We start from the raw sequence: 144,179 nt of genomic DNA on the forward strand, positions 1-144,179 counted from the left end.
TGCAGAAAATAATAATGATATGGTCATAGCTGTAGCTTTTGGGGCCATTACAATGTCAGGATCAAGTCCATGCATATCTCATGTTAATGTAAATCTCATGACCACCCCATAAGGGCAATATTTTCGGTCCCATTCTACACGTGAGGAAATAGATACAGAGAGGTTAAGTACCTTGCCCCAGGTCACACAGCCAATAATCAGTACACTGGGATTTGCACCCAGGCCCATCTAGTATTAGCAGACTAATTCTTGAAGCTGCCTTCTTTAACGGAGATGCCTCTGAGATATTATTACTTCAGGATGCTATTAAGATTCACCTCACAGGTCTTGATGGCCGTGTATGAGGGAAAATTTGCCAGGTGAAAAAGCAGGTGGAGGATATGGTAGCTGCAAGGGCACAAAAGCACTGACCAGCTCACCCTGGGAGGGAGAACTTGCTGTCTGCTTATAGTGTATGGTGAGAGGTGGGGAGTGGCTGGGCAAGGTCAGCTAGGGCTGTGTCCTGTCAGAAGTCTGGGCATTATCCAGAGAGCAGTAGGGAGCCCCTGAAAATGTGTCAGCAGGGAGAGAGCTGATTCTGGAGAGTACACTCTGGCTGCAGCATGGAGGATGGATGGGAAAAGCTGGCTGGGGCAGAGAGACAGGGAGAAATGGGGCAGGCTGACCAGTTGTACAAGGAGAAATGGGGGTGGGGAAAGCAGTCAGGCCTGGAGGATCAACAGCTGCTCCTTCAGTCTTTGGGGAAAGCTGAAGTGTGAGCCATGCCTTGAGTGGGTCCAGCTCAGCCCCAGCTGACAGCTGCCCAGAGGGCATCTACTGCCATCTTTTCTTTTTATTGGCAGGGTACCTCCCAGGTAGCATCAGGCAAAGCCCCAGCCTCGCTGGTGGGAAGCCTGGCTCCTCACCAAGGAAGGCACAGAGATAAGTGGAGCAATGGATGTACTGAAAACACAGGATTAAACACTTAGGAGCTGACATAAAGCCACCCTTCTGAAGCCAGGAGATGGGGATCAGGCCCTGGCTCCTGCTCGGGAAGTTTGGGCAGCTGGGAATGGAGGAAACAATCCCTCCTCGGGGTAGTGAAGGCAGGCCCACCCTAGTCTTTTTTTTTTTGCGGTCCGCGGGCCTCTCACTGTTGCGGCCTCTCCCTTTGCGGAGCACAGGCTCCGCACGCGCAGGCTCAGCAGCCATGGCTCACGGGCCCAGCCGCTTCGCAGCATGTGGGATCCTCCCAGACCGGGGCACGAACCCGTGTCCCCTGCATCGGCAGGCAGACTCTCAACCACTGCGCCACCGGGGAAGCCCCACCCTAGTCTTTTATAGAGGCTGCTGCCCAGGATCTGCCCCTCTTCTCTTTGCATTCCCTTCATCTGCCCCCCGCCATGTAGTGGATTTAGCCTGTACTTCCAAGTTCTAAGCAGTGTCCTACCCTGCCTCAAACAGCTGTCCTCGTCCACCCCTCAGGTCTAGGGATGCACCCACATGCCAGTGATACAGTCCACCCTCAGGAGGATGGACTCAGGCCCTGGAAATGTGGGCAGAGAATTCTGGGGTCCTGGGTGTCTGGAGTGAGGTCATAAGGGGAGACACGGGCTCTGGGTTTTTGGCTTGTGCCGCTGAGTGGACAGTGCCACTCTTGGGTATGGGAACCCAGGAGAAAAGAAGTGGCAGAGATGGTGAGGGTGAGCTTGGTTTAGACAGGTTGCCTTGAGGGGGCTTGCAGACAGAGGAGACTGGGGCAGAGTCAGAGGCAGGGGTTTCCCCAGGCCAAGCTTAGCTACGGACCCTGAGGTGGACCCCCAGCTGCTGACAGCCACCGCCCCGAGAGACAAAGGGTTCGTTCCAAACTCCTGGGCTGGGTGGGGTCCTCCCCTCTCAGGCTGCCAGCTGTAGTCACAGGGCTTGAAGGAGGGTCAGCTGTGCCTCCTCTGGTCCTTCCCCTCGCCTGACCGCCCTGTGGAAGGTCTCTGGTGGGGCGGGGCCTTCCAGGAAGAGGGAAAAACAGGATGTCTTAGTCAGCTTCAAGGTCAGGGCAGTTTTCTCAGGAGCATGTGGACGTGAAGAGGAGGCAAAGGCATCCAAAGATTAAGCCTGGACAGGCCAGAGCATGAACTCTGCAATAGGGCCTTGAAGGGAGCCACTGTTGATTGACTGATTGATTGTAGTAAAATACACATAACATAAAAATTGCCATTGAGCCATTTTAAAGTGTACAATTCAGTGGCAGTAAGAATATGCACAATGTTGTGCAACCATCACCACTATCCAGAACTTTCCATCACCTCAAACAGAAGCCCTCTAAGCTACCACTGATGGAGGACCTACTATGTGGTTTACACTCATTAGCTCAGCTAATCCTCCCCATAGCTTTGAGAGGAGCCCACTTTACAGATGAGGAGGGTGAGGCTCAGGAAAGGACAGCAACTTGCCCAAAGCTACAGGCTGTGAGTGCGCAAGGCAGGATCGGAGTCTAGGCTTGTGTAGCTCCAGAGCCCACCATGTCTGAGGGGGCCATTGGAGGCTGTCGAGACTGAAGGGGACAGGTGGGCCAGCTAGCCCAGCTGCCAAGGCTGTTCCCTGGGGGGTGCAGCTGCATCGATTCGTATACAAGCCCCAGAAGATGGTGAGGAGGAGCTCTGGTCTGTTGGGGAACTGTCTAGATAAACCAAGGCATCCAGACTGGGGGCAAGGCTCAGCTGGGGGGCAGAGGGAGCATGGCCTATACCAGGGCTTTTGATCTATTGAGGGTAACCCCAGTTAGGGGCTGGTAATAGGGACAGATCCTGTCCCCAGGGCAGGGTGCTGGCCACAGCTGAGCAGAGGGCCAGAGTCCCAACTGAGCGGGAACCACTGACCAAGGTTGGAGAGCTGGTTGAAGCCTTGGGGATACAGGTGGGGAGCAGGCCAATGTCAGAGAGGTCCTGCACACCAGGCGAGGGGCTGTTGACAGCTGCTGGGAGTACCAGGAAGAAACAAGGCTTGACTCTAGATCCCAAACCATCCTAGGCAAGTGTCTGAGTCCAGGGCAGCAAGAGCTGTGGCCCTCAAGTCTGTGTCTCCAGTAGACCCTAGAATTCAGGTTCACGACTTTGTTTTGGTGCAAAGGCCTGGAACATGCTTGTTCAGCAGAAAAGCAGAAAAGTGCTCACTGTCCCTCTCTCATTTTCTCTTTTCTCTACGTGTGTAAAAATGGGATTTTAGTTTACATCCAGTTTTCTCCACCTGTCTTTTTTTTCTACTTAAAAATGTCACGGAAATCTTTCCAAGTCATTTTATAAACCATCCTTCTGCAAAGCCACACAGCATTCCATTGTGCGGTTGCCTCTTAGTTTATCTAATCCAGCGATTCTCATTTAACAGTGTCTGGGGACATTTTAGGTTGTCGCAACTTGGAGGGAGTGGGGTGCTACTGGCAACTACGGGATAGAGGTCCAGGATGTTGCTAAGCATCCTACAAGACACAGGACAGCGTCCCCACTCCCAATAACAAAGAATTATCTAGCCCCAAATGTCAATGGTGCCAAGGTCTGAGAAACCTCAGCCTAATCAATCCCTACGAATTGGCATTTAGGCCATATCCAGTGGTTGTGTTATCACAATGTTGCCATCAACAGCTTTTTGGCACACAGTTGATGCTCATTATTCAAAGATTCCATATTTTTGAATTTGCCTACTTACTAAAATTTATTTGCAGTCTCAAAATCAATACTTGCGGCACTTTCGTGGTCATTGGCAGACATGTACAGAGCAGCAAAAAATGTGAGTCACCCCACACAGACATCCCCAGCTGAGGGCAAACAAGGGGAGGTGCTGCTTTCTTGTTTCAGCTCTTTCTGCAATCTATTTAGTGCCACGTTTTCCACATTTTTGTGCTTTTTGTTGGTGATTCTCCTTTTTTTTTTTTTTTTTTTTTTTTTCCTTTTTTTTTTTGCGGTATGCGGGCCTCTCACTGTTGTGGCCTCCCCCATTGCGGAGCACAGGCTCCGGATGCGCAGGCCCAGCGGCCATGGCTCACGGGCCCAGCCGCTCCGCGGCATATGGGATCCTCCCAGACCAGGGCACGAACCCGTATCCCCTGCATCGGCAGGCGGACTCTCAACCACTGCGCCACCAGGGAGGCCCGGTGATTCTCCTTTTTGACATGGCCCCCCAACCTAGCACTGAAGTGCTGTCCAGTGATGCTAAGCTCAAGATGGCTGGGATGTGCCTTATGGAGAAAATACATGTGTTAGATAAGCTTCCTTCAGGCATGAGTTACAGTGCCACTGGCCGTGGGTTCAGCGTTAATTAATTAACAGTATATATTAAATAAGGTGTCTTTAAACAGAAACACACATAAAACAAGGTAATGTACTGATCGGTTGATCAAATGTAGTGACCAGATGCTCGCAGGCCCCTCACCCTGTATTTCCCCTAGAAGCAATGTTTTCAGCATTTTCTAATTCAGTGTTTGGGTGACTTCTTAGAACAGGACTACTGCAAATCATGAGAATCTACTGTATACCATGACTGCTTTGTATATATACATCTTTGAAGTGTGATGGCTTGTTCAGAGGGTGTGGTCCTTGGAGTTCGTTTTTTTCCCCATCTCTACTGAGACATAATTGACAAATAAAAATTGTATATATTTAAGGGGTACAACTCAATGTCTTCATATACATACATTGTGAAAAAAAATCGCCACAATCAAGCTAATTAACATATCCATCACTTTGTGTAGTTAACTTTTTTGTGTGGTGAGAACACTTGAGATCTAGTCTCTTGGCAAATTTCAAGTATACAGTATTGTTTACTAGAGTCACCATGCTGTACATAAGATCTCCAGAACTTATCCATCTTGCATACTTGAAACTACGTACCCCTTGACCAAACTTCTCTCCATTTCCCCCTTGCCCTCCCTACCCCATCCCTGGCAACCATCATTCCACTCTCAGCTTCTATGAGTTGGACTATTTTAGATTCCACATATAAGTGAGATCAGACAGTATTTGCCCTTCTGTGTCAGGCTTATTTCACTTAGCGTTACATCCTTCAGGTTCATTCATGTTGCTGCAAATGGCAAGGTTTCCTCTTTTTAAAGGCTGAATAATATTCCATTGTGTAAATATATACCACATTTTCTTTATCCATTCATCCATCGATGGACATTTAGCCTATTTCCATATGTTGGCTATCATGAATAAAGCTGCAATGAATATGGAAGTATAGATATCTCTTTGAGATACTGATTTTATATCCTTCAGGTATATACCCGGAAGGGGAATTGCAGAATCATAAGTTTTTTCCATTTTTAACTTTTTAAAGGAACTTTCATACTTTTATTCATAATGACTGTACCAATTTACATTTCCACCAACAGTATGTGAGAATTATCTTTTCTCCACATCCTCTCCAACAACTGTTATCTTTTGTCCTTTTGATAATAGCCATTCTAACAGGATACAATAATCAAAACAGTATAGTAATGGCATAAAAACAGATACATTAGTCTTAATAGAACAGAATAGAAATCCTAGAACTAAATCTATGTATCTATGGTCAACTGACTTTTGACAAGGGTACCAAAAACATACAATGGGGAAAGCTTAGTCTCTTCAATAAATGGTGTTGGAAAAACTGGATATCCACATGTAGAAGAATGAAAATGGACCCTTAACTCACACCATATACAAAAGTCAACTCAAAGTGGATTAAAGACTTAGACATAAGAAATGAAACCATAAAAATACTAGAAAAGCGAGGGAAAAGCTTCTGACATTGGTCTGGGCAATGATTTTTTAGATATCACACCAAAAGCATGGGCACTAGAGACCATCAACAGACTGAAAAGGCAACCTATAGAATGAGATAAAATATTTGCAAATCATGTATCTGATAGGGGATTAACATCTACAATACATAAGGAACTCATACAACTCAATAAGAAAAAAACCAAAGAGCCTGATTAAAAAATGGGCAAAGGACCTGGATAGACATTTTTCTAAAGAAGACATACAAATGGGCCAACAGGTGTATGAAAGGGTGCACAACATCACTAATCATCAGGGAAATACAAATCAAAATCACAGTGAGATATTGCCTTACACCTCTTAGGATGGCCATTATCAAAAAGACAAGAGATAACAGGTTTGGTGAGGGTGTGGTGAAAAGGGAGCCCTTATACACTGTTGGTGGGAATGTTAATTGGTGCAGCCACTATGGAAAATAGTATGGAGGTTCTTCAAAAGATAAAAAATAGAACTACCATATGATCCAGCCATCCCATATCTGGGTATACATCCAAAGGAAACTAAATGAGGATCTCAAAGAGATATCTGCACTCTCACATTCATTGCAGCATCATTGACAATGGCCAAGATAAGGTTGGGAAACGTAGACTGAAGGCAGAATCTCAGAATTAATACCATTTTAGGTCCACCTCCTACCCTTTGTTATGAGCATTATTTTACAGCCTATGGAGGGGCTCTGGAGTCAAACGGATCTCAAATTTATTCCTAGCTCAGCTACCTCCTAGTTGTGTGATGTTGGGTAGGTCACTTTACCTCTCTGAGCTTTTCCTCCCCCCACGCTGCCTCAGAGTCTTTACAAGGCCCTAAGGCTTGGTGGAGCAGTAGGTCTTTGTAGCCACAGTCTCAAAAAAGAAAGAAAAAAAATATATATCCTGTACTGGGAGAAATAAGTTAGAGGATGTCATCCGGACTCTGATATTTACTATCTCTGGGTCTCAGTTTCTCCGTCTGTAAATGAGGATATTAGATGCATGTGGATCAAAAATGTGAATTCAAAACTGCTTTATATTGCTTTATCTTAAATTTCCAGTTAGACGGATCACTTTGATTGGATTCATTCAGTTCAATTCAGTTTATTTCATCTTGATACAGATCAATAGCCATGACCTGAGCCCCTTTAATATGCCAGACACAGGCTGGGTCAGCGGCTTCAGGAAGAGGCAGAAAATGTGTGATTCCTGCCCTCACAGTACCCACAGCTAGACCAAGAAAAATGAGCAGGCTCTTAATTTCTGGGGCCCAGGAGGCATTTACTGAGCCTTGGATCCAGGAAGGCTTCCTGGAGCAAGAGAGGTCTGGACCCAAGGGTAAGTAGGAGTCAGATAACCCAGGAAGGGCAAAGCCTTGGCAGTGAGATGAAACATGGCATAGTGCCAGGAGTGAATTGAGGCTGGTGGCAGCTTGGGGTGGGGGACAGCCACAGAGGTCTGCAGGGCCTGATCATGGAGGGCTTTGCAAAGATGCTAAAGAACCTGGGCTTCCTTCTGAGCAGGGAGAACGGTTTTGATCTGAGGATTGACAAAGTCAGGTTTGCATCTTACCAAGAGCACTCTGGTTATAGAGAAGATGCCAAGGATGGACTGGAGGGAGGGAGACCAGTGAGGAGGGGGATGGAGAGAGGAGGTGACCCTCTTTGGACCAGGCCTGTGCTGGGCCCAGCCCAAGGATGAAATAGACCAAGATCCCTGCCCTCAGCCTCTGCACTAGTGTGGGAGAAAGGCAATGATGAATGGAGAAGGTCTTCAAGGTCCATCAGGTGTGGAAGGTGTTGTGGAGGAAAGAGAGTAGAGGCGGGGCTGGGGTGGGAGAAGGGCTGACTATCTGGGGGAGGGGTGGCAATGTTACATGGAGTGACCAGGGAAGATCTCACTGGCCAGGAAGCTTGGGGAAAACCTGTCCCTTTATCCTTGATTCTCTCATCCACTCATCCATGTGTGCAGTGGCATCCAGGCAGGGGCAGCCAAGGGGGCCACTGCAGAGCTTACCTGGGACCCACTGGGGGTGTCTGTCCTCTCATGGTGAGTCTAGGGAGAAGCAGGGGACCAGGCCGCAGGTAGAGTAGGGAACCTCCAAAGCTGGCAGCACCCCTCACCAGCTGGCTTTTGGGAATAACAGAAACTATGGGAAAAAGAAAAAAAAAAAAAAAAGCAGGACAGCTGTTATTTTACCTTGGGTTTTTTTTTTTTTTCCTATTTATAAATCAGGTCTTCTTTTCAACTTTATTTCAAAGGCCCATGGTGCATCATTCCCCAGTGTCCCCAGCACCAGCTCGCCGTCCTGTCCCCTCCCCATGCATGGCCTGGCTGGCCTCTTGCTTTCACCATTTTTAGAATAGCTGAGTGCAAGCCTGTCTCCTGCAGTGAGCAGGCTGGAACACAAGAGCATGAGCACAGTTGCCAAGAAAATGTCCTTGGCCTAGATTCAAACCCCTATTCCACCTCTGGCCCACTGTGTGTCCATGGGGAGGCCACTTCACTCTCTAGGCCTCTGTTTTCCTCTCTGTAAAATGGGTACAAGAGCCCATATACTTTCTGGAAGTCCGTGGGCTGGTCACTTACACTCTCTGAACCTTTCTGAACCTCCAGTCAGACCATAATCCCAGCAGCGTCTCTGTCTCAAGAGTTCTAGGAGCGGCAAATGAGGCCATGAAACTATAGCAGAGGGTCTGTGACAGAGATGGCAAGGAAAAATGTTTTCAATACATCTGCCAAGGGGATAAGGGTGATCGTCAGAATAAGGAGGCTATGGGATAGGAAAGCAAGATGCTGGGGAACTTAGTTCAAGCCTTGCTTTTTACAGATAAGGAAAAGGAGGCCCAGAGAAGTTGTGTGACTTGCCTTAAGGTCACATAGCATTTCAGGGGCAGAGCCTGGGCTAGAACTGGGCAAGGAGCCCTCTCTCTGTGCCACTGAGACAATACTAGCCAGAGGCTAGGAGGTCTCCTCCAAACACCCTCCCAGGGGCCTGGGAAGGATCTGCTCAGGACCCCTCCCCTGCCCAGGAGGTGTTCTTTGCAGGAAATAATCCAACTGCCCATCAATAGGGGACTGATTAAATAGGATACATCTTATAGAGGAATACTGTGTGAGTATTGAAAAGGTTGAAATGGGTCCATGACACCACCAAGATATATTAAGTTAAAAAAAAGAAGACAGGTTGCTAATCAAAACCACAGTGAGATCCCACTCCATACCCACCAGGATGGCTAGAATCAAAGAGACAGATAATAACAAGTGTTGGTGTTGAAGTGGAGAAATTGGAGCCCTCATACATTGCTGGTGGGAGTGTACAATGATATAGCTGGGGTGGAAAACAGTCTGGCAGTTCCTCAAATGGTTAAACAAAGAGATACCACATGACCCAGCAATTCCACTCCTAGGTATATACCCAGGAGAAATATATCCAGACAAAAACTTGTACATGAACACTCACAGAAGCATTATTCGTCATAGCCCAAAGGTAGAAAAAACCCAAATGTCCACCAGTGGAGGAATGGATGCATAAAATGTGGTCTATGCATGCAATGGGATATTAGTCAGCCATAAAAAGAGGTACTGGTACGTGTTACAACATCGATGCACCTCAAAAACATTATGCTAAGTGAAAGAAACCAGTCACAAAAGACCACATACTGTATGATTCCATTTACATGAAATGTCCAGAATAGGCAGGTCTGTATAGACAGAAAGTGGATTAGTGTTTACCTAGGGGTGGGAGTATAGAGGGATTGAAGGGTGATGGTTAAGGAGTGGGGATTTCTTTCTGGAGTTCACAAAATATTCTAAAACTGGTTATGGTGAAGGTTACACACCTGTGAATTTAGTAAAAGCCATTGAGTTGTACACTTTATTTATTTATTTATTTATTTATTTATTTATTTATTTTGCGGTACGCGGGCCTCTCACTGTTGTGGCCTCTCCCGTTGCGGAGCACAGGCTCTGGACGCGCAGGCTCAGCGGTCATGGCTCACGGGCCCAGCCGCTCCGCGGCATGTGGGATCTTCCCAGACCGGGGCACGAACCCATGTCCCCTGTCATCGGCAGGTGGATTCTCAACCACTGCGCCACCAGGGAAGCCCGAGTTGTACACTTTAAATGGGTGAATTTTATGGTATGTGAATTCTATTTCAATAAAGCTCTTTGAAAAATCAGGTTGTAGAAAAGCAGTTATAGTATGATTCTACATGTGTGAGAAAAAAAGACATACATGAGTATGCTTGTCTGAGTATTAAATCCTCTGGAAAGGTATCGCCAACACACTGTCTGCTAGGGATGCTCTGAGGAGAGGCACGGGGGCTGCACACAGAGGGAGCTCTGTGTCTCAATATAAAGTACAGGGTGTAAAGTTTTCACCACTTGTGTTGCTTTCATGATGAAAACAAAGACCCGCCCTGCATTTGGTCACCTTGGGCTGGCCCAGCCTTCCTTGGGAAGCAGGCCTTGGGGCTGTGAGGGCCGGTGTAGAGGCCCCTGAGGTTCCCAGAGGACAGGTCATGAAGTCCTTCTCTCTGGGCCTGGGATCAATTTCCCATTAGAAACCTAGCAAAGCAACGATTTTTGGCCACCTGGCCTACAGGCCTGAGAGCCAGCTGGGGTGCTGCACCCAGGTTCCTGGCGGGTCTCCCGGAGCCCAAATCAGAGTACCTCTAACCCCTGCTCCAAGAAGCTGCTTTACCCGAGACCCATGGGATGGGATTTTAGGAGGCTCCTCTTACAAGCCCAGAAGCAAGATTGGTCAGTAGCCCAAGGGCAAGGTCCCAGAGCATGCAATCCCGGAGCCATACTTGGTGCCAAGTACTACGTTAGAGGTGCCCATCATGCTAGTCTCTCCCAACAGCCCAGTCCATCAGGGCTTGCCATCATCATCTTACAGGTGAGAAAACTGAGGCTCAGAGAGGGAAGTGACCCACCAGAGATCCCACACCTAGAGCTAGGTCTGAAATTCAGGTCTGCGGCCTAACCCTACTATACCACGTGCATCATTCAAGATACAAGTGAACTCCCTCTCTCTCTCTCTCTCTCTCTCTCTCTTTCTCTCTTACTCCTCTTCCTCTTCCTCTGTCTCTTTCTCTGCTATGTGAGGACACAACAAGAAAGCAACCATCTGCAAGCCAAGAAGAGAGCTCTCTCCAGAGCCCAACCACACTGGCACCTTGACCCCAGACTTCCAGCCTCTAAAACTTACACGGGCCTCTCACTGCCGTGGCCTCTCCCGCTGCAGAGCACAGGCTCCAGACACGCAGGCTCAGCGGCCATGGCTCACGGGCCCAGCCGCTCCACGACACGTGGAACCCTCCCGGACCGGGACACGGCAGGCAGACTATCAACCACTGCGCCACCAGGGAAGCCCTGAATGTGGATCTTGATGTTTGAATATGTTTTAACCTTGCACGATGTCTATACTAACAATGTATGGGTTGTTTGATAAATAAATATTTAGAAATAAAAAAAATAATAAGATACAAGTGAAAAAACCCCAACTCAAGCTGATGCAGATAAGAGAAGAGATTTATTGATTCACGTAGCTGGGAAATTAAGAGTGTATGAGCTTCGGGTGAGGCTTGATCAGGGCTCTGACTCCATTTTTCAGCTGTTCTCTCAGTTCTACCTTCCGTTGTGTGTCTGTAAGCTTCATCCTTAAGCTGATTTCCCTCCTGGTAGCCAGATGGCTTCTAACATCTGCCAAAAAAGGAATCTTCATGCATCCTCAAACAACCCGTCCAGCATCCTCAAACAAATCCAAGAAGTCAGAAAGAGCATTCTGTCCCAGCGTTTCCAAACAAGACTCTGGAGAGTCACTGTGATTAGGTATGTTTGGCTCACTCTTCCCCCTAACCAATTACTGTTGCCAGGGGCATTAAGGCAATAGGTCCAACCCAAGTCTGGGATGAGTGTCAGCTTTCCATGGAAGGTAGACGATCTGGGGAGCTGGGCGGGTTGTGGAGTGGAAACTAGGATGGAGAGAGTGTAGAGGATGGTGTGTAGGAAATCATTAAGACCCCCACCCCACTCTTCTTGATGAACTACTCTGAGACAATTCTGAGCACACAGTACTGAATACAATTGTATCTCAGTTTCTCCATCTGTAAAATGGGTGAGCAGCTAGACTATGTGTTCTCTATGGCCTGTGTACGTAGGATTATTATTTATTTTTAATTGGTCACACCCTGGCTTGGGACAGCACGTTGGTAACTGGATTTATTGATATTTGAATGTTTGCCTTTGTCATCCATGCCCTGGTCTGACCACCCACCCCACCTTGCCCCTTCACCCCGATCCTCTCCAGGCTCTGTTTAGGATCCTCCTGAAAGACATCTTTACCCCCATATGACCCTGTCCAAGCCCCTTGGCCAGGCATCATGATCCTTGCAGCCCTGCCTCCTGTGGCTACTGTTGCCAGAAGGGAAGAATGGTTTCCCCTGTCTAGGCTGGATCATGGGCTCCTCCCAGACTCCGAGTGGAGTCAGCATCCCCAAATCACTCAGATCCCTAAATGGAAACAGGAGTTGCTGGGAGAGGGGCCCAGGGAATGGTCATTGATAGGCCAGTGGTCAAATACGCACTCCCCCTGGCTGTGTGTCCTTGGGCAGGCCCCTTCCCTCTCTGAGCTTCCATTTCTCTGTCTGTGAAATGGGGGGACTGATGACTCTCACCACACGACTAGTGATGATGACTAAACGTACAGTCTGTACTCACAGAACATTCCCTCCCAGAGCCCCTGGGCTGCTCCCCAACTTTCCTTACCTCCTCCCCCATCCCTCTAGGCATCCCTCATCCTGGCGCCCCTCCTCCGCAGGCCAGGCTGCCCCCCCACCCAGCCCCACCCCTGCCCACTGCAAACCAGCCCAGCCTGCGCAGAGGGCCTTCTCCCAGCCTCGGCGACTCGAACCCATGAACTTTGAAGGAAACTCAGTCCTGTCTCCTGCCAGCATCTCGGAGAAGACACGGAAACAGAGGGGACCAGGGAGGCGGGCAGCAGCCTCGGGGCCCTGGCCGGTCTTGGTTTCCATGAACAGCTCACGCTGCTCCCGAAAATAAATGCAATGTGTGTCTTGTCAGCCTCGTGCTGCAGATGTTTAAGATAAACCCTCATAAATCTCTGTCCAGGGCCCGTTAGAAAAATGCTGAAAATCAGAGGAACGTGGCGATGGCCACGAGCTCACAATCCTCCTCCCATCTCTCTCTCTCTCATCTGTTTCTTCCTCAGACTCTGATTCTCTCTTTGAGTCTCTGTCACTCTGTGTTCTCTCTCTACTTCTGAGTGTCCCCTTCTCTGTCTGCCCCTCCCATTTCCTCCTTCCCCAGCTCACCCCCCTTATGAAGCGGTGAGAGAGGCCCCAGCACAGAGCACATATTTTAATGCGGCTTCACAGTCTTCCAGAGAAACAGATGCACCATCTACGACATTATTCCTGCTCCCTGGAACAGCAGTTAAACAGAGGATTGGGTGAGGGGGGAAGGAAAGGAGAAAAGAAAGACTCCTTGGTAGGGGGAGGGGGTGGCTCTTCTCAGCAAAGGCAGCTGAGGGTGCAGGGGCCCTTGTGTGACTGTCCAGTGCTGTGACATCTTTCTCCCCTGGACATCAGCCTGGGGAGGGCGGCCAGGCTGACAGTGGCTCAGTGGTCAAAGCCTGACATTGGAGAGACAGTCAGGGGGATAGCAGGTGGGCCAGGGTCTCCCGGCCGAGTGATGCCATAGGAGAGCACAGGATTCTGAGTCCCATATTCAACTCTGGGTTCTGCTCCTTGGGCCCACATGCACTTGGGCAGCTTTAATCTATTCGCTCATGCTTTGGTTCCTTCCCTAACTCATTCATTCATTCAACAAGCATGTTTTGAGCCCCGAGCGGGTGCGAGGTCTATGGATCTGTGGCAGGACTATGGGTTAATAATTACAGAACAGCACGAGGTCATGTGGACAGGGTTGCCTGGGGATCCTGGCAGCTCTTCCAGAAATGAGATGTCTCAAGTCTGAAGGACAGGAAAGATTTGGCTGAATGGGGTGGTGTGAGGATGGCTGTCTGAAGGGACTGGAGTTGCCACGGAGAAGACTACAACTTACAAATGGGAAAACAGAGGGTGTCTGAGAGGAGAAGGGCCTGCCAGGGTTGGCCAGGGTGGTAAAAGTCTCCAAGGAGACAGGAAAGCTGCCCAGGTCTCACTATAACCAGGGTTTAGCTTCAGATGCCAACTGGGGCAGGCAGAGGTAGTGGGTAGGTGAGGCAGGCCAGGCAGTGGGGACCAGCACAACACTCAAAGATCTGTGCCCATCAGAAAAGGCACCAATGGTTGCCACATAGGACTAGGGGCCCAGAGTTGCCCAATGGTCCAATTTTTCATGAGAAGATACGAAATATATGATCTGAGTCCTCCGAATCCAGAAAGAAGAGGGTGACACAGATGTCGGTGAGGGAGCCATTAGCCACTGGAATCTCTACCCTTCCCAGGAATCAATATGGAACTTGATTCCTCATGTTGACCAACCAGTGAGGCAGCTCCTGGACCGCCAAAGTCTCCCCCTAGTTGCCATCTCCTTCTTCCAGACATCCTCACTGCTCTCTGTGGTCTTAAAACACAGGAAACATGCCCATTGGTCACTGACCTTTCCCACATGGAGTTGTTTTCAATTTTATGGACACTTGAGAGAGTGGAGATCTCCTGGGTCAGCTATATCCTCTCTTGGGGCTAAGGCAGGGGGCTTCTTTGAGTTTCTCGTCTTTCTAACATTTTATCAGCTCATCCACTCAGCTTAGAATGCACTATCGTCTCACTAAGGAGAGAAAGTAGCCACATGCAAGCAGAAACTTCTCATACAAGATACCAGAGCTCTTACTGGAAAGAGTAAAGGCAGTTTCCAAGGACACATAAATTAGAGCAAGCTACACACATAAATAGTAGAGCAAGTGAAGAATCAAATGACAAAGTTGGGACATAAATGAAACCACAGCTAAAGCTCACTTACAAAAAGCACACATGAGGTTCTAGAAATTTGCTATGGTTGGGGAACAAGATTGATGCTGAGCTTCCTAGCAGCCAGTGTGAAAAGGGAAATTTGGTCAGTGACATAAATCACGATGATCATGCCATTTGAACAAACCAGTTACCTAGGAGAATTATAATAATAGCTAGCATCTATTAGGTGTTTACTACTTCTCACAAGGGAGGCACTATTTTTATCCTCACTAACAGGAAAAGAAAGATCCACAACTTGTCCCTGGTCATACGCTTGGTGGAACAAACGTTGGAATACAGACCATCTAAATTCAGAGCCTCAGCTCTAATCCATCTCGTGGTTCTAAGACAAGAATCTCTCCCAAGAATTCTCACAAGTGTGGATGGTGTGTAATGACCAACATTCTTGAAGTAGGCACAGGAGGAATTTCATGTTTTATCCCATCCATCTACGCATTTACACTTTCCCGGCAACACACATTTCATGTCTGCAGCCCCAGTTCCCATGGAGAGTCTCCATTTCCAAATGGCTGCCATCTGGCTGCCTCCAGGAAAGATTGGAGAATATCTGGAAAGGAAGGTGGACAATCTGTCTTTAAAGCAATTCTTGCTCAATACTGTTTCTCTCACTGAGCTTTGGCTAAATATTGCCTCACTCATTCAACACATTTATCTTGAGGCTGTACACTGCCAGGCATAGTCCTAAGCTCCAGTCCCACCACTATGAGCACAGCAAGCAGGATCCCCATCCTCATAAACCTACAATCTTCCAGAAGAGACAAACTTTAAATGAGTAAAAACACAGAGAAAACACAACTTCACATATTATGATAAGTCTGTGAATGAAGCATCATGAAAGGGGCATGATTTCTGCTGGGGTGGGGCAATGCAAGTGGCCTTGGAGGAAGTACCATTTAATCTGGAAACTAAATGATGGAAAGAAACTGGCTAGGCCAAGAGGAGAGACAAAAGCCCTCCAGGCCCAGGAACAGCATGGGCAAAGGCCCTGAGTAGAGAAATAGCTGAGTGTGTTCCAGGGACTGTCAGCTGACTGTGTTGCTGGAATGTGGTGGATGAGGGGGAGGGTGGTAGCAGATGAAATGGGAGAGATGGGCAGGGTCATATCATGAAGGTCAGGGTAAAATTTGGTGTGGTTGTTTTTTAAAATTTGTTTGAAAGTAGAGCCCTTGGCAAGTGCCTGGATTTCTGTGATACTGTGTTCTAGCTGAGAACAGACATAAGCAATCAATTTGTTGGATGGAGGGATGGATGAATGGATGGATGGATTAAAGGCTGTGTCCTGAAAGACTCATGAAGACATCTGGGCAGGACAAATTGGCTGGGGGAGACAGGAGGTAAGAGCTCCATTAAGACACTTTTGTCCCCACCCAAGCAAAGGCAGAAAGGACCTTTTGGAGGAAGGTCCTTGAAGAAGCCTTTAGCTCTGCTCTGAGAAAAGTCATGTTTGGTCAAATGAAGGCACTGTGTTCAAAGAACCCAAAGGGGGTCCAGTCCATTCCAGAGAAGATTGGCTTTGGAACTGGACATGTGAGGTCTACAGTGACCTCTCTGATCAGAGCAGAGGGGCTAGAAGAAACATGGAGGATGGTAATGGTACTACTTCACATTTGTATGTACCCCTGTGGTTTACAAGGCACTCTGACAGTGTGATAAAATGATGATGATGATGATGATAATGATGATGATGATGATGGTATTTGTTGCATATCTACCAGATGCCAGACCCTGTGCTAAGCACTTAAAAATGCATTTGCTCATTTAATTCTCACTGCAATCTTGCATAGGCTGTGCTATTGCCACCTCACCCCCTACCCCCATTTTGCAGATAAAAGCACTGAGGCTCAGAGAGGTGATGTGACTTGTCCAAGGCCACACAGCTGCCTCTCCAGAATGCCTCCTTTACTTGTAAAGCACCTCAGATACTTCATACTGCCCACCTCCACCTTCCCCGAGCACAGCTCTTAGTTGGCACCTGTATCCACAGCATGCTGAGTGGATGCTCTGGTATTTCCAGATGTATTTGCCTGACACAAAGATAGGAGGGGGGAGGGGGGAGGGGGCAGAGTGACTGGGACAAAATGAGATTGAGCAACACAGCAAGTAAGGTACCTTCTGGGCAAAGCATTGAAGATGTTTGGTGAGTGAATGGATCTCCTATTAGATCTCATCCATAAACAAAGCCATGCAAAAAAAAAAAGCCATGTTCTCAAATTGCTTCCCGGACACTGATAATCCCCAGAGACTTCGTGAAATGTTCTGAAAGTTGCCCAAATAAAATTTCACTTGACTATAAGCTTGAAAAAAAGAGTTATTCACCAAAAACAATGCAAATGAAACTAGCAATGAGCTACGATTATTTCATCTATCAGACAGGAGAGATGAAAAGGCAGGATAACAGGCATGGTTGGAGGGGCAGGGTGAGATGAGCAAGGATCTCTCACACTAGGCTGAGGGAGAGTACACTGATAACATCTTTCTGGAGGGCAATTTGGTATTGCTCATCCACAGCTTTGGGATCGAGCATATGCTTTGACAATCATTCAGTTTGGGGAATTTATTCCTAGGAAAGAATTAGGAATATGCACCAAGGTGGTCCCAAAGGTCATCGGCCGGGCTCTGGTGTGCTGGAAGCTGCTTACACAGGGTTCCATGGACTGTGCTCCTTTGGGGTCTTCAGTAGCCTAAAATCAGCCACGGTGGAATGGGAATATTTACACCATGGAAATGGGCAAGCACCGTAAATCAGGGCTTTTTTCTCCCCCAGACAGCCTAACATTTACCCATTTAACACACTGGGTGCTCATGATGATTTATAATTGGTAACAACTGAAATGCCCAACAATTGGAAATTGGTTCCATAAATAAGTGCAGCCATCAGATAGAATAGTGTGTGGGAAGGAGTGTTGATTGATTGACATGGGAACACATTCCCAAAGGAGGCTGAGTGAAGAAGTATTTACAGTACAGTAGGTACATTCTGATATCAAACACACATATGTGTGCTCACACATGCACACACACACACCTTTCTATAACGACAGACTGTATGGAAGTCTCTACAAGAAGATGTAGCATGAGTTATTTCTAGGGAGAGCAAAGAGGGGGGCTGGGCCGGGATGGAAGATGAACTTACTTTCTCACTATGAACTCTTTTCACCATAGAGATTTTATTAGGAGCGTGCTTTCCTTAAACTTTTTAAAAAATACATTCATCAAAATGTAACTCTGCACCTTTCTAACTCCAGCACAGAAAAAAGACTGGACATATATATGCTAAAATGTTAGCAGGACTGTCTCTGAGACTATGGAGGACTTTTTTTAAGTTTTATTTATTTTTTGTGTTTCCTTTGCTTCATGCTTTTCTGCATTTTTTGCATATGAGTACAATATTCTATTTCAGAAAAATGGCAACCTGATTCACGTGTGAGGTCTTTTTTTGAGAGGAACAAGAGCGTGTTGCAAGAATGAGGATCATGAGTTCTAATGGGTTAACTAAGAGATAATCATCAGTCTTTGGAAATTCACTTTACCTTCCCTTCTCCATCCTCTCATCAGCAGCAAACCCACTGGCCCTTCCATACACAGATGAATGAGGAGGCCCTTGCTTATCAGCCTACCCCACAGCCATGCAGGGCCCAGAAGGGGTCCTGCCCCCTAGGTGAGGGCAAGGGTAGCTGTCACACAGGCCCTCCTGCTGCCCTCGCCTCTGCCTGCTACCTGTACTGGGCACCCCACCCCAGCTGCAGAGGCCTGGCAAGCCCCACTCCTGACTCCCACACCACCAAGGTCCAGGGAATGGAGGGAACAGGCAGGACAGCTAACCTGGGCTCCAGAACCCACGAAGGCCTTGTTCTGGCTCAGCTTGGCCTTCAGTCCCAGCCCACCCTGCTGCTGGTGATTGTGAATCCCAAAGCTTGAAGCATGAGGCTGGCCTCCTGCCCTGCTGCTACTCAGCCACCCCCGGTTCAGGCCAGCTCTCTGTCCAGAGGCAATAGTTGGAGTAGAGGGAAGGGACTTCGAATCAGTCAAGCCTAGTGTGAATCCTGGCTCTAGCACTTACTAGCTGTGCAACCTGGGCAAGTCAATGAACCTCTCTGTGTCTCCGATTGAAGATCCTGGGCCCTGGAAAAGGCACTAGAGCACGGGGTTAATGATAGTCGTTAATCACAGCTAATGCAGGGACTGCTGCTTCTGACCGCCATAGAGGAACAGAATCTGGATTGACCCTCCAGCCTGAAACAAACAAAAGTGGGACATAATATACCCAATAACACTTTTCAAGACACTGGGCAGGAGGCAACAGTGATTCTGGAGTGTCAGGAAGCAAAGGAGGACAGGCTCACTGGCTAGAGAGTTCCCGGACCATAGCATGGGGCAGAGTGAGGGGTGGAAACCAGGCAGATCTAGATGGTCTCTCTGAGCTGAAGAGATGGAATTGAGAGCCCAGGGAGTCCCAAGTGGCTAGAGTTTCCAGAAGAGAGTATTGGACGGGAGGGTGCTCCAGAGAGAGAGACGTCCAGGGAAACTCAGGGGGCCTCCTTTGACCAGTGTGCACTGGTCAAGTAAGCTATCTGAGCTGGGGAAAAAACCACCTGAAAGAATTAGATGGAGCAGTGCCTGGTACTTATATGGGGCCAGGAACAGTGCCTGTTTGCACCACCCAGACTGGCAAACCTCATGATGCATGGACCATCACGCAGGATACATAGAAGGATCTTACCTTAGTAGTAGAGAACAATCAGCCCTAATTCCTAAGCACTGCTCTAGTCCAACATAACAAATCTTAAAAGCAAGACTTGAAAGAATGAAACCATTTCTAAATAATTTAATTTCATCCTAGAACAAAATATTCAGCTCCCAAGAAGGTAAAATTCACAATGTCTGGTATCTAATCACAAATGTCCAGGCAGGCAAAGAGGCAAGGAAATATGACCCATAGTAAGGAGAAACATCCATCAACGAAAGCTGGCCCAGAACTGACATGAATGTTAGAACGAGCAGACAAGGACATTGAAACAGTTATTATAACTGCATTCCATATGTTGAAGAAGTTAAATAGAGACTTGGAAGATATAAAACAGACTTCCAGAGATGAAAACTACAACTTCTGAGACATTACACTGGATGGGCTCCATGGCAAAAGATTAGTGAATATGGAGACACAGCTGTAGAGACTACCAAAAATGAAACACAAAAAGAGAATTTTTTTTTAAAGGATAGAGCATCCACTGGTGCTGTGGGACAGTTTCAAGCTGCTTAATATATGTGTAATTAGGTGAGTAAAAGAAAAACTATTTGAAGAAATAATGGTCCCAAATTTCCCAACCAAGGAAATAATAGCTACTGCTTACAGGTGGTTTGCTATGTGCCAGGTGCCATTCTAAGTGCTTACACACATTAACTCATCTACTTCTTACAATGCCTATAAAAGCTCTATAATTCTTGATTTATCCCCACTTTAAAATCAAAAAACAGAGGCCTGGAGGGTTAACCAATGGCCCAACATCACACAGCTGATCAGTGGTTGAGCCAAGCCTGGGATCCAGGGACTTCACAGACTATTCAAATCTTGGCTCTGCCATTTGTGACTGTTTTTTTTTGTTGTTTTGTTTTTTTTCTGGTACGCAGGCCTCTCACTGCTGTGGCCTCTCCCGTTGTGGAGCACAGGCTCCAGATGCGCAGGCTCAGCGGCCATGGCTCACGGGCCCAGCCGCTCCGCGGCATGTGGGATCCTCCCGGACCGGGGCACGAACCCACGTCCCCTGCATCGGCAGGTGGACTCTCAACCACTGCGCCACCAGGGAAGCCCTGTGACTGTTTTTGACATCAGTAAACAGCATGCATCTATTATTTTTAATGACTGCATAGTATTCCATTGTTAGAGTTTATTTCACAAATTCCTCATGGCTGAAACATGGCCTCTAGTTTTTCCCGTGATGAAGGACACTTCCTAGAACATGCACAGAGCTGAGGTGGTGGCCCTTGCCTGATTATATTCCTCAGTTTCTCAAAGTGGGGCAACTGGGTCAAAAACAGGCACATTTTGCTGCATATTGTCAGCTTGTCCGTAGGTAGTTTACACAGCCCCCAGAGCCCCACCAATGACTCCCTGTGCTGCCTAGGGTAAGTGACTTAACCTCTCTTAGCCTCAGTGTCCTCATCTATAAAAAAGAGTATGATATCCCTCACTTCTCAGGGCTGTGGTGAGGATTAAATCAGACACCAGGTGCCAAGCAGTCGTCACGTTACACTGTGTGGCATGTAGTAGGTACTTCCTTTTTATGACATGAATGGCATAGCAGGATGGGGTTGGTGCTTCCTTAGAACTGACTCATGGGGGTGTCTTCCAGCTCTGAGGCCAGCTCCCATGTGTCTCCCTCAGAGAACCGAGGGCTGCTTTGAGCGTCTCCAGCTGGAACCTTCCCCCTCTTGATCTACCCGCTGACTCACGGTCTCTCCTAAGCTGTGGAAAAACAAACCCTAGCTTGTTTTCTTTGTGTGTGGGTCCCTCTCCGCTTTTCTATCCGCTTCTTTCAGGTAGAGGAGGTTTACGCTTTATAGGCGTAACACAAAATCCCCCCACTCCACACAGACACACAGACACACACACACACACACACACACTGTGTCTCCCCAACCCCACGGCATCCCCCCAGGGACCCATTATGACCAAAGAGCTATTTTTGTACAGAGACTTCTAGAGAGCACAGTTAACGCAAAGGGTGATGGTAACAGTAGAACCAACCATAGGCGCCATGGGTGCACGGGCTGTATCCCATACCCTGAGCTGCGAGAGCTGGCCTTGGTCCACTGGCCATTCCCATCATGCCTTCCTCACTGTTAATGCGATTGGACCCCAAACAAGAATTTCCTAACTCAAAGATCATTTCCCACTAAATCAAATTCACAAGGAAATGTCTTCCCTTCCCTTCCTCCTCCCAAGAACACAGCTTTTAAAAATATGGTGTGAATGGGATTTTTAAAGCCTACTGGCTAATGTTAAGAGAGAAAGATCCTGGGAGAAACATGCTCTCCTGATGGATTAAATTACAAGCTTATTTGCAACAAGGAGGGGATGAATGTTTATGGAGCACATACTGTGTGCCGGGCACAGGGTCAGCATCTGCCTTCAATTGCTCACCTCTGACAATGCAGAAGGCAGCTGTGATGATCTCCCAGGTGAGGGATCTGAGGCCCAGACAGGCCAAGGGATTTGCCCAGGTCACACAGAAAGTTGTGTGCGGGCCAAGGAAGTGGGTCCAGGCCTCTCTGAGTCAGATATGGGGAAGAAGTCCCTTACCCTTGGGGCTGCATGGGATTGAATGAGTCCTCTGTGGAAGCCACTGGCCTAGGGAATCAAGGTTGGTCTCTTCCCAGCCTCCCCTCACCCATCTGGATCTCTCTGCACAACTCAGCTCTGTGCACATGGTAGGTCCTTCCTCCCTAATGATTTCTGTGCTCTGTCTGTCCTTTCCTTTGTTCATTCAGCCAGCATTCGTTGAGTACATACTACATGCTGGCCCTGTGCCAGAAGCCAGGGATGCCACACTGAACAGATGATTACGTTGCTGCCCATGTGAGCTCATAGTCTAGGGGGAGAAGCAATAACTAAATAACCTCATGAATAAATGCATACTTGTCCCCTTGAAAAGTTCTACAAAGGAAAAGTGTGTGTATGGCGGGGCGGGGGAGGGAGGTTGCTCAGAGCAAGAAGAGAGAGAGAAGGGGTAAAGGCAAGGCTTCCTTGAGGTCTGAGGGCTGTACCCAGGGGAAGAAGGAGGGCTGGGAAGCATTCCAGGCAAAGGAAACAGAATGGACGAAGAACAGGTACCTGGAGGGAGAGATCCTATGGGCAGAATGAAGAGGGATGAGATAAAGTCAGATGAGCAGAGGTCAGGCCATGCAAAGGTCCAAAGGCCATAGGGAAGAACTGGGTTTTGACGCCAAGATGGTAGGAAACCACTTAAGTGTTTTAAGCAGAAGTATGACGTGATCAGATTTGTGGGGAAGAGACTCTAGGTCCTGAGGAGAAAAAAGATTATTGCAGGTGAGAGCTTTAGTTTGCATGGGGCTATCTCTAAGCTTGGAGGTGCTGCCTTGGTCAGGCTGGCTGGGAAGGTAGAAGGCACTGGGGCAACAACCACACAGTACAGTCTTGTGGAAAATCAACCTCCTTCTCAAATGTCTCTCTGCTCTGTTTGCACTTCCTACTCATTGAGAGACTTAGTAGAAATGTCTGCCCCTCTCTTTCTTTCTACTAACATGACCCCGACATAGTCCCCACCCCTAACCCTTACAGGCCACTTACACTCCAGGCATGGTTACATATCTGGTTCCTTCTTTGAATCTTCCAACAAGTCTGTGAGGCAGATTTTATTTGATACTCATTTTACAGAGCTGGAAATTGAGGTTCAAAGCAGGAGAGGAGAATCAAAGTCCCCAGGTCATTGGCCTCTAAGATATAGAACGAGAATAGAGGAGAGTTCTAGTGCGCAGATTCTTTCGGCCTTGTCATCAATTGTAAAATAAACTTGTGCTTCCTGGAAGAGCATGACAGAACCACATGCCCACCTGTCCACAGCTTGATGCCCTCCGGCTACTGTTGAGTGTCCAGGCTGTGGGCTTTCCGAGGCAGGGACCTTCCTTATCCACCAGAATACACTCCATAAATGGCTGGAGAAAATATTGCAACGGCCTTCTCACCGGGGTACATGTCTGCACTCTCTCTGTCCTCCAATCCCTTTGCCACCTGCTCAAAATCCCCATTATCCTAGAGTAGCAGGCAAACTCTCAGGCCTAGGGCTCTCACCATCCAGGCTCGCACTCACCCCTCCAGCCTTGCGTTTTGGTAAGTGGTGTCTGAGGAGCCATAAGAACATCAAGCAAGGCTGTAAATAGGAGAGCTCAGGAGTAAGGTCCGGGCCCTTCGGTTTTTCTATAAACTATGGCTAGACCATGTACCAAGTGCCAGGGACATACACAGAAGCATTGTCAGTCCCGCACCTATTACCAGCGGCTTGCAACTGGGCCTAGAGTTCCACCACTGGCATTGCTCCTTTGCGTGAAGGTGTTATCTCCCGACAGCCCTTGTGAACACAGAGCGGTGAACACTCACACCTACACTGTACACCTTTACCTTGGCACCCCAAAAAGGCTAGGGTGTCAGGGAGCCGGAGCTCTACCAGCAAGACCAGAACACTAAGGGATGCATGGATAGGAGGGATATGTTTTTTTTTTTTAATTTTAGTTGACATACAATATTATGTTAGTTTTAGGTGTACAACATAGTGATTTGATGTTCAAATACTTTACAAAATCATTACCACGATAAGTTTAGCAACCATCTGTCACCATACAAAGTTATTACAGTACTATTGACTACATTCTTCATGCTGAACGTTACATCCTTGTGACTTTTTATTACTTTTATTATTTTTTTTAATTGAAGTACAGTTGAATTAGGAGGGGTAAGTTTTGACCCCAGTAGGGATAAACAGGTAGGTCAGCATGGGTGGGATGGTGTAATATACTAATAAACGTTTGGGGCAGGTATGCTTGTTACTGTATTGCTTTCCCACTTTACAACTAGAAGGGCCCTGATTGCTCAGTTCACAAGGGCAAACTCCCTGGGGGCCATCCTGCCAGTCAAGACAACCTCAGACTCTAAAGCTTAGAGCAGTGGTTTGCAAAATCTCCCACAGCAGAATCACAGGGCAGGATTGTAGAAGTGCAGATTCCGAAGCCTCACCCAGACCTAGCCAATCAGGAATTCTAAGGGGAGGGCCCAGGACTCTGCATTTCAGACACACTCCCTCTTGTGATTCTTATGTCCATTGAGGTCTGAGAGTCCATGACAAGGAGGAACGAAGCCCCTCAGGTGATCTATCTATGGCACTGCTGACAGATGATGGGGAACCGGACAGTCACAGCCCTGGAAGAACTGATGAACCGCTTTCCAGGCCAAGCTGCCAACAGAGACTCATCCACAGAGCTCAGAGGCCAGGGAGGGCCAAAGAGGGGGTCATGTCTCGGCCAGGCATCTCACCAGGCTGAAGGGGGGCAGATGACTGGGAAGGATGCTCCAAGCAGAAGGAACAGCAGAAAGGCTTGGTGGCTGGGCACACAGTGGAGAGGGTGGGGAACCAGACCAAGCAGTTTGGAGGACCTACCCCACCCACAACTGAGCATCGTTTGTCCTCTCTGGGTACGCGGGCCTCTCACTGTTGTGGCCTCTCCCGTTGCGGAGCACAGACTCCGGATGCGCAGGCCCAGCGGCCATGGCTCACGGGCCCAGCCGCTCCGCGGCATGTGGGATCTTCCCAGACCGGGGCACAAAGCCGTGTCCCCTGCATCGGCAGGCGGACTCTCAACCACTGCGCCACCAGGGAAGCCCTGTTCACATTTTTTGTGTGTCGGAAATCGAAACGCATCTTACGATGGATGGCATCTTAACTTTGGCTCACCATGGCGAAAGTACCTGCTTCCCACGGTTGAGGGGAGGATTGGATGGAAAAATGTAAGGAAAGCACCTAGCGTGGCATTGGACACACAGTAGGAACCCAGTGAGCATGAGCTCCCTTCCCCCTAAGCTGGTGAAAGGTGTTGGGAGTTGGCTCAGACATTTCTAAAAAGGCCTCACCCCAGTCACCTGCATGCCAAGGCCCTTTATGGACAGTAACGCCCTGTAATAACCTGACTTGATGAGAGCAAGCTCTAGTGAGCTGCTTGTCAGTGCCGCTGGCCTAATGACACAATCGTCTTTACGGGTGGAGTTCCTGTCCTGTCACCTGTGGGCTGTGATCAAAGGTCCATCCTCTCTGCACGGAGGCCCCTGCACTGGTTCATTAGACAGACTTTGCTCAGCCTTTCACTGCATTCCCCTCAAGGTTTATTCCCTGAGGAGAGAAGGAGGGTTTGTGCTCCAGGTGGGATTCTCAACCCCAGACCTACTGTGGAGCTCATGGGACCAGGGGGATCCCTGTGTACAGGCTGTGTGACCTTAGACAAGTCACTTAACCTCTCTGGGTCTCAGTTTCTTCATCTGGAACACAGGAGAAATAGCAATAGCATTGCTGAGGGTTCATTCATTGGTTTAACAGGTAGTTATTGAACACCTGCTGTGTGTCACATAGGCTCTGAAGATACAGTGGTGAACAAGGGAGTTGAGATTCCTGCTCTCATGTTGCTGGCCTCCTAGGAAGACAATAAATGAGTAGCCCTATCTGTATTACAGAAAGTCTTTGAAGACAATAAAATAGAAGGCTGAGATAACTTGTGCCTGAGGGAAGAGGGGCAGGAAGGTTAAGTCCAGCTAGTCAGGATGGTCAATGTTTAGGGGGCTTTTCTGAGGACACGCCACTTGAGCTGAGACCTGAGTGATGAGATGAAGCCACTTAGGAGATCTGGGGAAAAAACATTCCAGTCAGGGTGTAGAGCAGGTGCAAAGGCCCTGAGGCTAGGTGAAGCTCGGAATACTTAAAGAGCACTGAGAGCACAGGCCAGCCTAGTGGGAGATGCGTTGGAGAAGTCCTCAGGAGCCAGATCAGAGAGGGCCTTGTGGGCAGGTCAGGAGGTGAGCTTTTTTTTTTTTTTTCTTTTTTTAGTTTCTGCTTTATAACAAAGTGAATCAATTATACATATACATCTGTTCCCATATCCCTTGCACTGGAGGGGACGCCACAGGAGGGATTCAGCCAGGGCATGCCGCAGGGTGAGAACTCTGCCGGCTGTGAGCAAAATGGATACAGGAAGCCCAGCTCAGTAGGTGGTAGGCCTCACTATGATTACAGCCCCTTCCCTGGGAGATGAGGAGAACCCAGACCTCTCACACAGACCACCAGGATCGAGCACCAGGATCCCCACACTCACTGAGCCCGCCAGTCTGCTCCTGTTATCTTAAGACCCCAAACGGTGACTCACATAATAAGACAGTCAACAGCTGATGCGCTTGGGTTAAAATTATGCAGACTGCATGTGATATTAAAAATCTAAGGAGCATATATTTCGAGCACAGGGGATGCCAAAATGTAGCTGTCTTTATTTAAGGAATTATTTGGTGTGAATGAATGTCCATCTGAGCTTTTGCTCCTGGTGGGGGCGTGGGGGGGCGGGTGGCAGGGAACAGGTACATGCAGCTTGGTTGCTAAAAATAGGGGGATCCTCAGTCTGTTTTCATGTGATAGGTCCTGAAATATAGCCCCCGCCTTTCCCACCCCCACGTCAAGCTGAAGATCAGAACAGATTCACAGAGACCTGCCCAGGATGAGCTTTGCCCGGGAAAGGATCTGCAGCCACAGAGGATCTGCCCCCCGGGGGCAAGTGCACACCCAGGGCCTCCAGAGTCCAACTCCCAGGGGTGACTCTGGCTCTCACTCCCCCGTGTCATCTTGTGCTGGGATGCCAGGTCCAGGTGGCTGCTTCTGCCCCTAGACTACAGGGACAGTAGCACCCACTGTGAGGGCTGCTTAGAGACTGGAAGTTCCAACACTCAGAGCTGGGATGTGCACGGCAAACAGGAGCTGCTTATCCCAGAGGCTCCCCTCCTGAAATCGTGAGTGCTGTGGAGTTCAAGTGCGGCCAGGGGCCTTCAGAAGCTGATGGCCTCTGGCCAGTTGCCAGAATTGGGTCCGTGGGAGGGAGAGGCACTCACTGCTCGCAGAGTCCATAATGGGTCCATTTCAGAGACGGGCACATGAGCCTTGGGGCTGGGGTTGAAGGAGGCCCAGCTGAGTCTAACCTTTCATGGCATCCCCCTCTGACCTCCTCCCCCATCTGACCTCCTGCCCCCTCTGACCTCCTCCCCCCTCTGACCTCCTCCCCCCTCTGACCTCCTGCCCCCTCTGACCTCCTCCCCCCTCTGACCTCCTCCCCCTCTGACCTCCTGCCCCTCTGACCTCCTCCCCCCTCTGACCTCCTGCCCCCTCTGATCTCCTGCCCTCTCTGACCTCCTCCCCCCTCTGACCTCCTGCCCCCTCTGACCTCCTCCCCCCTCTGACCTCCTGCCCCCTCTGACCTCCTCCCCCCTCTCACCTCCTCCCCCCTCTCACCTCCTGCCCTCTCTGACCTGTCTGGAGCCTCCTGCCTCTCAGCACTCTCCAGGCCACCCGGCTGCTTGCGCATCCCTTTCATTCATTGTCACTCCCTCTTCATTCATTCATTTCCTCATTAATATTCAGCAATGGCCCTGGTCCTCAACTGGGGTACCTGAGGCCAGAGAGTGGCCTGCACTGGCAGGAAGCCCAGGCCGGAGATGGCTTTGTGCCCTCAGCTGTCTGAGTCCTAGGAGGTCGCAAGGACCCCAAAGGACCCCAGCTGGGCTATGCAGGAATCCCAGTCTCTGACAAGGTGGCTGAGAGTGGCTGGACAGTTCAGAGGGATGCCTGATCCTGGAACTCCTCCCACAGCGTCCAGCTCAGGGGCAGTAGAGACCGGAGGGACAGGAACCTGGAGGGATCAGTGGGGAGCGCTCCACTGGGCTGTGACCAGGGCTGGCTGAGGGGGAACCATCCTGCGCTAAGCCCCGCCCACGCCCACCCCTGCTTTTCCAAGGAAGAGAGGAGGACTTTGACCTTTTGATAAGGTGAGAGATGCTAGGTAGCCAGCATTCAGCTGGGGGAGGCTTCAGGGTCAAAGACTCTGGGGTCAGAAAGACGTGGGTTGAAATCTCTTAGCTCAGCAACTCAGCATCCTAGGTGGCCTTGAACGAGATTCTTTGTCCTTCTGAGCCCCTCTTTCTTCAGGTGATACCTATGTCATGTGCAAGCACACCGGGCTGCCTCTCAGCTCATGCCCTTGCAGGCCCCTCTGTCTGGTGCACCCTTCCTCAGACGTCCACCTGGCTTCCTTCCTGCTTCCCTCAAAGGTCCCCTCCTCAGAGAGGCCTTCCCTGACTGCCTGGCTGGAAAGGCCACTGCCACCCACCCATCCCACTGATTTGTTTTCCCTCATTCCACATATCACCCTGGTTTCTTGTCTGCCTTGTCCACTAGAATGGACTTACCTTAGTTCAGGGGCCTCAGCTCCCTCTGAGTGTGTGGGTGGGCTGCGGACAGTACTCAGAGTGTTCCACTGTCCTCCCCAGGGGACACACCCACCCCTTTCAACTTTGGTGGAGGAGGGATGGGGGTAGGGATTCATGCCGAGGAGGACCCAGAATATTGCATCAATATTCTGAGACTGGTACTAAACCTAGCTCCATTTAGCAGATGAGGAAATAAGGCTCAGAGAGGTAAAGAACTTGTTCAAGATCACACAACAGTGGCAGAGTTGGGATGCACATCCTAACTGGCTGACTCTAAAGACCCAGCTATTTTCTTTTGGGGAGAATTTGACCAGAGGTAATAAAAAATACATAGCAAACTGGCTGCAGTGGAGATTTACAGAGAGCACAGTTTCACTTTGAATGTTGGCACTATTTGAAATTTCAATTTTTATTATAGCCACTCTCTTTTTTATTGACAATTTTCCGAAGAGAGATGTGAAGGACAGAGTCGCCCCCGGCAGTCTCTGTCCCCAGGCACAGGGCTAGGTGGCTGGGTGGCCTTCCACCTCCCTCCCCTGCCCCACCCCTGGCCAGGAAAGGCCAGTGTTGCTGGGAGACCCTGGCGCTAGTGGGGGATGGGAGCTGGTGGCAGATGGGTGGGCACAAGGCCTTTTCAAGGCAGCTGCCAGAGTAGGGGGCCTGCTTTGTTGGGTCTTTTCAAGAGCTGTGGCTGCACACAACGAGGGGCCAGGGATGCCCCCTTTCTTTGCTTTCTTTTCCTACATCTGCTTGACCACCTGTTCACCCGAAGGCTCCCAGCCCCTGGCCTTTTCTTCCTGCTGGCTCTCCTGGGCTCTGCTTCCCCAGTCCCTAGGCCTCTTCCTGCTCTCCCTCCTGCAGGCCCTCAGGGGTGACTCTTCAGGGCTCCCCTACAGACCAGACAACCATTCTTCTTCTTCCCCAGCCCCTTCCCAGCACAGCTGGCCTTCCAGGCCTCTGCCCGTTCTCTACCACCCTTAGAAGGCCCCGGCTTGCCTCTTTCCACCTGTCTATTCATACAGGGGTCTTCACACTGGGGGCTCACATAGCCCCTAAAAGAATTTTGAAAACTACCTACAGCACACATTTTTAGTTGGCACCTAAATGTTTTCATCATAGAAGTAAATAGTTGCAAAGGATGTAACTTCCAGCATGCTGTATACCCAACAGGTGCTTTAAATAAAATCTCATCACAGCTTTGGAGATGTAGATTCCACTCATACATTTTCCCAAAAACTCCACCTCGCAAACTGAACAGCTGACCATCTCTGCCAAACAGTGCATCCAGGTCCGCCTGACTTACAGTCAGAAAACTATATGCATTTATTTTCCAGTGTGTAAACATGCTAATGCACATCTCTGCATTGCCCCTCTCTCTCTTGAATTCTGTTTCTAATTCTAAGATGGGTAAGGCATTTGACGCCTAGATAAAATAAGGCTTCGATGTCTTCTGTGTTTCTTATTGACACTATCTTGCTCTCCTGCCCCAGGGATGCTCCCTCAGGAGCCGGACTCTTTCAAATTGCCTTCCCTCTGGTGCCCTGGAAGTTTTTTTTTCTTTTAAACTTTTTGTTGTGAAATATAACATGCACAGAGAAGCCACATTGTGTGGGGCTAAAGCTTGCATCAAAACTAAAATGTGCAGCTCAATAATTTATCAAAAGACAAACATCCAGGTCAAGAAATAGGACATTTCTCGCTCCCCAGAAGCCCCTCCTTTGGGCCGCTCCAAACGGTACCCCTCCCTCCTGTTCAAAGTTGACCATTACTCTGAGTTTTATGATAGTCACGTCGTGCTTTTCTGTACGCTTTTATAACCTACACATACCTGTTTTCAACATCACATAAATAAAGTCATGTCTTATGTACTCTCTGGTGCCTGGCTTCTTTCACAGGACATTGTGTTGCTGAGTCATCCAGGTTGGTATGTGGACTCTACTTCTTCTCATTACTGAATTATATTCCATTGTATGAGTATATCCCAATTTATTGACCATTCTACTGTTGATGGACATTTGGGCTGTTCTTAGTTTGGGGCTATTTGAATAAAACTGCTAGGAACATTCATGAACAGGTCTCTGTTGGGTCTATATCTAGGAGGGTTTTGCTGGATCACGGGAGTACACGTATGTTTAACTCTAACAGATACCACCAAATAATTTTCCAAAGTGATTGTATGACTTACACTCCCATCAACAGTGTATGAGAGTTCCTGTTGCTCCACATCCTTGCCAGTTCTTGGTATTGTCAAAAGTTAAAATTTTAGCCAATCCGGCTGGGGTGCCATGGTTATCTCATTGTGAATTTGATTTTTCATCTCCCTGATTATCGATGAGATTCAGTACTGTTTTATATATTTATTGGCCACTGGAATGTTCTTATTTTGAAATGCCTGTTATTTTCCCCATTTTTATATAGGCATATCTCGGAGATATTGAGGATTTGGTTCCAGACCATCTCAATAAAGAGAATATTGCAATAAAGCAAGTCACATGAACTTTTTGGTTTCCCAGTGCATACAATTTTATATTTACACTATACTGTAGTCTATTAAGTATGTAATAGGATTATGTCTAAAAATGGTAAACCTTAATTAAAAAAATACTTTATTGCTAAAAAATGCTAACCATCATCTGAGCCTTCAGTGAGTCGTAATCCTTTTGCTGGTGGAGGGTCTTGCTTCCATGTTGATGGCTGCTGACTGATCAGCATGATGTTTGCTGAAGGTTGGGATAGTTGTGGAACTTTCTTAAAATAAGACAGCAGTGAAATTTGCCACATCAATTGACTCTTCCTTTCACGAATGACTTCTCTGTAGCATGCAATGCTGTTTGATGGCATTTTACCTACTGTAGAACTCCTTTCAAAATTGGAATCAGTTCTCTCAAGCCCTGCCACTGCTTTATCAACTAAGTTTATGTCATATTCTAAATCCTTTGCTGTCATTTCAACAATCTTCACAGCATCTTCACCAGGAGTAAGTCCATGTCAGGAAACCACTTTCTTTCTTCATCCAGAAGAAGCAACTCCTCACCCATTCAAATTTTAGCATGAGATTGCAGCAATTCGGTACCATCTTCAGGTACCACTTCTAATTCTAGTTCTCTTGCTATTTCCACCACATCTGCAGTTACTTCCCCCACTGAAGTCTTGAACCCCTCAAAGTCATCCATGAGGGCTGGAATCAACTTCTTCCAAACTCCTATTAGTGATGACATTTTGACCTCTTCCCATGAATCATGACTGTTCTTAATGGTATCTAGAATGGTGAACACTTTCCAGAGTGTTTTCAACTGACCTTGCCCAGATCCATCAAAAGAATCACTATCTATGGCAGCTATAGCCTTATGAAATGTATTTCTTAAATGAGAAGACCTGAATATCGAAATTACTCCTTGATCCATGGTCTACAGAATGGATATTGTGTTAGCAGGCATGAAAACAACATTAATCTCATTGTTCATCTCCATCAGAGATCTTGGGTGACCAGGTGCATTGTCAATGAGCAGTAACATTTTTGAACAAATCTTTTTTTCTGAACAGCAGATCTCAGCAGTGGGCTTAAAATATTCAGTAAACTGTGCTGTAAACAGATATGCTGTCATCCAGGCTTTGTAGTTACATTCATAGAGCACAGGCAGAGTAGACTGGACATAGTTCTTAAGGGCCATAGGATTTTCAGAATAGTAAATTAGCATTGGCTTCAACTTAAAGTCACCAGCTGCGTTAACCCCCTAAGAAGAAAGTCAGCCTGTCCTTTGAAGCTTCAAAGCCAGGTATTGACTTCTCCTCTGTAGCTATGAAAGTCTTAGATGGAATCTTCTTCCAATATAAGGCTGTTTTGTCCACATGAAAATCTGTTGTTTGGTGTATCCACCTTCATGAATTCTCTTAGCTAGATCTTCTGGATAACTTGCTGCAGCTTCTACATCAGCACTTGTTGCTTCACCTTGCACTTTCATGTTATAGAGACAGTTTCTTTCCTTAAACTTAATGAACCAACCTCTGCTAGCTTCAAACATTTTTCTGTAGCTTCCTCACCTCTCTCAGCTTTCATAGAATTGAAGAGAGTTAGGGCCTTGCTCTGGGTTAGGCTTTGCCTTAAGGGAATGTTGTGGCTGGTCTGATCTTCTATCTAGACCTCTAAAACTTTCTCCATATTGGCAAGAAGCCTCTTCCACTTTCTAATCATTCATGTGTTCACTGGAGTAGCACTTTTTTTTTTTTGTGGTATGCGGGCCTCTCACTGTTGTGGCCTCTCCCGTTGTGGAGCACAGGCTCAGTGGCCATGGCTCACGGGTCCAGCTGCTCCGCGGCACATGGGATCTTCCTGGACCGGGGCACAAACCCGTGTCCCTTGCATCGGCAGGCGGACTCTCAACCACTGCGCCACCAGGGAAGCCCTAGAGTAGTACTTTTAATTTCCTTCAAGAACTTTTCCTTTGCATTCACAGCTTGGCTGACTGTTTGGCACAAGAGGCTTAGCTTTCAGTCTATCTTAGCTTTTGACATGCCTTCCTCACTAATCTTAATCATTTCAAGCTTTCGATTTAAAGTGAGAGATGTACTACTCTTCCTTTCACTTGAACAGTCAGAGGCCATTGTAGGGTCATTAATTGGCCTAATTTCAATATTATTGTGTCTCAGGGAATAGGGAGGTCCGAGGAGAGGGAGAGAGACAGGGGACCAGCTGGTCAATGGAGGAGTAAGAACACACATGACATTTATCAATTAAGTTCTCTGTCTTATAATGTTAGCAGTTCATGGCACTCCCAAACAATTATAAGAGTAACAAGAAAGACCCTTGATCACAGATCACCATAACACATATAATAGTAATGAAAAATTCGAAATATTGCAAGAATTACCAAAATATGACGCAGAGACACAAAGTGAGAAAAAGCGCTGTTGGAGAAATGGTGCCGATAGACTTGCTCGACACACCGTCGCCACAAAACTTCAATTTGTAAAACATTCAGTATCTGTCAAGCATAGTAAACAAAACTCAATAAAGTGAAGTATTCCTGTATTGAGTTGTTAGTCTTTTTCATATCAATTTGTAGTTGTATTTATTCTGGAAACAAATAAGTCCTTTGTTGGTTATATGTGTATGATATATTTTTCCCACTCTGTAACTTGCCTTTTAATTTTCTCATTAATATCTTTTGGCAAAAAGAATGTTAACTTTTATTGTAGTCAATTTTATCAATCCATTTTTATGGTCAGTACTTTCTGTGTCTTGTTAAAGAATTTTTCTATCACTTTGAGGTCATCGAGACATTCTCTTACGTTATTGTCTAGAAGTTTTACTGTTTTGCCTTTAACATGTAGATCTATAATTTCCCTGAAATTGATGTTGTGAGTGGTGTGAGGTAGGGATCAAGTTTCTTTTTTTCCTATATAGGTATCCAATTGGCACAGCACTAGTCATTGAAAAGATGTTCCTCTTCCCCCACTACTTGGTAATGTCACATTTGTCATAAAACATGAGTCCATTTATGTCTGGCATCTGTCTCTCTTCCGTTGGTCTATTTGTCTATCCTGTACCAATACCACACTATCTTAGTTACTTAACTATATAATAGGTATTGGCATCCAGTAGAGCAAATCCTTCTACTTTGTTCCTTTTTATCAAAAAATGTCTTTTTCAAAAAATGGCTATCCTTCACCCTTTGTGTTTCCACACAGGTTTTACAAACTTGTTTTCCAAGTTATAATACATACATACATACACACACACACACACACACCTGTTAGGATTTTGATTAGGGTTGTAAGCATTGAATCTATAAATCGGTTTGCAGTGAATTGACTTCTTTAAAATATGGGATCTTCAATTCATGAATGTGATATCATCCCATTTAGTTTTTGGATTCCTCTCAATAATGTTTTATAGTTTTCTGAGTATTTTTTAGGTGAACCAATTTTTTTTAAACTCTGAAGTGAGTGATAGTACAGGCAACATTTGGATATGGCAAAATCATGAAGACAGAAATGTTCCCAAAATATTTTTTGGTACCTCCTGCCAGCTTGGTATCAAGGGGACTTCAAGCTGTGCCTGGGCCCTCCCCCAAGGCCCACTTCCCTTGCACACTTTGCACAATCTGAAGCTGACCCAGGGCTGGGACTTAGTAAATATACATGAACTAAGCACTACCTGTCACACTCCCATCCCACAGCGTTCAACTCGTTGCTTGAAAACTGACAACCCAATCCATGCCAAAATGCTAAGGACCGGTCGGGCAGTGGTTCAGCTACTAGATAAAACTCTACCTTTGAAAAGTAGTCTATTGAGCTCTTGACCATTAGAAAAGTTTTGTACATGCTCATTACAGAACATTTAAATATTGCCCACAGATAGAAGGGGGAAAAAACACCCATATTCCTTATTACTCAGAGAAAATGACTTGTCATGTTTTGATGCATTTCCTTTCACCTTGTTTTTATACACATTGTTCAGCCTTTCTCATTTAACATTATGACGTAAGCTTTCTCTCCTGTGACTCCAAACTCTTCAGAAGCATCATGGCCAGGAGCTCTGTAAGGTTCTGTGAGTGACACCTGTTTACTAAACATTACCTGTGGTAGGAGATGTTTGTGAATTCATGCTGGTGTACGCAGTGTGTACTGAAGAACTCTGGGCATTTCTTAGCTTAGTCCCTATCCGTCTGGGATTACATCCTCAGAATAGATGCTTAGAAGTGTATTTCAGACTCAGAGAATGCAAACAGAAGCTTATGAGGCATTTCAAAGCAGGAGTTAGAACCTGTAGCCATGGCTGCCCGTGTGTTTCTTGAGAAGTAACTATTGCCAGACACCCCTGTAAATGCTTCAGGCCTATCAGCTCATTCCCTCCTCACAAACCTCTCAGGGAGTCCCTATCATTTGCCTCATTTCACAGAAATAGAACCTGAGACACAAAGAGGTGGAGTGGCTAGCCCAAGGTCACAGGCAGTGAGTACCCAAGCTGGGAATCGAACCCAGGCACTCTGCCCCCAGGGTTCCCACCCTTAACCACTCTGGGAGGATGGAGGATAATGTGGGCTCTTCTCCACATGCTTGTCTCCTCTCATGGTCTCCTTCCTCTTGGCCTAAGGAGCCTCTTCCTTCTGCAGGTGAGGGGTCAGTGAGAGGGAGGACCCGACTGTAGGGGTCCCACAACAGGCACGAGTCCCCTGAGTCCAGCTGTGTGACACGGGCAAATCCTTCCACTCTCTGAGCTTCAGTTTCTTCATCAGTGAAAAGGGCGAAGAGACCATGAAGAGAAATGGCTTGGTGAACTGGACAGCGCTCCCGGGTGCTGGGCTTCCACGGCCAGTCCATCGGCACCAGCTGTCAGGGCCACCTCCCAGTCACCCACCTCTGCTGGCTCAGGTCCCATCTCCTCCCATGCCACCTGTACTGCCTGATTATCTCCAGCCAGCGAGGGTGCGACCCTAGGCCTGGTGCAGAATGAGTGCTCCTGCAATGGTTGTGGGACTGAGTTTTAAAGAGCCCTCTTGAGATGTCACCCAGTTATGGGACAAGTGGGGGCAGAGCAAGCTGGGACCAGAACTTGTTGGGGGGAGGAGTGGGAGATAAAAGAGGGTATTTAGGGCTTCCCTGGTGGCGCAGTGGTTGAGAGTCCGCCTGCCGATGCAGGGGACACGGGTTCGTGCCCCGGTCCGGGAAGATCCCACGTGCCGCGGGGCGGCTAGGCCCGTGAGCCGTGGCCGCTGAGCCTGCGTGTCCGGAGCCTGTGCTCCGCAACGGGAGAGGCCACAACAGTGAGAGGCCCCACGTACCGCAAAAAAAAAAAAAAAAAAAAGAGGGTATTTATCTTTCTATATCTATACCTCTGATAGAATTAATGGTCCTTGTTTCACGAGAGTTTAGCCTGTCACTGAGTCCCCATCGCTCTGAGACATAAGGGCAAGTCACAGGGCAAGTAAGAAGGCGAATCACTATTTGAACCCTGGTCTATGGGACCAAATCCTGGACTGCCAACCTGGTCCTGTACGTCCGACTGCAGTGTTGCAATACACACAGCCGGAATGTCCAAGTCGAATCCCATCTGATCCCCAGTAAACCCAGAAACTGATTTTTCCTGGCCATTATACAGATGAGGACACTGAGGCCTCAGTTGGGTAAGTGCTGCAGCCTCGAGTAGATCCTGGGCTCTCCAAGTCCCAATCAGTACCCGAGCTCCCCCAGCCACACAGCACAGACACCTTCCCTCAGGCTGGGCAGACGATGATGAAAAAAACCTCTGAGCGTGAACCGGACCATGGTGAGAAGCTTCCAGCACGGGCTGGGGTAGCTTTATGGATTCCCTACATAAACAAGGAGTAGCGTCGCTCAGCACAGAGAGCAGAGAGAGAGGCCCCAGCCTTTCTCTTCCTGAGACTGTAACAGTGGTCGCTGAGATGAAGAGCCTGGTCTGAGCCAGTCTCCATGCCAGGCTCTGGGGCAACGGAAGGGCCACTGGCCTCATTTACTCTTCCCAATAGTCAGAGAAACAGACTCTGTCCCCCGTCCTCATTTTTCAGGGGGAGAAACTGAGGCTTAGTGAAGGAAGTTGCTTGTCAGAGGCCACATGGCCAAGAAAGGGCAAGCCAGGGGTTTTGAACAAGTCAGCCTGGCCTCAGGGTCCAAACCATACCCTGCTGCACCTGCTGTGGCCCCTGGTGGCATCCTCCCACCACCTCACCCCCAACTTGTCCCACCAAGGTCTGCCTCTGTTCTCTGGCCTTTACCAGCCTCACCGGGCTCCTGGCAACGCCTCAAGAAATGCAGCCCAGGGGCTTCCCTGGTGGTGCAGTGGTTGAGAGTCCGCCTGCCGATGCAGGGGACACGGGTTCGTGCCCCGGTCTGGGAAGACCCCATATGCCGCGGAGCGGCTGGGCCCGTGAGCCATGGCCGCTGAGCCTGCGTGTCCGGAGCCTGTGCTCCGCAACGGGAGAGGCCACAGCAGTGAGAGGCCCACGTACCGCAAAAAAAAAGAAATGCAGTCCAATCGCATTTTACACTACAGATGTGTTTTGGAGAAAAAGTGTGCTCCACACTGGATCTTATTCCAAACTCGCGGTAATTCTAACGTCAGACCACTTGGACTGAGCCTCCACCCTGCGCCGATCCCTTCCCAGGCTCCTTCTCATTTCATTCCCACACTGGGAACGACTGTCCTCCTTCTACAGATAAGGAACTTGAGGCTCAGAGCAGGCACGTGACATGCTCAAGGACCCTCAGCTAGGCAGTAGCGGGCTGGGTGTGCACTCAAGCCAAGGGCCTGGAGCTGGACTCTTTCCCTCTGCACCATCTCCCATCAAAGCCAGAGGAAGACCTGGGTCTGCCCCCCAATCCTGGAGCCCACCGAACCCACTGGTGGTGCAAGTGGCCTGGCCTCCTGGACGAACAAGGCCCTGCACATTAAGGTACACACATCCCAGCTGTCCCAGATCCCAATCTGCCTCAAATCCCTGACAACCTGGGGTCCCCCACTCAGGTTCCTGCTGCAGCCCACATGGCCCCAGAGCCTCCGTGACTCCCCTGATGCTCTGAGCAGTGCAGGGCCAGCTGAGGGAGGTGAAGATTGCCTGAAAGACCCCAGGGTCACAGGAAGCCAAGCGTCCCAGGCCTGCCAGGCATAACCCACGCTTCACATGGCCTGCAGTGGCACCACTGGGCCCCAGGCTGGTATAACCCCTCTGGTCCCCTGCTCAGGCTCCCCAGACCTGGCAGCTCCTGACCCAGCTCTGAGGAGCTCCCCCAGGACATGAGACACCACAGTGTTCAAGGCCAAGAGAAGCAGCTTCTTCTACTGTCCCACCCCATGTCCCCACTCTGTTCCCTTCCTCTAGAAGAAATGTCCTCTTCCCAAGCAACTGACCCCAGGAATAACAATAGTTACTAATTAATAATAATGGTAGTTTAGTTTTATTGTGCATTTACCATGTGCCAGGCACTGTTCTAAGCACTTGACATGTATTATCTCATTTAATCCTCAAAACAATCCTATGAGGCTAGTACCCTTATTAGCCCAGTTTACACGAGGGGAGTGAGGCACAGAGAATTTGAGTAACATGCTCAAGGTCACACATCTAGTTAGGAGGGAAGCCAGACTATGAACCCAGATAGTCTGGTTCCAGAGACTGAGCCCTTAGCCAGTACATCATCTGTGGATGAGATCCAACCCCTGTCCCTGGGGTTTATCTATTGACTCATCAATTCATTCATTAATTAAACACTGATCACCTATTCTGTGCCCTTTGCAATCATAATCTCATTGAAAGTTTATAGCGCCTATCAGGTAGGTGTTATTATCATCCTCATTTTACAAATGAGGCAACTGATGTCCAGAGTGGTTAAGTAACTATGCAGAGACACATAACCAACAAGATTCAAGGTAATTAAGTAAGTAGCCTAGCTAGGATTTGGCCCTTTCCACATTCATCATTCCAGTTTTTCTTTAAAAGTCCATGTCCCCCTGGTGGGTTCTCCACAGCTCTAGGAAGGCAGCAGAGAAGAGTGGGCTCTCCCAGGGCCAGGACAAGCTGTGCGCTGGACCCTGGGATGGATCAGCACAGGCCTGCCCTCAAGTTGCTCTAGGTAGGATGGGCTGGGCTCTTTGCAAACTCTCAGCCACCTGAGGGGCCAACAGGAGGAATGCACAGACTCTGGGGTCAGAGCAGGCTGGGTTCCTGTTCGGGTCCTGCCCTCTTGGCTGCATAGATTTGGGCAAGTTGCTGTACCTCTCTGAGCCTCCCAGCATGTCATATAGGATGGAGATGATAATGGCCCCTACCTCTGCTGGAGGGGATGAAGATTTTAAAAGGCAACAAATACAAGCAACTCCGTAACAACACTTAACTCCTTTTCTCACTCATAGGGTTTTTATGAGGATTAAATAAATCAGAACCTAACATGTTCAGTCATACTGCTCTCTGCCTATGTGACTGGGGCCCTGCTACCTACACTCCCTGGGCTTTGGTTTCCCCATCTATAAAATGGGCATATTAATAATACTACCTCCTAGGGTTGTTGTTAGCTTACTACATCTGAAGGATTCAAAACAGCATCCAACACTCAATAAATGTTAGCTATTTCTGTGTTGTAATTATCATTGTAACTGCAGGTTATTGGGATCATAAATTGATTTCAATTCACCCCCTGCCTCAGGCTTCCATCCCATGGCCATCATGACCATGTGTCTCAGAGCATCTAAGCTCTGTCCTTGTGTTATGAGAAAGCTGAGTCCAGGACACCCATGACCCCAGCCTATGGCAGGGAAGCCTCCACTGGATTTCAGGAAAATGCCAGTGCTTGGCGTTTCCGGATGGCCAGCATGGGACCCATCCATCTGAATGTTGTTGATGTGTCTTTGGGTAGACTCTAGAGGAAGATTCTGTCCATTCAGGCTTCCTGTGCACCAGTGATGAGCTCCCCTTTGGAACTGATGCCAGCACCAAGTATGTATCTGCAAGGGAACAGGACAAGGAAAGCCATGTGCCAGGGCTTCTTTCCCTTTTTGCCTTGGCTGCCAGGTAAACTGTGGCCAGATTTAGTACCACACAAATGTGATTTGCTCATTGAGGGCGGCCCTGCATGAACATAGGTATGGGAGCCAGAAAAACTCAAGACACCTGGCTCCTCTGTTCACCACTGTGCCACACTAGATGAGTGGCTTTGTGGTTCTGAGCCTGTTTCCTCTTCTGTAAAAAGAGAGGGAGAGCTAGAAGTCTCTGAGTTCTGCTTCCTCCTGGATGTGTGAACTTGGCAGTTCCCTCTTCGCCCTTCGCTTCAGTTTCCTCTCCTGTCAAACAGGAATTATGTTAATGAGCATGCTAATGAGCTAGGCTGTGAGGAGGATCACTCAAAGGGCACAGCCTGGTGCCCACTGCATGATTGGCACTTTGTAACCAGGAACTGAAAATATATTGCTTTTGTGGGGGAAGACCGCTGGGTTTGGAAATCGAAGGTTTGATGGGCAGAGTTTGCTGAAAAGTAGAGGCTTCCTGTAGCAATTTAAAAACCAAGCTTTGTGGTTTGACTGTAGCCTGGATTCTCAGTTCTTGAGTTGCAAGGACGAGTCTGTGCAAAGGCCCTTGGATTCGCTGGAGGCAGGGGTCTTCTACCCAGGAGTCCCCCACCAGCTCAGTGCGTGCCCTTTTTACGAGGTGCACTTGACGGCCTGCCATGCATGGGGCAGGATCTGCTAGGGCATGCCCAGAGGGAGCAATGCCAGGGAGCAGAGCCTGGGCCCTCCCTCTACCCACTGCCATGGGAGACAGTGCCAACACTGCACAGTCAAGAGAGGCAGCCCCACCCAGGGGCTCCTGCAACCCAAGCACGGGTCCTGGTGCCAAGGGAGGGTAGCATTGTCTCCACAGTTTTGGATGTGGCTAAGGGTGGGGGGCAGTGTGGAAGTCAAAGCCAGGAGAGGTTATGACTAGAGGCTGCTGTCCTGGCCCAAGGATGCCCCGCATCCTCTGCTTCTGTTTGCACACCTCCTGTGACTGGGATCTCCCTCTCTCCCAAAGCCACCTGCAGCTTTGTCTTCCTTCTCAAGTGTGGTGCCCAGAACCAAAGCAACTTCTCCCAGAATGGTCTAATCATGCACTGGAGTGGCAAGCTCCTCCTTTGCTCTACAGACTATACTTCTGTTAATATATCCCTATTTTGTTTCTCCCCACACATGTAGCATTATTGATGACACCCAAGTCCAGGGCTGCTATCAACTAAAACTCATTCCTTCACAACTCTTTCTTACCCCTCCCTTCTTCCATCCCTTCCTCCCTCCCTTCTTCCATCCTTCTTTCCTTTCTTCTCCCATTTTAGAGCAAAGCCCCTCTGCAGTCAGTTTTTTCAAATGTGTATTGAGCATCTGTGCATGCTACTCCTACTCCGGGCACCGGGGATTCATAAGTGAATATGTCCTGGGTCCTGCCCACAGGAGGCTTCCCATCTGCCAATGGAGAGGACAGAAGGGCAACAGCTAAAGCACCTGCCCTGAGGGTGTAATTGACAGAAAAGACAACGTGCAGAGGGACCTCAGAGGGGTGAGCAACTACCCTCTATGCCCAAATAGTAGGCCACCCAAGTAAAGGTTAAGGGCAATCCCTATTCTCCCAATGAGAAGATGCACAGTAAAGTTGCATAATATAAACTTTAAGGTGTGGAGATGAAATAGTCAAATGGCTATGGTAATATTTATTTCTTTACTGAGAGATATTTTAAATCACTTTTATATATTTAAATTTTTAATATTTCATTTATTTAATAAAAGATTAATTTGGAAAGACTGCTTTTGTCCAATCTAAAATTTCAAGAAACTACTTGGTTCAAATTCTTTACACGTGGCTTTGACACTAGTGTCACCATCAGCTGGTGGGAGGGTGGGGGGAAAGAATTTTTGGTTTTCCAGAGCACATCTTAATCACAGGGACCAAGATGCTCAAACACAGCCCTTTTGGATCCAAGTGTCAGGTGACCACTGGACACTGTGTCCCCTCTGCAGGTACCATCTGCATTGCATTAGGACAGTTGGGGCTTCATTGGCAGGTGTGCATTTGTGATCTGCACAACGCTGCCACTTATTCGGGTGCTCTGAGAGTGACCTTTAAAAGGCCTGTTTACGACAACCTCCCTTGCTGTCACCCTTTGTGACCCTCCCTTTGTGACACTCGCAGTTACAAAATCCCATTTGCACTGCACTGCTTTATATGAGTAAAATTTCCTAGACTCCTTTTATAATAATACTGACCTCTGTACGCATCCCAAACTCACATGGATTGAGGGTATATGGAACTACTGTATCTTTCCCAAACAGGACTTTGTGTTTAAAAAATAAGCGACTGAGAGAGTACCCGTAATATGAGAAATTGTGACTCAAACACAAGCCAACCTTATGTTCAGACATATATGATAAATCAGGGTGTGGTGGGGAATAGAGAAGGCTTCCCAGAGGTGGAGGCTTTGAACTGACCTTGAAGGACAAGAACCCTGTTGGGATGGGTCAGGCACTCGAGGCAGAAGGCACCAGAGAAACTGAGCTGCGGGGGCTGGGGGCGGGCGGGGGCTTGTTCTCCCAGATACCCATCTTTCAATCACATATCTCCAGGCCAGCTTTGCCCCTTACTGGGAAATTTGGAGCACCTGTTTTCCACTCTCTGTGCCTCAGTCTGCCTATCTGTGAAGTGGGGGTAATAACACATTTCATATGGTCATAAAGGATACAAGAGCATGGAAAGTAAAGCCGGAAAAAAAAAACTGGTTTGGAATTGGGTCTTCTTGGGCAAGTCATTTCACCTCCTAAGCCACAGTGTTCTGATCTGAAAAATGGAGCCGAATGAAAGCAGGGGTTAGCAGGCTTCATGCCCCGCTGAGTGTGGTCTGGGTTCCTGCACAGGAGAGGTACTGAGATCTGTGGGGTGAATGAATGAATAAGGAACGCCTGTTACTCCCTCTGCCAGAGACACTGTCTCCAGCTCTTCCCACGCCGGTTCTTTGCTGTGCATCAGATGGAGCTGACACGCCCCCAGGTTCTCCCTGAGCCCAGCAGAGTCGCCCCATCAGTCTTAATCTTGTTTTATTTTCTTCCTGGCTTTGATCATTGTATTATGTGATCTTAATTGCTTGCTATTTCTGTCTTCACCACTAGACAAGCATGGCTTGTCTGTATCTACAGTGCCCGGCACAGCCTGTGGCACATAGGATGTGCTCAATAAATATTTTAATGAATGAGCGAGTGAGTGAATTAATGAATATAGGTTCCCTCCTCCCAGCCTTTGGACACTGCCTAGGTTTCTCCTACTTGTAGGCACGAGATCCCACCCCAACCCATCACCCTGGTTGAACTGTTTTCAAGCCTTTTACACTGTCCGAGGTGACCTTGTGCTTGTGTTTCCGTCCCGGAACTCCTCATCCCCCACCCCTACCCCCGCACCTTCAACACGCCGCATAGAAGCTCCGCAGGGCGAGTGCTTGGTCCCCTGTGGCCCAGCGCCTGGCACACAGTAGGCCTTCTTAAAGTGTTGCAATTAATGACAGAAAGGCCAGCAGGCTAACGAGCCTGGCACCCTGAGGGCACCCAGCTGCCCAGCGCGCCTTCCTGCCCCGGGCGCGGGAGCCGCGAGGGCGGGAGACTCGGCCGTTCCCCTCCCGCCTCCCGGTGCGAACTTTCAAAAGATGCTGCGGCCGCGGCCCCGCCCCGCTCCGCTTGGTTGGAGGCGGCGGGAGGCGGGGGCGGAGCCGGCAGGCCCCGGCCGGTGGCTCCGCCTCCTCCTCCCGCCGCTGCTTCCCTCACCGCACCCTCCTCAGCTGCAGCCCGCCGGCTCGCCAGTGCAGCCGCGATGCCCCGGAGCCCGAGCCCGAGCCCGACCCCGGCCCGGGTCCCCGGCCCACCGCGTATTTAGCCTCCGTGCGTCCCGAGCGCGCCACCGTCAACGCCGCGCCCCGACGCAGCTATGGGCAACACTGTGCACAGGACCCTGCCAGGTACGCCGAGGAGCCCCTCCCGGGAGGCGGGCGCTGGGGTTCTTCTCTCCTCGGGGGACCCTCTGGGTGACTTCCGGAGAGCCACCCCACCTACCCTTGGAGCCCTCGGCGGGCGCGGCGAGCTGAAATCTCCGGTGCTTCCCGACTCCCGGCTCAGCGCGCGCGGAGCGGCTGAGCTTTGCGCTCTGGGAGGGCGGTACCGCGTCCTGGTTACCTTGGGGACCCCGGTGCTCTTTCTCCCGGGTTTGGCCAGATGCGCGAAGGGGCCGTTGGGGCGATGCTGCGCGACCCCTTGCCTTTGTTCCAGCCCAAGGGCGCTGATGAAGGAGCCCGGGGCGCTCCAGGGGGGTGAATGGAACCAGGCTCCGCAGGGCTTCCGACGGCCAAAAGCCGCCCGTTGTGCCGAGACTGCAGCGGCTGAGGGGGGGGGGTGCTCTCAGGGGTACCTCAGTTACCAGCCGCTCGGCGCCCCCGCAGTACATGCTGCCTTGGTTTGGCCACGTTCCCACGCGCACCCTGGCTGCGCCCCCCTCTGGTGTCTGCTCAGCTGGGAGCTCTCTAGCCCCTTGCAGTCGCCGCTGTCGAGCGCATCGCCCCCTAGTTAACATCGCCCGAGAATTTCCGGAGCCAGAGTAAGGGGATCCAGAGCTGGGAGGAGGTGGGGGTGTGAAGATAGAGGAGGCCTTGCTAGAAAATACCTGATAATTGTGGGAATAGATCAGCGCTGCTCAAAGGCTTGGAGGCTCAGTGTCTGGCACTTTGCCTACCCCAGCGCGGTATGCAAAGAAGCTTCACGGTAAAGGTGTGTATTCCAATTTTATAATGAAGAGATTGAGTTTCAGTGGAGGCGAAATGACACACCCAAGGCCATGTTGCTTGTGGGGAGGGCGTCTGGGTTGGGATCCATGTCTGTCTGCCCACCCTCCTCCCTGCCAAGTCTTTAGAATAAATCTTTATTTTGCCTTAAGGCTGGGCATTTGTAGCATCCTTTAGGCAGAAGGTGAGAGACACATATGTGAGGTTTTAGGAGGAGAGGGAGGTATCACCTCTATGCTCTAACAGTCCCATATAGCTCTCTCCTTCATAATTATATATCAAAAAATAATTATTTCTTCCCCTGGAAGGGATTGAAATGGATGGTGCGACCCCCACATTCCCAAGGCCCGCTTATAGGAGAGGAGCCCCTCCTTCTACTTTATAAGCCCCTGGGCAGCTTTCAGGCCACTGCACACAGAATTTACCAAATCCTCTGAGAGGTGAAGTCACCAGAAGAGCGTCACCAGTTAATCAGTGGCAGAGGTGGGATTCGAATCCAGGTCCTCTTACCTGAGAGTGGCCACGCCTCCTATGGCCAGGGCTGTTGACGGGATGGGGATGGGGATGGGGAGAACCCACCACCCAGTCTGGAGGTGTCCAGGGATATTGGCAAATAGAGCAGCAGATGTCCTCCCAGCCACAAAGACATGAGCCCCCTTTGTGGGATTTCTTAATTAAGAAATGTTTATGCTGTTCTAGTAGAAAAGCCATTCTGCCACCTGTGGGTCAGCCTTGGGGTAGATGAAGGGACACAGGCACGCCAGGCGGGCTAAATATAGCTGGATATTTATGTAGTCTCCATCCCACTCAGCCCTCTCTCTGTGGACAGGGCCACCCCGCGCTGGGAGCCTGGGGTTAAGGTCGGTTACTCACAGCAGTAGCTAATCGTGGAAAATTCAGACTCCACTGGTGCTGAAGCTTGCATCGAGTTAGAGGAAGGAGATGGAACTGGCATTCCTGTGCCACATCAGGCTGTAGGTGCCAAAAACACGAAGAAACATTTGTTTTCTGACCTGCCCGTAATTAGTTTCTCACACACATTGTGCTGGTTCTTGCACCTCTGTGCTCAGTACATGATGCTCCCCACACCTGGAATATCCTTTCACTGTCTAGTCCATCTTTCAAAACCCAGCTCAGTTGTCACCTCCTCCAGGAAGCTTTCCCTGACTACCCACACCTTTGCTCTGCCCCCTAAATACCTTCTTGTCTCTGCTTGTTCATCAGACCACTCTGCATTGTTATCACCCATCTCTACTACTCGCCTTGGGGCTGCCTGAGGACAGAGCCCACGTCTTGATCATCTTGTATCCCTGATTGCCCAGCCCAGAGCCTGGTGCCTGGCGGGAGCCCAAAAATTGGCGGTGGAGCTCACATGTTGCCTGCATCTTAGGCTGAAAGAACACTTGGCTCAGTGTTGCCCTGTAGAAATCCTTGTGCTTTCGTTCTCAGGAAAAGGACACATGCGTGGGGTTCCTTCTACGGGACTTGAAATAGAGAGCTGGCATTTGCCGAGCACCTGGATTCCATGCCAGGCTTCCTGCATATGTGGCTTCATTTACATGCCAAGCATGCTTCTCCTTAAGGCTTCCGCACTCGCCGATCCCTCTGCCTGGAACATCCTTACCCCGGATCTCCACATGGCTTCCCCCTGCTTCTTTCAGGTCTCTGCTCCGAGCGGCTCCTGCCATTGCCCCTGCCCCCAGCGTCTCCCACTCCCTCTCCCCTGCTTTGTGTTTTTTCTGAGCATGGCTCACCATGTGCCACGCTGTACATGTAGTTAGCTGTTTATTGTCTGTCTCCCCAGGGAGGATTTTGCCTGTTATTCACTGTGGTATATTCGGCGTCTGGAGCAGTGGCTGGGACATAGTAGATGTTCAGTAAATATTTGCTGAATGAATAAATTTAGTTCTTGCAACAGCTCTGCAAGGTAGGGATTATCATCTCCATTTTACAGACAAGGAAACCAAGTCTCAGAGAGGTAAAATGACTCATCCCATTTCACATGGGTCATCCAGTTGGCAGAACCAGGATTGAATCCAGGTTTATTTAGCTCCAAAGTCCTGCAGTCTTCCCCTGACATCCATGGTTCAGATACCATTTATTGGGTGCCCCAGAGTACACCTAGCATGCTATTGTGTGCAATAAGGAAATGCCTCCCAAAAGGAATGTCTTTTATGATCGATTGAGGGGAAGCCCTTGGTGGCCTTCATAAAGGGCATCAGCAATTCAGATCAATGCCCTGTAAACAAGTGTGCAGGGGTCAGCATGGGAATTTGCATTTGCTATGCTCTTACTGTGTGCATTACCCATTCCCTTTCTAGTTGCAGTTCAGACCTGCAAAATACGGTGCCATTCTCCTCCATTTTACAGATAAGGAGACTGAGGCACAGAGAGGTTGAGACACCTGCCCCAACTCACACAGTAGGGCAGTGGTAAAGCTGGGCTTAGCAGACCCAGGTCTGTCTTGTTCGTAATACTACATGGTCCTTTTTTCTGCACTCCTTTAGCCTTAATCTGGGTTTTGCAAAGCGAAGAAAGAAAAGTGTAAACATGAGTGGGGTGGGGGGGAGAGGAGGGCACAATTCCATCAGGGAGGGGGATGGGAGGAGGAACTCTCCCCCTTCTCCCACCAGCACGTTTCAATCCCTTCCCTCCACACGCCTCTGGGGCTCACCCATAGTTCTGGTTGGAGAAGAGGCTGAATTCAAACTGTCGGTTGGGTTTAATCATTAAGTCGGTCCATGCTTGACCAAGTCAATGGCCCTTTCTAGTGTTAGTTCAGTGAGTGGTATCCTGGAGCTCTGGAGTGAGGGAAGTGTGTTGACCCTGCTCTGTGCCAAGCCCTGAGTCAAGGGCTTTACCCACATTACCTATTTCAGATCCTCATAAAAATGCTTTAGAGGGGCTATATTTATCCCCATCTTACAGGGAGGCAGATGGAGGCTTGGAGAGGTAAAGGACAAAGGCTCACCGGTATAAGGGGGAGAACCAATCTTCCTAACCTAGATGGTCAGTTTGCAAGTGCTACGTCCAGACCGGAAGCACCTGCTCCTACTGGGCCACTCAGGTGCCTTCCCTGTAGAGCCTCTTTCTTAATTTGACCTGAATACGGAACCGTGTGGCTACTGGGCCTACATGGGTCATATCTGCTGCCCTCTGGCAGTGGGCGGTAATGCTCCGAGGGCCTGGCAGCCACTCTTTTCCCTGAATCTGGACTGTCTCAGCTCTAGGGAGGACAGCAGCCTTTGTCACTCTCACAGCCATCACGGGGGCTACATGAATGACCCAACCAGTGACATTCCCCTCTCTCTGCACCGCTCTTCCTCCTTTACCCAGTCACAACGTAAAGTTAGGTTGGGCTTGCCCGCCTTATCTGGCCCCATCTGCCTCTCTCCCACTGGGTCATGAAGAATCACTTTTATAGCCTCCCAGTTGAGCAAGAGGCCTGAGCCTGAGCCTCTCAAAGTGATAGTGGTTCGTCCAACAGCTCTGAAACCTACCAGGCTGTCAACACATGGTCAGGGGCCCTGACTAGTCAAGGTTCCTTGGTGAGGGCCTGCGAGGATGCTGGAGGTTGGGGTGGGCGTTGGGGGAAAGGGTGGAGCAGTCTTACCCATCAGTGGAAGTGAGGAAGAGGAATGGGTCTGTCCAATGTATAGGAAACATGGAGAAGTTGCCTGTGGAGAATCTGGAGCCAGAAGGAACTGGGGCCTCCCTCTGTTTTTACCCTCTTATCCCACCTCTTCTCCCTTCCCTCTCTCTCTCCCCAGGCAGGAAAGGGGGGTAGGGAAGGCTTCCTGGGGGAGGCAACATCTGAAGGAAAGTCCAACTGAATGTCTGCCTCCCCCATTCGAATGTCATCTTTTTCTGCCTGCTTTTAGGGTCTTCTGTAACTCAGTTGCACCAAAGCCATCCTGATCTCTGCTTAAGTGCCATGCGCCCAGGCTGGGTGACCCTGGGGTGTGCCCTGCTCTGCATTTTCCTGACTGTGCACCTTCGTTCACTTATCTGACATCTGTTGGGCATGTGTCGTGTGCCAGCCCTGGGGTTCAGGCCTGAATGGGATAGACAGCCACAGGCGGGCCCCGTGGAGCTGGCCACTGGTGGGAGAGGGATAGAATGTTCTAGTAGAGCAGGTCACATAACTGGTTATATCACTGCAGAGCATAAGGTGCTGCTACCCTGTGCCTCAAAGAAGGAGGGGCCGAGGCCCAACACCCCGAACAAGGCCTGGCCTTGTTATCTGTCTACTGTGGGTCGTGCACGACCACCTTTTAAAAAAAATCCTAATGACATAGAATAGGATAAAAGATAAAATATCGAGTGCATTCATGTAGGAAGAGTATTTTTGCCTCAGAAACTTTGGCTTCAGTTGTGCATGTGTGTGCGCACCTGTGCGTGTTGCGTATCACAATGTCAAATGCATTTCTCTCCGTGGGTCGCAGTGGTTAAGGGCTATGGTGAGCCCACTCACTGGTCTACAGCAGCAGGAGGTCTGGTGTCCGGGTCTAGACATGCATCTTGGAGTCAGGCTACCTGGGTTCAAATCTCAGCGTGGCCATTTCCCAGTGGAGTGATGTTGGGCAAAGACTCCCCTCTCTGTGCCTCAGTTTCCTCCCTGCAAGTGGGGAGGATGTGTAGCTCCCTCGCAGCTGGTGGGAGTGGAAGTTAAACGGAACAGAGTGGGCGGAGGCTTTAGCACAGTGCCCAGGGCAGTCGCTGTCATGGTTATTGTTGCCACCACGGACAGGAGAGGCCTCAGGCCTGCCCCTGGGGCCCCTAGACGGGGCTGGCTGACAAGTGCCCTTCACTTCCTGCCTTGAAAGCTCTGCCCCCAGGTGACCGCGAGCCCCGAGCTGAGGGGCTGGATTGGGAGGCATCCCTTTCATACCACTGACAGCAGTTCCCAAGGGTTCCTTGAACCCTGTCCAAGACACCTCATTTCTGAGGAGGAGAATCCGCCTGGCAGGTTGCATTTTGCAGTTTGCATTGGCTCACCAAACTTCCAGGTCTAGTGGGAGAGACGACCAAGGACAGGGCAGTTTGGTAAGTGGGGGAGGGGAAGCCCAGGGGGCTGTGAGAGCCTAGAGGAGGATGCAGGGAAGGCTTCCTGGAGGAGGTGCTGTCCAGCTGAGACCGGAAAGCAGAGAAGTGAGCCACAAGGGAATGGGAAAGGCTGTTCAAGGCAGAGGGTTAGATGTGCAAAGGCCTGAGGGGAGGGAGAATGGGGCATGTGAAGGGGGAGCTGCAGAGTTCGGGGGTCCCAGTGCAAATGAGGGTGGCAATATGAGGTCAGAGCGGTGGGTAGAGGTCAGGTCAGAGGAAGAGTGGTTTCTTGCAGGCCGGCCTGCAGTCAGAAGACTTAGCTTTCTCAGATGCCACACTCCCCGCCAGGATGATGTGCTGTGTTTGCTGGGCTGGGCCGCAAAGGCTGCTCAGAACAGGCTGTTTAATCTTCCCCTTGGACAAGAAGAGTCAACTGTGTCCTCTTTTGGACCAAAGGGCTTTCTGTACTTGGTAGTGCTCTATAAGGGCTTAAAATAGAAGCCCAGAAGCCAGGTGTGTGGTGAGAGCTTAAAGCAGAGAGGGAAGAGGAAGGGGCCCAGCGTGCGGTAAGTTGTGAGCGCCCACCTGGGGGGTGTAGCCGAGTGGTCAGAGCTGCAGCACGCCCGCCCCATGCCAGGCCCTTTTTCTGTTTCATCCCCTTTAAACCATCAGGACGAGCCTTCCAGAAGTAGTCTCCCACTTCACAGATGAGGAAACTGAGCTCAGAAGGGTCATGAGACCCGCCTTGGGTCAGGCAGCTAGGAAGTGGCAGAACAGAATTTGATCCCAAGCCTGCCTGACCCCAAAGCCCCTTCCCCCATCACTATGGGGCGCTGCCCCCTGGGGCTTCTTGGGGCTGCTGCCCCTTGGCCTCATCCTGAGCTCCTGAGTCCCCCCTCCCCACAAGCTGTCCTTCCTGCAGGCACACCTTCTTACCTTCTTTGTCCTGGGAAGGTGGATCGCCTCTGTCCCCAGCAGCCAGAATGAAGCTGCCCATAGAAAAGGTCCATCCACCAACCCCGCTCACCTCATCCCAGGCCTGGAGACTCTAACTAAAAAGGTAGAGGTGGCATCTGGGAATCCTGCCCTGGAGGAGAAGGGGTGAACTGGAGCTCTGCACCCCTTCCTCCTGCCTGACTAGGGCTCAGGCTCCTGATGTGTCTGCCTGGTAAAAGCTGGCCCGTGCTCGGCCATCCCCACCCGCCACTGGCAGGTGTCACCACGCACCCACATCCTTTCCCCTGAGCCCGGCTGCTACCCAGAGCTCCAGGCAGCCCCTACCAGTCGGTCAGCGAGGGCCTGAGGCCAGGAGCATCCTGTCTCCCTGGTGTGCTGTCATTATTAACAGCGTTGGTAATGGCACAGGCTGGGGGCCTCCATCCCTGGGTCTGAGTCTGGGCTCTGCCCCTTATTATCCAGACGAACGACTTGACCTCTCTAAGCTTTGATTCCCTTTTCTGCAGAAAGGAGATAATGATGTTACGTCTCAGGCCTGCAAAGCCTCTGACAGATAGTGAGTGCTCACGGGGGGCACCTGTTATGATTATGTATTCACTAGACAAACAAGCCCCTGCTCCCTGCTGGGCCTGGTGCTCCCATGGGAGACAGACACAAACAAATAATAATAACCACTAGCTTGTATCACTCAGCCAGGCTGTGCCAGGCACTGTTCTCAGCAGGTACCTGCATTTAGCCCTCAGGACAAGCCCTGTGAGAGAGCTACTATTTTTAGTCCCATATAACTATTGAGAGAACAGAGAGGGAAAGTAGCTTGCTTAAGGGCACACAGCTTGGGTAGTCCAACATGATTCCCACTAGAAGGAAGCAGTGTTGATGTGGGATGGATGACTGCCAGGTCGAGACAGGGGGTCAGGTGAGGGGCATTTCACATTTGCCCTGGAAGCCTTCATAGTATTGAGCAGAAACTTGTGAGCATTTAGATTTGTCTGGCAGATTTCTTTTCAGTTGTTCACCTACTTCTGAGGTTGTTTATCTCACATCCCACCTTTAGGCATGGCAGCGTAGGGCCACTCTCCCGGTGGCTTATGGGGACCCCAGCTGATATTCCCAAAGTCTGATGTGTAGATCTCCAACCCCCTTTCAAGGCAGGCCAGGGGACGACTGATGTCCTGAGAGTTTTCTGGAGAGCAAAGCAAGGGCCATGTCAGCCCCAGAGGGGCAAAGGATCCCCAGCAACATAGCCTGGGGACCCTTGGAACCAGAGAGCTGCCTGCAGATCCATGAGGCAGGGGAGCAGACTTGATAGCGAAGGGTACTGTGGACCAAACACAGACATGACCAGACGTGTGTGGACATCACATGAGATTTCAGCTCAGTCAAAGGAAGAGCTTTCTAACTGTGGAAGCTATCTGGAAGTGGAATGAGGGCAGTGGGGGAGAAAGTACCCTTTGCCAGAGTGGCATTGGTGTTTAGCCCAATTGGGACTTGACATGGACATTGTAGAGGCAACTAGAGCATCAGATGGATCCGGGATGAATTGTCCATTAAGGTGCCTTTTGACCCCGGGGTCTTATAGGAAGTGTTAGCCAGTGCTCATCTGCTGAACGCCTGGAGGGCCCTTCATAAGCTCTCACTTTTCTAATCCCCCTGCCAGTTCTGCATGTTGGGAGGCTTTAGCCCCATTTTATAGATCAGGAAACTGAGGCACAGAAAAATGAAGCCACCCACCCCCTTCTGGGTCTGTTCCCTCCCCTGTGACCTCCCAGCCTCAGCAATTTTCCACACGTAGCAGCAGGTACTTCTGAGCAGCAGCCATTCTTGGATATCAGTGCCAGCTCGCTCTCCTCCCTTCCCCTTCATTCTCCTTATTACCAGGACTCAGAGCAGCTCAGAGCTGGCCTCTTGTATCGCCTCTGGGCAGAGGGGAGAGAGTTCTTTAATGAGTAAACCATCTGGCAATACGGGTGGTGTGGTGGTGTCTGGGGCAGTACTGGCAGTCGGCACAAGGCCCACAGCTATTAACAAGTGTGTTCTGTTTACATCCTCAACGTTACACATTGTTTACATCATCATTATATCCCTCAGGCGCGTGTTTTCTTTCCTTTTCCCCAAGGAGATGCCCACCCATCTCATAAATTCCAAGAATGCTCAGAAACACCATGTCCCACCTCCCATTTGGCAGATCAGGACACTGAGGACAAGAGCCTTGCAAAGGGTCACACAGAGATTACAGGTGGGGTCTTTGGCTGGAATCCCAGGAGAGATGGTGGAAAGAGCACTGGTTTTGGAGGTAGTCTCATGTTCAAACCTCAGTTCTTCTATATGTAAGCTAAGTGACCCTGGGCAAGTCACTTCCCCTCTCTGAACCTTCATTTCCCATCTTTAGGATGGGGAGAATGATGGTGACCCCCTCATGGGATTGTGATGAGGAATAAATAGGAGACTCCATGAGAAGTCTGAGCCAACATAAGATGGGGACTCTGTAAATGGGCATGTCTCACCCTCTTTGCCAGAGGTGACTTTGGATTCCTTGAAGGCAAGGAATCCGTGCTCTTGAAATTGATGAAAAGGAAGGGAGCAATAGGACCAAATAGTCCTGCTGGGTCTCACCTCTCAAATCCCTGCAATAGATGCCTAAAGTACTCGCTGGCTGGCTAGGGAAGCAATTCCACATGATGGTTAAGTGTGTGCATGGCTTTGGATTCAGGTCTGAGTGAAATCCTGACCCAGCTGTTTGCCTGCACCATGACCTTGGGCCATCCCCTCCTCATCTGGGCCTAATGTCCTCATCTGGGAAATGGGCTCATAAGGATGTAGAGAGGCCCCAGTGAGCCAACAACTCTCAGATCATCAGAGCTTAGGATGTGTGATATGGAGATTCTTATTAGGACTCCTGAGTTTGCATTTCCAACATTCATCCTTTACTTCTTGGGTCAGGGACAGAAGCCCATGCAGACTTCCTGCAGGCATCCTCAGTCTATACTCACTGGCTCTTGGGAGCCCTCAGGCATTTGGAGAAAGGCCAGTCTGACAGAAGAGGGGGAGAGGAAAGAGAAAGCTGGCTCTTTGGAGAAGGAAGGAGAGTGGGAGGGGCACCCTTGAGTCACTTCTCTGTGGGCCTCAAAGCCAAACATGGCAGGGAAGGAATCTACTTTAGTTGAGGACCTACTGTGTGCCAGGCTCTGTTCCTTCCCTGTAGGGATAACTTCTACACTTTTCCCAAAGCACCCATGGCATCTTCTTCCTAGCCTTGGGAGCCGGGCTGGTATGGTTCTAATGCTAACTCCACCACTTCCTGGCTGTGTGGCCTTGGGCAGCTCTCTCAGCCTCTCTGAGCCTCCCTTCCTCACCAGCAGTGGGTCTGGTAGCAGTCACCTCCTTCAGCACTGTCAGGAGGATCACAGGAAGTCTGGTGGGTGGAGGGCCAGCCCCAGACTCTAGATGGCCCCCTGGGAGGTCTGCCTCTCTGATCATGCCCCACCTCCAATCCCCTTTTAGACCTTGGGGACATTCGGCCCTGGGGCTCCATCCCCCTGCTATAATCTGCCACTGCTTTCCCTTTTTTAGATGCTGCTTCTTGTTCATCCCAAGTTCTGCCAACCTGTGGCCTTTGAGTTGCTCAAAACAGGCTGATTGATGACATCCACCACCACACCTGCCCCTCTCTGAGCCCAAGCCAGGGCCTCACTCCACCTCTGTCCCAGAAGGTGGCTTATGCCTCTTGTGCATTGCCTACTTTTTTCTTGTAGGTCAGGGGGTAAGCGAGAGACCTTGGGAGGAATGAGGCATAAAACAGGAAGGATGCAACCTTCAGGGTCAGACAGGACCAGATTCAAAAACAGGCACTAGCCTCACAGGCTGGGTGGTCTCTGGCCAGGACGTCCGCCTCTCTGGGCCTCAGTTTCTTCACTTGGAAGCCACCTGGCAGGGTGTGGCCATGAGTGAATGGGCCATGTGGTGAGCCCCTGGCACACACTGGGAGTGCCACAGAGGTGGGCTCCCACCCCTCGGGGCCAGCAAACACCACCCAGCCATGGCGTTTGTGAAGAGCATTTCCTCAGCTCCAGAGGTGAGAACAGTTGGTTTTCTAGGAGAGTTTCCAGCTGCTTTTGAGCCTGGAAAGCAGGGCCAGTGGACCTATTGTTTCAAAGTTGGTGCCCATCTAGGGCTGAGGATAGTGAACAGCCAGGCTTCTGGGCATCACCCAGGCTGGGGGAGTGGCAGCTATCAGGGCAAAGAGAAGGAGAAAGCTGGCCCATCAGCTGGCTTAGCAGGCAGCTGCCAGAAGCTGCCTGGAGGAGAAGCAGGTGCCAAGGGACAAGACTGTGCCAGCGGTTGGAAGCAGTGTTCGAAACCTGGACTGGTTTTACCACTCCTGCTGTGCCGGATCATTTTGATAGGCAGGGAAGAAAGGAGCGGGCAGTTTCTATGGGAAGACCCAGGACTTGAATCTCATTTTTCAGAGAGACGGATCCTCAGAGGCTCTTTCCCTTCTCCAAACCCTTCAGTGGCCCCCAGAGCTTTCGTGAGGACCTTAATCTCCTCTGCTAGGCCTTTAAGACCCTTTGTGATGTAGCTCCTGACTCCCTCTCCACCCTCCCCTTTCCCTTCTACACTCTATTCCCTGCAGTTCCCCAAGTGCGCTCAGCTTGCTCTCACCTCCAGGCCTTTGCCTGTGCTGTTCCCTCTGCCTGAAACACAGTTCCCCATCCTTTATCATGCCCCACCCCCAGCCATTTCTTCCTCAGACTGCAGAGTGGCCCCTCTGAGAAGCAGCCCCATGGCCCCAGCCCTCCGTGCTGACCACCCTGTGCAGTCATGGTGTCTGTGTCCATCCCCCCTGCTGGTCTCTCAGCTCTGGGGTCAGGGACTGTGTGTGACTCGTCAGCGTGTGCGTCCCTGCAGCCAGCGCGGCCCTGGCATGGAGCGGATGCTCCTTAAATGTCAGATGAAGGAGGAAGTGATGTACTTGAAAAAGAATGAGGGCACGTTCCCCCTCACCCTCTGCAGCAGTGGGGTCCTAACCCTGGGAGCCGGCGCTTCTGAAGTTGGAGCTTCCTGGATCCCTTTATCAAGAAGAGGCCTCGACCGAGGGGCCCAGCAGAGGGTCGGAGCCGGCTTGGGAATCCCAGCTCTGTTGAACATGCTTGGAGCGGGCGTCGGGATGACCTCACCCCCTGGGAACTCAGTGCATCTGAGCCCACTTGAGCCAAGAGGGCTGCCACTTAGACCTGGAAGGAGAGGGCTTTTCTCCCAACGAGCAGTGGCGCGTGACCTCCGGCCTCCCTCCTGGGCCTCCTTGCAGCTGTTGACAGGAGTGTTGTGCCTTTCCGGCTGCACTGTGCTGACCGGGTTCTGTCTGCAGAGAATAGGAGGGGGAGGAGCTTGGTGGCGGTTTCCAAGTGTGGGCTGGCCCCTTTCCACCCTGGGTGCTGGCCGACCAGGCCTCTGAAACAAAGTCCCGTTAGGCTGGCGTCTTTCTGCTGGGTGCATGTCACTGCCCTTTTTGGCAGAGGTGAAGGAGGCTTGGTTATTTTTTTTCTAATACACTTTCAAACTCACCAATAGAAAATTACTTTCTGTTGCCAAAGGAGACTGATATTCCCGCCCTGCTTTGGGTGACGGGAAGCCTTGCCAAATACCAGGCTTGCCTTTTCCTCTCTAAAGCCCGCGCGCGCGCGCGCACACACGTGCACCCTGTTGCTTCCTACCTCTGTCACTTGAACCAGAGACTTGTTACTGAAGGTCCACAGTCTGAGGTTGGATGTTGTGAGGGTTCAGAAAGCCCCTGAAGTTGTACGTCACATTGTGTGAGTGGAGTGTGGGTGTATTTCGGTGGGAGAGGGGCCGGTACAGCTGTCATTGCGCTTAGCAAGGCACACGACCCCCGCCCCCAAAGGCCACAGGCGGCAGCCTTGGAGAGGAGGCAGGGATGGGAGGAAGGGCCCAAGCCTGGCCCTCCCTTGCCACTGCCCAGCTTTGCTGCCTTGGTTTCCTTCTCTGGAAAATGAAGGTGGTAAAACCTACCCTGCAGGGTTGTAAGAATGTAAACTCAATACACAAAGGCCTGTGCAGGCACATAACGAAGGCTCAGTAAAAGGCTAGTTAAATCCTCTGGTGAGAGGGAGGGGGCAGAATAGACTGTCCTCGCAGTTGGCAATTCCCTTCCCCGGTGGAGCGGAATCTGCTGAAAATTTCAGCCAGAATGCCATCTGCTGAGTGCCAGCAAGCTGGAGGCCGTCATCTCGGCAGCCAGAGAAGCTGGAGCTGTTGCTTCCTGCCATCCTCCTGGCAGTAAATGCCATTTCCTTGGGCTCTTTTTAGATCAAAGGAAAAGCTGGGTTGGGGCGATGAGCGGGCATCATTCAGGGGTGGCACAGTGCACATTTGGGACGCTACTGGGATGGCTTAAAAATAGGCCTCTGTCCTCGGACACCCAGAGAAAGTGACCCTGGGGTTTTCAAGAGGCCTTTCCTGGCCAAGGTTATCAACCCTCCATGGGAGAAACGTTGCAGGATATATTCCCCTGACCCTACAAGTAGCCATCTTCGACCCAGGAGTAAACCTTTTCTCGGCAAAGAAACTAAATAAGGTAACTAAATGGGGTGTGGGGGGGAAACCCAGTGTTAAGTGAACACCTACTACGTGCCACACACCGGGTCTGACCAGCTGGCCTCATTTGTCCTCAGAGCAATTGTGCAGGGTGGAGATGACTCTTACCAGTTTTCTAGGTCTGGTTGGGGGGCGGGGCAGAGAAGTTAAGCATGTACCTCAAGATCACACAGCTACAAAACGACAAAACCAGAATTTAAACCCCCATCTGTCTGACTCCAAGCCTGTGCTCTTTCTAACTGCCTCTCACATTGAGATTTAGAAAATAAAAGTGTGGGAGAGATGGAGTGAGGGGCTTACCCAGGGGTTGGACCTGATGTTCCCTGCAGGGGCGGGAATGAACGTTTAGTGCACATCCATCGTGTGCTGGGACTCCTGCTGGGAGCTTTCTGTGCTCTCATCGCCCCTCCCAGCAGCCTGAGATGAGGCTCTGCATTCACACACTATTCACAGATGGCGACTTGTCCAAAGGCCCCTCAGACAAATTAGCAGCAAAGCACGGGCTTGCACCCAGAGCCCGTGAGGGCCGTTCTAAAGCACTGATGTGAGTAAATCATGGAGCAGCAGCCCGTCCCCCTGCTTTCCCGAAGGACTAGCCCAAGGCCGGCAGTGGCAACATTTGTTTAGCCAGAACGGAGCTCCCTCCTCCCTAAATACCCACAGCCACTCATCACCCACCCCCCAAAATCTGTACTCGTACGTTTTCGAATGGGGCATTGCTTCCTTGACTAAACGCTGGAAAGGCCCTTGCCTCTGGTCTTGGAGGGGCTGGAGCAGCCTTTGGTTAACCATGAGGGGTGGGCCAGGACTGTCCCCTCCTTCCTACACACAGGAAGAGACTACAGAGCCTCCCCTCGGTTCCCACCGCATAGAAACTCCTTCCCCCTGCCTTGTTCTTAGAGTCTCTAGACCCAGTTCCTGGCCAGAGAGAGGGAGGCACACCCGCACGAGGCCAGTGGGGACTCGGCCTTGCATAGGAGGAAAGGGTCTGGCCCCTGGCGTGGGTTGGGGTCCCTCCCTGGCAGAAGGTGACACCTTCTCACCAGTGACAGGGTGTCCATTTAAATCTGGTCCTGGCACCAGCAGCCAGGAACCTCTGTGCCCATGGACTCAGCCATTTGGGGGAACAGCTGAAGTGATCTCCAGGAGGGGAACGGCAGGGGACATTTTGGCTCTCAGTGGAATATTCTGCAGTCGTGAAACAGAACAGTGAATGCTTGGGAGCCATGTGGGAAAAAATGCTTTTTATATAATGTTGAGTTAGGAAAGAAAAGGCAGGAGGCAAAATTAAATGTGTGCTCTGGTTGCAAGGAAGTTAGAAAAGGTACTCAGTACTACTTAGTGCTTAGTACTTCTGTGCTACTTATGGAGGAAAGGCAGGACAGGAGGAAAGAGCACTGGTTTGGGGTCAGACAGAGCTGGGTTCATATCTCCTTGTAGCCGCAGGAAGTTTTTTTTCCTGGAAAATAAAGACAATAATCCTGTGGGTGAGGATTTGTATTGAGAATTAACTACAACCTTGTATCAAAAACATCCGGCCCGGGCTTCCCTGGTGGCGCAGTGGTTGGGGTCTGCCTGCCGACGTGGGGGGCGCGAGTGGGTTCGTGCCCCGATCCGGGGGGATCCCGCGTGCCACGGAGCGGCTGGGCCCGTGAGCCGTGGCCGCTGAGCCTGCGCGTCCGGAGCCTGTGCTCTGCAACGGGAGAGGCCACAGCAGTGAGAGGCCCGCGTACCGCAGAAAAAAAAAAAAAAAAAAAAAAAAAAAATCTGGCCCAAGACATGGCGCCTAGTGAGGGCACAGCCATGGTTCTTCCGCGGATAAGGGCCAGGCAGGGAAGATGAAAAATGCAATGTGAGCTAAGGTGTGAATGTGGGGAGAAGAGGGGAAATTTCCTCCTTCTTCCCAAACTTTCTCTAATATGGCTGTAGTGTTTATTGCTGTAATTTAAGTGACAAAGTTCAGGTTTTCCATTGACATCCCTGAACTAGGATGTTCTCTGAGGCCCCGTGGGGTCCAAGGCCACAGTTTTCTGTTTCATGTAGAAGCTGTTTTCCCTGAGCTGAGCTAAAAGCAGATGCTGGTGTACAATTTGCAGATTGCTTTTTGTTCTTTCATTTTGAGCATTTTCAATTTGTGTAAATAACACATCCTCTTAGAGACTTTTTCACTCTGGTTTTCTTTATCTCACATAAGGCCTCTGGCCTCAGAGGAGGGAAAAGTAGTGTTTATCCCTCATTCCCTGAAGGAAGTTGGATCATATAATCAAAATTAAACAAATATGTAAACTTCGCTGGTTACTTGGCTGCCTTTTATCCTAACATATAGCTGGTTTAGCAGGAAACATCCCCTTGTAGTAACAAAGCAGTATCTCTCCACACCCCAGCATCCATTGAAATCGCCAGGCCACTCTGAAGGAACAGCTGCTTAGGATTCCCAAGCCAGTTTTGTAAAGAAAGTCTCTGATTGAGAGGTAAGGTTGGAAAAACAACAGTGATGGGAGCTGAGATAAAAATAATCAAATAAGGGTGGCTTGTGGTCTTTGGTGCTTTTGATCTCTAGTCCTATTTAATGTTTCCTGGAGAGTTTGCCAGCGGCGGGGACCTTGGAGAGAATCCGGCCTGTTAGACACAGGAGGAAACTGCCACCCACGGTTGGGTGGCTGGTACAAGGCCACAGCGTGCGTGGAGAACGCAGGCTCTGCTGTCCTGGGCGGCCTCTCTAGATGGTTTACACCCGAGCAGTATTTCCCCCCCTCGTCTGATTTTTGTCCTGCTGGTATTGCTGTCCAGTGGTCCCTTACTCTTATCCTTGTGGTTCCGGAGATGGCCCACAGCCTGGCTCTGTGTCCACCCTCCTCTCTGCCTTAGGGGCCCTTCCTAACAGGCAGTGCCGGCCTGCTCCACTGGAGGCCCCTATGGTGTGCACTCTGAGCCTCCCAGGCTGGCGTTCAGGGCCTTCCTGTTTGGTCCCTATGATGTGATGGCACCCTCACCCCTCACCCCTGCAAAGCAGTCATTGCCCAACCTCAGATACCCTCTGTCACACCTACCGTAGTACTTACCCTCCCCTCCAAGTCCAGCTTCCCCCACTTCTGCACCTAGTGTTCCCTCTGCCTGGAATGTATACTCCCTTAAGACCTGGCTCTGTGGACATCACCCCCTGCCCTCCGGCCCCTGGCTGAGTCTGGGGTCTCCTCTGGGCCTAATAGCCCCCCAATGCCAATGCCTAATGTGGTCTCTATTGTTATTATTGGTCCCTAATGTTCATGTCTATTCATCTGTGTGTCTTCTCTTCCACGGAGAGACTCAGATCTCCACAAGGGCAGGATTGTATCATCACCTGTGCTCCCTCAGTGCTTCACACCAGCAGATGCATCTGCAGAAAAGATGGATGGGTGGATGCATGGATGGATGATGGACAGATGGATGGATGAATGGATAGATGGATGCATGGATGGATGGATGGTTGGATGGAATGGATAGGTAGATAGAAGGATGTATGGATGGATGTATGTATGTATGGATGGATGGATGGAAGGATGGATGGATGGATGAATAATGGAGTGAGCATTTTGCCTGCTGCCCTCCTCCACCAGTTCAATGCCTAGCAGGCCTGCCTAGGGGTACAAGGAATCAACAGGTGGCCTCTGCATCCCTGTCCTACGTCAGGGGTGTACAGCCCAGCCCTTCTGTCCATCCTGTGTTGATTCCTAAACAGCAGAGAGAATAAGGTAAAATGGCTAAAAAGGCAGGACGGAGGTCACACAAACATGGCTTCAATTGAAGCTCTGCCTTTACTGGAGCCAGCTGTGTGACTTCAGGCAAATAAATCAACCTCTCTGAAACACCATGTCTTCATCTGCATGAAGGAGATAATGATAGTCCTTACCTCATACAGTTATTATAAGGATTAAATGAGGAAACGCATGGTAAGTCACCAGGGATGGAGGAGGGAAGGTGGGAAGGATGATGCCCCCACCTCCAGAAGGGGCCACCTGGGTTTGTGGCCAGCGTCCAGATCCTTTGAAAGGAGACTATCCCAAGATTCTCCAGGTCCTTTGGGGCAAAATTCCCATAGAAATGAATTATGAAAGGTGTATGTTCTAGAAAAGCCAGACTTGCTTATAAAGAATGCCTTCCTCTTCTGTGGGTAAAGGGGAAGGGAAGTCAGAATACTGGCTTGGGTGTCCTTTGGAACCTCAGTATTATGATCATGTTATTAGTTGCTTATTAACCACATGCTCTGTGCCAGGCAGTATTCTAGGAACTTCGTCCACATGTTCATTTAGCAGCTGTGTGAGTTAAGCAATGTCCCCATTTTACAGGCAGGGAAACAGGCTAGAGAAGTGATAGGATCTCCTGCATATCACACAGCCAGGAAGTGCCAGAGAGCTGAGATTCCAGGATGCGCCGGGGATCCCAAGAGTGTGCCCAAATTGCCTTGCTTTTTAATAAAAATTACACAGAGAAAAGCAACCAAAGACTCCCCACTACTCCCCAAGAATCCAAGGCCGCTCTTCCCTTTAGAGGGACTTTGCAGCCCAGAAGTGGCTTTTGGAGGAAGCCTCTAGATGTGGAGGGATTTGATGGGAATGGAGAAGTCAGTTGACCCCAGCCTGGCTCTTGTGACCAGCTCATTGGTGTTGGCCTGTCTGGGAGTGAAACAGCTCTGAACAGTTTCAGAGGGGCCTAACAGTTTGTGAGGGCGCCTAACCCTCCTGTCTGTGTCTTCCCGCAGACTCGAGCCCGCCCGCGCGCCTCCTGGCCACCCGGCCTTGCTGCGGCCCCGGCCCGGAGCGGCGCCCGGTCCTGGGCGAAGCGCCGCGTTTCCATGCACAGGCCAAGGGCAAGAACGTGCGGCTGGACGGCCACTCGCGCCGGGCCACGCGGCGCAACAGCTTCTGCAACGGGGTCACGTTCACGCAGCGGCCCATCCGGCTATACGAGCAGGTGCGGCTGCGCCTGGTGGCCGTGCGCCCCGGCTGGAGCGGGGCGCTGCGCTTCGGCTTCACGGCGCACGACCCGTCGCTCATGAGCGCCCAGGACATCCCCAAGTATGCCTGTCCCGACCTGGTCACGCGGCCCGGCTACTGGGCCAAGGCGCTGCCCGAGAACCTGGCGCTGCGCGACACTGTGCTGGCCTACTGGGCGGACCGCCACGGCCGTGTCTTCTACAGCGTCAACGACGGTGAGCCCGTGCTCTTCCACTGCGGTGTGGCCGTGAGCGGCCCTCTCTGGGCGCTCATCGACGTCTACGGCATCACCGACGAGGTGCAGCTCCTCGGTAGGTCGCGGCTCCCGCTGGCAGGGGGATAGGGCGGCGCCGCCTGGACCAGGCAGCGGGTCCCCGCGCGCATGGATGTGTATTTCTGTAACATTCACGAGTACCGAGGGCTCACTTTGCCGGGCATCTTCTAAGCAGTTGACACATTTCAACTCATTTCTTTCTGGCAAAAACCTACCACCCCCGTTTTACCGATGAGAAAACTGAGGCACGCAGTGGTTAAATGACTTGCATTGCAAAGCCAGGATTGGAACCCACACGGGTGTGGTCCAGAGTCCATGGTCTGGCCCAGGTTCATTCACTTGCTCCTTCGTTCAGTTCCGTGCTCATTCACTCACTCATTCTTTCATCCATTCCTGTGCTCATTCCTTCACTCCCTTGTTCACTTGCTCACACACTCATTCATGCAAGTATTTGTTCTTTTGCTCGCTCATTCATTCACTCATTCATATATCTACTCACTCACACGTGTTTATTCATTTGCTCATTCATTCACTCACAATCCATTTACTGGTACAGCAGTCAAACATATGACCTAGTCTTCTAGTATTTACACTGCCCAGGCAGTCGGCAATATGTATCGAATCAAGGCCCACGGTTAAAGGGCTCAAGGTCCACTGGGGAAGCAGGCAGGTAAGTGTGGCTCTGGCTGTAACAGAGGAGGTGGTGAGAACTCATGGGGCTACAAGTCTGCTGCTCTTAAGACCTTATTTCTCTCTCTCTCTCTTTAAACTTTTTTAAAAATTGAGGTAAAGGTCACATGACACAAAAGTGCCGTTTTAAAGTGTACAGTTCGGTGGCATTCAGTTGGCAACCATCACCTGTATTTAGTTCCAAGACATTTTCATCACTCCAAAGGGAAATCCATACCCATTGGGCTGTCCCTCCCCATCCTTCCCTCCCCCCAGCACCTGGCAACCATTGACCTGCTTTCTGTTTGTGACATTAGCTCTTGAAAGTGCTCAGGTGGCACCTGAGCCAACCCAGCCTCCATTTCTGGGGAAGCAAAAGGAGAGCAAGTTTCTCAGGGGACACGGCCCCATATGTCATTTACCTGCAGTGAACGCACAGATCTAAAGTTTGAGTTTTGACATATTTACACACCCGTCCATAAGCCAAGAAAGTTCCTGCCTGCCCCTTCTGAGGCAGCCCCCCTCTCTCCCGGGGCAGCCACTCTTCCGATTTTTCACTATAGATTATTGTGCCTCTTCTTGAACTTTACATGAATGGAATCATACAGTATATGCATTTGTGTCTGGCTTCTTAATCTCAGCACAGGGTCTTTGAGATTCATCCATGTTGATGGTATATCAGAAGTTTGTTCCTTTTTTATTGTCCAGTAGTATTCCGTGTTATGGATGCACCACAGTTTGTATATCTGAATGTTTGGGCTGTTTCTGGTCTTTCAGCCCTGCATCTTGAGGGAAAACGCTGGCCCCGGGCTCCTTGCCTACCACCACCCACACCACCACTGGGCAGGGAAGGGAGATGTATGCGTTCAGCCTCCCCAAATCTCCAGGAGAAGAAAGGCAGCAGGATTTCTGAGCAGTGAGGAGCAGAGGGTTGGGAGTCACACGGATCTCTGCTCCACACCTGGCTCTCCACTTGCCAGCTATGTGGCCTTAGCCAGGTGACCGAACCCTCTCTGTGCCTCAGTTTCTTCATCTGTAAATTGAGTTCATGATAGCACCCACCTCGTGGGATTGTTGGGCAGGGGAACATGAGATGGTGTATGAAAGCGATGCAGCATAGCACCTGGCCCATAGAACGCACTCAAGAAATCACAGCTAAGAAGTAAGAATCTCTGCCCGTTTGCATGGGGGCTGAAGCACATGTCTGAAATCCAGGTTTAGGCAGACCAAATTATGAAGAGCTACCCACCCTCCAAGCTGAGGCCTTACTTGGGCATTTTAACTGTATTGCCCCACACTCTTTTCCATGGAAGATTTTGGTATTTCACCTCCAGGAAATGTAGGTTTCTAAAACCTCCTCTAGATGTCCTGTCGCTCTTTTTTGGAGCTCTTTATTCCTATAGAGCAGGAAAACAATCAGGCCTCATTCACCTGCTCCCTCAGATAGCCCATGTCTCAGGGTAGCAGCCGAGAAATCACAGCCACTCCATAATCAGTGCAAGTGGATTCGGATTTTTAAAAAATACAAATTGGAAGTAGCCTCTGATGACTTAATGAGACTGAACAAGCCTGTGAGGAGTCACGGACTCTTGCCCATGTTCATTTGCTCATTTAACAAGCCTTTACTGAGCCCCTCCAGCATCCCATGCCCCTTGGAGGGAAGGAGAGGACCCACTGGAACATCAGTGGCAGGTGGCAGGCATGAGTTGGTTTCCTTCTCTGACAGCAGTGCCTGCAGTGAGCTGGTTGACAGGGCGCACGTAGCACAGGTGCCATGGGGCAATGTTCACAATTACATGCAGATGCGGAAATGAGATTTAGAAGGAATGCTATCTCTCGGTGATGGGATCATAGGTGAATTTCACTTCTTTCTTTATTACCTCTATGAGTTATCTTTTTTAATATATATGTAAAAAAACCTTTTATAATCAGAAAGGGCAATAAAGTTATTTTTCTTTCTAAAGGTTATATGAGATAATGGAGAAGTTACTGACATGTGATCAAGGCTCAATAAATGTTTCCTTTCCAGGGAAAGAGGAAATTGACATTGGTTGCATCGGGGTAAAGGGGTTATGGGTATTTTTTTTCTTTTTTTCCCCCCAAGTTATCAACAATGATTTATAATCAGAAAAAAAAGTTATAATAAAGATAAGAAGAAAGCAAAACAGTCATGCTTTTGTACGGTTTGAGCCTGGGTAATAGATACTCTGCTGTTGCCGGCACAACATGAGAACCAAAGAAATCCCACCATAAAGGGGGCCCCTCCCTCCCAGTTCCTGGAAGAACTGGGCTTCTGAGGGTGGTGTCCACAGTACCAAGTGGATAAATAAAAGGCAACTGATGTTAGTGTCATGCAAATTCCTCTGGCTTCCTTTTCCTCACTAGGAACAAGGGGGTAACATAGTTCCCTTAGAGAGTCTCAGCTGTGAAACTCCAGAATAGGGACCCCTCATCCCTCCCTCACCTCTCAGACCACACTGGATAGACCCTCAACACCAAGCTAAAGCAGCATCTGGGTAAGGTTGTCAAGTTTAGGATGCCCGGTTACATTTGAATTTTCAGAAAAATGATGAATAATTTCTTTAGTACAAGTATACCTCATGCAATATTTGTGACATAGTTATAAAAGAATTTGTTTTCTTTTTTTAATTTTGATTTTATATTGGAGTATAGTTGATTTACAATGTTGTGTTAGTTTCAGGTGTAAGGCAAAATGATTCATTTATACATATATCCATTCTTTTTCAGATTCTTTTCCCACATAGGTTATTACAGAATATTGGGTAGAGAAGAATTTGTTGTTTATCTGAAATTCAAATGTAACATGGCATCCTATATTTTATCTGGCAACCCTCACCTGGGAAGTGTCCTCCCCATCTGGTGGGCCAGGGGTGCACTGTATTTGCCCTGGAACTTGAGCCAAAATTAAGTCTCAGAAACAAAAAGAGATGCGTAGGCCTTGCCTATTTCTCTTACCTGAAGAAATTGTGCTTTCAGCCCAGCATTCCTCCTGCAGGGGGGTCCAGCTGCAGCAGAGAGCACTGCTTCTCTGTGGCCAGACCCTCAGGTGCCCCCTCTTGTGACATTCAGTCTTTCCTCAAGATAGGGCAACTTAGCCCCTTTTAGATAAAGAATCCAGGGCTTGGAGAAGGGAAGTGACTTGCTTGTGAGTGGCAGAGCCAGGATTAGAACACTTTAGTTCAGTGGTTCTCAGCCTTGGCTGCACATTGATGTCACCTGGGGGGCTCTGAAAACCCCACTTCCCAGGTTGCACCCAGACCAATTAGATCAGAACCTCAGGGAGGTGGGGGTGGGGTGGGGGGTGGCTCCCAGGCACTCAGATTTCTTAAAGGCTCCTCGGGTGATCCCAGGGTGCAGCCAGGATTGTGATCACAGTGGTCCTCTTTGCATGGGTGCCTGTCCCTCCTCCCTGCCTAGTACCAAGCTGAGCTCTTCAGACCTCTCAGTTCAGGGCATGGTATCATCACACAAGCCCCTTCTCTTGTTTTGACTTTTCTGCTTCATCTCCAGTCCCCACTCCCATTCACGCCTTCCCCTGCCCAGATAAGCATCACTCTGATGTTTGGCAGCCCTTGGGCCTGTGTATCTTTTTAAAATATGTAGAGCTGTTTTGTATGCATAGGTAGATGGTATTGTGCTAAGGATCTTATTCTGTTTTTCTTTTTTCACTTGCCCCATTTTAAGATTTATCTGTATCTGTCTCTCTGCTTCCTTATTCTCTAATGGCCTCCCGCTTTGATGGACACCTGGGTTGCCCCCATGCAAACTGCATTGCTGGATACATTCTCCCACAGGGCTGCCCTGTGGCTGCTAGTTTACTGTTCTCAGGGGCATCAGCCAGGATGGGCTTAATGGGGCCTGGAGTGGTCCATCCTGAGAGCCTTGATTTCTCTGGATGCTCCTCTGGGCCAAAGACAAGTTACTTTCTGCTGATTTTAGTAGTTCTTGGACCCAGGAGAAGAAGGTTCAGCCAGGTCGTGCACACCTCTCCTGGCTCCTTTTTCTCCAAGGAAGCCCTTTTCCAGAGCTCTGGAATGCAGGCCCCATGCTGTCCTGAGGCAGCCCTGTCCCTCTTCCAGGCAGCTCAGGAGTGGTCAGTGTCATGGCCTCATTATCCTCCCTCTGCCAAGCGGTAGAAGGCTGGTCAGACTGAACATGGAACGCCAGCCCAAGGCCATGGCATTGCAGGCTATGCTGTCAGAAACCTTTGGTTGCAAGTGACAGAAACCAGTTCAATCTCACTCAAGCAAAAAAAAAAAGGTGGGGGGTGGGGTGGGGTGGAATTAATGTCTTCTGTGACTGAAAATTCCAGGGAACAGCTCCCTGTTAGACTGGCTTGATGCAGAGGCCCAAGAAATAGCATCCAGAATATTGGCCTGCCTTTATTTCTTGCTCAGCTGTAGTCTTTGTTGGTGTCATCCTCCACCAGGCTCTCCCTTTGGGTTGGGGGCAAGGCCACCAGCAGCTCCAGTCCCATGTCCCACGAACTAGCAGGAGAGCTGCTTTCCCACAAGGTCTAGCTAAAATCTCAAGATCTAACCTCATTGATCTCCATGGCCAGAGGGATGGGATAGAGTGACTGGCCAAGTTAAGACTCCCTCCTCAAGGCAATGAGTGGAAATGGGGCAGGGGGAGTTCCCTCAAAAGAATAGTTGGGTGCTGAGACCAGAAGAAGCGGGGATTGGGTGCCAGATAGCCAGCAACAGTGGCTCTCCAAAGGCCTCATAAGGGAGTCATTAACCCCCCTTGAAAGCCTTGAGCCCTTTCGTTAATTTATTGGACCTACTCTGTGCCAGGCACCACACTGAGGGCTTTACCTGGGTGATGTCTTCTAGTCGTCACAAGAACCCTGTGAGATAGGAAATAGTATCATCCCCATCGGCAGACCCAGCATGGATGGATAACTTGGCCAAGGTCACCTAACAGTTGGTGGTTCTAGAGCCAGTATTTGTTCACTAGTGTTACGAACAAACTGTTTGACAAAGACTTGAAGTTGTAGATTGAAATCAGAGCCTGCAGGTCTGAGTGCACCTCTCCATGCTGCAGATAAGGAAACAGAGGCCCAGAGAGGGGCAGGGATTTGCCTGAGGTCACCCAGCCCATCCGTGGCTGTGGTGGGCAAGGGGCTTTGGTCCAGGACCCGAGAGGTGCCTTGGTGTGGGACCTGTGAGCACCCACATCAGGCAGGGAGGAGTGGCTTCAGCTGGCTTCATCCGGAGCCCCAGTGGGGAGCAGCAGAGGGTAATCGGCTTTTGCAGTTAATGTTTTCTTTACAAACAGCCCAGATCAGCGCCCAGCTCCCAGCCCCACAGTAAGGCATTTGCCTGGTAGGGTACCCCGAAAGCTTATCCTTTCCCAGTCAGGAGTGAGAGCTCCACTCTGCGGCCACGTCCTACTAGGGGCCCCTAAAGGCCCACTCTGTGTCGGGCATGGCACCAGGCACGGCACCAGGCACGTGGGTATTCCTTCCACAGCTCTGCCTGCCTCCCCATGGGCCTGTGAGGAAGGTGTGAAACTCCCCAAATTGCAGAAGGAAGCTGAGGTCACAAACCGTACTGGCCAGGGACCAGCCGAGGTCTGTCTGCCCTGGTCCAGTCTTCTCTGGTTGGCAGCAGGGAGGCATCTGGAAAAGCCCTGGCTCAGTGCCCAACATCCTCACCTTCTCTTCTCCATCCCAACACCCCTGCCTTTCTGCCTGCCCTCTTGTGGCCATGGTAGAAGGAGTTCTGCTCCTGTCCCCTCTGCCTGTTCAGGGACATTCTCCTGTCATTTGTCCCTTTCTCTAGCCTCTCTTTCCCTCTCCACTGAATCATCCCCATGAGCACACACAAGGGTTCTGGTAGCGCCCATCTTTAAAAGAAACTGCCCTTGACAGTCTCTTCCACAGGCTACTACCATTTCTCTGCTCTCCTTCAGAGAGAAACTTTCTCAAAGGTGTTGTCTATACCACCCCCTCCCATTTCCTTCTTCAGCTCATCCCAGTGAAATTTTTTTAAAATATTTTTTAAATTATTTTTTTTAATTAATTTATTTTATTTATTTATTTTTGGCTGTGTTGGGTCTTCGTTGCTGCACACCAGCTTTCTCTAGTTGCGGCAAGCGGGGGCTACTCTTTGTTGCGGTGCGTGGGCTTCTCATTGGGTGGCTTCTCTTGTGGCAGAGTATGGGCTCTAGGAACGCGGGCTTCAGTAGTTGTGGCACGTGGGCTCAGTAGTTGTGGCTCACGGGCTCTAGAGCACAGGCTCAGTAGTTGTGGCGCACGGGCTTAGTTGCTCCGCGGCATGTGGGATCTTCTCAGACCAGGGCTTGAACCCATGTCCCCTACATTGGCAGGTGGATTCTTAACCAGTGTGCCACTGTGAAATTTTTTTTTGATTAAAAAAGTTTTTAATATGAAATTAAAAAGAAAACACAAATAGAAAGAAATCAATTCTCTTTAGCATTATACAAAAAAGTATGAGTAGGCCCCAAAGGAAGTGAAACATTATCACATTTGTTTACACCACCCTCTGGTTCTTCATATTATTTACTATTCAAACAATAGAAAGTATAGTTGGCAATTTAAGGACTGGGGAAGAGATATACCCAAAGCACATTTTCTACCATGTTTATTCTACACTGCATATAGCTGTGCTCCCAGAGACAGCTTCTTCTACCTCTGCACTGGCACAGGATTGCAGTTGTAGGTAAAATGGAACCTACTCAGAAGCTGAGGGAGACAAGAAATGGTGGATCCGTAGCCTGGTGCATCGTCAATTCAAACAATGGGGCAGCTACCAGCTTGTAATTTTTAGGTTCTGCAAACAAGGCTTTCTCTTGAAGTTAAACCAAAAACAACTGCTTATATTCCTTAGGCTTTGTAATGTGTGCAGGAATATACGGATACTGAGGAGGTTCAACATTTGGTCGCTACTAGTTACCCATGTAGTCATCAATGACCCAGTCTGGCAGGACTCACCGTGATGCCCCAGTGTCTCGGCCAGTGAGAGTTTTAGCCCTTCAACTTCGTCTTCTCCTGGCTTAGGGCACCACCAGGTGCGCTGAAGAAAGTTGTTCCCAGCTGTGGCAGTAATACACGGGGTGGCCAGTGCTCGTGGACCAGCAGAAACCCTTCTCACTCCAATTTTTTTTTTTTTTTTGCGGTACCCGAGCCTCTCACTGTTGTGGTCTCTCCCGTTGCGGAGCACAGGCTCCGGACGCGCAGGCTCAGCGGCCATGGCTCACGGGCCCAGCCGCTCCGCGGCATGTGGGATCTTCCCGGACCGGGGCACGAACCCACATCCCCTGCATCGGCAGGCAGACTCTCAACCACTGCGCCACCAGGGAAGCCCCTACTCGCTCCAGTTTTATCAGACTCCTCCCCAATGTGCTGAAACCTGGCTGCAATAGAGCCGTCTGCACCGCTTCACTGGACTTCAGCCTGCAAGCTCACCCTTCAGCCTCGCGCTGCCAGATCCAGAGCTGTCGTCTCCATCCTCTCACCAGGCCTCTCCCCGCTGCCACAGGACAGCTCTCCCCGCCTCTCTGACCTGCTCGTGGCTCCAGGCCTCCAAAGCTCCTGCTTTTCCTCCCACCTCCTGAGCCTCTCCTCCTTGGCCCGCTTGCTGGCTCCTCCCCTGCCTGTCTCCATATGCTGAGAGCCCCAGGATTCTATCCTAGGCCCTCTTTATTCTCTTTCCTTCTTTTTTTTTTAAAATAAATTTATTTATTTATGTGTTTTTATATTTGCCTGTGTTGGTCTTCGTTGCTGCACGTGGGCTTTCTCTAGCTGTGGCGAGCGGGGGCTACTCTTCGTTGTGGTGCACAGACCTCCCATTGTCGTGGCTTCTCTTGTTGCGGAGCACGGGCTCCAGACGCGTGGACTTCAGTAGTTGTGGCACGTGGGCTTAGTAGTTGTGGTACACGGGCTCTAGAGAGCAGGCTCAGTAGTTGTGGCGCACGGGCTTAGTTGCTCCAGGGCATGTGGGATCGTCCCAGACCAGGGCTCGAATCCGTGTTCCCTGCATTGGCAGGTGGATTCTTAACCACTGCGCCACCAGGGAAGCCCTCCTTCTTACTTGTAAATCATATAATACAACATGCATGTAGAAAAGTGCCTAAACAACTGTAGAATTTAACAAACAAATGAGGCAAGGCCATTTCTCTCATCTACCCTCTTTCTCCAGATGATATGAGCCTGTCGCTGGGCCTTGAGTCCCATCTCTAAGCTGTTGGCTCCCAAATCCATATTCCCAGCCCTGACACCTCCCCTGAACTCCAGAGTTCCCTCCGCCTACTCACATCTCCTTCCGGCGTCCGAGAGGCTTCCCACATGGAACACGTTCACACAGCCATCCCTGTTGTCTGTGGATGGCACCACCCACATAGTGCCTCAGCCAAAACCTCCGGGGTCATGCTGGCCTCCTCTTTTCCTCCCCCGGCAATCATTCTGTCAGCGTGTCCTGTCACTTCTGCCTCCAGGACACGGCCCAAAACAGTCCTTCTGAGACATTGAAGTGACTGATGGATGGTCCCCTCTGTCTCCAGTTCTTCCAGTCTTCATTTTCATCATCACACACAGATGGTTTCTCTTGGGGCATAAATTCTGCTTTACCTCCAGGCCCAGACATAGTTGATCTGAGAGAGCCAGGGAAGAGAAAGAAAGGGAAGAACTGAGCTCTAACCCAGGCCAGAGGCAGGCCCTGGAGGTGGCCCAGGGAGAGTGGGAGGTCAGGGCGCCCATCCCAGCCATTCCAGCCTCCGCGCGCCTGGCCTCGGACTGCTGCTGCATGATGGTGCTTGGTGGATGATCATGGAGGGGTGGGGGGGGTACTTGTTGGACCCTTCCTGTCAGAGATATTAGGTCCCTGGGGACCACAACTCCACTTGGCCTGAGGCTGAGTCCCCATGCTGGGCAGCTGTAGGAGCTGAACAAGGACAGCTGAATTTTGGAGGCAGCGTTGCTTGTCATAGGAGCCCGGCTTTGGAGTTGCATAGCCTGAGATGGAATCCCATTTCTGTCACCGCTGGCTGTGTGACCTTGAATAACTCACTTCATCTCTCAAAGCTTCGGTGTTTTCCCACTGTGAAATGTGCCCATTTTGCAGAGCTGCATGGGATAGTGGTAAGGATTGACAAGGGTAATGAATGCATGGAGGTGCTTCTGGTAGGTGCTCAAGTAAATGGTTGTGTATACTTTCATCAGGTCCAGGGAGTGGATTTGGAGACGAGTCACAGGTTAGAGCCAGGAAGTTTTGATAAGCTTCCTTGATGGCCTCTTGATGTGGCTGGATTTCTGCCTGTAGCCAGCTGGCTGACTCTCCATAGAGAAGCTTTGAGAGGTGGATTCTGAAGTGTCGGGCTTAGGCCAGCACTCTGCTATCTTGGGCCTGTCTCACTCAGGGACAATGCCTGATAGGGACAAAGCTCCTTATAATAAAGGAAGGAGACCCAAGCTTTTCCAAGGGGCTACTGTGTGCCAGGTCCCAGGTTAAGTGCTGTCACATACCCTGTAACACCAGCCTCAAAAACATACCAAGCTTTCACCGCCTCAGAGACTTCACACGTGCTGTTCCCTCTGCCTGAAATGCTTACTCTCCACCTCCCAGCCACCACTCCCTCAGCCTTCGTGTCATAGCTCCGTGATGAGACTGGGCTGTTCTGACCCACGGTCAGGCCCCACTTCTGACCAAGTCCCCCTTTGACACACACAGAGAATCCCAGTTCTATCACTTCCTGGCTGTGTGACTTGGAGTAACTCACCTTGCCTCTCAGAGTCTGAGTTCCCCACTGGAATGTGCCCGTCTTTCAGAGCATCGTGAGATGGCAGCTCTTGGTGGCACTCATCACAGTTTGGAAGAAGAGTTAGTTTTCTGTCAGTTGCTTCATTAAAATCTGTCTCTCCCACTGCAACGAGAGCTCCATGGACCCAGAGGCCATGCCTGCTTGTTCTCCTCTTCAGCCAGTGCCCAGCACAGTGCTTGGCACATGGCAACTGCTCTATGCATTTTGTTAATAGATGTTTAAGGAATAATGATAATTACCATGTTTTGAGCACTTTGTTGCCATGCTCTGTGCTAGACCACTGGTCCCCAACCTTTCTGGCACCAGGGACTGGTTTCGTGGAAGACAATTTTTCCACGGACCGCTCCCCAGCACTTGCATCACCTCCTTGGCTCCACCTCAGACCATCAGGCATTAGATTCTCAATAAGGAGCCCGCAACCTAGATCCCTCGCATGCGCAGTTCACAGTAGGGTTCACGCTCCTATGAGAATCTAATGCTGCCGCTGATTTGACAGGAGGCGGAGCTCCTGTCAGACCAGCGATGTGAGCAGTAATGTGAGCGATGAGGAGCGGCTGTAAATACAGATGAAGCTTCGCTGGCTTGCCCGCTGCTCACCTCGTGCTGTGAGGCCCGGTTCCTAACACGCCATGGGGACTGATAGCGGGTCCGTGGCCCAGGGGTTGGGACCCCTGTGCTAGACTCTTTATAAAAGCATCTAATTTAATCTCTATAACAACATGGGTGGGAGTGTGGGGGGCAGATATCATCATTCCTTTTTTAAAAATTTTAAAATTTTATTTTTTTATACAGCAGGTTATTAGTTATCTATTTTATACATATTAGTGTATACATGTCAATCCCAATCTCCCAATTCATCACACCACCACCACCGCCACCACCCCCGCCCCTTCCCCCGCTTGGTGTCCATACGTTTGTTCTCTACAGCTGTGTCTCAATTTCTGCCCTGCAAACCGGTTCATCTGTACCATTTTTCTAGGTTCCACATATATGCGTTAATATACGATATTTAAGCTGAGGAAGCTGAGACTTCAAGAGGTAAAGTGACTTACCTAGAGTCACACAGCCCAAAAGGGCTGAAGCCAAGACTCGAACCTAAGTGTACCCATCTCCAAGCCATGCTCTCAATTAGGATGCTATACTGAAGGACAGGCTGTTATGTGGAGTTGTTAGGGGCCAGGAGGAAGAGCTTTGGGGGTGGGGGACAGAAGCAGAGTGTGTTGGCAAGAGCAGAGGCCCAGGGCAAGCCACGGCCAATGCCTTTAGGCTTGGCCTCACAGGATGACTGTAGTAAGGCAGCGAGCCCTGGGAAAATGCATTACGCCAAGAGGCTCCCAGAAACATCTACTTGTCTAAAATGCCTTTTCAAAAAAAGTGCTTGTTTTAGTCTACTTTTATTGATGTTTTTTTTCTGATTACAAAATCGATGCATGTTCATTAGCGAAAAATGAGAAAATCTGAAAACCATAAAGAAGCAAATTTCCACCCAGAGATAACCACCCTCGAATTTCTATGTATTTCCTTCCTATATCTTTCCTCTGTGTCCCACGCATACATTTCCCACATAATTAGAATCAAATCATATATTCGGTTTTGTATCCTCAGCTGTTCATTTAATATTATATCACGGGCATTTTCCCCCCCATTGTTAAATATTAATTGAAAACTTGATTTTTCAAAATATTGGGGGTTTTGATGATAAAACTTTGCAGTGTATATGTTTACTGTAGAAAAGTTGGAAAATACAGAAAAATCTGAAGAAAATCCCTCGTAACCTCACCCACCTAAGAGATAATGACCATTAACATTTTGTTGTATGTCTTTCTAGAACTTGATTTCCTATGCACATATAGTGTTATAGACAGATAGATACAGACACGTGCACACATATATACTTTTTAAAAGGACCAAACTGAAATCCTACTTCTTCCCTCAGGTTATGGGGGAGCATCCACTAACGCAAGACAAACTCAAATGTCCACAGATCCCAAGCAAGTAGCTGAGATGGGTGAAGGGGCCAGCTCAGGGCCATGGGGAAGGAGAGCAAACAACCTCAGCAAAAGGGCAAGCTGTAACCCATTGATGACAGGCGAGAATTCAGGTCCTGTGTCACTAGACCTGATTTTCCAAGAGAGGCTATACATCCAGTGTAAAGTGAATCTCCTGACTCTTAAGTACTGGCCACTAGTTCAAAAATTTTTTGAAAGACCAAGGGGTGATTTATTCAACAAACCACTGGAAGGGGAAAAAAGAAGAGGCAATCATAGCTTAAAAGAGGCCAGTGACAATGAGTGGGCTTTATTTGGATCTTCATTCAAAGAAACTGGGAAAGAAGCATATCCTCACACACAATATGACAAGAAGTCTTTAAATTTTAGAGAGACATACTGAAATTTTTTGAGATAACATGGCATGTATAGGATTTGCTTCAAAATAATATAGGAGGGAGAACTGATGGGGGCGTCAGTGAAACAAGATTGGCCATGAATGGTAATTGTTGAATCTGGGTAAACAGCATTCATTATACTATTTGTATATGTTTGGGTTTTTTTAATAAAAAGTTAAAAAAAAGAAAAAAAACCCCAAACACCAGTAGGCCAACCAGACAGGTCTCTGAACCAGCATCAGAACTCGGATGGCCAGTTTGCAAACTCTGCCCTGTATGGAGTGGGGGTGGGGAGTAACATATGAGGCTCTCACCAGGGGTTAGGGCATGTTTTTTGCAAAACCATGTTTGTTATTATGATTTAATTTTATATTTGGAAAACTAAAGATGAAGAAATATTTTTTCCCCATGATAAAAATTACAGAATGGTAACAAAATCTTAGCTAGAGTGGTTTGGTTTAAAAAGTCTGAGTAACACTTTTTCTTGCTTCCTTTACTTGCTTTGGTTAACAAGAAAATTTTGATCACAAAAACAACTTCAAAATACTTTCTTTCCCTGATATCTTTGTTATTCAGAGAGGCAGTCTGTCTCTGCTAGAGACCTCATTCATTTATTCATCCAGTAAACTACATAATAATGAAGGCTATCTGCCAAGCACTCTGCTAAGCCCTGAAACTTGGTGGTGAACAGACTGTCACAGACACGGCCCTCCAGGGACTCACATTCTAGATAGGGACGGTCAACAAGTAATCTATTGATACCAAAGTATGAAGACCTGTATTACCTGGATGACAAACACTATTTTTATTTGCTTTTTTACTTAATATAGATCAAGAGCATTTTTTCATGTTACTAAAAATTATTCAAAAATATTTTCATGACTGTGACTTTTAAAAAACCCCCCCTTAGTTTCCTGTCCTATACAATGAGGCCATTTCTTGCAGAAACCTTACACATTCAAAGGTGGGGTAGCACCCAGGCACTGTGCTCCCTGCTGCAGACACAGCAGTGAGGAGGACAGGCCCATGCCCCGCCTTCTTTCAGAGGCAGCATGGAACCAGAGAGCCCCGGGTTCGAGTCCTGACTTTGCCACTTAATTGCTGTGCAAGCTCGGTTGTGCTCCCTAGCCCCTTTGTGCCTCAGCTCCCTTCTTTACCAAATGGTGGGTGATAACAGTACACACCTCACAGGTTGTATGAGGACTAAATGAGACCCTGTGAGAAGGAGCTTAAAATAATAACCTGTCACACAGTAAGGCCACAAACCCAAGGGTTTGCTCTTTCCCTTGGAGCTTATGTTCTAGTTGGGGAAGCGGACAATAACGATTTTTAAATGCCCTTTAAATATGTGTATGTGTAGCTGATTGACTTTGTTACGAAGCAGAAACTAACACACCAATTAAAAGAAAAAAAAACTTCAAAAGTATGAAAACCTCTGAGGGGGGTGGGAGGAAGGAAGAAGGGGGAAAGAAAAAAGTAAGACGAGAAGACAGAAAAGAGGGAGAGGAAAGGATGGGGGGATGGGAGTGAGAGAAGCGGGGAGGAAAAGGGAGGAGGGCCTCATCTGCCCGTCCCAGAGATAAGAATAGTCAAGTGCACTCGGGGTGATGCTTAATCCAGTTCTGTGCACCTGAGGATCTTAAATAACCTCACGAAGGAATCAGAAAAAGAAAGGGAGGGCCCAGGTCGGGGTGGGGGCGTGGGGAGGGCAAGGCGGGGGCTCCTGGCCGGCTGCGCCCTCACTGTCCTCCTTCTGCCCTCCCCGCGCAGAGAGCGGGTTCGCCGACACGCTGACGCCCGCGCGCCTCGGCCAGACCCGCTTCAGCGCCTGCCTGCCGCCCAGCAGCCACGACGCGGCTAACTTCGACAACAACGAGCTCGAGAACAACCAGGTGGTGGCCAAGCTGGGCCACCTGGCGCTGGGCCGCGCCCCGGGCCCGCCGCTCGCCGACCACGCGGCCGCCGCCATCCCGTGCGGGCCCCGTGAACGCCCGCGGCCCTCGTCGTCGCCGGCGCTGCTAGAAGCCGACCTGCGCTTCCACGCGACGCGCGGGCCCGACGTGAGCCTGTCGCTCGACCGCAAGGTGGCCTGCGCGCCGCGGCCCGACGGTGGTCGCACGCTTGTCTTCTCCGAGCGCCCGCTGAGGCCCGGCGAGAGCCTCTTCGTGGAGGTGGGCCGCCCGGGGCTGGCGGCGCCCGGTGCGCTGGCCTTCGGCATCACGTCATGCGACCCGGGCGGGCTCCGGGCCGCCGAGCTGCCTACCGACCCCTACGCGCTGCTCGACCGCAAAGAGTACTGGGTGGTGGCGCGCGCCGGGCCCGTGCCGAGCGGGGGCGACGCGCTCAGCTTCACTCTGCGGCCCGGCGGCGACGTGCTCCTGGGCGTCAACGGACGCCCGCGCGACCGCCTGCTGTGCGTCGACACCACGCAGGCGCTCTGGGCCTTCTTCGCCGTTAGCGGAGGCGCCGCAGGCCAGCTGCGCCTCCTCGGTGAGTCCCCCGACCGCGCTTTTGCGGGGCTCGCCCCGGGGATCCTGGCGCCCCTGGATAGGTAGCCGGAGCCGCTGCTGAAGCCCAGCCGGTGGTCCCCCAAACTTGAGCGCGCATCAGAACCACCTGGCCTCCACCTAGAGTTTCCCATTCGGTGGGGGTGGGTCCTGAGAAGATGCATTTCTAACCAGTGCCCCGGGGATGCCTTTGTCGCAGCTCCCTGGACCACACTTTGTCCACACCAACCCAAGTACCCGCTGGTGTCAGGGCCTGGCAGGTAAATTGTCGGTGCAATTTTTATTTCCATTATTATGATTCATTATAAATATTTTTACATATGTAATGTATATTAAGTGTAGGAGAAAAAGAAAATACAACTACATTTAAAAGAGGAAAATGAGAATAACACCGTCCACAGAAAGTGGAACGCAGGCTCGAACCATCCCGTTTTGAGATTGATTCTTGCCTTCTTTCATGCCACAAATAGACACGCAGCACCCTCCTCCAGCTGTGGGCCAGGCCCTGAGCTCGTGGGATGGGGCACGGCAGAGGAGAGGACACAGACCGTGGGGCGCCTTCACGTCCTCACAGACACCCAAATGGAGATTTGCGCCGTGTGGTGTTCGCTACAGCAGAGGGGCTTCTCTTCTCACCAGCTTGGTGGAGCGGGGCTGGTGATCAGGGAAGGTTCCCGGAGAGCACAGCTCCATTTTCGTGTTTCAAGAAGTAAAGTCGAGCGATAACAGAAACGATGAACGTTTCATATGTCACCTCATTCAGTTTTATCCTCCTGAAAATTGAAGCACAGGGAGATTAAATAACTGTCCCAGGCACGTGGCTGGTCAGCCATGAAGATGCTTGGCAAATCAGAGAATCCCTGAGCCTCAGTTCCCTTCAGTGTAGAAAGGGAGGGATGACGTGCATCATGGGGTTGGTGTGAGGATGAAATGATGAGGTGCATATAATGCTTTTAAGCAGGTGCCTTCCACATGCAGCATGTTTAATAAGTGGCAATAGTAACGACAGTGACTGTTGCTCTTTGAGGACGGAGGAGGAACAGGGTAGTGGTGGTTGTAATTTGGTTGGTTTGGGTTTTTTTGGGTTTTTTTAAGGGACCATCAGACAGTAGTCATCATTTCAGCCTGAGATGAGTGGCCCAAGTTCCCACTGGGGCTTTGCAAGAACTAAGCCTAGAGTCATTCTCTCCCCCTCCCCAGCACCTCCAGAAGAACCAGGATGAGCCTTTGAGTGGTCAGGAAGAGAAGGCAGGAGAATGTAGAAAGGAAGTGACTGCTTTTGGAGGCCAGGGACTTGCCCTCCTGATCCCCGTCTGACAGCAGCCCTGGTTCTGTAATCTGTCCATCCATCCTCAAGTAGGGTAAGGGAAGGGGCATGTCTCTTCACATCGGAGATAACCCATCCTTATCTGAAGCAACAGTGAGTTCAGGGAAGAAGACCCATCCACGTTGAACACTAGTTGGGAGTCCTGTAGTTGCAAGTAACGAAACCCCACTCACAGTGCCCTAAGCAAAAAGGGAATTTGGAGGGTACACACATGCCTCAGAAGTCTGGGCGTATATTGGATGGATTCAGGAACAGCTGGATCTAGGTGTTGAAACGATGTCATCAGCATTCCACCTGAAAGCTGTACTTTCCTCTGTGTTGGCTTGACTCCCAGGCAGGCCCTACAGCACCAGGCTCATCTCCCAGTGGAATGGGCCCCTTCTTTCCTGGTAGTTCTAGTGAAAGTCACAGAATTTGGCCTTGCAGGCCTTGCTTGAACCACCACTGAGACCAAGGGTGGAAGTTCTTATTGGCCTGGCCTGGATCGTGTGTGTGAGGGTGAAGTAGTGCCTCAAACAAAATTCCAGTGCTGCTTCTGAAATAAGAATGGAGGCTAGGCGGCAAAGACCAGATGTCGATCACACTTGTACGATTCCATCAGTTCTTAGCAGAACACTGTGAGGTAGCTCTTGTCCTCCCATTAGATACATGAGGAAGTGAAGGTGCAAAGCAGTGGAGAGCCAGGGACTAGCAGAGCAGAGCCCACCTCCCACTGCCCCTGATGGAGTCTCTTTGGTCTCAGGCACCCTGCAGTCCAGCCCTGCGACCACATCCCCATCAGGATCCCTCAGCGGCTCCCAGGACGATAGCGATTCCGATATGGCCTTCAGTGTCAACCAGTCCTCCTCGGCATCTGAATCATCCCTGGGTAAGGAAGGGCAAACCTTCAGGGATGGGGGCGTGGAGGGTGCAGGGAGACAGGGGCTCGCCCTGGTGGCTGTGCCAGCCCTTCCTGGGGCTAAATAAGGTGGCCGCCTTTCCCCCGCATCCTTTCCTTCTTCAGCTGTAGGGAGGAGAAACATCTGGATATGGCATCCCAGAAGGTGATAATGGTGCTTGATGCTTGGGGGTAGGAGCGTAGGAAAGGGGCCAAAACCCAGGAGAATAACCAAAACTGGTGTCTCCCAAAGTTGTCCCCCCATGGATTCTGCCATAGAAGCCCTGCCTTCTTGGGACTGCCCCAGCAGAGCCCACCTGAGAACCACGGATTAAGGTCTGCCTGTTCTCCCTTTCTGCAGTGACGGCCCCCAGCTCCCCACTGAGCCCACCAGTGTCCCCCGTGTTCTCCCCACCGGAGCTGGCGGGCGGCAAGAACAGCGAGTGCGCGGTGTGCTTCGATGGCGAAGTGGACACGGTCATCTACACGTGTGGACACATGTGCCTGTGCCACGGCTGCGGCCTGCGGCTCAAGAGGCAGGCCCGGGCCTGCTGCCCTATCTGCCGGCGGCCCATCAAGGACGTCATTAAGATCTACAGGCCGTAGCCTGGCCCGCCGATGGCCTTGACCAGAGCAAGGTCACCTTTCTGAAGCCCACCCCCACCCCGGGCCGGGCAACCACCATGGCCGCCGGGGAGTCCAAGGGCAGCAGCTATCTTGCCTGCCGCTCTCCAGTGGTGGGCAAGGCGTGACAGTCGTGGACACGAGGCCCCCGAGGGTCTCAGTCCAAGTGAGGGTTGCTTCTGGCTCGTAAGTGCTTTGCCCCCAAGAGCGAGCTCAGGAACTGCCTGGCAGACTGCCCTGTCCCCCGGTGACCTCTTAGCTGAGAAATGGCGTCCTCTGTGCAATGCCTTTTGCTGGGGTTGGGTTGAGTGTGTGTGAGAGAGGGGGAGGGGAGGGAGGGAGACAGTCCAGAGAGGGCGAGTGTGAGAATGACCTAGAGAACGTGTAGGTATTTATCCAGGGATCCTGGCTCTAGGAGGTTATTTAACACTAAGGAATGTGCAATCCGGAGCCCAGACGGTAGCGTGACTAGAAGTTGTTCACTTTACAGGGCTGTCAGCTGGTTTTGAATGTACAAAGCCTGCACCTAAACAGAACTCCCTCAGGTGGTATAGAAAAGGGACACTCAGACTTTCTAAGGCGAGGAAAAAATAGCTCATTGTTTACAGCTCCGGAGCGGCAACTCCTTGGGGAGTAGTTGGGCGGAGAACATAAGAGAACAATTTGCTTTTTCAGTTTCTAACTCAGTCTTGGAGAGGAGTTTTGACTGGGTGCTGGGGCCAGAGCTCTGGGCGGTGTCTCCTCCAGAAGCCTTGTCACCCCTTCAACTCCAGACAGCCTAATTACAAGCACACCACCCCTTGACTCCATACCTATATGCTTTTAGTCTGTAGCATCCTCACCGTCAAGGAGAAGACAAGCAACAGGTTCCCTTTTCCTGGGGGAGGGAAAGAATCCTAGATGCCAGTGAGCCACCTGGGGTTGGAAAGGGTCACTCCGCAACTCTCCATATTACCTGCTGAAATACGGGGCCTGGCATTTGCCAGCAGCTGTGGGCATCGCCAGGATGACCTGCTGGCCAAGTAGGGGAAGGAAGCAGGGCTTTGCAACCGGTCTTTGTTCTGATTCTCAGCTTATCTCCCCCTGCTGATTACTAAGATGTTAACTGATCATTAGGATGTTAACTAGGAACTGAGACACTCACTGAAAATGCTGACACTGGGACTCTCCCTCTCCCCAGGGTTATTTGCCCGGCATTTCCTGGGACCCTGGCTCTGCCCCAACCCCTCCCCCCTCCCCCCTGCCTGGGCCCATCTCTGCAGACTCCCGGACCACACCTGGGCTGATGGGCTGGCAGGCCTGCAATTCCCTTCTGGGCCCCACCTCTGCTCTGTCTTGTGCTGTACCTTTAGGGAGGTCCCTGGGCCTCTCTGTTTCTCAGTTCCCGATCTGTCCAACAGGAAGCCTGGTACCTGCCCACTCCAGAGCTCTTGGCAGGACTGGCACATTTTAAAAGGCCCAAGACACCTTGCAAAGAACAGGTATTGTTTTTAGTCCAATTCCTAATCTGTTCCTCTGTTGAGGGAGGCAGGGAAGGGAAGACTTGCAGAGTTTTTGCATTCATATAACAAGTGTTTCCTGCGTGTCTGGGGTCCCCCTCATCAGATCAAGGCCCATAAGGCCAGTCAGTCTGTGCCCTTGTGATGCTCCAGGTCTTGGAACATCTGCTTCTCCTCTGCCTGGTATTTCGACCTGATCTCAACTTCAGAAACCCTACTCTTGCCCCTTCAAGGATCCTTGATTAGTTCTTTTTCCCTTATGAACTTGGGAAACATGCCCAGGTTTTAATTTTCCAGCAGAATCTTTAGGGGAGTAACTGGCACCCCAGCATTTGCCAAGATAAGAGTTTGCAAACCTAGGCAGCGCTCAGCACCCAGCTGAATTTGGTCCGCTGGAGCCTTCCATTTCCCCCACGTGCTGGGTGTGGGCAAGGCCACGCACAGGCCCCATGTGAGAGGGCTAGTTACCCACAGGACCGTGGTTCTCCAGGCAGCAGCTACCCTGACTGGATTGAGCCATAGTCACAAGCCCCGGTGGTCTCGGCGGCCTGGGGGAGCGAGCTCCTCTCTCTTGTCCCCTCGGGTTCCAGCCAGGGTCAGTGCAACCACTGCCAGGAATCCAGGGATCGAGGGCCTGGACCCAGGGTGGACCAGGCCATGTGCCTGGTGACCTATTACCTGGGAAGAAAGGAGCTGGTGGCCTGTTTAACATGCTCTGCAGCTGCTATAAATAGCCTCCCTGTTTCCAAGAGGAGTTAAGGGTGTGTTTATCTTCTAAAAACCAGACATTTCCTGATGCTCTAAACTGATTTAGTCAGTGCTGCAGAGGAGCTGCCCACACCGCCCTCTAGGTTCTGTCTGGAGAGGGGGCAGGAGGAAGAGGGAAGGGAACCACCTCCTTTATTTGGCATCACTGTGTGCCCGGCACTGGGCTGGAGAGGTGCATCCCCATGTCAATCCTGTGAGGTAGGTCTTAGTACCATATTGAGTCGTATCAAAGACATCACTGATGACAAAACACACCATTCTATGTACCACTAAGGGAAAAACACTGCCAATTTCAGCTGTAAGGTGCCACAGCTATTCTATTCATTTTACTCCATTCATTTTACATGTTAAGTGGAGAAGCTGTGCTCCTAGAATCAATGAAATACGATATTATCCCCAGTTGGCAGGTAAGAGAACTAAGGTGCTGGAAGTGAAGCAGGAGGTGACAGGACTGGGCTTCAAACCCAGGAGTGCGTGATGCCAAAACCCACGCTCTCCACTGCCTGGCCCCGAGCCCAGAAAGCTCGAGACTGCTTGAGTTTTCTTCCTTGAAGCTCACCTGGGCAGCGCCTGGAGAGAGCTGGGCACCCGCCCCTGTGTGAGGGTTCCAGCCCCAGACTGCAGCCCCTGTGCCGCCCGGAACCCTGGGAGCACAAGTGTCCTTCCTTTCAGGCTTATCGGCCTACTACCCACCTTCTCCCGGCAGAGCTGAGCCACGTGTGAGCTTGGGTCCAACCCAAGGGCCTCCTCCTGTTACATAGGGGTGCCCATCAGGGGCAACTTTGGGGAGGTACTTGTCCCACCACCTTCCTGGGCCTCATGACCACCACCCCCCTAAGTAGGGCCCCCAGCGCGAGGACAGGAAGACCAGAGGATGCCCCCTTTGTTGTGGCTTGGTGCCTGTTCATTCTGAACCACCAGAGAAATTGAGCTGTTTCCAAGTCAAGACAAACTCCTTTTTCTAGCCCATTCTCAGAACTGGGAGTCTTCTGGGATTTAGCTACCCAGGGCAGCTGCTCCCCTAAGTACAGCAATGCTTTTTCGGTCATCCGACAACCACTGGTCAGCGTGGCCTCTGTTCTGGACAAAGGGATGGGAACCGGGTCTAAAGACAAGGCCTGTAGGGAGCTCGCAGTCCAGAGCAGGAGGTGGGCAGATTTGTAAACCTGTATTTGACCCATCTAGTGCTGGGTCTTGTGGTAGCACTTAGTAGGTTCTCATTAAAGGTTTACTGAGTAAATCAGAAAGCAGGTTATGAGTCTCCAGGGGTTTGGTAAAACACCATGTATACATGCACACAAAGTCATTCAACAGACATTTGCTGAGTGCCCACCAGGTGTGGGGTGCTGGGAGGACGGAGCTGAGAGGACAGGACCCCAGCTCTGATGTCAGAGGGAGTGACATTATGAGACATTTGGGGCAGAGTCCATGGGCTTTCCTGGCCATTCTGTTACCTCGGGGGTCTATCTTAGTGAGTACACAACTGCTTTCCAGACCCAGAGCCCCCTGAACACTTCAGAAAGGCCTTCTCTGAATTAAGAATGCCGGGCATCTTGTAGTCACTGAGTTGCTGCCGAAATGGCCTTGGGCAGAGCCCTCAAGAGCCCTACCAACCGATAATCGCCTTCAGGTCTTGCCAGGGAGACACAGGGAGATGGCTACCTGCTACCTTCAGGCCTTGGGACTGGTGGCTGGAAATCAATCCCCAAGTCGACAGAGAACCCCCAGTCAGTTCCAGAATAGGGTTGTGCAAACTCTTGGCGAATGAGAGGCAGTCACCTTCCGCTGCTCAATCCTGTCTCTGTGCCGGTTCTGGCAGAAGGACTCCGGCTCAGGAACACGTGTCCTCCCGGCATCTCTCGGTATTTAATTTTCTCACCGTCTTTCTCAAGTCCCTAGTGAGATGACTTGTACAACAATTTGTCTGTGCCTTATGAAAGTGTCTGTGCACTTTTAATCCTTTTTGAAAGCAACTTTAAAAAGTGGGCCGGGGACTAGCATACGTGGTAGTGTTCTAGAAATCTGTGCTCATCACTGAAACCCTTCTGCATTGTGTATTTGATGTTGGAGTGAAGAAGTGTACGTCCCCTGCCCCACCCCACTACCTGTGTACAGACCTTTTTAAAAATGTCTCTTTTTTTGATTCAATACTGTGACCTCTCCAATACAGTCAAATCTTTGGAGATCTGTAATAAAGGTTTCAAAACCTGGGGGGGATGGGTGGGGAAGGGTTTGCACTGGTCCTGTGTGTTGTGCTCTTGCGTGTTGTGCGTTTTGATTTTTGTCTTTTTATCCGTTTTATATTAACATAATTTTCCTGTTTAAAAAAACAAATACAACTTTGGCTTGTTAAGAAAGTCTCTTCAGGACTCAGTTTTAAAAATCACAGTTGCCTACAGAGTTGGGGAGTGGAGGTGAGGGATACAAATCATTGCCAGCCTTGAGGAGACAATTTGCAAAATGTCTATAGAACCCTGAGAATATTCAAACCTTTTGCCAAGTAACTCCTGAGAAAATATCCCCAGGAAATAATTCTTGTTGAGGATAAGCTCTATATGTAAAGATGTTCATTGCAGCATTATTTATAATGATGAAAAACTAGAAGAAAGCCTGATGACCAACAACCAGGGTTTATAGTTGTCCCCACCATTCTATCATCAGGGGATTGGTTCCAGGACCCTGCCTTGGAGTATCCACGGATGCCCAAATCCCTTATATAAGATGGTGTCGTATTTGCATATAACATACGCACATCCTCCCATATACTTTAAATCATCTCTAGAATACTTATAATACCTAATGCAAGGCAAATGTTATGTAAATAGTTGCCAACACAGCAAATTCAAGTTTTGCTGTTTGGAACTTTCTGGAATTTTTTTTTCAAATATTTTCCATCTGAGTCTGGTTGAATCCACAGATGCGGAACCTGCGGATATGGAGGGTCAACTGTACTTGCCAAGAGCTCTTGGTTACAAGTGACAGAAACCCAACTGGAACAGCCTTTGGGGAATTAAAAGGCTCAGGTAACTGAGAAGTCCAGTATCAAAACCCAAGAACTCACTTCGAGTGCATTTCGATCCAGAATCTGAAAAGCTGCAAGAGGATGTGGTCTTTCCCCCTCTGCCTCTGCCCTCTTTTGTCCCCCCTTCCCGCACAAGTTCTCAAGACAGCTGGCAGCAGGTCCAGGCTACATCCTGCCTTTGAGTGATCCCTGTGTGGACCAAACTGGATCACGTGCCCCTTCCTTAGCCAATCATGGAAGCTGGGGAGATCCGGGGCTCTGATTGGTCAGACCCAGGACATGCGCTCACCTCCACCCAATAGCCGCACCTGTTGAATTATGGGTTGGGGGGTGGGAATCAGAGACCCCATGGGAAAATTGAAGCAATGTAGAAGGAAAGATGGGCAGGGAGGAACAACAGATGTCTAAGAAAGGTTGAATAAAACATGATGCAGATATATCCCTGGGAAATAGTATGGGCTGTGAAACCAGACAGCCTGGTCCTCACCTCCACATTGGGCCAGACACTTAAACTCTTTGTGCCTCAGTTTCCTCATCTGCAAAGCAAGAATAATAGGAGCTCCTGCTTTTAGGGTGGATGTGAGCATTATTGAGATCATGCGGGTGATGCGCTAGGCACAGCATCTGGCACTCAGCAAAGAGTTTATAACACAGGAACATGTTTACATTAAAATATACTGGGAAAATCAAGATATAAAACTGCACATACAAAAAACAAATAACCCAATCAAAAAACGGGGGAAGATCTAAATAGACATTTCTACAAAGAAGACATTCAGATGGCCAAAAAGCACATGAAAAGATATTCAACATCAGTAACTATTAGAGAAATGCAACTCAAAACTACAATGAGGTATCACCTCACACTGGTCAGAATGGCCATCATCAAAAAAGCTACAAACAATAAATGCTGGAGAGGGTGTTGAGAAAAGGGAACCCTCCCACACTGTTGGTGGGAATGTAAATTGGTACAGCCACTAAGGAGAACAATATGGAGATTCCTTAAAAAATTAAAATTAGAGTTACCATGTGACCCAGCAATCCCATTACTGGGCATATACCCAGAGAAAACTATAATTCAAAAAGTACATGCACCCCAATGTTCATTGCAGCACTATTTATAATAGCCAGGACATGGAAGCAACCTAAATGTCCATCAACAGAGAACTGGATAAAGAAGGTGTGGTACATATATACAATGAAATATTACTCAGCAATAAAAAAGAGCAAAATAATGCCATTTGCAGCAACATGGATGGACCTGGAGATTGTCATACTGAATGAAGTAAGTCAGACACAGAAAGACAAATATCATATGATATCACTTACATGTGGAGTCTAAAAAACGGGGCTACAAATTGTAAGGCCAACTGGCCCGAGGCAGGGGAACTCAATCAGATTCACAGGTTGCATCAGACCAAAACTCTCCAGACCACCCAGTTCCAGAAACTGACCTGGAGACATTCCGGACCACCCAGTTCCAGGAACTGACCTGGAGACATTCCGGACCACCCAGTTCCAGGAACTGACCTGGGGACCTTCCACCCGGCCCAGCCTTCCCGCCTTTCGAGGGGCGGGACTAGCGGTCCCAAGACTGATGTAACCAGCACCAGATAGTGCCACGATACCCGAAGAGACCACCAAATAAGGAATACCCTGCGCCCTCCCAGATTCACCACACCCCTTTCCCTTCTTCCCCTATAAAATCCTGCCCAACCCTCCTCGCCCGGGTGCGACTTCTCTGGCCCCCTTCTCTCGGACCAGTGAACCTCGCCCAGGAGCGCCCCCTAATAAAGCTCACTTGAAGCTTTCCTCTGTTTCATGATGCCGTTTGTTAAGATCCGACCTTACATTTGGTGCCGAAACCCGGGAGGGGTACCAAGCCCCGCGGGCCGCTCCTCCCCTCCCCCAGGAGACAACTAGGGAACCTCTACTCTTCCACCCGATCCGGCAGAAAACGGGGTAAGTCCCCCTCCCTTGTTCCCTCCGAACCCCAGAGTCCCTACCCACTGCACTCCCTGTCCCTAATCGCGGCCGCGTCAGGGACTCCTCCGTCCTCTCTCCGGGCCTCGGGCAACTGTGGAGACGTCCCAATCGCCTGACCGCCCTCCGACCCGCCAGGCCTCGGGTGATTGTGGAGACGTCCCAATCGCCTGACCGCCCTCCGACCTGCCGTGAATTGGAGACTGAGACCAGGGACGCCTCTCTCCCTCTCCATTCACTCAGGGACAGACTGGGGGTCATGGGAACCTCACAATCGAAACCAGATTCTAAGACGCCCCTGGGGTGTCTCCTAGCCAATTTTACAGCCCTCGGTTTCTCCCAAGATCTCCGTCGCCGACGGCTTATTTTCTATTCCACTGTGGCCTGGCCACAATATCCTCTAGACAATCAATCCAAATGGCCTCCTGAAGGGACTTTCGATTTTAACATCCTCCATGATCTAGGTAATTACTGCCGCAGGACGGGCAAATGGTCCGAGGTCCCCTACGTTCAGGCCTTCTGGTATTTACACTCCCGCCCCTCCCTCTGCGGCGATTGTTCCACTTCCCAGATCCTTCTTGCCAGACAGACATCTCCTACATCCAAGCCCCTCATTTCCTTTGACGATGACCCCTCTCCACTAGCCGACCCACCCGAATCTCTCGCCTCTCCCCGCTCCAGAGCTCCTCTCCAACCTCCACCCTACCCTGAAGCGGTCCCTCCTCCTCCCGAACCCTCTCCACCCATCCAACCGCTTCCCGCCTCCCTCAACGGTTTCTCCTGCCACGCCCCTTGCCTCGCCAATTCGTGCACATACACGCTCTCACGACACCCAAGATCCAAATCTCCTCTGCCCTCTGAGGGAGGTGGCGGGAGCGGAAGGATTAGTCAGAGTTCATGGTCCCTTTTCCCTCCAAGATCTCTCTCAAATAGAAAAGCGATTAGGCTCCTTTTCTGACGACTCTTCCAGCTACATCAAAGAAGTTCGCTACCTCTCTCAAGCTTACGATCTAACCTGGCACGATATCTTTGTGATCCTATCTTCTGTGACCCCTGACGAGAGGGAAAGAATTCAAACTGCTGCCCGAAACCATGCAGATCAGGTTCACCTTACTGACAACTCCATGCCTGTCGGAGCGACTGCCGAACCTGGCACCGATCCAGGCTGGACTTATCAGGATGGCCAAGATGGCCGTCATAAACGCGACCTCATGATCCAATGCCTCCTGGCTGGCATGCAAGCTGCCGCTCATAAGGTAGTCAATTTGAAAAACTAAAAGAGATAACCCAAGAACCTAATGAAAATCCAGCTATCTTTCTCAATCGCCTTACAGAGGCCTTAACTCTCTACACCCGGCTGGATCCCGACACCCAGGCAGGGGCAGCGGTCCTAGCCACCCATTTTATCACCCAATCAGCCCCGGACATCCGAAAGAAATTAAAACGGGCAGAAGACGGCTCTCAAACCCCTATTCGAGATCTGGTAAAGATGGCCTTTAAAGTGTACAATGGCCGTGAGGATTTGGCAGAATCCAGCCGACAGGCTCGGATGCACCAGAAGGTGGCCCTCCAAACCCAAGCTCTTGTAGCCACCCTAAGGCCGGCCATCTCCCATGGATCACAGCATCCACGGGGTCCGCAAAAGGCAACCCCGCCGGGGGCCTGCTTCAAATGCGGAAAAGAAGGCCACTGGGCTCGCCAATGTCCCAATCCCCGACCTCCTTCTAAGCCCTGTCCCAGCTGCGGGCTAACAGGCCGCTGGAAGAGCGACTGCCCTACGACTGGCCCTCCCTCAGCGTCTCCACGAGGGGGGTGGGCCGACCCAAAGGCATTACCACTCGAACTGCTGGGATTGGCTGACGACTGACGGCGCCCGGACTCGAAGACACCCATCACCCTCGCCGAGCCCAGGGTAACGCTACAGGTAGCGGGTAAGTCCATCTCATTTCTGGTGGACACGGGGGCTGCCTATTCGGTCCTGCCTACTTATTCCGGGCCAGTTTCTCCTTCCCAGATCTCGGTCATGGGTAGTGATGGCAAACCATCCTTCCCACTCCAGACCGGTCCACTCCCACGTCACATCGAAGGACTCCCTTTTACTCATTCCTTCTTAGTCATACCATCCTGCCCAGTTCCCTTGCTAGGTCGAGATGTCCTTTTCCACTTAGGGGCCTCCCTCCAGCTGGTTAGACTTGACCCTAAGGTCCCCTCCTCCCAATTCCTGCTTCCTCTTCTCGGCCTGTCTCTAGAACCCTCCCCCTCCTATCCCCCTCTTCCAATCACACCGAACCCAATCAATCCCCAAGTTTGGGATACTTCTAAGCCCATAATAGCAACACACCACTCCCCCGTCCTCATCCGCCTAAAGGACCCCTCCAGATTTCCATCAAGGCCCCAATTTCCCATCTCTGAGACTCACCTTAGGGGCCTACAACCTATTATCACCAGACTCCTAAACCAGGGACTCCTTATCCCCACTGACTTTCCCTGCAACACCCCCATCCTGCCTGTCCGCAAGGCCTCTGGGGATTTTCGCCTGGTCCAGGACCTCCGACTAATCAATGAAGCCATAATTCCTCTCCACCCAGTAGTACCAAACCCATACACCTTGCTCTCCCATATCCCCCCATCCACAACCCACTTTATGGTTCTGGATCTCCAAGATGCCTTTTTCACTATCCCCCTACATCCCGACTCCTATTTCCTCTTCGCCTTTACCTGGATGGATCCAGATACTCATACTTCCAGTCAGCTCACCTGGACAGTTCTTCCCCATGGCTTCCACGACAGTCCTCACCTCTTCGGTCAGGCGCTGGCACGGGACCTCACTTCCTGCTCCCTTACCCCCAGCCCACTCCTTCAATATGTAGATGACCTCCTCCTTTGTAGCCCATCTCTCAGCCTCTCAAGGCAACATACTGCAGATCTCCTCAATTACCTTGGATCTCGCGGTTATCGGGTCTCCCCAGCCAAGGCTCAGTTATCTGTATCTTCTGTAACCTACCTGGGGCTCCACCTTACCCCTACCACAAAAGGTCTAACAGCCGATCGCACCCGGATTATCCGTGAACTCCAGCCTCCGGAAACAGCGGAACAAATTCTCTCCTTTGTGGGCCTTATAGGATTTTTCCGACACTGGATCCCTAACTTTGCTCTCCTCACTAAACCGTTACATCTAGCCGCTGAAGAAACCCCTCAAGGACCCCTCACCTCTCCTTCTGCCGTTCGACAGGCCTTTCTCACCCTCCGTAAGGCTCTGATATCTTCTCCTCCCCTTTCTCTGCCCAACCCAAACCGACCTTTTCACCTTTTTGTGGATGAACGGGCCAGAATAACCACTGGACTCCTTGCCCAGCCTGTAGGGCCTTCCTACCGCCCCGTGGCTTACCTCTCCAAACAGCTAGACCCAACCATTCGGGGATGGCAACCATGCCTTCGGGCCCTAGCAGCAGCAGCCGAACTGACCAAACAAACACTCAAACTGACTCTGGCCCACCCACTAACCGTGTTTTCCTCCCACCGGCTGGTCGACCTCCTAGGCCACAAGTCTTTCTCTCCCTCCTGGGCCCCTCCCGCATCCAGGAGTTCCACCTACTATTCCCCATATTCCTTGATTCAAAAAATCTACGGCAGCCGCCCAAATCTAGCTGATACTGGGTTTCTCTGCAACTCATCCCTCACGGTAAACACATCAATTGAAGCACCACCAGGCATGTTTTTGTGGTGCAATGGTTCCCTCACAAAAGAGATCAATTCTTCCTCCCCCTTCCCATGTATCCCCGTTACTCTCGTCCCACAACTCACACTGTATAGCCAAGCCGAATTTTCCTCACTAATCACGCCGCCCTTTACCCGACGGAAAAGAGCTATCTTTCTTCCTCTGGTCGCAGGCATCTCTCTCGCCTCCTCCCTGGTCGCTGCAGGCCTCGGGGTGGGTGGGGGGAGCTCTAACACATAGTGTTTCAACATCTCGCGACTTAGAACATAAACTCCAGCTAGCCATTGAAGCCTCCGCCGCCTCCATCTCCTCTCTCCAGCGCCAAATCACCTCCACAGCCCGAGTCGCTCTCCAGAATCGACGAGCCCTGGATCTCCTGACGGCTGACAAAGGAGGTACCTGCCTCTTCCTACAGGAGGAATGCTGCTGTAAACGCCCTCCATCGCTTAAGAGAAGAACTCCAACGCAAACACCAACAGTCCGCCTCCCCAGTTCCCGATTGGTGGCGATCCGCCCTCTATACCTGGCTAACACCAATCTTAGGCCCCTTAATTCTCATCTGTATCTTGCTCATGTTTGCCCCCTGTTTTCTTAGGTTCCTTCGCAGGCGCATGGAGGAAGTCTCTCGGGTGGCCACAAACCAAATGCTCCTCGGTCCTTACACCTTGCTTCCTACAGAACCCCCAACTGGTCTCCCCTAAGCCTCGGACCTTTGGTCGCCCGACTCCCCTTTCGACGCCCCCATTCAGCATGAAGTAGCCAGAGATCAGAACGCCGCCCCATTACACCAAAGATGTCGCGATGTAAGGCCAACTGGCCCGAGGCAGGGGAACGCAATCAGATTCACAGGTTGCATCAGACAGAAACTCTCCGGACCACCCAGTTCCAGAAACTGACCTGGAGACTTTCCGGACCACCCAGTTCCAGGAACTGACCTGGGGACCTTCCACCCGGCCCAGCCTTCCCGCCTTTCGAGGGGCGGGACTAGCGGTCCCAAGACTGATGTAACCAGCACCAGATAGTGCCACGATACCCGAAGAGACCACCAAATAAGGAATACCCTGCGCCCTCCCAGATTCACCACACCCCTTTCCCTTCTTCCCCTATAAAATCCTGCCCAACCCTCCTCGCCCGGGTGCGACTTCTCTGGCCCCCTTCTCTCGGACCAGTGAACCTCGCCCAGGAGCGCCCCCTAATAAAGCTCACTTGAAGCTTTCCTCTGTTTCATGATGCCGTTTGTTAAGATCCGACCTTACATATATAAAATAGATAACTAATAATAACCTGCTGTATAGCACAAGGAACTCTACTCAATACTCTGTAATGGTCTACATAGGAAAATAATCTTTAAAAAAAAAAGTAGATATATGTATATGTGTAACTGACTCACTTTCCTGTATACCTGAAACTAACACAACATTGTAAATCACTGTACCCCAATAAAAATTTTAAAAACAACAACTCAAAAACAACCCTGCACATACACTTTAATTGGATGGATGTAAAACAAACAAAACAAACCACCAACAACAACCAATAGCCCTAAAACCTGACCATGCATTGGAATGACCAACAGAATAGAAGCAAAATGTCCATGGGGGTTGTGTCTAGGTGATGGCATTATTGGTAACTTTTTTCCTGCCATGTTTTCCAATTTTTCTATAATGACCAGTTATTATTTTTAAGTTAAACTTCTTGTTTGGAAAAATTATCTCCCTACTCTGCAAAACCCAACAGGAACAGCTGGCCCTTGCTAGAATTCATCAGGAATTCCCAGGCTGATTGTCTGCGTTTGAGATCCAAATTTAGTCATGGTGGAGATAAGGGCTTGTTAGTTTCTAGTGGAGACCAGGCCAGGCTAACCAGTTTGGTTGGGCTTCCTCCAGGCCAGGCTTTTGAGCCCAGATTTCTGGGGTGGAGCCTTGCAGTGGTATCAGGAGTGAGGGGAAGGGAGAAGAGACGTTGTTGCCCAGGGCTGTTCCTCCTGGCTTGTTAGAACAGCCCAGCTAGGTGACATTGAATTTTGGAAACAATAGGGTAAGAGAAATGAACCAGCATTTATCAAGCAGAAGAAACCGTGATTTTCACACATTCTCTCAATGAATCTTCACCACAATATTTGTCTCCTCATTTTACAGGGAGGAAACCAGGCTCCCTCCAAGGTAGAAGTAGTATTAGACCCCAAGTGTGCCTGTTCCAGAGTAAAGAGGCAAAATCTTTCAGAGGCACATTTTCACCCTTTCCCTTAGGTCTCAGAGGCAGAGTCTGCCCAGAACTTAATCTAAAAGCTTAATCCCTGAACCAATCTCTGTCACACACCCACACCTGATACAAAATCAGGTATGACATGGCCTTTACCCTCAAGAATCAACCAATCTGGAAAGGGAAGGCAGACCCCAAAACAGACATGTTCAGACTAGTGTAGTTCTGAGGCTGCTGGGACAGATCAAATCCAAGGCATAAAAGCTCTTGATCATTTAGTGATGTAATTTAAGCATCCTTCTTTCTCCTGGATGTTCAGGCTTTTACCGATGCCTGGGCCATACTCCCAGGCACATCATATTCTTGTCTAAAGCTTCAGTGTACAAAGCCCATGCCCTGACCCTCAGCCTCCCTGATGCAGCTAGCCTCAGAGGAGTTTTGCCAAAATATATATATAAAGACTTCTCTTTCCCTCATTTCCTGGGTTCCTGCAGGACAAACAATCTGTAATAGTAATCATAATAATAATAAACAAATCATTTAATGACCACTTACTATGTGCTAACGACATCCATTGAATCCTCATGACAGCTCTTTGAGGTAGATCCCATCATTACTCCCATTTATGGAGAGAAAACCAAGACCAAGAGAAATTAAGTAACTTTATCCCACTGTGCATGGCCTCTCAAAGACAAAAGGATTTCTTCTCTTTCTTTTTGTAATTATTTCCCAGAATCTAAACCCAGTGATATTTCAAGGGCAAATGGGCATGGAACATATTCACTTGTGTTTACATTGATCCTACAAACAGCCATTCAGGGAGGTATTATTGTCCCATTTTACAGGTAAGGGAAGAGAGGCTCAGAGAGGGCAATGACCTGCCTGAATCACACAGCTTGTGAGCTGTGGAGCCTAGGTTGTGAACCATGTCTGGCTCCTTCCACGGCATCATGGTTTCTCTGTGAGTAAACTGTGGGGGGGGGGGGGGAGGAAGAGGAAAGAGAAGAAAGAAAAGGAAGGGTGGGAGAGGAGGGAAGGGGAAAGAAGTGGAAGGGAAAGAACCAGACTCAGCACCTAGAAGGGCAAGGAGAGAAAAGCTGTCAAGCCAGGTCCTCAACTTACATAACGTCTAATAGCCCAATTCCAGGGACAGAGAATCTTTGCTTCTCCCTTCAGGCTCAAGTCTCCTGGCTCTTGGAAGCTGGTTTTGGCTCCCACACAGGGATGTGGAAAGTGAACTTTCCAGGCATCCAGCTATGGGAACAGAACCCCAACCTTGGCTGTTAAATGTACCCAGGAGAAGCTTCCAGAAGTCCCTGGGGCAGCTGCATCAGAGTGCTTTGGGCAGGCTGGTCCCCTTTCCTCAGCCCCCTCCCCTCCTGGCTATGACCTGCCCAGGTCTAAACCTTTCTCTCTCAATTGAGAGCCTCAGACTCCCCTCCTGCCTCTCCCCGATGACAGGGAAAGGCTTCAGCCATCCTCTGAGGACTCTGGAGGAACTGCTCAGGAGTCAGCCGGACAGGCCAGAGTTCACATCCACACTCAGACCCCAACAAACTGGGGCACTTTGTCTGCCCAAGGTGCCTTCTGGGGGTGCTGTTCATCTCGAAGTCTGTGTGGCTGCGATGGGGAGGCCTCCTCTCTGCACCTCACTTCCCTGCCTCTAGGTGGGGCTGTAGAACCACTCACTCCCCAGGTCCTGAGGAGGCTGCGTTCAGGCTTGTCAGTTCCCAGCAGGGTATCCACTGTGATGGAGTCTAGCATAGGGGGATGAGAGCGCGGGCTCGGGAGACAGACAAGCCTGGGGTCCAGGCCTGCCTCTGCTGTGGGGCAAGTTACTGACCCTCTCTGAGCCTCAGTTCCTGCATCTTTGAGGCGAGAGGGTGTCAGCCCCGTGGTGGACTGCTCAGGACGCTCCGTGTTAGGAAGTGGCTGGCACTTAGGAAGTGCCCAGTAGGTGGTTACCGTTTTTACCAGTACTGCAGGCCTGCTACACCACCTCCCCCATTCATCCCACTCCTCTCTGTCCCAGCTGGGCCAGGGCCCACCTCTGTCACCCCACAGTCCCCTGGGCCTCCATCCAGGCCCTGTACTACCTCAAGGAGTGGGCCTGTCACACGGCTAGCAGCATCTACAGGTGATCAGCACAGGTCTCCCAAATAGTAGAACCTTGATTTCAACATCTCCCTCCTCCAAGTGTGGAATATCTAGCATTAGCACACCTCCTACCCACAAGGAATGAAAGCGAGGGGCAATCAGATGGCAGGGGCTCCCAGGACTCGAGCTGGCCCCGGCCCCTCGCCCCTTGCTTGTTTTGGCTCCCTGTCAAGAATGCTGGCCCGGGCCTGGGAGGCTGACTGACCTCAGACTCCGGAGGGAAAGTCACACTTTCGATCAACTCCCCGGAGCAGCCCTGCATTCCAGGAGGGGCGTGGGAAGGGCCAGGCTTCCCCCGGCTGAGCTGAGCAGAGAGCTGCCTGCAGCCTGGTCATCCCCGCAACAGCCTCGGCACTGGCCCACACCCACCTTGGCGTCCCCTAGGGGAACCTGCCCCACCAGGGAGGGATGGGGACGGGGGTGTGGGAGAAGATGTCCAATGACACCACAGGAAAGAAATGCAGAGAGGTGCCCAGGGAGATGTCTCTGGCTTTTCCCATCCACACCCCAGCTTCCAGTGATAGCTGATTTGCCTTTTCCAGTGCTTTCCCCATCCCCACAAAAACAGGAATCTTCTCCATTATTCTGAGCAATTCAGGTCTCCCTCAAGCCCCTGTCCCCCAACAGGTGGTCCCAAGGCTGTCTAGAGCCATCCCTCCTGGCCCAGCCTTGCTGTCTAGCCCCGTCCCCGCCCCCGGTGTTGTTTCAGCTGGAGTTGTTCTCAGGGGCGCCAGTCCTGGGGAAGGCTTCCCTGGGGAGGTCACCCAAGAGCTGGGCCTCAGAGGGTGGACAGTGGTTGGCCGGCAGAGAGGATCAGCCCAAGCATGGTCTGCAGCAGAGTGCGGCGTGAGCACAGAGGCTGTGGGCAGCATGATGGGTGGGGCAAAGGTCCCCAGAGACATTTTCCTTCTGCTACAACCAGCCTCTCTTTCTCCAGAGGTTCCCACGACTCTCCTGGCTGGCGGCTCCTGGGCAGGCTTCCTCCCACAGACCAGTCTCCAGAAGGGACAGAAGAATGGGCCAAGGGCAGTGGAGTAGCCTGGGCAGGGGGTCAGGAGAGAGGATAGGCATGTGATGCGGGGTGAGGGCTCCACCCGCTTGGGACCACGTTTTCCCCATACCCACCATGAGGCAGTGACCCTAGAAGTCCTGAGGTCCAGAGAACGGAGCCTTCTGGGCTCCTCCTTGGGAGAGATCGGCTGTTTCTTTCTAGAAGATGGAGCACTGTCGTCCTCTAGTGGCTTTGGTGAGAGGCGGCAAAAACCAAAGCAGAAAGAAACTACTGGACAGGTAGTCACGGTCCAAGTGCTGACGGATCTACTGCCCCGCCACACCTCACCCTCAGCAGATCCTCAGATGTCACCAGATGACCTGGGAAGCCAGGCTCCTGCAAACGGCATTGCGAATCTGGGTAAGCTTGAGGAGGGCATGTTAGGATGACAGGCTGTGCTGAGGTTACATCTGAGTCTGGGGTTGGGCTGGCACTGAGGTGGGGGACACGGTGAGGGTGGACTGGGGCTGGGACCAGGACAGGTTCCTTCCCAAGACCCCACAATGCTGGGAGGATGGTACGTGGTTCCTAACTCTGGTTTCCACCTCAGGCCACTGATCTGACTGGCTCTGTTTAACCCACACATGAAACCCTGTGTCAGGCACATTAAAATAAAACAAGGAGCCCATCAGTAAACTTGCTCAAGCCTCTTAGACAGCCTCATCCACCAGAGGGCAGACAGCAGAAGCAAGAAGAACTACAATCCTGCAGCCTGTAGAACAAAAACCACATTCACAGAAAGATAGACAAGATGAAAAGGCAGAGGACTATGTACCAGATGAAGGAACAAGGTAAAACCCCAGAAAAACAACTGAATGAAGTGGAGATAAGCAACCTTCCAGAAAAAGAATTCAGAATAATGATAGTGAAGATGATCCAGGACCTTGGGAAAATAATGGAGGCAAAGATCGAGAAGATGCAAGAAATGTTTAACAAAGACCTAGAAGAATTAAAGAACAAACAAACAGAGATGAACAATACAATAACCGAAATGAAAAATACACTAGAAGGAATCAATAGCAGAATAACTGAGGTAGAAAAATGGATAAGTGACCTGGAAGACAGAATGGTGGAATTCACTGCTGCAGAACAGAATAAAGAAAAAAGAATGAAAAGAAATGAAGACAGCCTAAGAAACCTCTGAGACAACATGAAACGCAACAATATTCGCATTATAGGGGTTCCAGAAGAAGAGAGAGAGAAAGGACCTGAGAAAATATTTGAAGAGATTATAGTCGAAAACTTCCATAACATGGGAAAGGAAATAGCCACCCAAGTCCAGGAAGTGCAGAGAGTCCCATACAGGATAAACCCAAGGAGAAACACACCAAGACACATGGTAATCAAACTGGCAAAAATTAAAGACAAAGAAAAATTTTGAAAGCAGCAAGGGAAAAATGACAAATAACATACAAGGGAACTCCCATAAGGTTAACAACCGATTTCTCAGCAGAAACTCTACAAGCCAGAAGGCAGTGGCATGACATATTTAAAGTGATGAAAGGGAAGAACCTACAGCCAAGATTACTCTACCCGACAAGGATCTCATTCAGATTCGAGGGAGAAATCAAAAGCTTTACAGACAAGCAAAAGCTAAGAGAATTCAGCACCACCAAACCAGCTCTACAACAAATGCTAAAGGAACTTCTCTAAGTGGGAAACACAAGAGAAGAAAAGGACCTACAAAAACAAACCCAAAACAATTAAGAAAATGGTAACAGGAACATGCATATCGATAATTACCTTAAACGTGAATGGATTAAATGCTCCAACCAAAGGACACAGGCTTGCTGAATGGATACAAAAACAGGACCCATATATACGCTGTCTACAAGAGACCCACTTCAGACCTAGGGACACATACAGACTGAAAGTGAGGGAATGCAAAAAGATATTCCATGCAAAAGGAAATCAAAAGAAAGCTGGAGTAGCAATACTCATATCAGATAAAATAGACTTTAAGCTAAAGAATGTTACAAGAGACAAGGAAGGACACTACATAATGATCAAGGGATTAATCCAAGAAGAAGATATAACAATTATAAATGTATATGCTCCCAACATAGGAGCACCTCCATACATAAGGCAACTGCTAACAGCTATAAAAGAGGAAATCGACAGTAACACAATAATAGTGGGGGACTTTAACACCTCACTTACACCAATGGAAAGATCATCCAAACAGAAAATTACTAAGGAAACACAAGCTTTAAATGACACAATAGAACAGATAGATTTAATTGATGTTTATAGGACATTCCATCCAAAAACAGCAGATTACACTTTCTCCTCAAGTGCGCACACAGAACATTCTCCAGGATAGATCACATCTTGGGTCACAAATCAAGCCTCAGTAAATTTAAGAAAATTGAAATCATATCAAGCATCTTTTCTGACCACAGTGCTATGAGACTAGAAATCAATTACAGGGAAAAAACCGTAAAAAACACAAACACATGGAGGCTAAACAATACATTACTAAATAACCAAGAGATCACTTGAGGAAGAAATCAAAGAGGAAATCAAAAAATACCTAGAGGCAAATGACAATGAAAACAGGACGATCCTAAACCTATGGGATGCAGCAAAAGCAGTTCTAAGAGGGAAGTTTATAGCAATACAATCCTACCTCAAGAAACAAGGAAAATCTCAAATAAACAATCTAACCTTATACCTAAAGGAACTAGAGAAAGAAGAACAAACAAAACCCAAAGTTAGTAGAAGGAAAGAAATCATAAAGATCAGAGCAGAAATAAATGAAATAGAAACAAATAAAACAGTAGCAAAGATCAATAAAACTAAAAGCTGGTTCTTTGAGAAGATAAACAAAATTGATAAAGCATTAGCCAGACTCATCAAGAAAAAGAGGGAGAGGACTCAAATCAATAGAATTAGAAATGAAAAAGGAGAAGTTACAACAGACACCGCAGAAATACAAAGCATCCTAAGAGACTACTACAAGCAACTCTATGCCAATAAAATGGACAACCTGGAAGAAATGGCCAAATTCTTAGAAAAGTATAACCTTCCAAGACTGAATCGGGAAGATATAGAAAATATGAACAGACCAATCACAAGTAATGAAATTGAAACTGTGATTAAAAATCTTCCAGCAAACAAAAGTCCAGGACCAGATGGCTTCACAGGAGAATTCTATCAAACACTCAGAGAAGAGATAACACCCATCCTTCTCAAAGGTTTCCAAAAAATTGCAGAGGAAGGAACACTCCCATATTCATTCTATGAGGCCACCATCACCCTGATACCAAAACCAGACAAAGATACTACAAAAAAAGAAAATTACAGAGCAATATCACTGATGAATATAGACGCAAAAATCCTCAACAAAATACTAGCAAACAGAATCCAACAACACATAAAAGGATCATACACCATGATCAAGTGGGATTTATCCCAGGGATGCAAAGATTCTTCAATATATGCGAATCAATCAATGTGATACAGCATATTAACAAATTGAAGAAGAAAAACCATATGATCATCTAAATAGATGCAGAAAAAGCTTTTGACAAAATTCAACACCCATTTAGCATAAAAACTCTCCAGAAAGTAGGTATACAGGGAACCTACCTCAACATAATAAAGGCCATATTTGACAAACCCACAGCAAACATCATTCTCAATGGTGAAAAACTGAAAGCATTTCCTCTAAGATCAGGAGCAAGGCAAGGATGTCCACTCTCACCATTATTATTCAACATAGTTGTGGAAGTCCTAGCCATGGCAATCAGAGAAGAAAAAGAAATAAAAGGGATACAAATTGGAAAAGAAGAAGTAAAACTGTCACTGTTTGCAGATGACATGATACTATACATAGAAAATCCTAAAGATGCCACCAGAAAACTACTAGAGCTATCAATGAATTTGGTAAAGTTGCAGGATACAAAATTAATGCACAGAAATCTCTTGCATTCCTATACACTAATGATGAAAAATCTGAAAGGGAAATTAAGGATACACTCCCATTTACCATTGCAACAAAAAGAATAAAATACATAGGAATAAACTTACCTAGGGAGACAAAATACCTGTATACAGAAAACTATAAGACACTGATGAAAGAAATTACAGATGATACAAACAGATGGAGAGATATACCATGTTCTTGGATTGGAAGAATCAATATTGTGAAAATGACTATACTACTCAAAGCAATCTACAGATTCAATGCAATCCTTATCAAATTATCAATGGCATTTTTTACATAGCTAGAACAAAAAATCTTAAAATTTGTATGGAGACACAAAAGACTCCGAATAGCCAAAGCAGTCTTGAGGGAAAAAAATGGAGCTGGAGGACTCAGACTCCCTGACTTCAGGCTATACTACAAAGCTACAGTAATCAAGACAATATGGTACTGGCACAAAAACAGAGATATAGATCAATGGAACAAGATAGAAAGTCCAGAGATAAACCCACGCACCTATGGTCAACTAATCTATGACAAAGGAGGCAAGGATATACAATGGAGAAAAGACAGTCTCTTCAATAAGTGGTGCTGGGAAAACTGGACAGCTACATGTAAAAGAATGAAATTAGAACACTCCCTAACACCATACACAAAAATAAACTCAAAATGGATTAGAGACCTAAATGTAAGACTGGACACTGTAAAACTCTTAGAGGAAAACATAGGAAGAACACTCTTTGACATAAATCACAGCAAGATCTTTTCTGATCCACCTCCTAGAGTAATGGAAATAAAAATAAACAAATGGGACCTACTGAAACTTAAAAGCTTTTGCAGAGCAAAGGAAACCACAAACAAGACAAAAAGACAACCCTCAGAATGGGAGAAAATACTTGCAGATGAATTAACGGACAAAGGATTAATCTCCAAAATATATAAACAGCTCATGCAGCTCAATATTAAAAAAACAACCCAATCCAAAAATGGGCAGAAGACCTAAATAGACATCTCTCCAAAGAAGACAGACAGATGGCCAAGAAGTACATGAAAAGCTGCTCAACATCACTAATTATTAGAGAAATGCAAGTCAAAATTGCAATGAGGTATCACCTCAGACCAGTTAGAATGGGCATCATCAGAAAATCTACAAACAACAAATGCTGGAGAGGAAGTGGAGAAAAGGGAACCCTCTTGCACTGTTGGTGGGAATGTAAATTGATACAGCCACTATGGAGAACAGTATGGAGGTTCCTTAAAAAACTAAAAATAGAATTACCATATGACCCAGCAATCCCACTACTGGGCATATACCCAGAAAAAACCATAATTCAAAAAGACATGTGCACCCCAATGTTCATTGCAGCACTATTTACAATAGCCAGGACATGGAAGCAACCTAAATGCTTATTGACAGACAAATGGATAAAGAAGATGTGGTACATACATACAATGGAATATTACTCAGCCATAAAAAGGAATGAAATTGGGTCATTTGTAGGGACGTGGATGAATCTAGGGCCTGTCATACAGAAGTAAGTCAGAAAGAGAAAAACAAATATTGTATATTAACGCATATATGTGGAGTCTAGAAAAATGGTACAGATGAACCGGTTTGCAGGGCAGAAATTGAGACACAGCTGTAGAGAACAAACGGATGGACACCAAGGGGCGAAAGCGGTGGTGGTGGGGGGGGGGTGATGAATTGGGAGATTGGGATTGACATATATACACTAATATGTATAAAATGGATAACTAATAAGAACTTGCTGTATAAAAAAATTAATAGAAATAAATAAATAAATAAAATAAAATAAAACAAGGAAAATGCAATCAAGAGAAACCCTCGAGTCATTATGCTAAGTGAAATAAGCCAGTCAGGAAGTCTGGGTTTGTGAGAAGCTCTGCAGACGGTAAACTCAACCGTGTTTTGGGTAGGAGGGGCAGAATCCCAGCACGACTAGCCGGCATCATGGAAGCAATGGATGGTACTGATGGCCGGGTGTGGAGTGGAACGCCCGTGGGTGAGGCTGGATGGGGTGTGTCAATGACAGCGCCATAGCTCTATCCCTGCCTCTGCACACGGCAGCCCTGACCGCCCAGAGACATATCCTCTCAGCTTCTGGTCAGAGCTCCTCTTTCCATCTTTACAGCTCAAGACCTGCGATTCCGTTTCACTGGAACACATTTAACATGAGAATATTGATAAATTATAAAGGGAAAAAAAAGAGCTACAGACCCTATCTATAAACAACTTGATAACATTAAAATATACATGAATAATTGACATAGAAAAAAAGCTGGAAGGAATATGCCAAAGTGTGAACAGTGGTTATCTTGACAGAGAGATGATGGTGGTGAACTGAGTGGTTTTATTTTCTTTGGCTTCTCTGCATGTAAAATAAAAAATTCTATCAGGAACATATACTGCTGTTATAATAAGAAAAATATTATTGTAGTTGTCTAATACAAGAAGGGTCTGGACTGGACAGTGTGCATAAAAAGAGAGCTGGCAAGACAAGACGATCTTCTAAAGAGAGTGAGCAAAGTGGAGTCCAGTGAGTAAGCCAATTTATCTAACACATCGCAGTCTCTGCCCTCACCAGTCTCATGGTCAGGGAGCGGGGACAGACATGGAAGCAAATGGTACAAGAGTGACCAGAACTATGACTGGGGTAAGCTCAGGAGAATGTGGGAGCTCTGATCAAGGCTGAGAAGGTGGGGGAGGCTTCCAGGAGGAGGGAACCCTTGAGGAGCATCTTGAAGGGGGAACAGATGGTCTCCAGGTGCAGAAGAGGAAGGGCAGTTTGCCAAACAGAAGGAACAGTACGTGCAAAGGCCCTGAGGCAGCTTCATTCCAGCCTGGGTGGCTCATCAGGCCAATAACAAACAAATAAAACCAGGAGTTCCCTGGTGGTCTGCTGGTTAGGATTCGGCGCTTTCACTGCTGTGGCCCGGGTTCACTCCCTGGTCGGGGAACTCCCGCAAGCCGTGCAGTACGGCCAAAAACCAAACAAACTAAACCACCAAAGGTATAAGAAGGAGCCCGTTTGGAGAGGATGGTATACTCCACCTTGAGGATAGCTTTTGAATATTTTTTAAAATAGTCCCTTTTATTTTCCCTTCTTACTTCACATGGAATAGAGAACACTTAAACTCTGATTCACCTGTTAAACCACACCCCAGAGCTGTGATTTCCCTGAGAAATTGCAAATTGCCCAGCTAATGCTAAGAAGTTTGATTAAATCAGAAGGGGGGGCATCTCCAGGGCTGTATATCATTCCCCACTTGTCTGCCAGGGAAGAAGTCATGCCCTGGGTTGGGGGTGACATGTGGGCTCTGTTGGCTCCGTGACCCCAGCAGAGTCGTTGGCGCTTGTTACCCTCAGTTTCTCCAGTAACCGAATAGATACATGATGGCCCCAAACAGCCTAGAAGACCTCTCACTGCATGACGTGGGTAGAGTGAAATTGTGAGACCCCAGGTGGCCTTAAAAAGCCTACCCACCTCCGCTGGAGAGAGCAGTGACACGTGTCAGGCTCAGGCTACCCCCTTCTTCATGGATGGACAGAGGATGTGTGGGGTCCACCCTGACCATGCCCCCCTCTGGCTCCTCCACTCCTACGACCCCTGCCACCTCACTTTATTCTGCGCTAGCCAGAGTAAACTGCCTTACAAATGTGGAAGGCTTGTACGTTTTAAATATTAACTAAGTCTCCCTGACCCCCGGCACTTCCCTCCCTTACCTGGGACCTCTCCCTCCCTCCATACTCAAAGGAAAGATGCCACAGGGCAGAAAGCAACTAGGGTGCAAGGACCCAGTGCACAGTAGATGCTCTAGGACCAATCTAGGGCTACCACATGGAAAGATGGAATTGAGAATTAGCTCTGTGTTGTACACCTACTCCCATCGACATCTTGGCATGACGCAAAGCCCTGGAACTTGGCCATGACATTGGCGGAAAGGTAGAGAGCCCCAGAGGAATGGGGTCTCAAAATAGAAATGAAGTTGTGGAGAAAGTCAGCTCATTTCACACATGCCTGGGTTAATGGAGTGGGTCATGTACGCATGCTTCTCTCTCTGTCTGGAATGTTCCCCCACCATACTCCAAGTGCATACACTCACACACACTTTGCCTGGATCATGCCTACTTACCCGCTCTCCGTTCAAACCTCACAGTTTCCATATGACTCCTCCAGAAAGCCTTCCCTGGCAGATCCCACCCCTTACCCCGACACCGCCAGGCTGCGTTAATCTGTGATAATTTGCTTACTTCTCTATCACCTTCAGTAAACCGTTAGCTTCTCAAGGGCCGGGGAAATGTCTAGTTCATCTTTTATTCCAGATGTTAAGAACAGTGTCCAGCTCTTGGTAGGCATCCCACAGATACCTCTTCACTTAAACAACTACATGGTGGGTGAGGAAGACAAGCCTGGGGAAGGTTGGGCCATGCCCAGGGACCATGACCCCTCTGTGACTGTGTTCTGAACCTTTCTTGCCTCCTACCTGCTGACTCTGTCCCACTTCCCTCCTGTCCACTTTTTGGGAAGATTCTCAGGAGAAACGCAGAGTAGGGGGAAGCACAAGAGGCATGCAGGAGGAATTTGGAAGAGAGGGTCAGAGAACCTATGGGTGGAAGAGGAAGGTAGGAAATTAGTCCTTTTGATGGTGACTGAGAGATACAAGTGAAAGAATTGTACTATGTTGACACTGCTTTTTTTGTTTGCTGGACTCTGGTCTCGATCCCACAGCAATTTTCTCAGACTGGACAACATGGACCACAGCTCTATAAGCATTACATCCTTGAGAAACTCCAATAGAGAGTTCTTGCCTCTTCTTTCACTCTTCTCCCAAATCAGCAGAAGGGAAGAGAGATTTCTCTTTCCTGGCCTGCACAGCCCGTCATATCTTAGACCTATGTTAGCTCTTCATTCAGTAAAGTTTTCTTGAGCCCCCATATATCCCAGGTGTAGAAGGCCCTTTACTTTCTTATGCTCTTCATCTGCAGAATACTCCCTCTGATAACACTCCACTTGAGTCCCTGAAGTGGGCCGCTATTACATTTTTTCCTGCCCAGCCTTCTTTCCCCTTATTTTTTTAAATTAAAAAAAATTATTTATTTATTTTTTGGCTGCATTGGGTCTTCGTTGTTGCACGTGAGCTTTCTCTAGTTGTGGCTAGTGGGGGCTACTCTTCGTTGCGGAGTATGGGCTCTAGGCGTGCAGGCTTCAGTAGCTGTGGCCTGCGGGCTCAGTAGTTGTGGTTCGCGGGCTCTAGAGCATAGGCTCAGTAGTTGTGGCGCATGGGCTTAGTTGCTCCGTGACATGTGGGATCTTCCAGGACCAGGGCTTGAACCCGTGTCCCCTGCAGTGGCAGGCAGATTCTTGACAACTGTGCCACCAGGGAAGTCCCTTTCCCCTTATTTTGGAAACAGCACCTCAGTTTTCCTCAGGGGAGCCACCCACCCCACTCCGATCCACCTCACCCTACCCCACCCCCTCCATGTGGATCGTGCTGGCTGATCTCCTTGCTTTGGCGGAGAGCTGTGCACACGGCCTGGCCAATCAGTGCTTTCCACCTCCTCTGACCTCACCCGACCCTGATCCATTGTCCACGGAGCAGCCGGAGGGATTTTCTTAAGACTTAAACCAGATTATATAATTCCTCTGTTTAAAATCCTTCAAAGATTTTCGTATGAAGCCCAAAGCTCCTTACAGGAGGCCCACAAGGCTTTGCCACCTCAGAGTTTCAGCTTGAATGTCATTTACTCAGAGTACTCTTCATGACCATGCTATGCGGAGTTTTGTTTATCTTTCTCCATAGCATTGATCACATTCTGTCGGTTTACTGTCTCTCCCTCACCCTATCAGAGGTGAGTGGAAGCAAAGACAGTTTATCTCATTCACTTTTTATCCCCAGCACCTGGCACATGGTAGGTGTTCAGTCAGTCTTTGAAGAGGGCTCTGGACAATGACCTGAGGTTGGGGAGAGCCGAGCGGACAGACGTGCTGGGCTACTGCCGTGGTCCAGGGCAGAAAGGCCGGAGGTCTGCACTCAGGGGGTACGGGGCCACTAGACACAAATGGACAGAGGGAGGATGTGTTTTGGGGGCAGAGATAACAGAATATGCTGATAAATTGGGAGAGAGAAAAGGAGGAATCAAGGAGGACCCCTAAGTTTCCAGCTGGAGCCGCTGTGTGGTTGGTGGTGCCAGTAGACTTGGGATGAGAGGGCAAGTTTTAGGGGAGAGCCTACACTTTATGTTTGGGATATATTTGTGCTGAGCTGTCTGTGAAACACTCAAGAGGAGGAGTTGCCTAGGCAGCTGGACATATGAATCCAGAGCTGGGAGAACAGTCTAGATTTGAAATATAAATAGAAATCGAGATTTTATGGGCTCAGCTGGAGAGACGATGTAAGTGGAGAGAAGGAGGGAGCTCAGGACCACTGAGGATCCCCGAGATCTGAGAGCAGGAGAGGAAGAGCAGCCAGCAGAGAAGCAGGCCGGCGTGGTGTCCTGAGCTGAGGGGAGCTTCTCAAAGAGAGAAGTGAACTGCGAAGATACTGCTGGAAGGTTCTTATGATGAGAACAGGGACGGGCCATTAGATTAGCAATGGGGAAGCCCTGGCGAGCTTGACAAGAGCAATTTCAACGGTGGACACAGATGTCTGATGAAAATGTCCTGGAAAGAGACCGGGGAAAGGAAGCAGAAAATGCGCAGCCAATCTTTCTGCAAGTTTGGCTGTAAAGGTGAGTAGAGAAATAGGGTAGCTGGGAGTGTATAGTATCATGAGATTTTTGTTTCAACAACTGATTAATGGATGGATTGATTTGTTTTAATGGTATTTGGCATTTGAGAGTTCTTTGTGACCCAGGACTATTCTGGGCATCACCAGATGTTTAACATCCCTGGCTCCTCCCAATACAGGCCAGCAGAGCCCCTCAAATAGAGTGACAACCAAAAACCACCCCCCATTTCCAAAAGCCCCCTCATGTGCAATACCAAAACACAGCCACAAACCAATGCTGTAGCACAGAGGTGGGCAAACTGATTCTGTAAAGGGCCAGACTATAGAATTTTTCAGCATTACAGACCATCAGGTCTCTGTCACAACTTCTCAACTCTGCTGCTGTGGTGCAGGAGCAGCCATAGAAGTACCTGAACAGATGGGTCTGGCTGTGCCAATAAAACTTTATTTACAAACGCTGTTGGCAGGCCAGGATTGGCCCAAGGGCCAAGGTTTGTGGACCCCTGCACTGGCATTTTGCATGCTGGTGGGGACCAGTTAAAGAAGAAGGTGTTGGTGATGCTGAAGGGAGAGAAAACCAAATAAACAAGGCTCCTGAGGAAGGCAGCAGGGATCCAGAGCCCCAGAGGCATGGTGGCTGTAGTGGGGAGGACGTTTGCTTCTGTGGGGCAGATGCAGGAAGGTGGTAGGTGCGGTGGTGGTGATGTGAATTTTGCCTCCGGAGACCTCTGTTATTCCGTGGAGTGAGCTGAGATCATCAGTTGAGAGTGTGGGAGAAGTCAGGGCTTTGAGGAAAGAGACCCGGGGGAACGGGACAGGAAACTTCAAGAGAGCCACAGTGGGTGGCATGGCAGCGAGGGACTGTCTGACCGCTCGGATCATAAAACTGAATTGAAAGTGAGCTCCGTCAGCTGGGTGGTGGGATTTATCAGCTGCTCAGGGACAGGCCCACAGAAGGCAAAGGGTTGGGTTCACCAGGCTTAGGGTTTTGCCAGGCAAGCAAGCTGGAGAGGAGGAGGCCAAGCCGCAAAGGGTGTTGGCGGGGAAGTAAACGATGGGCCCTGAAATCTAAGCTGGGGAAGGAGGGAGGGGGCAGGGGGGAGGAGGAGAGTGAGGTCAGGCTGAGGCCATTGGGTTAATGGGGACAGTGAGCTTCTTGGCTATGTGAGCTGGCAGGACGGGAAGCGCTGTCTGGTAGCTGGGCACTTGGACTTGTGAGGGGTCGATGGCGGTGCGGTTTCTGAGATGAGAGTCCAGGGCATGCAGTGGGGTGGACGGCTGAGGTGGAGGGACGGAAAGGTCACTGGAGGTGGAGGGGGTGAAGCTGCAAGGCCTGGGGTCTGGGTGGGTCCGTCACTCCCAGGAGCATCAGGTCTCCCCAAGTGTCCTCAGCCATCTGCGAATTAGGGGGTATCCAGGGGACTGGCGATGGCAGCCCTGAGGCAGCCTCTGACAGAGTCAGATGGCAGAGTCTCCAAGGAGGAGTGGGAGCCAGGAACCTGCAAGTCTGTCCCTGGGCTCCCAGGCACCGGTGTGAGGGTGGAAACATCTTCCACCTCGGGTACCTAGAGGGCGCCGCGTCCTCCGGGGCAGCCCGAGTCCCATCAGGCAGGAGGGAAGGGACGGCTCAGAGCAGCTGCCCGCCAGCCGTGGGCAGAGGTGGGCTTGCGGACCTCAGAGAGAACAGGAGGTGTGGGTGTCTGTGTGTGTAAGTGAGTGTGAGTGAGTGATCGTGGATGGGTGAGTGTGAGTGTGAATGTGTCAAGTGTCAGTGTAAGAGTGTGTATGGACGGCGTGTGTTCGTGTGTGTGTGTGAGGATACGTGGGTGGGTGAGTATTAGCGTGTGTGAGCGTCAGTGAGTGAAGGGGTGTGGGCGAATGTGGGTGAGTGTGTAGAGCATTAATGAGTGTGAGAGTGAACGTGTGTAGGTGTGAGAGGGTGAGTGTGGATGTGTGCAGCGTGAGTGTTGCGGGTACAGTGAAAGTGTGGGTGCGTGTGAATATAGGGGTGGTGAAGGTTACTGTGTGTGTGTGTGCTTGTGGGTGGTGAGTGTGAGTGTGGGGGGAAGGTGAGTGTATGGGAAGCCTGTGAGTGAGTGTGGATGTGTGTAGGTGTGTGAGTATGTGTGTGTGGGTGAAGAGGAGAGAGGGTTGGTTTGTTTCTTGTGGAGGGGAGGGGAAGAGGGGAGGGAGAAGAGGGAAGATGGACAGGATTGGGTCAGCTGAGGGGCTGTACAGGGCAGGTCAGGGATGAGAGAAAGTCTGGAAGATGACTGAAGGCATTGAGGGGATTATCCTGAGGGTCCTGGGTGGGGGAACGGGTTTGACCCCGTTCAACTCCTGTGGCCCTAAGTGAGGGGTGGTTTCTAGGGCAACTGCCCCTCGTGGTCCCACAGCCTGTTATTAGCAACTTCTGAATTGCTACTGTATGTTTTTATCATCATATCTAAGTATTTCACATTATTCCATTGATTGGATGATCCATAATTTATTCATCATCCCTCTATCATGAGCATTTTGATTGTATGCAAATTCTTTCAATTATTAACAGCACTATCATGTAGGTCCTTGAAGTTTTTGCTCATCTCACAACTGCTTCCACAGGATAAATTCCTTGAAGAGGAATTGTTAGGTCAAAAAAATATGCGGGCTTCCCTGGTGGCGCAGTGGTTGAGAGTCCACCTGCCGATGCAGGGGACATGGGTTCGTGCCCCGGTCCGGGAAGATCCCACATGCCCGGAGCAGCTGGGCCCGTGAGCCATGGCCGCTGAGCCTGCGCGTCCAGAGTCTGTATTCCGCAACGGGAGAGGCTACAACAGTGAGAGGCCCGCGTACTGCAAAACAAAAAACAAAAAAAGCAAAGATTTAAGCTGTTAGATCCACGCTGCCAAAATGCTTTCTGAAAAGGTTGAAACAGTTTACAACTTCACCAGCAATGTGGGAATATCCACTTCCCTGTAACGTCACCAACTCTGGGTATTATTTGTTTTTCATCTTTGATCAATTAGATATTTAAATATATAGCATCTCACTAATGTTGCAATATACTGTCATTTCATTATTGACAAGCATATACATTTTATTATTTGAGTATGGGCTATCTTATTGTGAATTGCTTTTCCTTATCCCTTGCTGATTTTCTGGCAAAGTATTATTGGTTAGTAAGAGTGCTAGCAAAAACAATAATCCTTTGCTGGTTGTATATGTTGAAAATATTTCTCATCGTTTATTATTTGACTTTCAAGTTTTGTTTAGATGGTTTTTAATAAAAGAAAAAAATTTAATTGATGTTTTCAAAGCTATCAGTCTTTGCTTTTATGTTTTTTGCCTTTGGTGTGAAGCTTTAACTTTCCAACTCAACGATTATATAAATATTCACCTATATTATCTTCTAGCACATTTATACAGTTTTAACATCTAGATAATTGAATCATCTAGAATTTATTCTGCTTTAACTCTTAAAGTACAAATCTAACTTTACCTTTTTTTTTTTTTTTTTTTTGCGGTACACAGACCTCTCACTGTTGTGGCCTCTCCCGTTGTGGAGCACAGGCTCAGCGGCCATGGCTCACGGGCCTAGCCGCTCCGCGGCATGTGGGATCTTCCCGGACCAGGGCATGAACCTGTGTCCCCTGCATCAGCAGGCGGACTCTCAAACACTGCACCACCAGGGAAGCCCCTAACTTTACCTTTCTAAGTGAGTTTTCACACTTCCCCCTCCATGCTTCTTTGCTACCTTCGATCACTTGTCCAATTACCATTTACTGAGCTCCTACTGTGTGCCATTCTCATTCTTGACTAGGCACAGTAGTTGTCTTGGAACCTTCCTGGGAGCTCCTATAAGACAGATTCTCCATTTATTGATTTTGTTTTACCTTAATGTCTTCTTTAAGGCCTTACCTCCAAATACAGTCGCATTCAGAGGTACTTGGGGTTAGTGGAAGCAATATTCAAAAAGATAGTAGCTGAAATTTTACAGAAGTTATGAAAGACCTCAAGCCAAAGTTTCAAGAAACGCCAAGAACCTCCAAGCAAAACAAATACAAACCCACTTAGGCAATTCACAGAAAAATGGCTGAAAATCAAAGACAAAGAGTGAATCTCATAAGTAGCCAGAAGGAAAAAAGACACATTAGTTTCAAAAGAGCATTCAGGCCTTCCCTGGTGGCGCAGTGGTTAAGAGTCCGCCTGCCAAGGCAGAGGACACGGGTTCGAGCCCTGGTCTGGGAGGATCCTCAGCTGTGCTGTGGAACAGTTGAGCCCGTGCCAAGCCACAGCTACTGAGCCCGCGTGACACAACTGCTGAAGCCCAAGTACCTAGAGCCCATGCTCCACAAGAGAAGCCACTGCAATGAGAAGCCCGCACACCGCAACGAAGAGTAGCCCGCACTCGCCACAGCCAGAGAAAAGCCTGCACACAGCAACGAAGACCCAACGCAGCCAGAAACAATAAATAAAATAAAATTAAATAAATAAATTTATTAAAAAAAAAATAGACCAGGGACTTCCCTGGTGGTGCAGTGGTTAAGAATCCTCCTGCCAATGCAGGGGACACAGATTCGATCCCTGGGCCGGGAAGATCACACATGCCGCGGAGCAACTAAGCCGCCGAGCCACAACTACTGAAGCCCGTGTGCCTAGAGCCCTTCCTCTGCAACAAGAGAAGCCACCTCAATGAGAAGCCCGTGCACCACAACGAAGAGTAGCCCCTGCTCGCTGCAACTAGAGAAAGCCTGCACATAGCAACAAAGACCCAACATAGCCCGCCCCGAAATTTTAATTAATTAATTAATTTTTTAAAATATATTAAAAAAATGTTTAAATAGACCAAATACAAAGAGTATCAGATTAAAACTTTAAAAAAACTCCACAATTTAAATATAAGGATAAGAAAGGTAGAAAGTAAAAATATGGAAAGAAAAACATCATGCAAACAATAATCAAAAGTGTAGCTGTACTACTATCCCCAAAATGTAAACTTTAAAAAAAGCATTACTAGAGATAGATAATGATAAACGGCTTAGTCTACTAGGAAGCTATAATAATTCCAAGTTTTTATGTACTTAATGACATGGTCCCGTGATATACAAGGTAAAAGTTGACAGAACTGAAAGAAGAAATGTCAAATCCATGGATGCAGGGAGGAAGAGGAACAGCTATGGCATTGGACCTACCCCATAGCCAGCCAAGTCACCCAAGATGATGGCAAAGCTTCAGGTGAACAGGAAGATCCTAGGTTTCGAAGCTCCCATGAGGAGCAGAGAAAGGTTGGGAGGTTGGTCAAGGCAGCTGACGCCAAGGAGGTAGAAGAGCAAAGCTGGGGGCGGGGGGTGGATTGCTGAACACCCTGGACCTCAAAGGAACCGGGTGTTTTGCAAGGAAGTGGAAGGTCTCGAAGAGGTTCGGGGAATCGAGGAAGACACCCGCCCCCTTGACTTACCCCGGGATCTGTGCGTTTTGCAAAGTCAAACCACCCCCATTTGAGAGAACTCAGGGAAGAGGCCTCTTGGGAGGTGATGGGGAGATGAAAAGCACGGAAGGTTGCTGGACATGTGGGGCATTTGGCAGCATCTTCACTATGTCAGCTGAGCAGGGCACACAGAGGAAGGGCGTGGAAAGGGAGGGCCAAGCCAGGGAGTAGGTGTTACCGGCATGCCCACACGGTGGAGGAAGGCATCAGGGGAGGGGCATTTAAAAGAAACAGGGAAAATGCATATGGTGGATTTAGGCCAAACAGGACCTTTGGGGAAGGAGTGCCCAGGTTCAGCAGACAGAGGGGTGCCTTCCTGGGCCAGGTGCTGGCAGATCCCAAAACTCTAGCTCCAGGGTCCCTTCCATCCATCCTTCCCTAACCAGCCATTGCAGGGGGGGGCTCCCCCACCTCCACTTCCTCTCCCTTGTGGTGGCATCCTCACCCACAGCTTTAATAACTGCCCCTCCAAGGGTGATCCAGAACCCCTTTCTCACTTGGGCCACTCTCTGAGCTCTGGACCCTGCAGGCACCGTCTCCTGGACAGCTTCTCCAGACCATGCTTAGGACCTGCAATCTGACCCTGGACCTCTTGAATGCCCCAGCGCCCTCGCCATCAATCAATTACTCAATCTATCGATCAATCAAACAGCAACCCCCTGGGCCTCATCTCGTGTTCCAGCCTGTTGTGAAGTCCTGGATCTTGAGCACCATGTTGGACCCTCTCTTTCTCACCTCCCATATCCAATCCATCAACCAAGCTGCATTGACCTCACCTCCTAATTACACCAGCAATGTGTCTTCTCCTCCCCAAAGCATCCTAGCCCATGTGACCATCATCCCCCCCTCAGGAAGGTTGCAGCAGCCCCTCTTTGGCTCCCTGCTTCCAGCCCCTCCAAGCCGTCCTCATCAGAGCCTGGAGTCCTCCTGTCACTGAGATTCTGATCCTGTCACCCCACCCCAGAACCCTCCAATAACAATGACAGCAAAAATAACAATATCCGCCAGCGCTCAAGGGCCGTGCACTGTTGCAGGCGTGTTCCTGGTGCAGACTCATTTACTCCTCACCGGAGCCCTATGAGGGGAGCTCTGCCACCATCCCAATTATCAGAGGGAGGAAACTGAGGCACAGAGAGCTTCAGCAACTTGTCCAAGGTCACCCAGCTGGCAAAAGGCAGAGAAAAGATTCAAACCTAGGCAGCTTGGGGCCACAGCCCACACCTGTAACCTTGACACCATCCTGATGCACCCAGGACACAAGAAACCCCCTGGCTGAGGCTCAGAAGGCCCTGTGAGGTCGGCCGCCCACGGTCCCAGTTTTCCTCCCACCACGGTGCCCCCTCCCACCCGCCTCGCTTGGCTAGACTCCTCCAACCTGAACACTCCCCAGGCTTCCTCTCCACTCAGAGCCTTCGCACATGATGTGTCCTCTGCACAAAACTCCCCACTGATGCCCACTCCCCCTCCACCCTCTTCTCCCACTTAACTCCTAACCATGCCTCTCCTCCCAGGGGCCTTGGCTGACTCTGCCACAGGCCAGGGCCTCAGGCACACACTCCCACACACCCTGAATTGTTCCTCCATGCATTTTTAATGCAAACTGTATTTCTACATCAGCGTGGGTATGTTCTCTGTTCTCCCAGATGGACTGTAAGTGCGGCCAGAGCAGCCACTGTGTCTTTGTTGGTCCCAACGTGTCGCCGGCGAGCGCTCAGTAGGCACTCCGAAAGTGTTTGTGGAATTGGAGGGATGAATAAACGAAAGGATCAATCCCTGGCAGAGAGGGGCTGGTCAGGTTCTGGGGCCGGGCTCCGGGCCTTCCTCGCCTTTGCACTCCGACCACGAGAGGGCGCTGTCACCTGAGAAATCGCCCAGCGCACTCAGGTCTGCCCCGCAGCCTGGGGTCTCTTCCTTCAGGGGTGAGCGCGGTGACCTCCCTAAGAAGCACTTAAAGCGGCTGGAAACTAAGACCGGGTTTGACTCCTTTCCCTGCGGCTTCCCAGCTGTGTGAGCCGTGGACGTTCAGCCTCCGTGTCCCCATCTGTCAGGTGGGGTTGGACAATCAGCAGCGCCCGCCCCACGGAGCTGGTGCTTCCCTTCGCACAGACCTCAGGGTGACGGCAGAAGTCCTCGCTGCCCTTGTGAGAACCAGAGCCCAAGAACCTCAGGGAGCGGAAACAGATGGATTTGCTCCAAAACGTTTGTGGGGGAAACCAACCTGAAAAAGGACTTCTGAATGGGCAAGAAAAATAAATCCTGGTCCCTCTCACGTGTCATTCAAACCTCACAACTCTGAGAGGTATGTGTTGTTGTTCCCCATGTTTGATGGAGAAGGAAACCGAGGCACAGCTGTACAGGGTGGAGCGTGGTGAGCCCCTGCTCACCCCCTGCCTGCCAGCTGACCACCCCTCCACGCCAGTGCTAGTGTGGTCCGCTGGCAGCAGCAGCATGGTCCTGGCACGTGTTAGAAACCCATGCCTCCACCCGGAGGTATACAGTCCCCCTGGAACCATCCATCTTCCCAAACTGTCTGTCTGAGTGATACACTCAGTGATTGCTAGTGATCGTGTAGGACCTCTAAGATACATCATGATACCAAGTGAATTGGGTTTTTGGGGGGATAACATTGGTTTATAACATTATATTGGTTTCATGTGTACAACATTACATTTCAACTTCTGAATGCACTTCAGTGTGCTCACCACCAAAAGTTTAGTTTCCGTCTGTCACCCTTCACCCATCTTGCCCTCCCCCCCACCCTCCTTCCCCTCTGGTAACCACTACTCTGTTCTCTGTATCTATGTGTTTGTTTTTGTTTGGTTTGGTTTGCTTATTTTGTTTGTTTCTTTTTATTTCACATATGAGTGAAATCACATGGTATTTGTGTTTTTCCATCTGACTTACAGCACTTAGCATAATACCCACAAGGTCCATCCACATTACCCCAAAGGGCAAGGTTTCATCTCTTTATGGATGAATAATATTATGTTGTGTGTGTATATATACACACACACAACACAGCTTCTTTATTCATTCATCTATCGATGGGCACTTACGTTGTTTCCATATTTGGTTATTGGCTGCTATGAACATAAGAATGCATATATCTTTGAATTAGTGATTTCCTATTCTTCAGATAGATACCCAGAAGTGGAATTGCTGGATCATATGGTAGCTCTATTTTTAGTTTTATGAGGAACCTCCAAACCTTTCCATAGCGGCTGCACCCATCTACATTCCCACCAGGAGGGTTCCCACACTGTGGAGGAATGTGTTTCTCCACATTCTCTCCAGCACTTATTATTTCTTATGTTTTTGATAATAACCGTTCTAACAGGCATGAGGTGGTACCTCATTGTAGCTTTGATTTGCATTTCCCTAATTATCAGTGATGTTGAACATCTTTTCATGTGCCTATTGGCTATCTGTATGTCTTTGTTTGAAAAATTTCTATTCAGATCCTCTGTTCATTTTTCCAGATGAGATTTTAAAACTAATCCAAAGAGTCCTATATTAAGGTTAACCTTGAATGACCCAGAATGATTTCATTTTGTGCCATCACGGATAATATCCTCCCATTGGCAGGGCAGCAGGGGTCCCTACACTTGCTATGAGAAGGGCTGAACGTGTGTAAAACATCAAAGTTTGAAGAAAGAAAATTCTAGAAAAGACCCAGAAATAAATCCTCAATAAAATTGGTGATTGGGTATTGCTAAAGATATGTAACAAACCTACTAAAGTTTAGATATTCAGAGAATTTGTACTTTTAGTTGAAGGAATCATAGGGATATGAGATGGCTTCACAAAAAAACAAACAAAAAAACAAAAACAAACAAACAAAAACGCATGCTCTGAGGCCCCACCCAGGCCGCCAAACCAGAGATTCGGGGATGGGCCTGGCAACCTAAAAGCCCTCTGGGGGCTTCCCTGGTGGCTCAGTGGTTAAGAATCCTCCTGTCAATGCAGGGCACACGGGTTCGAGCCCTGGCCCAGGAAGATCCCACATGCCGCGGAGCAACTAAGCCCGTGAGCCACAACTACTGAGCCCGTGAGCCACAACTACGGAGCCCATGAGCCACAACTACTGAGCCTGTGCTCTGCAACAAGAGGAGCCACAACAATAAGAAGCCCACACACCGCAACAAAGAGTAGCCCCCACTCACCAAAACTAGACAAAGCCCACACAGCAATGAAGACCCAATGCAGCCAAAAATAGAAAACAAACAAACAAACAAATAAATAAAAGTCTTCTGGGGCATTCTGAAGCACAGTCAAGTGTGAGAACTCCAGGCTGCTGTAGCCCTTCCTCCAGTGTGGGAAACGCACCTGCCCAGAGGGCAGGGGAGGACAATGAGGAAGGAAGCGTTGAGGGGCCACTTTGGGACCCCAAGAAAGAGGAGCGGGAAGCTGAGGCAGCCCCTGGCTCACGTGAACCCCGGGAGGGCAGGACCCACCAGCCGGAAAAGCCCCACGGTGTGTCTTGCAGCTTCTGTGATAAGTGGGACCACTCAGACAGCCCTGGGGTGCTCAGACTCCCCCTGGGGAGATCACTGACCACGATCTCTAGGCCTCTCCCCTGCATCCCTAGTCGGACCCAGGAAGGTCCCATCAGGCCCCCGCCTTTTCTCTGCACTGTGACCCTGGGAACCTCAGACGTGGGAGGAGTTGGATCAGCCAGACCAGGTGTAAAGTCTGACTCCGCCCCTCACTGGTTCTGTGACCTGATCCACTTTCTGTCCCCTCTTCGACCTTTGGATTCCTCCCGTCTACCATGTGGTCATAATGAAAGACAAGAGTAGTTCTGGGAATCAGACATGGCTGGGTAGGTGGAGGCAGCAGGAGGCAAAGGGCGCAGAGCGCCGTCCTCAGAGCGTGGAGTTTTGTCCCTGGGCTAGAGGGGAGCCTTGCAAGGGATTAGCCTGGGAGAGACATGATCAGATTTGCATTTTCCAACACCACACAGGCAGAGGCTGAGATGGGGAGGATGCTGCACCCACTGGGGCTCCAAGTACCAGCTCCAGGCCAGACCCTCAGGGTCCAAATCCTTGCCCTGCCCACTCCCCACTGCTGCAGACTTTTTTTTGACTTAACCTGCCAATGCCTCAGTTTCCTCATCTGTTAAAGAAAATGAGAGGATTATGAGAATTAAGTGAGAGAACCCATGTAAAGCTCACGGCTGGAGTAAGTGCTCAACCTAGGGTAGCCATTACTGTTGATCAGTAAGATAGTCATAATCAATGAGTGCAATATTTTGTGAAGACCAAAAGGGACGAAGTCACTGACAGCCCTTCGTGAGTGCCTTAGGAGCAACTGTGACCCTGGTGATATAGTATAACATGACTCCCTGGCCCTTCTTGGGTGCCCCAAGCCAGGTAGGTGCCGCTGAGAGCTGATGCCTGGATTGGACTCCAGCCCCCATCCTGCCGGTGCCCTGGCCCGACCCACCCACATGACCCAGCTTCCTGTTTGTGATGCCAAGGCTGGTGGGAGGAAATCAGTGCCCCCGCCCTGGGGCTGGAGGGCAGGAATGTGGACGTGTTGACGTCAAAGCCTGTCCTAGTTCTGGGGAAGTCGGGATGGGAAGGGCTTCCTGCAGTGTCGCCTTTGATCCCAGGCCTGAGCTGGGGGTGTGAGCCAGCCCTGAGGAAATGCAGCCACTGAAGCATTTTTTTTCTGATGGATGGCCCCAGGGGCCAGTCAGGTTCCTACCCCAACACAGCTGTGTGGCCCCCAGGGGAAATCACCTCCCCTTTCCCAGCCTTAGTTCCCCCCAGCTGTAAGGGCAATAAATGTTCATCTCAGAGCATCCTTCACTCATCGGGTACATAGTTAGGGGACCCAGCCCTACCTGGCTGATGAGGGGGGGAGGGAAGTAGGCACTGAGCCAGCAGACAGTGACCCAAAGCATTTCTGGAGATGGCTGCAAGGAGCTTTACCAGAATTAGCCTTGTGACTCAGGCTGAAGCCTGGGCTCAGGCACTTCCTGGCCCAGTGACTCAGTTTCCCCAGCTCTGCAGAGACATCATACAACAAAAAGTGTTCCTTCTCAGCCTTGCAGAGGCATTGAGGCATGGCTGGTATGTACCTGTCTGTGAGGGTCCTTTATACTACCATCTATCAAGCACTTACTATGCCCTTAGGGCTTTACATATGGGTTTTCAATCGATTCCCAATTGAGCCCTAAGAGGTAGGGACTGGGATTAGTCCCATGTTACAGAAGGGCAAAGTGAGACTCAGAGAGGTGAAGGAAATTGCCCAAGATCACAGAGCTAGAAAGTGGCAGAGCCAGAAAAAGACTGCTGGTCTTCCTGACATCACCAACATGACCTCCTTGGTAGAGACTTCCTAACAGTAGCAGACAGGGCCCTTGACCATGGCAAGGCCATCATTTCAGAGCATGCTGGGGAATCTACCCCATAGAGGGGGTCTCCCACCCACTCTGCCAGCCTGACCTTCAGGCCCCCAAAATGTGAGGAGGTCACCCAGACCATCGAAACCTGTGTGCAGCTTCTCCAGGTTGATCACCTGTGTCACCCAGAGCACCAGATTCAGGGCCTGGAGACAGTCTCACCCCTGCACCACACTCCCTGGAGGATGGTGGCCCAAGCTCTCCACCCCTGTGCGGTGTTGGATGAGGGAGTGCACACCCAGGGTCACTGGGAGGATGTCCTGGCTCATAGCAAGGCCTTGGGACAGCATGGGTCCCCCGAGAGGGAGAAACCATGAGTGAACTTTCCTGGGAAGGGCACCAGGAGTAGTTTCCAGAACCATCTACAGCCCTCTACTCTGTTCTTCCGCCTCTCCTGCCCACCCTCTCGTTGCCTCTCTGCCTTTCTCTAAGACACTGCTCAGCCCCACTTTAGGGCCAGAGAGACCTGGGTGAGAATCCAGACTTGGCCATCACTAACTGTGTGACCTTGGCCGTTTTTTCTTTCTCTAAGTCTCTTTCTTTCTCTCTCTGTATAAATACATCAGAATAACACCAGCCACATTTCACGTTGTTGGGTATTAAGGCATTGTGTTTTGAAAGTACCTGGTACAATGTCTGACATAGAGTAATCATTTGATAAAATCATGGCTGTTGTTATTGCTGTGGAGATTGTCATTTATTCATAAGTGTCCAGACACAGGAACGTTTCTTTGGGTGACGGTGAAGCCCTTTCCCCAGATGCCCAGTAGGTGGTAGCAGAGACTCCTTGTTAAATGAAACCTTCCTAGCCCTGGTGAGAAGTTGAGCCTCCTGAGAGCATCCAGGGCTGTTAATCCCATCAGCAGGTGCTTCTTGCGTACCCCAGCAAAGTACCCAGGCCCAGGGGCAGTGGGAATAAGGGGGAAGGGCCATAACTTCTGGCCAGTGGACAGGTCAGGAAGGAGAGTACTGACCACTTCAAAAGAAAGCTCGTTTTCAATTCTTTTGCATATATACCCAGAAGTGGGATGGAGGGATCATATGGTAGTTCTAGTTTTAATTTCTTGAGAACCCTCCATACTATTTTTCATAGCAGCTACACCATTTTGCATTCCCACCAACAGTGCGAAAGAGTTCCAGTTTTTCCACATCCTCACCAACACTTGTTTTCTTTGTTCATTTGTTTTGTTTTGTTTTGTTTCGTTGATAAAAGCCATCCTTACAGGTGTGAGGTTTTGAAGATTAGTGACGTTGAGAATCTTTTCATATACCTGTTGGACATTTCTGTGTCTTCTTTGGAGAAATGTGTATTCAATTCCTTAGCCCATTTTTTAATCGGGTTACTAGTTTGAGTTTTAGGAGTTCCTTATGTCTTTTTTTCTTAAGTATTTTATTGTTGTAAGAACACTTAAGACGACACTTAAGTCAGATAAAGACAAATATCATATGATATCACTTATATGTGGAATCTAAAAAATGATACAAATGGACTTCTTTACAAAACAGAAACAGACTCACAGACTTAGAAAACAAACTTATGGTTACCAAAGGGGAAAGGAGGAAAGGGATAAATTGGGAGAAAGGGATTAACAGATACAAACTATCATACAAAAAATAGATAATCAACAAGGACCTACTGTATAGCATAGGGAACTCTACCCAGTACTCTGTAATAACCTATACAGGAAAAGAATCTGAGAAAGGATAGATATATGTATATGTATAACTAAATCACTTTGCTGTACCTGAAAGTTATACAACATTGTAAATCAATTATACCCCAATATAAAATAAAAATTTGAAAAAAAACCCACTTAAGATGAGATCTACCACCCTAACAGATTTTGAAGTGCACAATGCAGTACTGTCAGCTACACACACAGGCTATACAGCATATATATAGAACTCACTCATCTTGTGTAACTGGAACTTTATACCTGTTGATTAGCAGCTCCACTGCCCCCCAGCCCTCAGGCCCCAGCACCCACTATTCTCCTCTCTGTCTCTATGAATTTGACTACTCTAGGGACCTCATGTTAGTGGACTCATGCAGTATTTGTCCTTCTCTGGTTGGCTTATTTCATGTAGCACAATGTCCTCCAGGTTCATGCATGTTGTTGTTTACTGCAAGATTTCCTTCTTTTCTAAGGCTGAATGATATGCCATTGTATGTATACATCACATTTTCTTTATCCATTCTTCTGTCCATGGACATTTAAGTTGTTTCCACATCTTGTCTATTGTGAATAGCGCTACAGTGAACATCACACTAAAACGTTTCTGCAAAGGACACAATGAACAGAGTGAAAAGGCAAAGAAAGAAAGAAAGTCCCGGTGAAAACCACCACTGAAATCTGAAAAAAGATGGTGGGGAGAAGCCCAGGAGAAGGTTTGGGGCTCCCGAGCCCCAGCCACTCCTCCACAAGTCTCCACTGCCCTTCTGACCTCTCCTTCATCTCTTCCACTTCCTTCCTTCTTCCTTTCCTCTCTTTCCTCTCTTCCTTCCTTCTCTCAACAAATATGCACTGTGTACCTACTGTGTGCTCTGTACTATGAGCTGGGAACCCAGCAGGGAGCAAGACAAAGGCTGTGCCCTCTTGAACCTCCAAACTAAGCATGAGACACTGAATAATCAGATAAACTGAAGGGACAAGAAAGATCCTTCCAGATCTTGTCAAGTATCTGGAGATAATAAAACAGAGTGATGGGATTCAGTGCCCAAGGAGAGGGGTGAGGAGTGTGGTGGGGAGCAGGGCCAGGCTTAAGAGCATCCCCACATACGGACTCCAGGCCTGCATCTCCAAGCTGGCCCAGCACCCAGACGACCTTCCCAAATGCAATGTGACCACATCCTGCTGTTCTTTGGACTCCTTCAGCTCCCCCGTGGTACAGGATGAAGCCCTAGCTCTGGACTTGACCTTCTGACTCCTTCATTCACTGACCCCTGCAGACCTCTCCAGCCTCCTGCTTCAACCCCCAAGCCCTGCACCCTGCACCCTGCACCATCACCCTGAGTGCTTATATTTTCCTGAACAAACACGTGGTACGTGCTCTCAAAGGCTGAACACTTACATGGGTGGAGTCCTCTGTCAGGGTCACCTTCCTGGTCTTCTTTGCCCCAATAATTCCTACATGGTCTTTAACATGTAGCTCTGGGGACTTCCTTGGTGGTCTACTGGCTAAGACTCCACGCTCCCAATGCAGGGGGCCTGGGTTCGATCCCTGGCCAGGAAACTAGATCCCACATGATACAACTAAGAATTCACATGCCACAACTAAAAGATCCTGCCGCAACTAAAGATCCTGCATGCGGCAACGAAGATCCCTCATTCGGCAACGAAGATCCCTCATTCGGCAACACAGATCCCACATGCCAGAACTAAGACCCAGCGCAGCCAAGTAAATAAAAAAATAAATATTAAAAAAAAACAAAAAACAAAAAACAGGGGCTTCCCTGGTGGCGCAGTGCTTGAGAGTCCGCCTGCCGATGCAGGGGACACGGGTTCGTGCCCCGGTCCGGGAAGATCCCACATGCCGCAGAGCGGCTGGGCCTGTGAGCCATGGCCGCTGAGCCTGTGCGTCCGGAGTCTGTGCTCCACAACGGGAGACGCCACAACAGTGAGAGGCCTGCGTACCGCAAAAAAAAAAAAAAAAAAGATGTAGCTCCGCCTTCAGCAACAATCTCTGAGCCACCCACCCGCACCTAGGCTGGTACGGCAATCCCACACCTCTCTGCTCCAATCACACGCTCTGCTGAGCTCTACCTTCAGGGCAATTATCACAAGGTAGCAATTGTCTGGTTACTAGTCTGCCTCCCCAACTAGACTGTGAATTTCAGGAGGATGGGCTTCATGACTTATTCACCTCTAGAGCTATGGTACCTGGCACAGAACCTAGATGGAGTCTTTATTATTTGTGGAAGGAGAGAGGGAAGAGAGAGGAAGCGTAGGAGGGAGGATGAGGGGGAGGGACAGAGGGAGGGAGGGGGAAGGAAGGGTGAGAGAAAAGAGAGCATTTTACAACTGGCCAAGTGTTCTTTCACCTACATAATTTTATTGACAAGTTGGGACAGCAAGGAAACCTGCAGGGAAGGGTCCACACATCACACCATAAGACTTTGATGATTTTTGCTAAATCTGCAGACCATTGTTTTTAACCTTAATCTTTGTCTTTAATTGGCTCACTGAACCAAATTAATCTTAAGAGGAAATGTTGCATCACTACCCTGAGCAGAAGACTAGAATCACTTCCCATCAACAAAAAGTTTTCATAAAAATGAATATAACTGGTGCTTACCATGTGCCAGACACTCTGCTAGGCACATGACTAACTAACACTATGAACTAACATTAACTTGTTCACCCCCAGAACAATCTTATTGGGGTACCATTATATCTCAAATACATAGATGGGGAAACTGAAGCACAGAGGTCTTAAGTACTTGCCCAATGTCACAGCTAGAAAACAGCAAGAGTACCATTGGAAACCAGGCAGCCTGGCTCTAAGAAACAAACATAAATGAAACAATGTCTTGTCTTCCATCTAAATGTTATTGCCTTCTTCAGGCTCTGTGCCTGAAGCCTCTCTCTTTGTTACAAAAGGAGATCAGCAGCTGCTGAAGAGGCATTAAAGCCACAGTAGCACGAACCTGAAGCTTTCTGACTGAAGTAATCCAACGATGGAAAGGGAATCAGAAAAAGAATGGATTTCTCACAGTGTAATTTACTGTGATTTCATGCCAAGTTTGGAAAATTGTCTCTGCTCGAGCCAGCAGTGTACAGCCCACACTTTGGGAAACTGAAGCAGAATGAGCTCCCAGCAGCATCCCCAGCACCCTAAGCATTTTCAGCTCAGAATATTGTCCAAAATCGTAGGAGGCAGAGGCAGAGAGGAAGTAAGCAAGGTGTAAAATCAACAAGAATGGTCAAAACTCTAGTATTAAACAAAGAAAAGCGAATTAATCTAACTGTATAGCAAATTGATATATCATTGTGATAGCATGAGACCACAGAGAGGAGAAAAAGAACAAATCCAAGGAACCTCTTAACACAGCGAAAACACTGTGTTGCCCTTGAGCTAAAGACAGTAGAACTGGAAAGAAGGCCTGAACTTTATGTAACAGGTTTACTGTGGTTCACCAGGTCTGAAACTGTATTGTGGTTATTATAGCACTGAGCAAATCAGCAAATACATTGATGTTCTTGGGAGTCAGGGTTTCCAGCAAGGGACATAAATATGGGAGGGAGAAAATGCCTGTGGTGTTGGACTGGAATTTGAGGGGGTAGTATGAGCTCATGCTGTAAATGTATTTAAACACGAATGTTGATTTCCAGCTCTGTCTGCTGAAAGGGCCGGGGTCAATGACACCCCAATAAAAATGAGCCCACCTAACACCCAGATCTTGGTTTCTAAATATCTTTCCCCAATAAAAGGAACCAGGGCCAGTGGCGCAGGGGTTAAGAATCCGCCTGCCAATGCAGAGGACACGGGTTCGAGCCCTGGAAGATCCCACATGCTGCAGAGCAACTAAGCAAGCCCGCAAGCCACAACTACTGAGCCCGCGAGCCACAACTTCTGAGCCCACGTGCCACAACTAACTACTGAAGCCCGCATGCCTAGAGCCCGTGCTCCACAACAAAAAGAAGCCACCGCGATGAGAAGCCCACACACCGCGATGAAGAGTAGCCCCAGCTCGCTGCAACTAGAGAAAGCCTGTGCACAGCAACAAAGACCCACTGCAGCCATAAATAAATAAATAAATAAACAAACAAATAAGTAAATAAATAAGTAAATGAAAATGAAAAAAAAAAAAAAAGGAACCAGGGCCATTTGGGGAAATGGATGATCCCAAGGTTGGAACAAGAAAAATACAAGATGAGCCTGGAACACCAGGTTTTGGCAGAAAGTGAGGAAGTGACCAAAGAATGATAAATCAAAATGATACAGGAGCCAGCTTGAAGAGATCACTGTTGCCAGCTATGGAACAATTTAGGTATTGACTTGTCAGGGACAATTGAGCATTGAATAATGATGGCAATGGATTATAATATACTGAACGTAAAAAAAGGAATCTACACATCCACTCTGATAAATATAGAATAAAGAAAAAAGAAAGGAAAGAAAGGTGAAAGGAAGGAGGGAGGGAGGAAGAGGGTGGGGGAGGTCTTCCTTACAGAAGAATTCCAACTAAAGAATGAAGAGGAAATGATGGAGTTATAAAATCATTTGACAACCATTGTAGTAAAAACGAATTCCTTTGTCATCAGTGGATGCTGGAGAATCATCAGGTTGGAATCATCAAGGAATGATGGAATTAGAAAATCATTTGGCTCCATAAACTAAGTCAGAGTCCTCAGTCGGCGGCGGGGGGGGGGGGTTTGTTGGGGGTGGGCAGGATATACACCCTCAAATCATCAGGCTTCATATTACTTGCTAATCCCACAAGGGAAAAGTGTACCTTTGTTGTGGAGAAATCTGGCAGACCCCAGCTTAGCCGGGAGCTCATTTGGGACCATCGGACATCACGTGCCTCCTGATGTGATGCGCTGAGAACTGGGCAGCGCTGCTGCGGAAGCCCTGCCAAAGATGCAGGACCTGTATCTGATCCTGAGCAAACAACCTGACAAACCCACACTGAAGGACAAGGACGTTCTACAAAACAGTAGGCCTGTATTCTGCAGAAATGTCAAGGTCATGAAAGACACAGAGGGCGGAGGAACTAAATGTTCCAGATTAAAGGAGAGAAAGGAGACAGGACAACTGAATGTAGGCCTAATCCTGGGCTAGGTTCCAGATGGGAAAAAGAAATGCTGTCAAGGGTATTATTTGGACAATTGGCAACATCGAATATAAACTGTATATGAGATAATCATATTATATCAAGTGAATATTGTGATTATGCAGGGGGTATGGAAGTGTTTAGGGGCAAAGAGTCATGATGTCTACAACATACTCTGAAAGGGTTAAACAAAAGGAGAGGGGAGGAGGAAAATTATGGGGGAGAGAAGGAGGGGGAGGGGAGGGGCAGAAGAAGAAGATATATAGAGACATAAAGAGAGAGAGAGAGCAAGAGATGAAAGCGGGCTTCCCTGGTGGCGCAGTGGTTGAGAGTCCGCCTGCCGATGCAGGGGACACGGGTTTGTGCCCCGGTCTGGGAAGATCCCACATGCCGCGGAGCAGCTGGGCCTGTGAGCCATGGCCGCTGAGCCTGCGTGTCTGGAGCCTGTGCTCTGCAACGGGAGAGGCCACGACAGTGAGAGGCCCGTGTACCCAACCCCCCCCCAAAAAAAAGAGAGATGAAAGCACATGAATTGGTTAGCTTAGAGCAGGATTTCTCAACCTTGTCCTTACTGACATTATCAAGCAGAAAATTCTTCTTCTTGGGCTTCCCTGGTGGTGCAGTGGTTAAGAATCCACCTGCCTATGCAGGAGACATGGGTTCAAGCCCTGGTCGGGAAGGTTGCCGCGGAGAAACTGGGCCCATGTGCCACAGCTGCTGAGCCTGCCTTCTGGAGTCCGTGAGCCACAACTACTGAGCCCGCGTGTCACAACTACTGAAACCTGCACGCCTACAGCCCTTGCTCTGCAACAAGAGAAGCCACCGCAATGAGAAGCCCACGCACTGCAACGAAGGGTAGCCCCCGCTCGCCACAACTAGGGAAAGCCTGCGCACAGCAACGAAGACCCAGCGCAGCCAAAAATAAATAAATAAATAAATTCATTTTAAAAAAAAAAAAGAAAGAAAGAAAATTCTTCTTCCTTTTTTTTTTTAGAGTTGTACATGGCAATTTCAAGTTCACCACTTAGTTGTAAGGTTTGGACTGGACCTTAGTGATGTAATCTCCAGGGCGATTAGGGGACAACCACCTAAATGCCATGAGATTTAGTACTTTGTCCTAGAGGGAACCCCTCAGTCTCTGCTGGTGTGTGTGTGTGTTTATTTACTTACTATATGTATAATCAAGTTGAAATATTTTGTTTGCTGAAATAGGCTATATCGTTTCTCTTTCATTTGTCTGCTGGAGAGAGATGTATTAAAAATATCCCAAGTTAAATCGTGGATTTATAAATGTCTCCTTTTATATATATAGAGGCTATATTTTTAGGTGCATACACACTTATGATAGTTGTGCCTTCTTAAAAGATTTTCTCTTCAATTTCCCTTTAATTCTATGTACTTTCCCTCACAGTCTCTATTAATATAATTACTTAAAATCTAGTCGTCTGATATTCATATTGCTACACTAGCTTTCTTTTGGTTAGTATTTGCACATTATACATTTTTCCAGGCTTTCGTTTTCAACTTTTCAGTGTGGTTTTATTTCAGTGTATCTAATTTTTTATTGAGATATTATTGACACATAACATTGTATTAGTTTTAGGTGTACAATATAATGACTTGGTATACACATTTATTGTGATATGTTGGTCACAATACCTTTACTTAACATCCATCACCTCACATAGTTACAGTTTTTTTTCTTGTGATGAAAACCAGAAAGTTCCTTGCTGTGAGTGGCAGTCACCACATACTATGTATTGTAGCGTGTTTAGCAGCATCCCTAGCCTCTACCCACTAGATACCAGTAACAACCAAGAATGTCTCCAGACGTTGCCTCTAGACCTGTCCCCTGGGAGGCAAAATCACCCCTGACTGAGAACCACTGCTCTAGGTGAAGGTCAGAGAGGTATTTATTGAGCCATTCTTGCAACTTTTCTGTGGATTTGAAAACTTTCCAAATAAAATTTTTGAAAGCAACAGACCACACATCAAAGTGTTGGCCGAAATAAAATGAACAATATGAGAGCTGTGAATTCCAGTTTTATTTGGGGACTTACTTAGGACTACAGCCCAGGAGACAGCCTCTCAGCTCTGAGGAACTGCTCCAAAGAGGTGGGCTTGGGGTGAGGGGGGGAGGTGAGCATGTGTGTGATTTTGGAGAAGCGGTACATATAATCATGCAAACCTCTTGGTAGGGTCGCTGCTAGTCTCAAGCAACAGATATCTCAGTTAATGATTTTAATGCTTTTCTAAGTGTGGAGAGATGCAAGAAATTGGGTTCATAAAATTTTCTCCTGAAAATATCTAACTATGTGAAGGCCTGTTCTGCCAGTTTTCCCAGAGCACAGAGTGCCTCGTTCCTGATCTCTGCCCTGAACTCCTTTCAGGGGGTGCTGAAGGTCAGCGACCACAGCGGCAAATGACTTAATTCTTGTAGAGCCAGATAGAACATTCTTTAATTGGCGAAAGGAAGATGGCTGTGGGAGAGGGGGCCGTGTAGATGGAGGGGCCTTTACTCCTCTGGCCGAGTTGCTACAGCTTTGCGGTCCCTGTCACCTGGGAGCTCCTTGATGGCATATGTCTTTTTCATCTCCATCACCCCACAGAGGACCTAGCCACAGTGATACGGTCAACACTGGGCAAATTCACAACGCCATCATCTACATCTGGGGATCCATTGATTGGCCTTCAGATTGAACGTGTCACCAGCTGACTGGGCCAGAGCCAAGAGCCAGCTGAGATGAGGTAGAACGTGGAAGCCCAGATCCGAAGCACAAAGGGTAGGCAGCAGCCTGGGTGCTCGCAGAGATGCAGGAAGCTGTCTGAGACCCAAGGCTGGGCAGGGACCAGTATGTGGCCTGAAGCTCCCAGGGGGCCCAGCGTGGAGTGTGGGGACTTTTGGTGGAACCAGGCAGAGGGGGGATCTGGAGCAGGCAGCAGGGAAAGGAAGCCGATGCAGCCAGTCTTTTTTTTTAAATTTATTTATTGTATTTATTTATTTTTGGCTGCATTAGGTCTTTGTTGCCACATGCGGGCTTTCTCTAGTTGCGGAGAGTGGGGGCTACTCTTTGTTGTGGTGCGTGGGCTTCTTATTACTGTGGCTTCTCTTGTTGCAGAGCACGGGCTCTAGGAGTGTGGGTTTCAGTAGTTGTGGCACGAGGGCTCAGTTGTTGTGGCTCGCGGGCTCTAGAGTGCAGGCTCAGTAGTTGTGGTGCACAGGCTTAGTTGCTCCACAGCATGTGGGATCTTCCCGGACCAGGGCTTGAACCCATGTCCCCTGCATTGGCAGGCGGGTTCTTAACCACTGCACCGCCAGGGAAGTCCTGCAGCCAGTATATAGAATGGGTACAGAAGAGCCATGCCTGAAATGGGAGGACATTAGGCCTCCAGCTGCAGCCCTCCAAAGACAGCAAGATCCCTGGCTGCAGCCCTCCACCCCTGCAGCCCCCATTGCCACCCCAAACTGGACTAATGGAACATTCCAGAAGGAGAGACTTGGACAAGAAAAAGGAGGAGGGGATGGTGGCATCTTGGGACCACAGCCCCTGCATGGAACTGGTATCTCATCTGGTCTGTGCCTGAGAGCACACAGTTGGCTTGAAACCAGCCTTGCCGGAACATCTGTGGCAGTCCCAGAGCCCCAAAGGCGAGGTTACCAAATACTGAGTAGTCTGACCACCCTGCTTGACCTGGCTCTCAGAACTTCTCCAACCTCCTCTCACACCACTGATGGGCTCCCTCTTATCACTGCAGCCACACTGGCCTCCTTGCTGCTCCTCACACTAATTAAAATGGTCTCCCAGCCCCAGGGCCTTTGCACTTGCTGTTCCCTCCATCTGGAATACTTTACCTCACATCCTCTCAGGCTTCCTTCCTCACCTGATTCAGCTCGAATAGTACCCTCTGAGGGAGGCCCCACCTGACCACCAACCCCAGCCCTAAACCATTCTACACTGACCTTATTTCTTTCATAGCAGCTATCATTTCACTCCTGAAATGATATTTTTATTTGCTCACGTGTTAACTGTCTCTCTTGCTAGACTGTAAACTCTGTGAAGGTGGGGACTTCGTCCTGTTCACAGCTATATGCTCTCTAGAACAAGGTCTGGCACACAGTAGGTACTCAATAAATACTTGAATGAATGAAATACTTAGATCACTTACAATAGTTTTCTGTTTTTTTTTTTTTTTTTTTTTTGCCGTGCCACGCGTCCTGTGGGATCTTGGTCCCCCAGTTCCCCGACCAGGGATCGAACCCAGGCCCTCAGCAGTGGAAGTACGGAGTCTTAACCACTGGACCACCAGGGAATTCCCAGAATAGCCTTGCTGTTAAAATTGGGTACCCCAGGAACTTCCCTGGTGGCACAGTGGTTAAGAACCTGCCTGCCAATGAAGGGGACATGGGTTCAAGCCCTGGTCCAGGAAGACCCCACATGCCGCGGAGCAACTAAGCCTGTGAGCCACAACTACTGAGCCTGCGCTCTGGAGCCCACCAGCCACAGCTACTGAAGCCTGCGTGCCTAGAGCCCGTGCTCCACAACAAGAGAAGCCACTGCAGTGAGAAGCCCGTGCACCACAACGAAAAGTAGCCTCCACTCGAGGCAACCAGAGAAAGCCCACGTGCAGCAATGAAGACCCAACGCAGCTTAATTAATTAATTAATTAATTTTAAAAATACACAACCAAGTAGATATTTGTTTAAAAAAAAAAAGCGGGTACCCCAAATGCAGATTCTGACCAGCCCTGGAAAACCCAACAACCCAACATCATCCTGGAAGAGACCCTCCCTGGAAGCCTCCAGCCTACAGAGCACGCCTCACTGCCCCACACTGAGGACCCATCTATGCCCCTCCTGCCCAAGGGGGCCACACAGTCCAGCCGCCATCCCTTTCTTCCTACTATCCCAGCAATTCTGCTGGGAAACTGCCAGAGGTGGGCAACTCACTTCCGCAACGCTGGGCAAGGCACAGGATTGAGCGGGGGCATCACTGAGGGAACCCTCTTGCTCACCAGAAGGGCCCCTCCCAGCCATGGCAGGGCTAGAAAGGAGACTGTCCCTTTAGGGAGAGCACAGGTTCTCAGTCCCCTGCTGCTGCAACAAAGCTTCCAGTTCAAGATCATAACCTTCCCCGTTAAGACCTCAAAGGGCACAGGTCCTGGTTCTCAGAGTCATCAACGCTTTTCCTCAATTCTGCTCCCACCCAAAGCCTTCCTGAGGTCCCCACTGCCCTCAGAGCAAGCGTAACCCCTTACTTGGCATTCAGGTGCTTCATGATCTGGAGCTGCTGCTATCCCTGGCAGCCCCGCCTTCATCCCACGGCTGCTCACCTGGCTGCTCACATCTCCAGGGCACCCGGGCCCTTTCACAGCCCCAGAAGTCTGCATGAGTTGAGCCTCTTCCAGGACGTCCTCCTGGCAGGGGGCGGAACTTGTCTCTCCCATTGCTGTGTTCCAAGCCAGCTCTGCACACCCCGTCCCAATAGCAATAGCAAACCTATCTTGAGCTTCCCACGAGCCCTGCATGTTCTAAGTGCTTTGCATTAACTCATTTAATCCTCACAACAAACTTACAGTAGGTGTTATTCATTCGTTCATTCATTCATTCAACAAATAGTTATGTATTTATTCTGGGCCATGCTGTTCTAGGTGCTGCAGACACAGCAGAGAACAAACCTCACAAAATTCCCTGCCCTCTGCAGCTTACATTCTGGACAACTAAAGTAAAATACAGGATTACTGAGTAGTGATTAGAGCCATATGGGAAAATAAAGCAAGGAGGGGGACAGAGAGTGCCTGAGGGGATGGGGACTGCCCTTTAAATGTTGGAGTCAGATGACATTTAAGCAGAGACCAGAGAAAGGTCAGAAAGCGAGCTAGGCTCGTATCTGGGGAATAACATTCCAGGCGGAGAACGGCCAGGGCAATGTATAAAGGCAGGACTTTCCTCGGCATCAGAAGAGTGAGCAAGGAGAGAGTAGCAGCAGTGAGGCCAGGAGATGAGGCTGGGAGGTGAGGTGAGGCCACATGGCGGGGGTGGGGGGGTGGGGGGGCGGTGCCCCCGGAGGACTTGAGTTTTCCCTCTGATTGAGACAGGGAGGCACTGAGAGCACTGAGAATGAGCTCTCGGGAGCCAGTGTGGAAGCAGAAAGAACAGGGAGGTGAGAGACGATGGTGGCTCTGAGCAGAGGGGTGGATGAAGGGAGGAAGGAAGATCTGGATAGGTCTGAAGGTAATGCCAGCTGCACTTCCTGATAGTCAGATGTGGGGCTGAGGAAAAGAGAAGAGTCAAAGCTGCCTCTGAGTTATTGATCTGAGCCCCTAGAAGGATGGAGGTGCCCACTCCTTTACAGATAAGGAAATGAAGGCACAGAGAGTCAGGTAATCTGCCTGAGATCACACAGCCAGTCATTGGCGAGTTGGGATTTGAATGCAGGGCTCTGGCTTTGGAGACTTTGAGCTCCCCAATCCTTTGTGGTGTTCAGAAAATGTTAAACTTTGATAAAAGAGTTTTTGAGAGGAAGAGATACAGACAGACAGCCAGTGCCTGGGTTGGAAATGTGATTGCTTCTAGGATTAGAGCACACAGACTTGGACTTAATACACACCCATTTCCTGGATTCCCCTGAAGGCTCTTATCACCAAGGCCTAGCTGTCCCTGTAGTTTCACTCGGGTGGCACTGGCCATGCCAGCCTGTGTGAGCCAGCCTGCTTCCTGCAGTGTCCCAGGCACGGGAACAGCACCCACAGGTTCCTGGCACAGAGGCAGCTTCCTCGTCCCCATTACATTCAGGGTGCCATCACCATGGAAAGCACCAACAGGCCTTTGCAATATTTGGACAACACAGGCTGGAAGGGCTCCTCCTCATTCTGGAGCCCAGGCCCAGGTTTGCTGGGGTGTGGGCTGGGGGCAGGGCCTGGGGAATTCTGGGGCTCAGCCCAGCACCCTTCGTCTCTGTTTCTTCCCTCAACCCTTCAAAGGACAACTGCCAATCCTGATTTGCAGATGGGGAAACTGAGGCTCATTGAGGCAAGGTCACCTGGTCAAGGTGAAACTTCCATGGCTCCCCATTGCCTTCTAGAAAAGCCCAAGGGCCTTGCCATGACCTGAACAGATAGGAGGCTATTGATTGACGGTCTTTTATTATTTGCACTTACTTTGCATATTCATACATTTTGATGTGGAAACATCAGTGTGTTTGTTTTTAGAAGAAGACCCCACCCCCATAGGATGTGTCATGTAAATACATGGTATAGTTCCCTTTTTAAAATCTGAAAAGCTGGGACTTCCCTGGCATCGCAGTGGTTGAGAGTCCGCCTGCCAGTGCAGGGAACACAGGTTCGATCCCTGGCCTGGGAAGATCCCACATGCTGCGGAGCAGCTAAACCCGTGTGCCAGAACTACTGAGCTCACATGCCGCAACTACTGAAGCCCGCGGGCCTAGAGCCCCTGCTCTGCAACAGGAGAAGCCGCCGCAATGAGAAGCCCACGCACCGCAACAAAGACCCACCACAGCCAAAAATAAATGAATGAATGAATTAATTTTTTAAAAATCTGAAATGTCAGATTTCTGAAACCTCTAGCCCTAAGAATTTGGGATAAGGGATTGTGGACCCTTGATACCCTAAGGCTCTTGCTATTTTCCAGGCACTAGGCTGAGCACTTTGCACCTATTTAATCCTGACAATAACCTAAGCAGCCACTTTATTATTATGCCCATTTAATAGACGAGGACACTGAGGCTCCAAACTGTGCAGCAACTGGCCAGGTTCACGAGTGAGGGCCAGAAGCCGAACGTCAGACTGCCACTAAGAGCCATGCACGTAGTCAACACATGCCATTGTTTTCTCCTGTCCTCTGTGCAGTTTGCCAGCCTGGCTGGGGGCAGAGCACACAGGAGAGAGGCCTGAGTCACTGGCACTGCCCTCTAGCAGCCTATCGTGTGACTGAGCAAACAGGCCTGGCACCTCAGGTCAGTCAGGGCCATCAGGGGAGGGCTTCGAATGCTGCTTAGAGCCCTTGAACTTTATCCAGAAGGCCATGGGGAGCCATGGAAGGATCTAGAGCATGAAAGTGACATGTCACGGGCCAGTCTGATGCCCTAAAAGAGTGGTGCCCGAGCATGAGCGGGCATCAGAGGGCTTGTTAACACAGAGCACTGGGCCACACCCCAGAGTTCCTGCTTCACTAGGTCTGGGGTGGGGCCTGGGAAGTTTTATTTTTATTTCTAACCGGTTCCCAGGTGATGCTGTCGGTGGTGGGTGGGGACTCCACTCGGAGAACTGCTGCTTTAGAACAGCACAGCGGGGTGGAGGGGGGCAGCAGCCCCCGAGTATCTGCTGGAATAAGGGCTGCCACGTTGGTCACTTGATCCTCCCAGCTCACAGACGACGAAGCACTGAGACTCAGCGGGGAGAGACTGCCTGCACGGCTACAGCTATTCAGTGTTGGAGCAGGGACTCCATCCTGGGGGCTTAGGGCTTCAGAGAGACCGCCTCCCTACTTCCCCACCTCTGAGACGGGGCCTAAGATGGGGCCCTTGGAGGACAGGACAGTGTGCTCTGTCTTCCGCGAGTTGCACAAACAGTCACTAAGTCCATGAGTCAGACAGACTTAGGCGTTGCTGCATCCCTGGGCTCCGGACCCTCTCACTCACTCCACCTGTGGACCCCCAGCTGCAACAAGTCTGCCCCAGCTCCTTGCCACGGCGGCAAGGCCAAGAACAGGTTCAACCAGGCCAGGTCGCAGCTGCCACAGAGGGAGAGAGGGGGTCATCAGGGCGAGCCCCGAGACCCCCATCCCTGGAGAAGCCCCTGCCTTGAATTCCCCAAACGGCTGCTTCAGGGAAATCAAGGCAACCTCCCTCATGTCCCTGTTCTCTGGTGGGTTCTTGCCCTCAGCACCCCATGGGGGGACTCCATCCTGCACCCCCAGGAAGGGACAGCACTGGGGGACCAGTGGCTGTCCTCTCTCTGCTCCCAACAAGGCTCACAGTCCTGGTCCCCTTCCTGGCTGAGTGAACCCGAGCTCCGTTTGCAGACTGCATGCCTCACAGGACGCAGGTGGGTGAGATGCAGCATTAACAGGAAAACCACTATTTCCTGAGCATCTACTATGTGTCAGTCCTATTGTCAGGCATCTGCCAGGCACCCTCTCATCAGCATGACAGATGATCTGCTGGTCTGCCGGTCTCCCCAGATAGGCCTGGGTATATCACACCACCACCACCTACCATGGCCGTGCTTACACAGACACTTTTTTTTTTTAAGAGAGAAAGTGAAAAATCAGAAGCAAATAAGGCAAATCGTTAAGGGTTAAATAGGAGTGAGGGGTGCTTGTCCACAGTATGATTTTCTGATACAATTACGCTGGCCTGGAAGGTGGGAGGAGGTCTGAGGAACTGGGTCAGGAGCTGGCCAAGCTCGTCATCATCCAGATGTGATGGTGAAGACGGGAGGGTGTGACTCACCGAGACATGCCGGGACGTTCTGGATGTTTCTGAAACTCTGAAGTCCCCTATCCCCTTGCCAGCTCCTGACAAGGGCGTGCATGGAGTGAGCCCCTGAAATAGCAGAGTCAACCAGGGTGCCCAAGGGGACACCCATCAGCCTTCCTTTCTCAGGCTCCCCACAGGGAGTGCATGTGGAATGCTGGGATTTTAAGCCATTCCTGGAGCCCTTGTGGTTCCAGCTTCAACCCCAGCTCCACCCCTACCCTGCCATGGCCACGGAGTCGGCCTTTGGGCCCACAGGCCCACAGAGACGGTGAGTCCCCAAGCCCTGGGCCTGGCGGAAGAGAACCTCGGCTGTAGAAGTGGGCTGACTACAGCTTGTTGTGCTGTTGCTAAGTTCTGTGCTGATCAATCTGGCCTCACAGGTTTTTTTTTTTTCCTTTGGTTTCATGTTCTGACGGGAACTGGGCGAATCTGGAGCGGGTTCATCACAGCCGCAGCATTCCAGAGGGTGTGACGCCGCGAGCTCCTCCTTGGCCTCAGATTCCGCGTCCACACCCTCCCCAGCTGCAGAGCGGATGGACGGTCGGGAGAGCAGCTCAAACCAAGGTTGGAATATGATTTATAGGACTCCATCCTCACTGTCCTTTCTAGAAGCTAACTTGTCTTCCAGTGAGAAGGAAGACGTTTTAGGGTCGATGCTGAATTCTGTTTCTTGGTTCCACAGTTCCCTTTTCTGGTATTTAAAGCTCCATAAATTTTGTTCCAAAAGTCTGCCCCGCCTCCTGCCTCGTATTCCACAATGCCCTGTGAGCCAGACAGGCTGTCCCCGCAAATATCCTCGCGCCTGGGGTTCATCTCTCCCCTCCTGCCTGCGGCCTCCCAGCTGGATGGGATCAGATCAGGCAAACTCTCCCTTCCTTCCTGCCTGCATCCCTTTCCTCCCGCCCTCTTCCCTTCAGGAAACATCCACGCTCTCCCAGGTCTTACGCGTTCGAGAGATACACAATATTGTAAATTTTTAAAATTATGTATACGTTTTATAAATAAAATTACACTGTAATATACTGTCAGGTGGAGATGAGCACGGTGAAGAGAAACTAAGGTGGGAAAGAGGTGAAGAGATTGGGGTGTACGTGTGGAGAGTTGGGGGTACCGCAGATGAGGGTCGGGGGACGCCCTGAGGAGGTGGTATTTGGGCAGAGACCCGGAGGGGAACACGGGAGCTTGTGGAAAGGCACATGTCTGGGGAGGGAATGGCAGGTGCACAGGCTCTGAGGGGAACAGCAAGGAGGCCTGTGTGGTTCAAGCAGAGGAGTGACACAGGAGGAGAGCTGGACCCCAGAGGCTGGGGCTTGGTAAGCTGCAGCAGGATCTGGGGTTTTCTTCCACGTGTGCTGAGAAGCTCCTGGGAGCGGAATGCGGAGAGGTGGTGACCTCAGACCTTTTTCACATCTTTATTGGAGTATAATTGCTTTACAATGGTGTGTTAGTTTCTGCTTTATAACAAAATGAATCAGTTATACATATACATATGTTCCCATATCTCTTCCCTCTTGCGTCTCCCTCCCTATCCCACCCCTCTAGGTGGTCACAAAGCACCGAGCTGATCTCCCTGTGCTATGTGGCTGCTTCCCACTAGCTAGCTATTTTACATTTGGTAGTGTATATATGTCCACGCCACTCTCTCACTTTGTCCCAACTTACCCTTCCCCCTCCCCGTATGCTCAAGTCCATTCTCTAGTAGGTCTGTGTCTTTATTCATGTCTTACCCCTAGGTTCTTCATGAAAGGATCCCTGGTGGCTCTTAGGCCAAGAGTAGAAGCAGAAGTAGGGCCTCAGGTAAGAGGCTCCTGCTGCATCTGGGTGGGAGATGGGTCAGGCCTGAGGGGCGAGCACTGGTGGCCATCAGGAGAAGCAGTTGCGTGTTGGAGGGACAGCATGTGATACAGCCTGCAGGGTATGAGAGAGGAAGAAGAGGCAGTCAAGAAGAGCTCCGGTGGGCTTCCCTGGTGGCGCAGTGGGTGAGAGTCCGCCTGCTGATGCAGAGGACACAGGTTCGTGCTCCGGTCCGGGAAGATCCCACATGCCGAGGAGCGTGTGGGCCCATGAGCCATGGCTGCTGAGCCTGCGCAGCCGGAGCCTGTGCTCCACAACGGGAGAGGCCGCAACAGTGAGAGGCCCATATACTGCAAAAAAAAAAAACAGCTCTGGGGCTGTGGGCTGGAGCCACTGCTGGGGGGAGGGGGATAGGGAGGCCAAAGTGGGGAAGATGCAAGCAGAGCACGTTCGTGGGGGCCAAATCAACAGGTTTATTTGGGTTCCAGACAGCGTGGAGCCTTGTGAGCCATGGAAACAATAAACAGACCCTCTCTGAGATGGTTCTGAGGACAGCCGAGGAGCCACTGGGGGGTTTTAGGCAGAATTCCAGAACTTTCCAGATGTTATCTCCTCTGGGGAACTTCCTGGTGCAAGTGGCTTCTCTCTTGTTAAGTTGCTTCATCTCGGAATCTTGACTCAGTTTCCCCAATATTTGTTTCGCTCTAAAAGCTTTTGCTATGTGCCAGGCACTGTGCGGACTCTAGTACCTGCACTGTTGCATGAATTAGGAGGTGTGGACCATTGACCATGGCACCGTTGCACAGAGAGAGGCAGTCACTTGCCCAAGGCCACACAGCTGAGAGGCTGGGACTCAGACCCAGGCAGCCAGGCTCCAGAGTCCGCATGTCAAACCACTGCACTCAATTATCCGACTCTTTTTTTCACCTCCACCACCACCACACACACACACACACACACACACACACACACACACACACACACACACACACACAGTGCCATGTGGCTGTGCACGTAGAGACCTCCAGGAGAACCTGTATGGAGGATTATGCTCCAGCCTGGTTTTATCTGCAGGCCTCCTCTCTCTGTGTTTATTAATTCACTAGATAAATATTTGTATGTGAAGGCCACGGCCGGGGGCTGCTGGGAAGCCGAGACGGGGAGCCTGTGTTTCCTGACTATGCTGTGATGGAGGGAGGAGGTGAGGAGGAGGTGGGGACCCAGGCTGGGAAATTTACCCTACAGAATGCTCCATGCCTGCAGAGAACGGAGCCGCAGACAGAGCCCAGGACGGCCTGGGTTAGGGGCAGGAGAGCATCGGGCTTAACGGTGCCTGTCTTAGGGTCACCTCAACCCTGCGTGACCTTGGACATGTCACCCCACCTCTCCCAGCCTCCGTTTCCACCTCGCTGTACAGGGGGCAGAGCACCCCACCTCCTAGAGCCATCGTGAGGCCACCACCGCCCAACAAAGAGAACCAGAACTTCCCCTTCCCAGGCTGGGATAATATTGCGTGTACGTCACGCACTGTTCTCCGAGAGGTTCCTTTCTCAAAGAGGCTGGAGGGTCGTGAAATGTTGGGTGGTGGGTCTTGGCTTTCCAGTGCCCCTGGCCCCACACAAGTCACTCTGGGGCCACGTGGATTCTCGGCTATCTCTTGATACAGCAGATTCCAGGGCCTTATTTAGAAGGCTGGGGGGGGGGCAGTGACACACTCCCCCAGACCCCCAGTAATTCACCTGCTCTCCCCTCACCTCCATCCCCGCCCCAGGCTGAGCAAAGGCTCAGGTTCTGGAGCCAGGTTGATGCCCCGACTTTGGGCACAGCCTCAGAACCCTAGTCCCAGGCCTGTCAGAAACCCTTGCCGCCATGGGGTTATGCCCTGGGCTCCTGAATTTAGTAGTCAGGATGGGGTGATTGGGGACCCAGAGAGGAAGAAAATCAAGACTTTTTTGGGGGACGAAGGTGTGGATGCTTCATCCTCGGAGACACCTGCGCTCCTACCAATTTCATTAGAATGAAATACCGTATGTCTTAATAAGAGTGTGTCCCACTCTTATAATAAGACCCATAGCATTGCATATAGCCTAGAAAAAAGACTAGAAGGAAAGACAGTAGCAGGTAGACAATTCCTGTCTCTGGGTGGTGGGAGATGAGAAGCTACTTTTATTTATGTATTTATTTCTTCTATATTTCCTAAATTTTCTCCATTGAAAATGCACCACCATTAAAATCACGAGGAAAAAAAACACCTTTTTAAAAAGATTATATTGTTAAAAAGATAAAACTCAAAGATACAGTAGAAACCTATAAACTATCTTTTGAGAAGTAAAATCATAAAATTTAAAAGCAAAAGTAATACATATAATTACATATAACCCAGATGAGAACAGAATATATGTAAGATATGTGATTAAAATAATATATAAGATTTATATGGGTGTAACAATATATTCTAAATGAGAAAATTATATGTGAGATAGAATAAAAATAATATATCTCCTGTACATCCCCCATTACAGCACATACTCAGGGCTCCCTGTGATTTACTTGTCTTTCTCTTTTGCTGGACTATGAGGCATTCACAATTCAAGGTAAAGTTTTACTTATCTCTGTTTTGCACTGAGGACCTGGCACATAGTAGGTACTCAATAAATGTTTATGAATGAATAAATGAATATCTTCTTTTTTAAAAAAAAAAAGATACACATGAAAACTCTAAGTATACCAGGACCTGATGTAAGAATGTATTTGACAGGTTAATAAAACATAGAAAGTTGTATATTCTCAGACAGAAGGCCCAGAGGCAGGTCCAGCGCCAGTGTCCCCATCTGAGTCTGTCCCTCTGGGCTGCTTGTGGTCCATGTGTCCTGCCCATCAGGCTTGGAGGTCCAGGTAGACAGGGGCTGTCTTTGTTCATCTCTGAACCCAAGGCACCTACACAGCTTAGGCTGTTCTCAGGAGTACAGCAGAAACAGGTCAACAGTCAGAAAAAGGCATTAGGCAAGATGCCCTTTATTCCGTAAACGAGTTAAGGTAGGTCCTTGATTTCAGACAAAAAGCTATAAGGGCACCTAAGGATAGGTCCTTAAAGGCAGACCAAGCTCCCCTGAAGATGGAGCTTCTCTCCCCACTGCTGCTTCTGCCCTGAGGACAAGAGGAACCCCACAACAAGAATTTAGGGGAAACATCACTGGCTTAAGAAGGAGACACCAAAAATGAGAGGGGAAAGAAAGTGGCCTGTTTCTCTTCCTGTGTTACGGTGCTGTTTACTTGTCTGTATTCCCTTCTCGACGGAGTTCCTCAAACACAGGGGTAGGGACTTCTCCAACTTTGTCAAAGAAACTCTCAACAGTTGATTAAATTCAAATGACATTGAATGAACTATTCTGTGTCACTATATTTGTTGAATGAATGGATGAATGGATAGAGAGCCATTTTTGCCGCATTTCCAACCCCGGGCCTTTCCACTGGGGATCGCAGAATGAGTAAGCCTTTGGGCATTCATTCGAAAATATTCACTGAGCTTCTAGTGTGTGCCAGGCGCAGCTGTAGCCCCCATGCTCACGAAGTTCACTTGTTTTGTCACAGCTACATGTGATAGTTTAAATCCACTCTCCCTATACATATGTTGACTTGGGGGATTTTTTTTTCCTTTTAGAAGAAAGTAGATTCCACTCCTAGATATATACTCAAGGGAGATGAAAACATATGCCCACACAAAACTTGTTGAATATGCATAGCAGCATTATTCATAATACCCCCAAAATGGAAACAACTCAGATGTCCGTAAACCAAGGAATGAATAAGTGGAATGTGGTCTATCCATACAATGGAACAATATTTGGCCATAAAAAGCAATGAAGTACTTATACATCCTATAACATGGACGAACCTGGGAAACATTATGCTATATGAAAGAAGCCAGGCACCCAAGATCCCATATGATTCCATTTATGTTAAGTATCGGAGAGATAAATCAATAGAAACAGAAAGTAGATTCGTGGCTGCCTAGTGCTGAGGGGAGGAGGGTTGCTAACAGGTTGGGGGTTCTTTCTGGGGTGATGAAAATGTCCTGAAACGGATTGTGGTGATGGTGGAAAAACTCTGAATATACCGAAAACCGCTGAATCATACACTTTAAATGGATGAATTATACGGCATGTGAATTATATTTCAATAAAGCTGTTATAAAATCAAAAAGAAAGAAAGCAGAGAATTTCCCCTTTTGAGCAGACAAAGTGTCGTGGAAATGTATTTCACAATCGAGTGGCCTGCTTCGGTTTAGGAGTGGAATTTTTCTTTTTCAACAACTTTGAGCTCATTCTTCAAGGCAAATTTTCTCAAGGTTCGTGCTAGGAAGCCCTCCCCCGCTCCACCGCCACTGCCTGTTCCCAGGCCAGGCAACCCTGTCCGTGGCCCTTGACCTAGTTTGTTCCACACACCACCACCCCCGGCCTCTCCCCCCCACTGCCCCCACCCCGTGCCCGCACTGCTCAGCTGCTGCCAGCTCCCAAATGCCAGAGCTGCCACCTGGGGCCCTGACAACGCAGGGGCCCGCAGTGTTGTGATATGTTTGGATGGGGAGTGCTTTGGTGCCAGTGTTACCAGGCTCCGAGGGTGACTAATCCAATCTGCATTTTTGATTTCAGCTGCCTGAACTGTTCATCTGGAGGACCTCAAACCTCTCAGTTGTTTCTGGAGAAGCTTGCCTCCCATTTGCAGATGCATGAGCTTAATTAAACCCATTCTCCAGCCCCATCAGCCACCACTCACACACATATGTGCCCAACAAATACTTACTGAGCACCTACTATGTGCCAGACACTAATCTGGGGAGACAGCAGTGGCAAGACAGAGTTCTTGCTCTAATGGGACAACAAAAAATACAGTGTTTTTTAAAAAGAAAAAAATATCTAGATGGTGTTAGAAGTGCTGTTCAGATAAATGAACCAGTGTGAGGTGACTGTGGTACTCAGAAGTAACCTGAAGTTACTTCTAGTTCAGGGGGTAAGGGAGGCAGGGAGCAGCTTCTCTGGGGAGGTGGCTGAGAAAGAGGTGTGTGTGTGTGAAGATCTAGAAAAAGAGTGATCTAAGCAGAGGAAACATCTTGTGCAAAGGCCCTGAGGCAGTAATAGCAATGAGGCTGCTGTGATCCCACCTCACAGCCAGAAGGACAGGAAATAGGTTGGGGCAGACTGGGTTATATAGGGCCTTCTCTCCACTGGGGAAGAATTTGTTTTCTCTAAATGCAATGGGAAGCCTTTGGAGGGGTTTACAAGAGAGGAACGGGATGTGGCTTACATTTTTTCAAAGGTCGATCTGGCTTCGGAGGGGAGAAAGCGCCTAGACAGGTGGTGCGTATGGGGAAAGCTGGGGCTAGTACAACCTTCAGTCCCTTAAGTTTCAGGTTCCCTCCGCCCTCCAGCTCTTCCACTATCTCCAGGAGGCCACCAGGGCCTGGGCAAGCATTCCCCTCTCATTCTAGTATCACTGTAGTAGTTTTTTTCTATACTTTTACTGATTTTACTTGAAAATTTCCTTTAAATCAATTGCTATTTTACTTAACTGATTTTTTAAAAAGAAATTATATCACAGTCAAAAGTCATGACTTACATTTTTTTCCTAATACATATTAACATAAATACACAGCTATTAAAGGTTTTTAAATGAACAACTAAATATAGTCTTAAGACTAAAGGTGAATAGTGAAATTATAAGAATATGTTCACCAGAAACATATGAGTTTGATACACTAGTTATTTTTCTAATACACATTAAAATAAATACTTGGTTATTGAAAAACGAAAAAAAAAGCTAATCCAAGTACCAGTTCATATCATCTAAACAGGCCCTGTCTACTCTACTTATTGGCTGTGTGGTCTTAAGCTGGTTACTTAACCTCTCTGAGCCTCAGTTTCCTCTCAGTGGAGTGGGGATAATAACAATCCAACCTCGTGAGGTGATTATGAGAACTACATATGTGAGAAGTATTTAGAATAGTGCTTCACACAGTATAGGCTC

At 49.5% G+C, this 144,179-nt stretch overlaps 1 protein-coding gene across 1 annotated transcript; it reads left to right on the forward strand.

Moving 5' to 3' along the window:
* The first annotated feature begins 44,068 nt into the window (after positions 1–44,068).
* NEURL1B (neuralized E3 ubiquitin protein ligase 1B) lies at positions 44,069–85,736 on the forward strand. The gene is made up of 5 exons (XM_082621788.1): positions 44,069–44,254; positions 62,427–62,972; positions 77,565–78,284; positions 80,371–80,496; positions 80,867–85,736. The coding sequence occupies exons 1-5, from the start codon at positions 44,224–44,226 to the stop codon at positions 81,109–81,111; spliced, it is 1,668 nt and encodes a 555-aa protein (XP_082477914.1). The 5' UTR covers positions 44,069–44,223; the 3' UTR covers positions 81,112–85,736.
* The last annotated feature ends 58,443 nt before the right edge of the window (positions 85,737–144,179 follow it).

The sequence above is a fragment of the Mesoplodon mirus genome (genome assembly GCF_964341445.2).
Source record: "Mesoplodon mirus genome assembly, chromosome: 5".
Lineage (NCBI taxonomy): Eukaryota > Metazoa > Chordata > Mammalia > Artiodactyla > Ziphiidae > Mesoplodon > Mesoplodon mirus.

What these genes read in the sequence shown, in the direction of transcription:
- NEURL1B (XM_082621788.1), top strand. Translation starts at nt 44,224, where the DNA reads ATGGGCAACACTGTGCACAGGACCCTGCCAG. An exon ending in TGTGCACAGGACCCTGCCAG is followed by an intron (nt 44,255 to 62,426) that starts GTACGCCGAGGA and finishes GTCTTCCCGCAG; the next exon opens with ACTCGAGCCCGCCCGCGCGC. An exon ending in CGACGAGGTGCAGCTCCTCG is followed by an intron (nt 62,973 to 77,564) that starts GTAGGTCGCGGC and finishes CTCCCCGCGCAG; the next exon opens with AGAGCGGGTTCGCCGACACG.